Raw genomic sequence first — 144,179 nt, forward strand, 5'->3', positions numbered from 1 at the left:
ATTTGGGTAGGAGTGCTCGGATGATGTTTTTTAGTCAGGAATCTTCCAACTCTCTTGTTAGAAGAAGAAGGAAAAAAAATAAAAATTCTCGTCTCTCCATAAGTCCAAGGTAGGACTCCCAAGCGGGACATAAATAGAGAATGTGCTTGGCTTATATCATTGGGTAAGGTGGTCATATAGATGGTATGTCAAAAGAAAAGAAATAAATAAATAAATAAAGAAATAACATCAGAAGTAACATCACAGACAAAAAAAACATCTCACTGTGACCAACTTACCTTTTTTTTTTTTTTTTTTTTAAATCAGAGCTTTCTTATGGTAGCTGTTTTAGGCTGGCTGCTGGACTGGCAAACGTCCGCTGCTCCTTCTTATCGGCCGTATCAAGCTGCTGGGGGTAGGTAGATTGACTGCACAATAAGCCCATGCAGCAAGCAATCTATTGCTCTCTCTTATCAGGCAACTGACATTGGACAGCGGCTAGAGCTAGACCAGTTAAGGGACGTTTTTCAGGTCCAAGATATCTCCAAAACCAAACATAGTGCTGTGTAGAGGCCTTTCATACGCGGCCGCAATCCCATCAAGCAATGCAGAACTAATCATCTTTTTTTTCAATATGCAAATCAGCCTGTAAGTGCATGGGGCACAGCCCGATTAACTAGATTTGCATACGGTAACGGGTGGCGGGCTGGCTGGGCGCTGGGCGCTGGGGGGGGTCGACTTCAGGCAGCAATTTTAGAAGACATGCCGAGCCCTTGCGACTATCTGTAGGCAAAGAGGTAAGTGAAGAGCCCTCCTCCTTCCTTCCCTCCCCGGTGCACTTATGGCTGATTTGCATATCCGTAAAAAGATGCTTATCGCTACATTGCTACTGCGCGCTGCGATCTTAAAGGTATGTTTGCACTGCTGTTTTAAAGCCCCTGCATGTCACGGTTATTGTTTATTTATACCTAACACACTCCCTTTAACTTTGCTTTGCTCTCTTTCTCAGTCATGTCAGGCTGGAGAGACACTGAGCAGAGGACGGGCAGACATCTATTGCTCTCTGTTATCAGCCGTTCCAGTCTTGGCAAAGGCTGAGCGTAGAACAGGTGTATGCAGTCTACTGCTCCCTGTTATCAGCCATTTCAGGCTGGGGAGAGGATCGCTTCTCGGCCTTTTGGCTCAGGCCAAGTGTCTGGGCTGAGTGGACGGTGTGATCAGGGGTCCGCCCTTACCAACCGAAGGATTTGGACCAATTTCCGTGCCTTGGGCATTTCTTACTTGTCAAGATGGAATTTGAAAGAAGATCCGGTGAACGTCATACCATCCGCTTTGTGTGTTCAAGAAATGACGCTGGGGACCTCGGCTTGCGCCATGTCATTCAGATGATCTTGGAGAAGCTGCTTAAGGTAGACCTGGATAGAGTTTTTTGCATTCAGCAATTCTCACATATAAGCACCTATGATGTGTCGTTTTATGACAGGGGCTACTGTCTTAATATCTATGAGACTCTCAAGAAAGAAATTGCTCATGAGTACATGAAAGACTATACGTTTTTCCTTCAATGTTGACACTGAAGGCATGTGGACGTTTTGAAAATGGAAACACTTGTTAAAGTAAGCTGTTTTTGTTTCCTTTCTGTAAAATATTGTTGATTGATTACTTTGTTAAATTTTGAGAATTAGAAAAATCCTGACAGTATGATGAGGTGGTAACAGATGTCAATGCAAAATAATGCCATATTGTTACCATACCTGAATGCTATGTCAAAAGAAAAAAAAAAATAATAATACTCCAGAGGAAGTGTGCTTGCTCACCTGCAAGAAGCACTAGATAAGTGGCCAGCCCTGTTGCAGCTCTTGCACTCTGCACAGAACATTGCATGCACAGAGTTCCAGCAGCCAGCCAATGGGAGACATGTATGCAAATGAGCTGATGTCACGAGCCATCTCGCCCCCATTTCTCCGTGATTTAAGGCTTTGTATAGCAGTGAAAATTTGGGTAGGAGTGCTCGGATGATGTTTTTTAGTCAGGAATCTTCCAACTCTCTTGTTAGAAGAAGAAGGAAAAAAAATAAAAATTCTCGTCTCTCCATAAGTCCAAGGTAGGACTCCCAAGCGGGACATAAATAGAGAATGTGCTTGGCTTATATCATTGGGTAAGGTGGTCATATAGATGGTATGTCAAAAGAAAAGAAATAAATAAAGAAATAACATCAGAAGTAACATCACAGACAAAAAAAACATCTCACTGTGACCAACTTACCTTTTTTTTTTTTTTTTAAATCAGAGCTTTCTTATGGTAGCTGTTTTAGGCTGGCTGCTGGACTGGCAAACGTCCGCTGCTCCTTCTTATCGGCCGTATCAAGCTGCTGGGGGTAGGTAGATTGACTGCACAATAAGCCCATGCAGCAAGCAATCTATTGCTCTCTCTTATCAGGCAACTGACATTGGACAGCGGCTAGAGCTAGACCAGTTAAGGGACGTTTTTCAGGTCCAAGATATCTCCAAAACCAAACATAGTGCTGTGTAGAGGCCTTTCATACGCGGCCGCAATCCCATCAAGCAATGCAGAACTAATCATCTTTTTTTTCAATATGCAAATCAGCCTGTAAGTGCATGGGGCACAGCCCGATTAGCTAGATTTGCATACGGTAACGGGTGGCGGGCTGGCTGGGCGCTGGGCGCTGGGGGGGGTCGACTTCAGGCAGCAATTTTAGAAGACATGCCGAGCCCTTGCGACTATCTGTAGGCAAAGAGGTAAGTGAAGAGCCCTCCTCCTTCCTTCCCTCCCCGGTGCACTTATGGCTGATTTGCATATCCGTAAAAAGATGCTTATCGCTACATTGCTACTGCGCGCTGCGATCTTAAAGGTATGTTTGCACTGCTGTTTTAAAGCCCCTGCATGTCACGGTTATTGTTTATTTATACCTAACACACTCCCTTTAACTTTGCTTTGCTCTCTTTCTCAGTCATGTCAGGCTGGAGAGACACTGAGCAGAGGACGGGCAGACATCTATTGCTCTCTGTTATCAGCCGTTCCAGTCTTGGCAAAGGCTGAGCGTAGAACAGGTGTATGCAGTCTACTGCTCCCTGTTATCAGCCATTTCAGGCTGGGGAGAGGATCGCTTCTCGGCCTTTTGGCTCAGGCCAAGTGTCTGGGCTGAGTGGACGGTGTGATCAGGGGTCCGCCCTTACCAACCGAAGGATTTGGACCAATTTCCGTGCCTTGGGCATTTCTTACTTGTCAAGATGGAATTTGAAAGAAGATCCGGTGAACGTCATACCATCCGCTTTGTGTGTTCAAGAAATGACGCTGGGGACCTCGGCTTGCGCCATGTCATTCAGATGATCTTGGAGAAGCTGCTTAAGGTAGACCTGGATAGAGTTTTTTGCATTCAGCAATTCTCACATATAAGCACCTATGATGTGTCGTTTTATGACAGGGGCTACTGTCTTAATATCTATGAGACTCTCAAGAAAGAAATTGCTCATGAGTACATGAAAGACTATACGTTTTTCCTTCAATGTTGACACTGAAGGCATGTGGACGTTTTGAAAATGGAAACACTTGTTAAAGTAAGCTGTTTTTGTTTCCTTTCTGTAAAATATTGTTGATTGATTACTTTGTTAAATTTTGAGAATTAGAAAAATCCTGACAGTATGATGAGGTGGTAACAGATGTCAATGCAAAATAATGCCATATTGTTACCATACCTGAATGCTATGTCAAAAGAAAAAAAATAATAATAATACTCCAGAGGAAGTGTGCTTGCTCACCTGCAAGAAGCACTAGATAAGTGGCCAGCCCTGTTGCAGCTCTTGCACTCTGCACAGAACATTGCATGCACAGAGTTCCAGCAGCCAGCCAATGGGAGACATGTATGCAAATGAGCTGATGTCACGAGCCATCTCGCCCCCATTTCTCCGTGATTTAAGGCTTTGTATAGCAGTGAAAATTTGGGTAGGAGTGCTCGGATGATGTTTTTTAGTCAGGAATCTTCCAACTCTCTTGTTAGAAGAAGAAGGAAAAAAAATAAAAATTCTCGTCTCTCCATAAGTCCAAGGTAGGACTCCCAAGCGGGACATAAATAGAGAATGTGCTTGGCTTATATCATTGGGTAAGGTGGTCATATAGATGGTATGTCAAAAGAAAAGAAATAAATAACATCAGAAGTAACATCACAGACAAAAAAAACATCTCACTGTGACCAACTTACCTTTTTTTTTTTTTTTTTTTTTTAAATCAGAGCTTTCTTATGGTAGCTGTTTTAGGCTGGCTGCTGGACTGGCAAACGTCCGCTGCTCCTTCTTATCGGCCGTATCAAGCTGCTGGGGGTAGGTAGATTGACTGCACAATAAGCCCATGCAGCAAGCAATCTATTGCTCTCTCTTATCAGGCAACTGACATTGGACAGCGGCTAGAGCTAGACCAGTTAAGGGACGTTTTTCAGGTCCAAGATATCTCCAAAACCAAACATAGTGCTGTGTAGAGGCCTTTCATACGCGGCCGCAATCCCATCAAGCAATGCAGAACTAATCATCTTTTTTTTCAATATGCAAATCAGCCTGTAAGTGCATGGGGCACAGCCCGATTAACTAGATTTGCATACGGTAACGGGTGGCGGGCTGGCTGGGCGCTGGGCGCTGGGGGGGGTCGACTTCAGGCAGCAATTTTAGAAGACATGCCGAGCCCTTGCGACTATCTGTAGGCAAAGAGGTAAGTGAAGAGCCCTCCTCCTTCCTTCCTTCCCTCCCCGGTGCACTTATGGCTGATTTGCATATCCGTAAAAAGATGCTTATCGCTACATTGCTACTGCGCGCTGCGATCTTAAAGGTATGTTTGCACTGCTGTTTTAAAGCCCCTGCATGTCACGGTTATATTTTATTTATACCTAACACACTCCCTTTAACTTTGCTTTGCTCTCTTTCTCAGTCATGTCAGGCTGGAGAGACACTGAGCAGAGGACGGGCAGACATCTATTGCTCTCTGTTATCAGCCGTTCCAGTCTTGGCAAAGGCTGAGCGTAGAACAGGTGTATGCAGTCTACTGCTCCCTGTTATCAGCCATTTCAGGCTGGGGAGAGGATCGCTTCTCGGCCTTTTGGCTCAGGGCAAGTGTCTGGGCTGAGTGGACGGTGTGATCAGGGGTCCGCCCTTACCAACCGAAGGATTTGGACCAATTTCCGTGCCTTGGGCATTTCTTACTTGTCAAGATGGAATTTGAAAGAAGATCCGGTGAACGTCATACCATCCGCTTTGTGTGTTCAAGAAATGACGCTGGGGACCTCGGCTTGCGCCATGTCATTCAGATGATCTTGGAGAAGCTGCTTAAGGTAGACCTGGATAGAGTTTTTTGCATTCAGCAATTCTCACATATAAGCACCTATGATGTGTCGTTTTATGACAGGGGCTACTGTCTTAATATCTATGAGACTCTCAAGAAAGAAATTGCTCATGAGTACATGAAAGACTATACGTTTTTCCTTCAATGTTGACACTGAAGGCATGTGGACGTTTTGAAAATGGAAACACTTGTTAAAGTAAGCTGTTTTTGTTTCCTTTCTGTAAAATATTGTTGATTGATTACTTTGTTAAATTTTGAGAATTAGAAAAATCCTGACAGTATGATGAGGTGGTAACAGATGTCAATGCAAAATAATGCCATATTGTTACCATACCTGAATGCTATGTCAAAAGAAAAAAAATAATAATAATACTCCAGAGGAAGTGTGCTTGCTCACCTGCAAGAAGCACTAGATAAGTGGCCAGCCCTGTTGCAGCTCTTGCACTCTGCACAGAACATTGCATGCACAGAGTTCCAGCAGCCAGCCAATGGGAGACATGTATGCAAATGAGCTGATGTCACGAGCCATCTCGCCCCCATTTCTCCGTGATTTAAGGCTTTGTATAGCAGTGAAAATTTGGGTAGGAGTGCTCGGATGATGTTTTTTAGTCAGGAATCTTCCAACTCTCTTGTTAGAAGAAGAAGGAAAAAAAATAAAAATTCTCGTCTCTCCATAAGTCCAAGGTAGGACTCCCAAGCGGGACATAAATAGAGAATGTGCTTGGCTTATATCATTGGGTAAGGTGGTCATATAGATGGTATGTCAAAAGAAAAGAAATAAATAAATAAATAAAGAAATAACATCAGAAGTAACATCACAGACAAAAAAAACATCTCACTGTGACCAACTTACCTTTTTTTTTTTTTTTTTTTTTAAATCAGAGCTTTCTTATGGTAGCTGTTTTAGGCTGGCTGCTGGACTGGCAAACGTCCGCTGCTCCTTCTTATCGGCCGTATCAAGCTGCTGGGGGTAGGTAGATTGACTGCACAATAAGCCCATGCAGCAAGCAATCTATTGCTCTCTCTTATCAGGCAACTGACATTGGACAGCGGCTAGAGCTAGACCAGTTAAGGGACGTTTTTCAGGTCCAAGATATCTCCAAAACCAAACATAGTGCTGTGTAGAGGCCTTTCATACGCGGCCGCAATCCCATCAAGCAATGCAGAACTAATCATCTTTTTTTTCAATATGCAAATCAGCCTGTAAGTGCATGGGGCACAGCCCGATTAACTAGATTTGCATACGGTAACGGGTGGCGGGCTGGCTGGGCGCTGGGCGCTGGGGGGGGTCGACTTCAGGCAGCAATTTTAGAAGACATGCTGAGCCCTTGCGACTATCTGTAGGCAAAGAGGTAAGTGAAGAGCCCTCCTCCTTCCTTCCCTCCCCGGTGCACTTATGGCTGATTTGCATATCCGTAAAAAGATGCTTATCGCTACATTGCTACTGCGCGCTGCGATCTTAAAGGTATGTTTGCACTGCTGTTTTAAAGCCCCTGCATGTCACGGTTATTGTTTATTTATACCTAACACACTCCCTTTAACTTTGCTTTGCTCTCTTTCTCAGTCATGTCAGGCTGGAGAGACACTGAGCAGAGGACGGGCAGACATCTATTGCTCTCTGTTATCAGCCGTTCCAGTCTTGGCAAAGGCTGAGCGTAGAACAGGTGTATGCAGTCTACTGCTCCCTGTTATCAGCCATTTCAGGCTGGGGAGAGGATCGCTTCTCGGCCTTTTGGCTCAGGCCAAGTGTCTGGGCTGAGTGGACGGTGTGATCAGGGGTCCGCCCTTACCAACCGAAGGATTTGGACCAATTTCCGTGCCTTGGGCATTTCTTACTTGTCAAGATGGAATTTGAAAGAAGATCCGGTGAACGTCATACCATCCGCTTTGTGTGTTCAAGAAATGACGCTGGGGACCTCGGCTTGCGCCATGTCATTCAGATGATCTTGGAGAAGCTGCTTAAGGTAGACCTGGATAGAGTTTTTTGCATTCAGCAATTCTCACATATAAGCACCTATGATGTGTCGTTTTATGACAGGGGCTACTGTCTTAATATCTATGAGACTCTCAAGAAAGAAATTGCTCATGAGTACATGAAAGACTATACGTTTTTCCTTCAATGTTGACACTGAAGGCATGTGGACGTTTTGAAAATGGAAACACTTGTTAAAGTAAGCTGTTTTTGTTTCCTTTCTGTAAAATATTGTTGATTGATTACTTTGTTAAATTTTGAGAATTAGAAAAATCCTGACAGTATGATGAGGTGGTAACAGATGTCAATGCAAAATAATGCCATATTGTTACCATACCTGAATGCTATGTCAAAAGAAAAAAAAAAATAATAATACTCCAGAGGAAGTGTGCTTGCTCACCTGCAAGAAGCACTAGATAAGTGGCCAGCCCTGTTGCAGCTCTTGCACTCTGCACAGAACATTGCATGCACAGAGTTCCAGCAGCCAGCCAATGGGAGACATGTATGCAAATGAGCTGATGTCACGAGCCATCTCGCCCCCATTTCTCCGTGATTTAAGGCTTTGTATAGCAGTGAAAATTTGGGTAGGAGTGCTCGGATGATGTTTTTTAGTCAGGAATCTTCCAACTCTCTTGTTAGAAGAAGAAGGAAAAAAAATAAAAATTCTCGTCTCTCCATAAGTCCAAGGTAGGACTCCCAAGCGGGACATAAATAGAGAATGTGCTTGGCTTATATCATTGGGTAAGGTGGTCATATAGATGGTATGTCAAAAGAAAAGAAATAAATAAAGAAAGAAATAACATCAGAAGTAACATCACAGACAAAAAAAACATCTCACTGTGACCAACTTACCTTTTTTTTTTTTTTTTTTTTTTTAAAATCAGAGCTTTCTTATGGTAGCTGTTTTAGGCTGGCTGCTGGACTGGCAAACGTCCGCTGCTCCTTCTTATCGGCCGTATCAAGCTGCTGGGGGTAGGTAGATTGACTGCACAATAAGCCCATGCAGCAAGCAATCTATTGCTCTCTCTTATCAGGCAACTGACATTGGACAGCGGCTAGAGCTAGACCAGTTAAGGGACGTTTTTCAGGTCCAAGATATCTCCAAAACCAAACATAGTGCTGTGTAGAGGCCTTTCATACGCGGCCGCAATCCCATCAAGCAATGCAGAACTAATCATCTTTTTTTTCAATATGCAAATCAGCCTGTAAGTGCATGGGGCACAGCCCGATTAACTAGATTTGCATACGGTAACGGGTGGCGGGCTGGCTGGGCGCTGGGGGGGGTCGACTTCAGGCAGCAATTTTAGAAGACATGCCGAGCCCTTGCGACTATCTGTAGGCAAAGAGGTAAGTGAAGAGCCCTCCTCCTTCCTTCCCTCCCCGGTGCACTTATGGCTGATTTGCATATCCGTAAAAAGATGCTTATCGCTACATTGCTACTGCGCGCTGCGATCTTAAAGGTATGTTTGCACTGCTGTTTTAAAGCCCCTGCATGTCACGGTTATTGTTTATTTATACCTAACACACTCCCTTTAACTTTGCTTTGCTCTCTTTCTCAGTCATGTCAGGCTGGAGAGACACTGAGCAGAGGACGGGCAGACATCTATTGTTCTCTGTTATCAGCCGTTCCAGTCTTGGCAAAGGCTGAGCATAGAACAGGTGTATGCAGTCTACTGCTCCCTGTTATCAGCCATTTCAGGCTGGGGAGAGGATCGCTTCTCGGCCTTTTGGCTCAGGCCAAGTGTCTGGGCTGAGTGGACGGTGTGATCAGGGGTCCGCCCTTACCAACCGAAGGATTTGGACCAATTTCCGTGCCTTGGGCATTTCTTACTTGTCAAGATGGAATTTGAAAGAAGATCCGGTGAACGTCATACCATCCGCTTTGTGTGTTCAAGAAATGACGCTGGGGACCTCGGCTTGCGCCATGTCATTCAGATGATCTTGGAGAAGCTGCTTAAGGTAGACCTGGATAGAGTTTTTTGCATTCAGCAATTCTCACATATAAGCACCTATGATGTGTCGTTTTATGACAGGGGCTACTGTCTTAATATCTATGAGACTCTCAAGAAAGAAATTGCTCATGAGTACATGAAAGACTATACGTTTTTCCTTCAATGTTGACACTGAAGGCATGTGGAAGTTTTGAAAATGGAAACACTTGTTAAAGTAAGCTGTTTTTGTTTCCTTTCTGTAAAATATTGTTGATTGATTACTTTGTTAAATTTTGAGAATTAGAAAAATCCTGACAGTATGATGAGGTGGTAACAGATGTCAATGCAAAATAATGCCATATTGTTACCATACCTGAATGCTATGTCAAAAGAAAAAAAAATAATAATAATACTCCAGAAGAAGTGTGCTTGCTCACCTGCAAGAAGCACTAGATAAGTGGCCAGCCCTGTTGCAGCTCTTGCATTCTGCACAGAACATTGCATGCACAGAGTTCCAGCAGCCAGCCAATGGGAGACATGTATGCAAATGAGCTGATGTCACGAGCCATCTCGCCCCCATTTCTCCGTGATTTAAGGCTTTGTATAGCAGTGAAAATTTGGGTAGGAGTGCTCGGATGATGTTTTTTAGTCAGGAATCTTCCAACTCTCTTGTTAGAAGAAGAAGGAAAAAAAATAAAAATTCTCGTCTCTCCATAAGTCCAAGGTAGGACTCCCAAGCGGGACATAAATAGAGAATGTGCTTGGCTTATATCATTGGGTAAGGTGGTCATATAGATGGTATGTCAAAAGAAAAGAAATAAAGAAAGAAAGAAATAACATCAGAAGTAACATCACAGACAAAAAAAACATCTCACTGTGACCAACCTACCTTTTTTCTTTTTTTTTTTTCTTTTTTTTTTTTTAAATCAGAGCTTTCTTATGGTAGCTGTTTTAGGCTGGCTGCTGGACTGGCAAACCTCCGCTGCTCCTTCTTATCAGCCGTATCAAGCTGCTGGGGGTAGGTAGACTGACTGCACAATAAGCCCATGCAGCAAGCAATCTATTGCTCTCTCTTATCAGGCAACTGACATTGGACAGCGGCTAGAGCTAGACCAGTTAAGGGACGTTTTTCAGGTCCAAGATATCTCCAAAACCAAACATAGTGCTGTGTAGAGGCCTTTCATACGCGGCCGCAATCCCATCAAGCAATGCAGAACTAATCATCTTTTTTTTCAATATGCAAATCAGCCTGTAAGTGCATGGGGCACAGCCCGATTAGCTAGATTTGCATACGGTAACGGGTGGCGGGCTGGCTGGGCGCTGGGCCCTGGGGGGGGTCGACTTCAGGCAGCAATTTTAGAAGACATGCCGAGCCCTTGCGACTATCTGTAGGCAAAGAGGTAAGTGAAGAGCCCTCCTCCTTCCTTCCCTCCCCGGTGCACTTATGGCTGATTTGCATATCCGTAAAAAGATGCTTATTGCTACATTGCTACTGCGCGCTGCGATCTTAAAGGTATGTTTGCACTGCTGTTTTAAAGCCCCTGCATGTCACGGTTATTGTTTATTTATACCTAACACACTCCCTTTAACTTTGCTTTGCTCTCTTTCTCAGTCATGTCAGGCTGGAGAGACACTGAGCAGAGGACGGGCAGACATCTATTGCTCTCTGTTATCAGCCGTTCCAGTCTTGGCAAAGGCTGAGCGTAGAACAGGTGTATGCAGTCTACTGCTCCCTGTTATCAGCCATTTCAGGCTGGGGAGAGGATCGCTTCTCGGCCTTTTGGCTCAGGCCAAGTGTCTGGGCTGAGTGGACGGTGTGATCAGGGGTCCGCCCTTACCAACCGAAGGATTTGGACCAATTTCCGTGCCTTGGGCATTTCTTACTTGTCAAGATGGAATTTGAAAGAAGATCCGGTGAACGTCATACCATCCGCTTTGTGTGTTCAAGAAATGACGCTGGGGACCTCGGCTTGCGCCATGTCATTCAGATGATCTTGGAGAAGCTGCTTAAGGTAGACCTGGATAGACTTTTTTGCATTCAGCAATTCTCACATATAAGCACCTATGATGTGTCGTTTTATGACAGGGGCTACTGTCTTAATATCTATGAGACTCTCAAGAAAGAAATTGCTCATGAGTACATGAAAGACTATACGTTTTTCCTTCAATGTTGACACTGAAGGCATGTGGACGTTTTGAAAATGGAAACACTTGTTAAAGTAAGCTGTTTTTGTTTCCTTTCTGTAAAATATTGTTGATTGATTACTTTGTTAAATTTTGAGAATTAGAAAAATCCTGACAGTATGATGAGGTGGTAACAGATGTCAATGCAAAATAATGCCATATTGTTACCATACCTGAATGCTATGTCAAAAGAAAAAAAAAAATAATAATACTCCAGAGGAAGTGTGCTTGCTCACCTGCAAGAAGCACTAGATAAGTGGCCAGCCCTGTTGCAGCTCTTGCATTCTGCACAGAACATTGCATGCACAGAGTTCCAGCAGCCAGCCAATGGGAGACATGTATGCAAATGAGCTGATGTCACGAGCCATCTCGCCCCCATTTCTCCGTGATTTAAGGCTTTGTATAGCAGTGAAAATTTGGGTAGGAGTGCTCGGATGATGTTTTTTAGTCAGGAATCTTCCAACTCTCTTGTTAGAAGAAGAAGGAAAAAAAAATAAAATTTCTCGTCTCTCCATAAGTCCAAGGTAGGACTCCCAAGCGGGACATAAATAGAGAATGTGCTTGGCTTATTTCATTGGATAAGGCTGTCATATAGATGGTATGTCAAAAGAAAAGAAATAAATAAATAAAGAAATAACATCAGAAGTAACATCACAAACAAAAAAAACATCTCACTGTGACCAACTTACCTTTTTTTTTTTTCTTTTTTTTTAAATCAGAGCTTTCTTATGGTAGCTGTTTTAGGCTGGCTGCTGGACTGGCAAACATCCGCTGCTCCTTCTTATCGGCCGTATCAAGCTGCTGGGGGTAGGTAGATTGACTGCACAATAAGCCCATACAGCAAGCAATCTATTGCTCTCTCTTATCAGGCAACTGACATTGGACAGCGGCTAGAGCTAGACCAGTTAAGGGACGTTTTTCAGGTCCAAGATATCTCCAAAACCAAACATAGTGCTGTGTAGAGGCCTTTCATACGCGGCCGCAATCCCATCAAGCAATGCAGAACTAATCATCTTTTTTTTCAATATGCAAATCAGCCTGTAAGTGCATGGGGCACAGCCCGATTAGCTAGATTTGCATACGGTAACGGGTGGCGGGCTGGCTGGGCGCTGGGCGCTGGGGGGGGGGGTCGACTTCAGGCAGCAATTTTAGAAGACATGCCGAGCCCTTGCGACTATCTGTAGGCAAAGAGGTAAGTGAAGAGCCCTCCTTCCTTCCTTCCCTCCCCGGTGCACTTATGGCTGATTTGCATATCCGTAAAAAGATGCTTATCGCTACATTGCTACCGCGCGCTGCGATCTTAAAGGTATGTTTGCACTGCTGTTTTAAAGCCCCTGCATGTCACGGTTATTGTTTATTTATACCTAACACACTCCCTTTAACTTTGCTTTGCTCTCTTTCTCAGTCATGTCAGGCTGGAGAGACACTGAGCAGAGGACGGGCAGACATCTATTGCTCTCTGTTATCAGCCGTTCCAGTCTTGGCAAAGGCTGAGCGTAGAACAGGTGTATGCAGTCTACTGCTCCCTGTTATCAGCCATTTCAGGCTGGGGAGAGGATCGCTTCTCGGCCTTTTGGCTCAGGCCAAGTGTCTGGGCTGAGTGGACGGTGTGATCAGGGGTCCGCCCTTACCAACCGAAGGATTTGGACCAATTTCCGTGCCTTGGGCATTTCTTACTTGTCAAGATGGAATTTGAAAGAAGATCCGGTGAACGTCATACCATCCGCTTTGTGTGTTCAAGAAATGACGCTGGGGACCTCGGCTTGCGCCATGTCATTCAGATGATCTTGGAGAAGCTGCTTAAGGTAGACCTGGATAGAGTTTTTTGCATTCAGCAATTCTCACATATAAGCACCTATGATGTGTCGTTTTATGACAGGGGCTACTGTCTTAATATCTATGAGACTCTCAAGAAAGAAATTGCTCATGAGTACATGAAAGACTATACGTTTTTCCTTCAATGTTGACACTGAAGGCATGTGGAAGTTTTGAAAATGGAAACACTTGTTAAAGTAAGCTGTTTTTGTTTCCTTTCTGTAAAATATTGTTGATTGATTACTTTGTTAAATTTTGAGAATTAGAAAAATCCTGACAGTATGATGAGGTGGTAACAGATGTCAATGCAAAATAATGCCATATTGTTACCATACCTGAATGCTATGTCAAAAGAAAAAAAAATAATAATAATACTCCAGAAGAAGTGTGCTTGCTCACCTGCAAGAAGCACTAGATAAGTGGCCAGCCCTGTTGCAGCTCTTGCATTCTGCACAGAACATTGCATGCACAGAGTTCCAGCAGCCAGCCAATGGGAGACATGTATGCAAATGAGCTGATGTCACGAGCCATCTCGCCCCCATTTCTCCGTGATTTAAGGCTTTGTATAGCAGTGAAAATTTGGGTAGGAGTGCTCGGATGATGTTTTTTAGTCAGGAATCTTCCAACTCTCTTGTTAGAAGAAGAAGGAAAAAAAATAAAAATTCTCGTCTCTCCATAAGTCCAAGGTAGGACTCCCAAGCGGGACATAAATAGAGAATGTGCTTGGCTTATATCATTGGGTAAGGTGGTCATATAGATGGTATGTCAAAAGAAAAGAAATAAAGAAAGAAAGAAATAACATCAGAAGTAACATCACAGACAAAAAAAACATCTCACTGTGACCAACCTACCTTTTTTCTTTTTTTTTTCTTTTTTTTTTTTTAAATCAGAGCTTTCTTATGGTAGCTGTTTTAGGCTGGCTGCTGGACTGGCAAACCTCCGCTGCTCCTTCTTATCAGCCGTATCAAGCTGCTGGGGGTAGGTAGACTGACTGCACAATAAGCCCATGCAGCAAGCAATCTATTGCTCTCTCTTATCAGGCAACTGACATTGGACAGCGGCTAGAGCTAGACCAGTTAAGGGACGTTTTTCAGGTCCAAGATATCTCCAAAACCAAACATAGTGCTGTGTAGAGGCCTTTCATACGCGGCCGCAATCCCATCAAGCAATGCAGAACTAATCATCTTTTTTTTCAATATGCAAATCAGCCTGTAAGTGCATGGGGCACAGCCCGATTAGCTAGATTTGCATACGGTAACGGGTGGCGGGCTGGCTGGGCGCTGGGCCCTGGGGGGGGTCGACTTCAGGCAGCAATTTTAGAAGACATGCCGAGCCCTTGCGACTATCTGTAGGCAAAGAGGTAAGTGAAGAGCCCTCCTCCTTCCTTCCCTCCCCGGTGCACTTATGGCTGATTTGCATATCCGTAAAAAGATGCTTATCGCTACATTGCTACTGCGCGCTGCGATCTTAAAGGTATGTTTGCACTGCTGTTTTAAAGCCCCTGCATGTCACGGTTATTGTTTATTTATACCTAACACACTCCCTTTAACTTTGCTTTGCTCTCTTTCTCAGTCATGTCAGGCTGGAGAGACACTGAGCAGAGGACGGGCAGACATCTATTGCTCTCTGTTATCAGCCGTTCCAGTCTTGGCAAAGGCTGAGCGTAGAACAGGTGTATGCAGTCTACTGCTCCCTGTTATCAGCCATTTCAGGCTGGGGAGAGGATCGCTTCTCGGCCTTTTGGCTCAGGCCAAGTGTCTGGGCTGAGTGGACGGTGTGATCAGGGGTCCGCCCTTACCAACCGAAGGATTTGGACCAATTTCCGTGCCTTGGGCATTTCTTACTTGTCAAGATGGAATTTGAAAGAAGATCCGGTGAACGTCATACCATCCGCTTTGTGTGTTCAAGAAATGACGCTGGGGACCTCGGCTTGCGCCATGTCATTCAGATGATCTTGGAGAAGCTGCTTAAGGTAGACCTGGATAGACTTTTTTGCATTCAGCAATTCTCACATATAAGCACCTATGATGTGTCGTTTTATGACAGGGGCTACTGTCTTAATATCTATGAGACTCTCAAGAAAGAAATTGCTCATGAGTACATGAAAGACTATACGTTTTTCCTTCAATGTTGACACTGAAGGCATGTGGACGTTTTGAAAATGGAAACACTTGTTAAAGTAAGCTGTTTTTGTTTCCTTTCTGTAAAATATTGTTGATTGATTACTTTGTTAAATTTTGAGAATTAGAAAAATCCTGACAGTATGATGAGGTGGTAACAGATGTCAATGCAAAATAATGCCATATTGTTACCATACCTGAATGCTATGTCAAAAGAAAAAAAAAAATAATAATACTCCAGAGGAAGTGTGCTTGCTCACCTGCAAGAAGCACTAGATAAGTGGCCAGCCCTGTTGCAGCTCTTGCATTCTGCACAGAACATTGCATGCACAGAGTTCCAGCAGCCAGCCAATGGGAGACATGTATGCAAATGAGCTGATGTCACGAGCCATCTCGCCCCCATTTCTCCGTGATTTAAGGCTTTGTATAGCAGTGAAAATTTGGGTAGGAGTGCTCGGATGATGTTTTTTAGTCAGGAATCTTCCAACTCTCTTGTTAGAAGAAGAAGGAAAAAAAAATAAAATTTCTCGTCTCTCCATAAGTCCAAGGTAGGACTCCCAAGTGGGACATAAATAGAGAATGTGCTTGGCTTATATCATTGGGTAAGGTGGTCATATAGATGGTATGTCAAAAGAAAAGAAATAAAGAAAGAAAGAAATAACATCAGAAGTAACATCACAAACAAAAAAAACATCTCACTGTGACCAACTTACCTTTTTTTTTTTCTTTTTTTTTTTTTTTTAAATCAGAGCTTTCTTATGGTAGCTGTTTTAGGCTGGCTGCTGGACTGGCAAACGTCCGCTGCTCCTTCTTATCGGCCGTATCAAGCTGCTGGGGGTAGGTAGATTGACTGCACAATAAGCCCATACAGCAAGCAATCTATTGCTCTCTCTTATCAGGCAACTGACATTGGACAGCGGCTAGAGCTAGACCAGTTAAGGGACGTTTTTCAGGTCCAAGATATCTCCAAAACCAAACATAGTGCTGTGTAGAGGCCTTTCATACGCGGCCGCAATCCCATCAAGCAATGCAGAACTAATCATCTTTTTTTTCAATATGCAAATCAGCCTGTAAGTGCATGGGGCACAGCCCGATTAGCTAGATTTGCATACGGTAACGGGTGGCGGGCTGGCTGGGCGCTGGGCGCTGGGGGGGGGGGGTCGACTTCAGGCAGCAATTTTAGAAGACATGCCGAGCCCTTGCGACTATCTGTAGGCAAAGAGGTAAGTGAAGAGCCCTCCTCCTTCCTTCCTTCCCTCCCCGATGCACTTATGGCTGATTTGCATATCCGTAAAAAGATGCTTATCGCTACATTGCTACCGCGCGCTGCGATCTTAAAGGTATGTTTGCACTGCTGTTTTAAAGCCCCTGCATGTCACGGTTATTGTTTATTTATACCTAACACACTCCCTTTAACTTTGCTTTGCTCTCTTTCTCAGTCATGTCAGGCTGGAGAGACACTGAGCAGAGGACGGGCAGACATCTATTGCTCTCTGTTATCAGCCGTTCCAGTCTTGGCAAAGGCTGAGCGTAGAACAGGTGTATGCAGTCTACTGCTCCCTGTTATCAGCCATTTCAGGCTGGGGAGAGGATCGCTTCTCGGCCTTTTGGCTCAGGCCAAGTGTCTGGGCTGAGTGGACGGTGTGATCAGGGGTCCGCCCTTACCAACCGAAGGATTTGGACCAATTTCCGTGCCTTGGGCATTTCTTACTTGTCAAGATGGAATTTGAAAGAAGATCCGGTGAACGTCATACCATCCGCTTTGTGTGTTCAAGAAATGACGCTGGGGACCTCGGCTTGCGCCATGTCATTCAGATGATCTTGGAGAAGCTGCTTAAGGTAGACCTGGATAGAGTTTTTTGCATTCAGCAATTCTCACATATAAGCACCTATGATGTGTCGTTTTATGACAGGGGCTACTGTCTTAATATCTATGAGACTCTCAAGAAAGAAATTGCTCATGAGTACATGAAAGACTATACGTTTTTCCTTCAATGTTGACACTGAAGGCATGTGGAAGTTTTGAAAATGGAAACACTTGTTAAAGTAAGTTGTTTTTGTTTCCTTTCTGTAAAATATTGTTGATTGATTACTTTGTTAAATTTTGAGAATTAGAAAAATCCTGACAGTATGATGAGGTGGTAACAGATGTCAATGCAAAATAATGCCATATTGTTACCATACCTGAATGCTATGTCAAAAGAAAAAAAAATAATAATAATACTCCAGAGGAAGTGTGCTTGCTCACCTGCAAGAAGCACTAGATAAGTGGCCAGCCCTGTTGCAGCTCTTGCATTCTGCACAGAACATTGCATGCACAGAGTTCCAGCAGCCAGCCAATGGGAGACATGTATGCAAATGAGCTGATGTCACGAGCCATCTCGCCCCCATTTCTCCGTGATTTAAGGCTTTGTATAGCAGTGAAAATTTGGGTAGGAGTGCTCGGATGATGTTTTTTAGTCAGGAATCTTCCAACTCTCTTGTTAGAAGAAGAAGGAAAAAAAAAATATAAATTCTCGTCTCTCCATAAGTCCAAGGTAGGACTCCCAAGCGGGACATAAATAGAGAATGTGCTTGACTTATATCATTGGGTAAGGTGGTCATATAGATGGTATGTCAAAAGAAAAGAAATAAATAAAAAAAAGGAATAACATCAGAAGTAACATCACAGACAAAAAAAACATCTCACTGTGACCAACCTACCTTTTTTCTTGTTTTTTTTTTTCTTTTTTTTTTTTAAATCAGAGCTTTCTTATGGTAGCTGTTTTAGGCTGGCTGCTGGACTGGCAAACGTCCGCTGCTCCTTCTTATCGGCCGTATCAAGCTGCTGGGGGTAGGTAGATTGACTGCACAATAAGCCCATACAGCAAGCAATCTATTGCTCTCTCTTATCAGGCAACTGACATTGGACAGCGGCTAGAGCTAGACCAGTTAAGGGACGTTTTTAAGGTCCAAGATATCTCCAAAACCAAACATAGTGCTGTGTAGAGGCCTTTCATACGCGGCCGCAATCCCATCAAGCAATGCAGAACTAATCATCTTTTTTTTCAATATGCAAATCAGCCTGTAAGTGCATGGGGCACAGCCCGATTAGCTAGATTTGCATACGGTAACGGGTGGCGGGCTGGCTGGGCGCTGGGCCCTGGGGGGGGTCGACTTCAGGCAGCAATTTTAGAAGACATGCCGAGCCCTTGCGACTATCTGTAGGCAAAGAGGTAAGTGAAGAGCCCTCCTCCTTCCTTCCCTCCCCGGTGCACTTATGGCTGATTTGCATATCCGTAAAAAGATGCTTATCGCTACATTGCTACCGCGCGCTGCGATCTTAAAGGTATGTTTGCACTGCTGTTTTAAAGCCCCTGCATGTCACGGTTATTGTTTATTTATACCTAACACACTCCCTTTAACTTTGCTTTGCTCTCTTTCTCAGTCATGTCAGGCTGGAGAGACACTGAGCAGAGGACGGGCAGACATCTATTGCTCTCTGTTATCAGCCGTTCCAGTCTTGGCAAAGGCTGAGCGTAGAACAGGTGTATGCAGTCTACTGCTCCCTGTTATCAGCCATTTCAGGCTGGGGAGAGGATCGCTTCTCGGCCTTTTGGCTCAGGCCAAGTGTCTGGGCTGAGTGGACGGTGTGATCAGGGGTCCGCCCTTACCAACCGAAGGATTTGGACCAATTTCCGTGCCTTGGGCATTTCTTACTTGTCAAGATGGAATTTGAAAGAAGATCCGGTGAACGTCATACCATCCGCTTTGTGTGTTCAAGAAATGACGCTGGGGACCTCGGCTTGCGCCATGTCATTCAGATGATCTTGGAGAAGCTGCTTAAGGTAGACCTGGATAGAGTTTTTTGCATTCAGCAATTCTCACATATAAGCACCTATGATGTGTCGTTTTATGACAGGGGCTACTGTCTTAATATCTATGAGACTCTCAAGAAAGAAATTGCTCATTAGTACATGAAAGACTATACGTTTTTCCTTCAGTGTTGACACTGAAGGCATGTGGAAGTTTTGAAAATGGAAACACTTGCTAAAGTAAGCTGTTTTTGTTTCCTTTCTGTAAAATATTGTTGATTGATTACTTTGTTAAATTTTGAGAATTAGAAAAATCCTGACAGTATGATGAGGTGGTAACAGATGTCAATGCAAAATAATGCCATATTGTTACCATACCTGAATGCTATGTCAAAAGAAAAAAAATAATAATAATACTCCAGAGGAAGTGTGCTTGCTCACCTGCAAGAAGCACTAGATAAGTGGCCAGCCCTGTTGCAGCTCTTGCATTCTGCACAGAACATTGCATGCACAGAGTTCCAGCAGCCAGCCAATGGGAGACATGTATGCAAATGAGCTGATGTCACGAGAAATCTTGCCCCCATTTCTCCGTGATTTAAGGCTTTGTATAGCAGTGAAAATTTGGGTAGGAGTGCTCGGATGATGTTTTTTAGTCAGGAATCTTCCAACTCTCTTGTTAGAAGAAGAAGGAAAAAAAATAAAAATTCTCGTCTCTCCATAAGTCCAAGGTAGGACTCCCAAGCGGGACATAAATAGAGAATGTGCTTGGCTTATATAATTGGGTAAGGTGGTCATATAGATGGTATGTCAAAAGAAAAGAAATAAAGAAAGAAAGAAATAACATCAGAAGTAACATCACAGACAAAAAAAACATCTCACTGTGACCAACCTACCTTTTTTCTTTTTTTTTTTTCTTTTTTTTTTTTAAATCAGAGCTTTCTTATGGTAGCTGTTTTAGGCTGGCTGCTGGACTGGCAAACCTCCGCTGCTCCTTCTTATCGGCCGTATCAAGCTGCTGGGGGTAGGTAGATTGACTGCACAATAAGCCCATGCAGCAAGCAATCTATTGCTCTCTCTTATCAGGCAACTGACATTGGACAGCGGCTAGAGCTAGACCAGTTAAGGGACGTTTTTCAGGTCCAAGATATCTCCAAAACCAAACATAGTGCTGTGTAGAGGCCTTTCATACGCGGCCGCAATCCCATCAAGCAATGCAGAACTAATCATCTTTTTTTTCAATATGCAAATCAGCCTGTAAGTGCATGGGGCACAGCCCGATTAGCTAGATTTGCATACGGTAACGGGTGGCGGGCTGGCTGGGCGCTGGGCCCTGGGGGGGGGTCGACTTCAGGCAGCAATTTTAGAAGACATGCCGAGCCCTTGCGACTATCTGTAGGCAAAGAGGTAAGTGAAGAGCCCTCCTCCTTCCTTCCCTCCCCGGTGCACTTATGGCTGATTTGCATATCCGTAAAAAGATGCTTATTGCTACATTGCTACTGCGCGCTGCGATCTTAAAGGTATGTTTGCACTGCTGTTTTAAAGCCCCTGCATGTCACGGTTATTGTTTATTTATACCTAACACACTCCCTTTAACTTTGCTTTGCTCTCTTTCTCAGTCATGTCAGGCTGGAGAGACACTGAGCAGAGGACGGGCAGACATCTATTGCTCTCTGTTATCAGCCGTTCCAGTCTTGGCAAAGGCTGAGCGTAGAACAGGTGTATGCAGTCTACTGCTCCCTGTTATCAGCCATTTCAGGCTGGGGAGAGGATCGCTTCTCGGCCTTTTGGCTCAGGCCAAGTGTCTGGGCTGAGTGGACGGTGTGATCAGGGGTCCGCCCTTACCAACCGAAGGATTTGGACCAATTTCCGTGCCTTGGGCATTTCTTACTTGTCAAGATGGAATTTGAAAGAAGATCCGGTGAACGTCATACCATCCGCTTTGTGTGTTCAAGAAATGACGCTGGGGACCTCGGCTTGCGCCATGTCATTCAGATGATCTTGGAGAAGCTGCTTAAGGTAGACCTGGATAGAGTTTTTTGCATTCAGCAATTCTCACATATAAGCACCTATGATGTGTCGTTTTATGACAGGGGCTACTGTCTTAATATCTATGAGACTCTCAAGAAAGAAATTGCTCATGAGTACATGAAAGACTATACGTTTTTCCTTCAATGTTGACACTGAAGGCATGTGGACGTTTTGAAAATGGAAACACTTGTTAAAGTAAGCTGTTTTTGTTTCCTTTCTGTAAAATATTGTTGATTGATTACTTTGTTAAATTTTGAGAATTAGAAAAATCCTGACAGTATGATGAGGTGGTAACAGATGTCAATGCAAAATAATGCCATATTGTTACCATACCTGAATGCTATGTCAAAAGAAAAAAAAATAATAATAATACTCCAGAGGAAGTGTGCTTGCTCACCTGCAAGAAGCACTAGATAAGTGGCCAGCCCTGTTGCAGCTCTTGCATTCTGCACAGAACATTGCATGCACAGAGTTCCAGCAGCCAGCCAATGGGAGACATGTATGCAAATGAGCTGATGTCACGAGCCATCTCGCCCCCATTTCTCCGTGATTTAAGGCTTTGTATAGCAGTGAAAATTTGGGTAGGAGTGCTCGGATGATGTTTTTTAGTCAGGAATCTTCCAACTCTCTTGTTAGAAGAAGAAGGAAAAAAAATAAAATTTCTCGTCTCTCCATAAGTCCAAGGTAGGACACCCAAGCGGGACATAAATAGAGAATGTGCTTGGCTTATATCATTGGGTAAGGTGGTCATATAGATGGTATGTCAAAAGAAAAGAAATAAATAAAGAAAGAAATAACATCAGAAGTAACATCACAAACAAAAAAAACATCTCACTGTGACCAACTTACCTTTTTTTTTTTCTTTTTTTTTTTTTTTTTTTTTAAATCAGAGCTTTCTTATGGTAGCTGTTTTAGGCTGGCTGCTGGACTGGCAAACCTCCGCTGCTCCTTCTTATCGGCCGTATCAAGCTGCTGGGGGTAGGTAGATTGACTGCACAATAAGCCCATACAGCAAGCAATCTATTGCTCTCTCTTATCAGGCAACTGACATTGGACAGCGGCTAGAGCTAGACCAGTTAAGGGACGTTTTTCAGGTCCAAGATATCTCCAAAACCAAACATAGTGCTGTGTAGAGGCCTTTCATACGCGGCCGCAATCCCATCAAGCAATGCAGAACTAATCATCTTTTTTTTCAATATGCAAATCAGCCTGTAAGTGCATGGGGCACAGCCCGATTAGCTAGATTTGCATACGGTAACGGGTGGCGGGCTGGCTGGGCGCTGGGCGCTGGGGGGGGGGGTCGACTTCAGGCAGCAATTTTAGAAGACATGCCGAGCCCTTGCGACTATCTGTAGGCAAAGAGGTAAGTGAAGAGCCCTCCTCCTTCCTTCCTTCCCTCCCCGGTGCACTTATGGCTGATTTGCATATCCGTAAAAAGATGCTTATCGCTACATTGCTACCGCGCGCTGCGATCTTAAAGGTATGTTTGCACTGCTGTTTTAAAGCCCCTGCATGTCACGGTTATTGTTTATTTATACCTAACACACTCCCTTTAACTTTGCTTTGCTCTCTTTCTCAGTCATGTCAGGCTGGAGAGACACTGAGCAGAGGACGGGCAGACATCTATTGCTCTCTGTTATCAGCCGTTCCAGTCTTGGCAAAGGCTGAGCGTAGAACAGGTGTATGCAGTCTACTGCTCCCTGTTATCAGCCATTTCAGGCTGGGGAGAGGATCGCTTCTCGGCCTTTTGGCTCAGGCCAAGTGTCTGGGCTGAGTGGACGGTGTGATCAGGGGTCCGCCCTTACCAACCGAAGGATTTGGACCAATTTCCGTGCCTTGGGCATTTCTTACTTGTCAAGATGGAATTTGAAAGAAGATCCGGTGAACGTCATACCATCCGCTTTGTGTGTTCAAGAAATGACGCTGGGGACCTCGGCTTGCGCCATGTCATTCAGATGATCTTGGAGAAGCTGCTTAAGGTAGACCTGGATAGAGTTTTTTGCATTCAGCAATTCTCACATATAAGCACCTATGATGTGTCGTTTTATGACAGGGGCTACTGTCTTAATATCTATGAGACTCTCAAGAAAGAAATTGCTCATGAGTACATGAAAGACTATACGTTTTTCCTTCAATGTTGACACTGAAGGCATGTGGAAGTTTTGAAAATGGAAACACTTGTTAAAGTAAGCTGTTTTTGTTTCCTTTCTGTAAAATATTGTTGATTGATTACTTTGTTAAATTTTGAGAATTAGAAAAATCCTGACAGTATGATGAGGTGGTAACAGATGTCAATGCAAAATAATGCCATATTGTTACCATACCTGAATGCTATGTCAAAAGAAAAAAAAATTAATAATAATACTCCAGAAGAAGTGTGCTTGCTCACCTACAAGAAGCACTAGATAAGTGGCCAGCCCTGTTGCAGCTCTTGCATTCTGCACAGAACATTGCATGCACAGAGTTCCAGCAGCCAGCCAATGGGAGACATGTATGCAAATGAGCTGATGTCACGAGCCATCTCGCCCCCATTTCTCCGTGATTTAAGGCTTTGTATAGCAGTGAAAATTTGGGTAGGAGTGCTCGGATGATGTTTTTTAGTCAGGAATCTTCCAACTCTCTTGTTAGAAGAAGAAGGAAAAAAAATAAAAATTCTCGTCTCTCCATAAGTCCAAGGTAGGACTCCCAAGCGGGACATAAATAGAGAATGTGCTTGGCTTATATCATTGGGTAAGGTGGTCATATAGATGGTATGTCAAAAGAAATAAAGAAAGAAAGAAATAACATCAGAAGTAACATCACAGACAAAAAAAACATCTCACTGTGACCAACCTACCTTTTTTCTTTTTTTTTTTTCTTTTTTTTTTTTTAAATCAGAGCTTTCTTATGGTAGCTGTTTTAGGCTGGCTGCTGGACTGGCAAACCTCCGCTGCTCCTTCTTATCGGCCGTATCAAGCTGCTGGGGGTAGGTAGATTGACTGCACAATAAGCCCATGCAGCAAGCAATCTATTGCTCTCTCTTATCAGGCAACTGACATTGGACAGCGGCTAGAGCTAGACCAGTTAAGGGACGTTTTTCAGGTCCAAGATATCTCCAAAACCAAACATAGTGCTGTGTAGAGGCCTTTCATACGCGGCCGCAATCCCATCAAGCAATGCAGAACTAATCATCTTTTTTTTCAATATGCAAATCAGCCTGTAAGTGCATGGGGCACAGCCCGATTAGCTAGATTTGCATACGGTAACGGGTGGCGGGCTGGCTGGGCGCTGGGCCCTGGGGGGGTCGACTTCAGGCAGCAATTTTAGAAGACATGCCGAGCCCTTGCGACTATCTGTAGGCAAAGAGGTAAGTGAAGAGCCCTCCTCCTTCCTTCCCTCCCCGGTGCACTTATGGCTGATTTGCATATCCGTAAAAAGATGCTTATCGCTACATTGCTACTGCGCGCTGCGATCTTAAAGGTATGTTTGCACTGCTGTTTTAAAGCCCCTGCATGTCACGGTTATTGTTTATTTATACCTAACACACTCCCTTTAACTTTGCTTTGCTCTCTTTCTCAGTCATGTCAGGCTGGAGAGACACTGAGCAGAGGACGGGCAGACATCTATTGCTCTCTGTTATCAGCCGTTCCAGTCTTGGCAAAGGCTGAGCGTAGAACAGGTGTATGCAGTCTACTGCTCCCTGTTATCAGCCATTTCAGGCTGGGGAGAGGATCGCTTCTCGGCCTTTTGGCTCAGGCCAAGTGTCTGGGCTGAGTGGACGGTGTGATCAGGGGTCCGCCCTTACCAACCGAAGGATTTGGACCAATTTCCGTGCCTTGGGCATTTCTTACTTGTCAAGATGGAATTTGAAAGAAGATCCGGTGAACGTCATACCATCCGCTTTGTGTGTTCAAGAAATGACGCTGGGGACCTCGGCTTGCGCCATGTCATTCAGATGATCTTGGAGAAGCTGCTTAAGGTAGACCTGGATAGACTTTTTTGCATTCAGCAATTCTCACATATAAGCACCTATGATGTGTCGTTTTATGACAGGGGCTACTGTCTTAATATCTATGAGACTCTCAAGAAAGAAATTGCTCATGAGTACATGAAAGACTATACGTTTTTCCTTCAATGTTGACACTGAAGGCATGTGGAAGTTTTGAAAATGGAAACACTTGTTAAAGTAAGCTGTTTTTGTTTCCTTTCTGTAAAATATTGTTGATTGATTACTTTGTTAAATTTTGAGAATTAGAAAAATCCTGACAGTATGATGAGGTGGTAACAGATGTCAATGCAAAATAATGCCATATTGTTACCATACCTGAATGCTATGTCAAAAGAAAAAAAAATAATAATAATACTCCAGAAGAAGTGTGCTTGCTCACCTGCAAGAAGCACTAGATAAGTGGCCAGCCCTGTTGCAGCTCTTGCACTCTGCACAGAACATTGCATGCACAGAGTTCCAGCAGCCAGCCAATGGGAGACATGTATGCAAATGAGCTGATGTCACGAGCCATCTCGCCCCCATTTCTCCGTGATTTAAGGCTTTGTATAGCAGTGAAAATTTGGGTAGGAGTGCTCGGATGATGTTTTTTAGTCAGGAATCTTCCAACTCTCTTGTTAGAAGAAGAAGGAAAAAAAATAAAAATTCTCGTCTCTCCATAAGTCCAAGGTAGGACTCCCAAGCGGGACATAAATAAAGAATGTGCTTGGCTTATATCATTGGGTAAGGTGGTCATATAGATGGTATGTCGAAAGAAAAGAAATAAATAAAGAAAGAAATAACATCAGAAGTAACATCACAGACAAAAAAAACATCTCACTGTGACCAACCTACCTTTTTTCTTTTTTTTTTTTCTTTTTTTTTTTTAAATCAGAGCTTTCTTATGGTAGCTGTTTTAGGCTGGCTGCTGGACTGGCAAACCTCCGCTGCTCCTTCTTATCGGCCGTATCAAGCTGCTGGGGGTAGGTAGATTGACTGCACAATAAGCCCATGCAGCAAGCAATCTATTGCTCTCTCTTATCAGGCAACTGACATTGGACAGCGGCTAGAGCTAGACCAGTTAAGGGACGTTTTTCAGGTCCAAGATATCTCCAAAACCAAACATAGTGCTGTGTAGAGGCCTTTCATACGCGGCCGCAATCCCATCAAGCAATGCAGAACTAATCATCTTTTTTTTCAATATGCAAATCAGCCTGTAAGTGCATGGGGCACAGCCCGATTAGCTAGATTTGCATACGGTAACGGGTGGCGGGCTGGCTGGGCGCTGGGCCCTGGGGGGGGTCGACTTCAGGCAGCAATTTTAGAAGACATGCCGAGCCCTTGCGACTATCTGTAGGCAAAGAGGTAAGTGAAGAGCCCTCCTCCTTCCTTCCCTCCCCGGTGCACTTATGGCTGATTTGCATATCCGTAAAAAGATGCTTATTGCTACATTGCTACTGCGCGCTGCGATCTTAAAGGTATGTTTGCACTGCTGTTTTAAAGCCCCTGCATGTCACGGTTATTGTTTATTTATACCTAACACACTCCCTTTAACTTTGCTTTGCTCTCTTTCTCAGTCATGTCAGGCTGGAGAGACACTGAGCAGAGGACGGGCAGACATCTATTGCTCTCTGTTATCAGCCGTTCCAGTCTTGGCAAAGGCTGAGCGTAGAACAGGTGTATGCAGTCTACTGCTCCCTGTTATCAGCCATTTCAGGCTGGGGAGAGGATCGCTTCTCGGCCTTTTGGCTCAGGCCAAGTGTCTGGGCTGAGTGGACGGTGTGATCAGGGGTCCGCCCTTACCAACCGAAGGATTTGGACCAATTTCCGTGCCTTGGGCATTTCTTACTTGTCAAGATGGAATTTGAAAGAAGATCCGGTGAACGTCATACCATCCGCTTTGTGTGTTCAAGAAATGACGCTGGGGACCTCGGCTTGCGCCATGTCATTCAGATGATCTTGGAGAAGCTGCTTAAGGTAGACCTGGATAGACTTTTTTGCATTCAGCAATTCTCACATATAAGCACCTATGATGTGTCGTTTTATGACAGGGGCTACTGTCTTAATATCTATGAGACTCTCAAGAAAGAAATTGCTCATGAGTACATGAAAGACTATACGTTTTTCCTTCAATGTTGACACTGAAGGCATGTGGACGTTTTGAAAATGGAAACACTTGTTAAAGTAAGCTGTTTTTGTTTCCTTTCTGTAAAATATTGTTGATTGATTACTTTGTTAAATTTTGAGAATTAGAAAAATCCTGACAGTATGATGAGGTGGTAACAGATGTCAATGCAAAATAATGCCATATTGTTACCATACCTGAATGCTATGTCAAAAGAAAAAAAAAAAATAATAATACTCCAGAGGAAGTGTGCTTGCTCACCTGCAAGAAGCACTAGATAAGTGGCCAGCCCTGTTGCAGCTCTTGCACTCTGCACAGAACATTGCATGCACAGAGTTCCAGCAGCCAGCCAATGGGAGACATGTATGCAAATGAGCTGATGTCACGAGCCATCTCGCCCCCATTTCTCCGTGATTTAAGGCTTTGTATAGCAGTGAAAATTTGGGTAGGAGTGCTTGGATGATGTTTTTTAGTCAGGAATCTTCCAACTCTCTTGTTAGAAGAAGAAGGAAAAAAAAATAAAATTTCTCGTCTCTCCATAAGTCCAAGGTAGGACTCCCAAGCGGGACATAAATAGAGAATGTGCTTGGCTTATATCATTGGGTAAGGTGGTCATATAGATGGTATGTCAAAAGAAAAGCAATAAATGAAGAAAGAAATAACATCAGAAGTAACATCACAAACAAAAAAAACATCTCACTGTGACCAACTTACCTTGTTTTTTTTTTCTTTTTTTTTAAATCAGAGCTTTCTTATGGTAGCTGTTTTAGGCTGGCTGCTGGACTGGCAAACATCCGCTGCTCCTTCTTATCGGCCGTATCAAGCTGCTGGGGGTAGGTAGATTGACTGCACAATAAGCCCATACAGCAAGCAATCTATTGCTCTCTCTTATCAGGCAACTGACATTGGACAGCGGCTAGAGCTAGACCAGTTAAGGGACGTTTTTCAGGTCCAAGATATCTCCAAAACCAAACATAGTGCTGTGTAGAGGCCTTTCATACGCGGCCGCAATCCCATCAAGCAATGCAGAACTAATCATCTTTTTTTTCAATATGCAAATCAGCCTGTAAGTGCATGGGGCACAGCCCGATTAGCTAGATTTGCATACGGTAACGGGTGGCGGGCTGGCTGGGCGCTGGGCGCTGGGGGGGGGGGGTCGACTTCAGGCAGCAATTTTAGAAGACATGCCGAGCCCTTGCGACTATCTGTAGGCAAAGAGGTAAGTGAAGAGCCCTCCTTCCTTCCTTCCCTCCCCGGTGCACTTATGGCTGATTTGCATATCCGTAAAAAGATGCTTATCGCTACATTGCTACCGCGCGCTGCGATCTTAAAGGTATGTTTGCACTGCTGTTTTAAAGCCCCTGCATGTCACGGTTATTGTTTATTTATACCTAACACACTCCCTTTAACTTTGCTTTGCTCTCTTTCTCAGTCATGTCAGGCTGGAGAGACACTGAGCAGAGGACGGGCAGACATCTATTGCTCTCTGTTATCAGCCGTTCCAGTCTTGGCAAAGGCTGAGCGTAGAACAGGTGTATGCAGTCTACTGCTCCCTGTTATCAGCCATTTCAGGCTGGGGAGAGGATCGCTTCTCGGCCTTTTGGCTCAGGCCAAGTGTCTGGGCTGAGTGGACGGTGTGATCAGGGGTCCGCCCTTACCAACCGAAGGATTTGGACCAATTTCCGTGCCTTGGGCATTTCTTACTTGTCAAGATGGAATTTGAAAGAAGATCCGGTGAACGTCATACCATCCGCTTTGTGTGTTCAAGAAATGACGCTGGGGACCTCGGCTTGCGCCATGTCATTCAGATGATCTTGGAGAAGCTGCTTAAGGTAGACCTGGATAGAGTTTTTTGCATTCAGCAATTCTCACATATAAGCACCTATGATGTGTCGTTTTATGACAGGGGCTACTGTCTTAATATCTATGAGACTCTCAAGAAAGAAATTGCTCATGAGTACATGAAAGACTATACGTTTTTCCTTCAATGTTGACACTGAAGGCATGTGGAAGTTTTGAAAATGGAAACACTTGTTAAAGTAAGCTGTTTTTGTTTCCTTTCTGTAAAATATTGTTGATTGATTACTTTGTTAAATTTTGAGAATTAGAAAAATCCTGACAGTATGATGAGGTGGTAACAGATGTCAATGCAAAATAATGCCATATTGTTACCATACCTGAATGCTATGTCAAAAGAAAAAAAAATAATAATAATACTCCAGAAGAAGTGTGCTTGCTCACCTGCAAGAAGCACTAGATAAGTGGCCAGCCCTGTTGCAGCTCTTGCATTCTGCACAGAACATTGCATGCACAGAGTTCCAGCAGCCAGCCAATGGGAGACATGTATGCAAATGAGCTGATGTCACGAGCCATCTCGCCCCCATTTCTCCGTGATTTAAGGCTTTGTATAGCAGTGAAAATTTGGGTAGGAGTGCTCGGATGATGTTTTTTAGTCAGGAATCTTCCAACTCTCTTGTTAGAAGAAGAAGGAAAAAAAATAAAAATTCTCGTCTCTCCATAAGTCCAAGGTAGGACTCCCAAGCGGGACATAAATAGAGAATGTGCTTGGCTTATATCATTGGGTAAGGTGGTCATATAGATGGTATGTCAAAAGAAAAGAAATAAAGAAAGAAAGAAATAACATCAGAAGTAACATCACACACAAAAAAAACATCTCACTGTGACCAACCTACCTTTTTTCTTTTTTTTTTTTCTTTTTTTTTTTTTAAATCAGAGCTTTCTTATGGTAGCTGTTTTAGGCTGGCTGCTGGACTGGCAAACCTCCGCTGCTCCTTCTTATCAGCCGTATCAAGCTGCTGGGGGTAGGTAGACTGACTGCACAATAAGCCCATGCAGCAAGCAATCTATTGCTCTCTCTTATCAGGCAACTGACATTGGACAGCGGCTAGAGCTAGACCAGTTAAGGGACGTTTTTCAGGTCCAAGATATCTCCAAAACCAAACATAGTGCTGTGTAGAGGCCTTTCATACGCGGCCGCAATCCCATCAAGCAATGCAGAACTAATCATCTTTTTTTTCAATATGCAAATCAGCCTGTAAGTGCATGGGGCACAGCCCGATTAGCTAGATTTGCATACGGTAACGGGTGGCGGGCTGGCTGGGCGCTGGGCCCTGGGGGGGGTCGACTTCAGGCAGCAATTTTAGAAGACATGCCGAGCCCTTGCGACTATCTGTAGGCAAAGAGGTAAGTGAAGAGCCCTCCTCCTTCCTTCCCTCCCCGGTGCACTTATGGCTGATTTGCATATCCGTAAAAAGATGCTTATTGCTACATTGCTACTGCGCGCTGCGATCTTAAAGGTATGTTTGCACTGCTGTTTTAAAGCCCCTGCATGTCACGGTTATTGTTTATTTATACCTAACACACTCCCTTTAACTTTGCTTTGCTCTCTTTCTCAGTCATGTCAGGCTGGAGAGACACTGAGCAGAGGACGGGCAGACATCTATTGCTCTCTGTTATCAGCCGTTCCAGTCTTGGCAAAGGCTGAGCGTAGAACAGGTGTATGCAGTCTACTGCTCCCTGTTATCAGCCATTTCAGGCTGGGGAGAGGATCGCTTCTCGGCCTTTTGGCTCAGGCCAAGTGTCTGGGCTGAGTGGACGGTGTGATCAGGGGTCCGCCCTTACCAACCGAAGGATTTGGACCAATTTCCGTGCCTTGGGCATTTCTTACTTGTCAAGATGGAATTTGAAAGAAGATCCGGTGAACGTCATACCATCCGCTTTGTGTGTTCAAGAAATGACGCTGGGGACCTCGGCTTGCGCCATGTCATTCAGATGATCTTGGAGAAGCTGCTTAAGGTAGACCTGGATAGACTTTTTTGCATTCAGCAATTCTCACATATAAGCACCTATGATGTGTCGTTTTATGACAGGGGCTACTGTCTTAATATCTATGAGACTCTCAAGAAAGAAATTGCTCATGAGTACATGAAAGACTATACGTTTTTCCTTCAATGTTGACACTGAAGGCATGTGGACGTTTTGAAAATGGAAACACTTGTTAAAGTAAGCTGTTTTTGTTTCCTTTCTGTAAAATATTGTTGATTGATTACTTTGTTAAATTTTGAGAATTAGAAAAATCCTGACAGTATGATGAGGTGGTAACAGATGTCAATGCAAAATAATGCCATATTGTTACCATACCTGAATGCTATGTCAAAAGAAAAAAAAAAATAATAATACTCCAGAGGAAGTGTGCTTGCTCACCTGCAAGAAGCACTAGATAAGTGGCCAGCCCTGTTGCAGCTCTTGCATTCTGCACAGAACATTGCATGCACAGAGTTCCAGCAGCCAGCCAATGGGAGACATGTATGCAAATGAGCTGATGTCACGAGCCATCTCGCCCCCATTTCTCCGTGATTTAAGGCTTTGTATAGCAGTGAAAATTTGGGTAGGAGTGCTCGGATGATGTTTTTTAGTCAGGAATCTTCCAACTCTCTTGTTAGAAGAAGAAGGAAAAAAAAATAAAATTTCTCGTCTCTCCATAAGTCCAAGGTAGGACTCCCAAGCGGGACATAAATAGAGAATGTGCTTGGCTTATTTCATTGGGTAAGGCTGTCATATAGATGGTATGTCAAAAGAAAAGAAATAAATAAATAAAGAAATAACATCAGAAGTAACATCACAAACAAAAAAAACATCTCACTGTGACCAACTTACCTTTTTTTTTTTTCTTTTTTTTTAAATCAGAGCTTTCTTATGGTAGCTGTTTTAGGCTGGCTGCTGGACTGGCAAACATCCGCTGCTCCTTCTTATCGGCCGTATCAAGCTGCTGGGGGTAGGTAGATTGACTGCACAATAAGCCCATACAGCAAGCAATCTATTGCTCTCTCTTATCAGGCAACTGACATTGGACAGCGGCTAGAGCTAGACCAGTTAAGGGACGTTTTTCAGGTCCAAGATATCTCCAAAACCAAACATAGTGCTGTGTAGAGGCCTTTCATACGCGGCCGCAATCCCATCAAGCAATGCAGAACTAATCATCTTTTTTTTCAATATGCAAATCAGCCTGTAAGTGCATGGGGCACAGCCCGATTAGCTAGATTTGCATACGGTAACGGGTGGCGGGCTGGCTGGGCGCTGGGCGCTGGGGGGGGGGGTCGACTTCAGGCAGCAATTTTAGAAGACATGCCGAGCCCTTGCGACTATCTGTAGGCAAAGAGGTAAGTGAAGAGCCCTCCTTCCTTCCTTCCCTCCCCGGTGCACTTATGGCTGATTTGCATATCCGTAAAAAGATGCTTATCGCTACATTGCTACCGCGCGCTGCGATCTTAAAGGTATGTTTGCACTGCTGTTTTAAAGCCCCTGCATGTCACGGTTATTGTTTATTTATACCTAACACACTCCCTTTAACTTTGCTTTGCTCTCTTTCTCAGTCATGTCAGGCTGGAGAGACACTGAGCAGAGGACGGGCAGACATCTATTGCTCTCTGTTATCAGCCGTTCCAGTCTTGGCAAAGGCTGAGCGTAGAACAGGTGTATGCAGTCTACTGCTCCCTGTTATCAGCCATTTCAGGCTGGGGAGAGGATCGCTTCTCGGCCTTTTGGCTCAGGCCAAGTGTCTGGGCTGAGTGGACGGTGTGATCAGGGGTCCGCCCTTACCAACCGAAGGATTTGGACCAATTTCCGTGCCTTGGGCATTTCTTACTTGTCAAGATGGAATTTGAAAGAAGATCCGGTGAACGTCATACCATCCGCTTTGTGTGTTCAAGAAATGACGCTGGGGACCTCGGCTTGCGCCATGTCATTCAGATGATCTTGGAGAAGCTGCTTAAGGTAGACCTGGATAGAGTTTTTTGCATTCAGCAATTCTCACATATAAGCACCTATGATGTGTCGTTTTATGACAGGGGCTACTGTCTTAATATCTATGAGACTCTCAAGAAAGAAATTGCTCATGAGTACATGAAAGACTATACGTTTTTCCTTCAATGTTGACACTGAAGGCATGTGGAAGTTTTGAAAATGGAAACACTTGTTAAAGTAAGCTGTTTTTGTTTCCTTTCTGTAAAATATTGTTGATTGATTACTTTGTTAAATTTTGAGAATTAGAAAAATCCTGACAGTATGATGAGGTGGTAACAGATGTCAATGCAAAATAATGCCATATTGTTACCATACCTGAATGCTATGTCAAAAGAAAAAAAAATAATAATAATACTCCAGAAGAAGTGTGCTTGCTCACCTGCAAGAAGCACTAGATAAGTGGCCAGCCCTGTTGCAGCTCTTGCATTCTGCACAGAACATTGCATGCACAGAGTTCCAGCAGCCAGCCAATGGGAGACATGTATGCAAATGAGCTGATGTCACGAGCCATCTCGCCCCCATTTCTCCGTGATTTAAGGCTTTGTATAGCAGTGAAAATTTGGGTAGGAGTGCTCGGATGATGTTTTTTAGTCAGGAATCTTCCAACTCTCTTGTTAGAAGAAGAAGGAAAAAAAATAAAAATTCTCGTCTCTCCATAAGTCCAAGGTAGGACTCCCAAGCGGGACATAAATAGAGAATGTGCTTGGCTTATATCATTGGGTAAGGTGGTCATATAGATGGTATGTCAAAAGAAAAGAAATAAAGAAAGAAAGAAATAACATCAGAAGTAACATCACAGACAAAAAAAACATCTCACTGTGACCAACCTACCTTTTTTCTTTTTTTTTTCTTTTTTTTTTTTTAAATCAGAGCTTTCTTATGGTAGCTGTTTTAGGCTGGCTGCTGGACTGGCAAACCTCCGCTGCTCCTTCTTATCAGCCGTATCAAGCTGCTGGGGGTAGGTAGACTGACTGCACAATAAGCCCATGCAGCAAGCAATCTATTGCTCTCTCTTATCAGGCAACTGACATTGGACAGCGGCTAGAGCTAGACCAGTTAAGGGACGTTTTTCAGGTCCAAGATATCTCCAAAACCAAACATAGTGCTGTGTAGAGGCCTTTCATACGCGGCCGCAATCCCATCAAGCAATGCAGAACTAATCATCTTTTTTTTCAATATGCAAATCAGCCTGTAAGTGCATGGGGCACAGCCCGATTAGCTAGATTTGCATACGGTAACGGGTGGCGGGCTGGCTGGGCGCTGGGCCCTGGGGGGGGTCGACTTCAGGCAGCAATTTTAGAAGACATGCCGAGCCCTTGCGACTATCTGTAGGCAAAGAGGTAAGTGAAGAGCCCTCCTCCTTCCTTCCCTCCCCGGTGCACTTATGGCTGATTTGCATATCCGTAAAAAGATGCTTATCGCTACATTGCTACTGCGCGCTGCGATCTTAAAGGTATGTTTGCACTGCTGTTTTAAAGCCCCTGCATGTCACGGTTATTGTTTATTTATACCTAACACACTCCCTTTAACTTTGCTTTGCTCTCTTTCTCAGTCATGTCAGGCTGGAGAGACACTGAGCAGAGGACGGGCAGACATCTATTGCTCTCTGTTATCAGCCGTTCCAGTCTTGGCAAAGGCTGAGCGTAGAACAGGTGTATGCAGTCTACTGCTCCCTGTTATCAGCCATTTCAGGCTGGGGAGAGGATCGCTTCTCGGCCTTTTGGCTCAGGCCAAGTGTCTGGGCTGAGTGGACGGTGTGATCAGGGGTCCGCCCTTACCAACCGAAGGATTTGGACCAATTTCCGTGCCTTGGGCATTTCTTACTTGTCAAGATGGAATTTGAAAGAAGATCCGGTGAACGTCATACCATCCGCTTTGTGTGTTCAAGAAATGACGCTGGGGACCTCGGCTTGCGCCATGTCATTCAGATGATCTTGGAGAAGCTGCTTAAGGTAGACCTGGATAGACTTTTTTGCATTCAGCAATTCTCACATATAAGCACCTATGATGTGTCGTTTTATGACAGGGGCTACTGTCTTAATATCTATGAGACTCTCAAGAAAGAAATTGCTCATGAGTACATGAAAGACTATACGTTTTTCCTTCAATGTTGACACTGAAGGCATGTGGACGTTTTGAAAATGGAAACACTTGTTAAAGTAAGCTGTTTTTGTTTCCTTTCTGTAAAATATTGTTGATTGATTACTTTGTTAAATTTTGAGAATTAGAAAAATCCTGACAGTATGATGAGGTGGTAACAGATGTCAATGCAAAATAATGCCATATTGTTACCATACCTGAATGCTATGTCAAAAGAAAAAAAAAAATAATAATACTCCAGAGGAAGTGTGCTTGCTCACCTGCAAGAAGCACTAGATAAGTGGCCAGCCCTGTTGCAGCTCTTGCATTCTGCACAGAACATTGCATGCACAGAGTTCCAGCAGCCAGCCAATGGGAGACATGTATGCAAATGAGCTGATGTCACGAGCCATCTCGCCCCCATTTCTCCGTGATTTAAGGCTTTGTATAGCAGTGAAAATTTGGGTAGGAGTGCTCGGATGATGTTTTTTAGTCAGGAATCTTCCAACTCTCTTGTTAGAAGAAGAAGGAAAAAAAAATAAAATTTCTCGTCTCTCCATAAGTCCAAGGTAGGACTCCCAAGTGGGACATAAATAGAGAATGTGCTTGGCTTATATCATTGGGTAAGGTGGTCATATAGATGGTATGTCAAAAGAAAAGAAATAAAGAAAGAAAGAAATAACATCAGAAGTAACATCACAAACAAAAAAAACATCTCACTGTGACCAACTTACCTTTTTTTTTTTCTTTTTTTTTTTTTTTTAAATCAGAGCTTTCTTATGGTAGCTGTTTTAGGCTGGCTGCTGGACTGGCAAACGTCCGCTGCTCCTTCTTATCGGCCGTATCAAGCTGCTGGGGGTAGGTAGATTGACTGCACAATAAGCCCATACAGCAAGCAATCTATTGCTCTCTCTTATCAGGCAACTGACATTGGACAGCGGCTAGAGCTAGACCAGTTAAGGGACGTTTTTCAGGTCCAAGATATCTCCAAAACCAAACATAGTGCTGTGTAGAGGCCTTTCATACGCGGCCGCAATCCCATCAAGCAATGCAGAACTAATCATCTTTTTTTTCAATATGCAAATCAGCCTGTAAGTGCATGGGGCACAGCCCGATTAGCTAGATTTGCATACGGTAACGGGTGGCGGGCTGGCTGGGCGCTGGGCGCTGGGGGGGGGGGTCGACTTCAGGCAGCAATTTTAGAAGACATGCCGAGCCCTTGCGACTATCTGTAGGCAAAGAGGTAAGTGAAGAGCCCTCCTCCTTCCTTCCTTCCCTCCCCGATGCACTTATGGCTGATTTGCATATCCGTAAAAAGATGCTTATCGCTACATTGCTACCGCGCGCTGCGATCTTAAAGGTATGTTTGCACTGCTGTTTTAAAGCCCCTGCATGTCACGGTTATTGTTTATTTATACCTAACACACTCCCTTTAACTTTGCTTTGCTCTCTTTCTCAGTCATGTCAGGCTGGAGAGACACTGAGCAGAGGACGGGCAGACATCTATTGCTCTCTGTTATCAGCCGTTCCAGTCTTGGCAAAGGCTGAGCGTAGAACAGGTGTATGCAGTCTACTGCTCCCTGTTATCAGCCATTTCAGGCTGGGGAGAGGATCGCTTCTCGGCCTTTTGGCTCAGGCCAAGTGTCTGGGCTGAGTGGACGGTGTGATCAGGGGTCCGCCCTTACCAACCGAAGGATTTGGACCAATTTCCGTGCCTTGGGCATTTCTTACTTGTCAAGATGGAATTTGAAAGAAGATCCGGTGAACGTCATACCATCCGCTTTGTGTGTTCAAGAAATGACGCTGGGGACCTCGGCTTGCGCCATGTCATTCAGATGATCTTGGAGAAGCTGCTTAAGGTAGACCTGGATAGAGTTTTTTGCATTCAGCAATTCTCACATATAAGCACCTATGATGTGTCGTTTTATGACAGGGGCTACTGTCTTAATATCTATGAGACTCTCAAGAAAGAAATTGCTCATGAGTACATGAAAGACTATACGTTTTTCCTTCAATGTTGACACTGAAGGCATGTGGAAGTTTTGAAAATGGAAACACTTGTTAAAGTAAGTTGTTTTTGTTTCCTTTCTGTAAAATATTGTTGATTGATTACTTTGTTAAATTTTGAGAATTAGAAAAATCCTGACAGTATGATGAGGTGGTAACAGATGTCAATGCAAAATAATGCCATATTGTTACCATACCTGAATGCTATGTCAAAAGAAAAAAAAATAATAATAATACTCCAGAGGAAGTGTGCTTGCTCACCTGCAAGAAGCACTAGATAAGTGGCCAGCCCTGTTGCAGCTCTTGCATTCTGCACAGAACATTGCATGCACAGAGTTCCAGCAGCCAGCCAATGGGAGACATGTATGCAAATGAGCTGATGTCACGAGCCATCTCGCCCCCATTTCTCCGTGATTTAAGGCTTTGTATAGCAGTGAAAATTTGGGTAGGAGTGCTCGGATGATGTTTTTTAGTCAGGAATCTTCCAACTCTCTTGTTAGAAGAAGAAGGAAAAAAAAAATATAAATTCTCGTCTCTCCATAAGTCCAAGGTAGGACTCCCAAGCGGGACATAAATAGAGAATGTGCTTGACTTATATCATTGGGTAAGGTGGTCATATAGATGGTATGTCAAAAGAAAAGAAATAAATAAAAAAAAGGAATAACATCAGAAGTAACATCACAGACAAAAAAAACATCTCACTGTGACCAACCTACCTTTTTTCTTGTTTTTTTTTTTCTTTTTTTTTTTTAAATCAGAGCTTTCTTATGGTAGCTGTTTTAGGCTGGCTGCTGGACTGGCAAACGTCCGCTGCTCCTTCTTATCGGCCGTATCAAGCTGCTGGGGGTAGGTAGATTGACTGCACAATAAGCCCATACAGCAAGCAATCTATTGCTCTCTCTTATCAGGCAACTGACATTGGACAGCGGCTAGAGCTAGACCAGTTAAGGGACGTTTTTAAGGTCCAAGATATCTCCAAAACCAAACATAGTGCTGTGTAGAGGCCTTTCATACGCGGCCGCAATCCCATCAAGCAATGCAGAACTAATCATCTTTTTTTTCAATATGCAAATCAGCCTGTAAGTGCATGGGGCACAGCCCGATTAGCTAGATTTGCATACGGTAACGGGTGGCGGGCTGGCTGGGCGCTGGGCCCTGGGGGGGGTCGACTTCAGGCAGCAATTTTAGAAGACATGCCGAGCCCTTGCGACTATCTGTAGGCAAAGAGGTAAGTGAAGAGCCCTCCTCCTTCCTTCCCTCCCCGGTGCACTTATGGCTGATTTGCATATCCGTAAAAAGATGCTTATCGCTACATTGCTACCGCGCGCTGCGATCTTAAAGGTATGTTTGCACTGCTGTTTTAAAGCCCCTGCATGTCACGGTTATTGTTTATTTATACCTAACACACTCCCTTTAACTTTGCTTTGCTCTCTTTCTCAGTCATGTCAGGCTGGAGAGACACTGAGCAGAGGACGGGCAGACATCTATTGCTCTCTGTTATCAGCCGTTCCAGTCTTGGCAAAGGCTGAGCGTAGAACAGGTGTATGCAGTCTACTGCTCCCTGTTATCAGCCATTTCAGGCTGGGGAGAGGATCGCTTCTCGGCCTTTTGGCTCAGGCCAAGTGTCTGGGCTGAGTGGACGGTGTGATCAGGGGTCCGCCCTTACCAACCGAAGGATTTGGACCAATTTCCGTGCCTTGGGCATTTCTTACTTGTCAAGATGGAATTTGAAAGAAGATCCGGTGAACGTCATACCATCCGCTTTGTGTGTTCAAGAAATGACGCTGGGGACCTCGGCTTGCGCCATGTCATTCAGATGATCTTGGAGAAGCTGCTTAAGGTAGACCTGGATAGAGTTTTTTGCATTCAGCAATTCTCACATATAAGCACCTATGATGTGTCGTTTTATGACAGGGGCTACTGTCTTAATATCTATGAGACTCTCAAGAAAGAAATTGCTCATTAGTACATGAAAGACTATACGTTTTTCCTTCAGTGTTGACACTGAAGGCATGTGGAAGTTTTGAAAATGGAAACACTTGCTAAAGTAAGCTGTTTTTGTTTCCTTTCTGTAAAATATTGTTGATTGATTACTTTGTTAAATTTTGAGAATTAGAAAAATCCTGACAGTATGATGAGGTGGTAACAGATGTCAATGCAAAATAATGCCATATTGTTACCATACCTGAATGCTATGTCAAAAGAAAAAAAATAATAATAATACTCCAGAGGAAGTGTGCTTGCTCACCTGCAAGAAGCACTAGATAAGTGGCCAGCCCTGTTGCAGCTCTTGCATTCTGCACAGAACATTGCATGCACAGAGTTCCAGCAGCCAGCCAATGGGAGACATGTATGCAAATGAGCTGATGTCACGAGAAATCTTGCCCCCATTTCTCCGTGATTTAAGGCTTTGTATAGCAGTGAAAATTTGGGTAGGAGTGCTCGGATGATGTTTTTTAGTCAGGAATCTTCCAACTCTCTTGTTAGAAGAAGAAGGAAAAAAAATAAAAATTCTCGTCTCTCCATAAGTCCAAGGTAGGACTCCCAAGCGGGACATAAATAGAGAATGTGCTTGGCTTATATAATTGGGTAAGGTGGTCATATAGATGGTATGTCAAAAGAAAAGAAATAAAGAAAGAAAGAAATAACATCAGAAGTAACATCACAGACAAGAAAAACATCTCACTGTGACCAACCTACCTTTTTTCTTTTTTTTTTTTCTTTTTTTTTTTTAAATCAGAGCTTTCTTATGGTAGCTGTTTTAGGCTGGCTGCTGGACTGGCAAACCTCCGCTGCTCCTTCTTATCGGCCGTATCAAGCTGCTGGGGGTAGGTAGATTGACTGCACAATAAGCCCATGCAGCAAGCAATCTATTGCTCTCTCTTATCAGGCAACTGACATTGGACAGCGGCTAGAGCTAGACCAGTTAAGGGACGTTTTTCAGGTCCAAGATATCTCCAAAACCAAACATAGTGCTGTGTAGAGGCCTTTCATACGCGGCCGCAATCCCATCAAGCAATGCAGAACTAATCATCTTTTTTTTCAATATGCAAATCAGCCTGTAAGTGCATGGGGCACAGCCCGATTAGCTAGATTTGCATACGGTAACGGGTGGCGGGCTGGCTGGGCGCTGGGCCCTGGGGGGGGTCGACTTCAGGCAGCAATTTTAGAAGACATGCCGAGCCCTTGCGACTATCTGTAGGCAAAGAGGTAAGTGAAGAGCCCTCCTCCTTCCTTCCCTCCCCGGTGCACTTATGGCTGATTTGCATATCCGTAAAAAGATGCTTATTGCTACATTGCTACTGCGCGCTGCGATCTTAAAGGTATGTTTGCACTGCTGTTTTAAAGCCCCTGCATGTCACGGTTATTGTTTATTTATACCTAACACACTCCCTTTAACTTTGCTTTGCTCTCTTTCTCAGTCATGTCAGGCTGGAGAGACACTGAGCAGAGGACGGGCAGACATCTATTGCTCTCTGTTATCAGCCGATCCAGTCTTGGCAAAGGCTGAGCGTAGAACAGGTGTATGCAGTCTACTGCTCCCTGTTATCAGCCATTTCAGGCTGGGGAGAGGATCGCTTCTCGGCCTTTTGGCTCAGGCCAAGTGTCTGGGCTGAGTGGACGGTGTGATCAGGGGTCCGCCCTTACCAACCGAAGGATTTGGACCAATTTCCGTGCCTTGGGCATTTCTTACTTGTCAAGATGGAATTTGAAAGAAGATCCGGTGAACGTCATACCATCCGCTTTGTGTGTTCAAGAAATGACGCTGGGGACCTCGGCTTGCGCCATGTCATTCAGATGATCTTGGAGAAGCTGCTTAAGGTAGACCTGGATAGAGTTTTTTGCATTCAGCAATTCTCACATATAAGCACCTATGATGTGTCGTTTTATGACAGGGGCTACTGTCTTAATATCTATGAGACTCTCAAGAAAGAAATTGCTCATTAGTACATGAAAGACTATACGTTTTTCCTTCAGTGTTGACACTGAAGGCATGTGGAAGTTTTGAAAATGGAAACACTTGCTAAAGTAAGCTGTTTTTGTTTCCTTTCTGTAAAATATTGTTGATTGATTACTTTGTTAAATTTTGAGAATTAGAAAAATCCTGACAGTATGATGAGGTGGTAACAGATGTCAATGCAAAATAATGCCATATTGTTACCATACCTGAATGCTATGTCAAAAGAAAAAAAATAATAATAATACTCCAGAGGAAGTGTGCTTGCTCACCTGCAAGAAGCACTAGATAAGTGGCCAGCCCTGTTGCAGCTCTTGCATTCTGCACAGAACATTGCATGCACAGAGTTCCAGCAGCCAGCCAATGGGAGACATGTATGCAAATGAGCTGATGTCACGAGAAATCTTGCCCCCATTTCTCCGTGATTTAAGGCTTTGTATAGCAGTGAAAATTTGGGTAGGAGTGCTCGGATGATGTTTTTTAGTCAGGAATCTTCCAACTCTCTTGTTAGAAGAAGAAGGAAAAAAAAAATAAAAATTCTCGTCTCTCCATAAGTCCAAGGTAGGACTCCCAAGCGGGACATAAATAGAGAATGTGCTTGGCTTATATCATTGGGTAAGGTGGTCATATAGATGGTATGTCGAAAGAAAAGAAATAAAGAAATCAATAAATAACATCAAAGAGAAAAAAAAACAAAACATCTCACTGTGACCAACTTACCTTTTTTTTTTTTTAAATCAGAGCTTTCCTATGGTAGCTGTTTTAGGCTGGCTGCTGGACTGGCAAACGTCCTCTGCTCCTTCTTATCGGCCGTATCAAGCTGCTGGGGGTAGGTAGATTGACCGCACAATAAGCCCATGCAGCAAGCAGTCTATTGCTCTCTCTTATCAGGCAACTGACATTGGACAGTGGCTAGAGCTAGACCAGTTAAGGGACGTTTTTCAGGTCCAAGATATCTCCAAAACCAAACATAGTGCTGTGTAGAGGCCTTTCATACGCGGCCGCAATCCCATCAAGCAATGCAGAACTAATCATCTCACCAGGATGAAACCTTTTAAGTCAGTCACACTTTTTGCTGAAAATGTTTTTTTTCCATCTTTTATTGATTTCAAACAATTGTTGGAATAATAAAGATAATATGTGTCTTATCTTAAAATTTTTACGATTTAATCTTGTCCCTTTATTGTGAGATTTACAAACATTACTGAAGCCAGAGCCCTGTTATTATAAAGGTCCTTACAGAGAGCGGGGTTTAGCCAATTCACTGTGAATACTATAAGAATTCAGAACCGACCAATAGGGGCAAAAATGGTCCCTACAAATGATGGGAAATAGACGGCTCACATAAAGTTGGCTAAATACCATCACTGGTGAGGACCTGGTCCCTCTGGAGCACAGTATTTAGCCAAATCACTGTGAGCTGGCTAAATACTATCTCAGTTAAGGACCTGACCACTAGGGGGCAAAAAGGTCCTTACCAGTAATGGGAAATAGACAGCTCACACTGAGCTGGCTAAATACTAGACGCCGTAAGGACCAGGTCCTTACGGCGTCTAGTATTTAGTCACAACCCTTTTACTCACCCTCTCTAATTTGTTGAAAAGTGTGCAGATCTAAACCAACAGTAGATGGCGCTGTCCCATCAGTGCATAGTTAATTTTATGTACTATTACTTGCTATGTATGTTTCTCTCTGCTCTCTATGACACCAAACTTTTTCCAATTTTGACAAACATGGAAGACCAACTGTATGACCAGCTTTTGAGATTCTACACTGCAACACAACAAAAGTACCCTCAGTGGACCTATGATCTACCTCCAGAGAAACGTGGAAATGCCAAGTCTCAGTTCAGACAAACAGCAAAGCCATATCGTGCACAAGGAGGAATTGTTTATCATGGGGAAAAGAAGGTTCTCACTAAAAGCAGACTGCCAAATATCCTGAAGGCCTGTCATGACAACCCAATATCTGGAGGCCATTTTGGCAGAGCTAAAACTTTAGCCAAAATCTCTGACCGTTATTACTGGAAGGGAATGAAGAATGACGTGCACCAATATGTCAAGGCCTAGGCCACTTTAACCCCAGATTCCATGTTAGATAGGTATAATCTGGCCTGGAGGGGTATAGTTTGGCCTAGGTTATTTTACACCCCGGGGTATAGTTTGGCCTAGACCAGTTTATACCCCGGGGTATATTCTGGTCTAGGCCAAATAATACCCGGGGTTAATCTGGGACAGGGTTACTCTGGCCTGTTACACCGGGAGAAGTAAGCGAACATAACAAACAGTGTTACTTACCTCTCCACGCTCCGAGAAGGCTTCAGGGCCTACTTGTGTGACGTCTCAGACGTCACGTGACCGGGGCCTGCATCTTTATGCGTTGCGACGCAGGCCCCCAGTCACATGAAGTCCCTGGCGTCATTGAAGATAGCCGACAGCAGGGAGCGCAGGGATAGGTAAGTAACAGTGTTTATGTTTGTATCCCCCTCTCGGTCTCCGATTATTATACTCTGGGGTCTGAAAAGACCCCAGAATATAATAATTGTTAATGGGTGTCCACAATGGAGCATAATACTGGGTGATGGGGTCACTATGGGGAATAATACTGGGTGATGGGGCCTCTATGGGGCATAATACTGAGTGAGGGGGCCACTATGGGGTATAATGCTGTGTGCAGGGGCAACTATGGGGTATAATACTGGGTGATGGGGCCACTATGGGGTATAATGCTGAGTGCAGGGGCAACTATGGGGCAGGAATGTGGGGGGGGTTGGGGTCTTCAGCGTCGGTCGGGGGGGGGGCATGTCAAAGGTTCGCCACAGGGCCCCGCCATTCCTAGTTACGCCACTGCATATAACCTATATGTACCTGTATAACCTTTATGTATCAGCATGTATAACCTACATGTACCTCTATAACCTGCATGTATAACCTATATGTACATGCAAAACTTGTACAGTGTTGGCCAAAAGTATTGGTACCTCTGCAATTCTGTCAAATAATACTCATTTTCTTCCAGAAAATGATTGCAAGCACAAATTCTTTGGTATTATTATCTTCATTTAGTTTGTCTTCAATGGAAAACCACAAAAAGAATTGTCAAAAAGCCAAATTGAATATACTGTAATTCCACATCTAACCAAAAGGGGGTAGACAAAATTATTGGCACTGTTTGAAAACTCATGTGGTGCTTCTCTAATTTGTGTAATTAACAGCACCTGTTACTTACCTGAGGCACCTAACAGGTGGTGGCAATAACTAAATCACACTTGCAGCCAGTTGAAATGGATTAAAGTTGACTCAACCTCTGTCCTTGTGTGTACCACATTGAGCATGGAGAAAAGAAAGAAGACCAAAGAACTGTCTGAGGACTTGAGAAGCAAAATTATGAGGAAGCATGAGCAATCTCAAGGCTACAAGTCCATCTCCAAAGACCTGAATGTTCCTGTGTCTACCGTGCGCAGTGTCATCAAGAAGTTTAAAGCCCATGGCACTGTGGCTAACCTCCCTAGATGTGGACGGAAAAGAAAAATTGACAAGAGATTTCAACGCAAGATTGTGCAGATGGTTGATAAAGAACCTCGACTAACATCCAAACTAGTTCAAGCTGCCCTGCAATCCGAGGGTACAACAGTGTCAACCCGTACTATCCGTCGGCGTCTGAATGAAAAGGGACTGTATGGTAGGATACCCAGGAAGACCCCACTTCTTACCCAGAGACATAAAAAAGCCAGGCTGGAGTTTGCCAAAACTTACCTGAGAAAGCCAAAAATGTTTTGGAAGAATGTTCTCTGGTCAGATGAGACAAAAGTAGAGCTTTTTGGGAAAAGGCATCAACATAGAATTTATAGGAAAAAAAAGAGGCCTTCAAAGAAAAGAAAACGGTCCCTACAGTCAAACATGGCAGAGGTTCCCTGATGTTTTGGGGTTGCTTTGCTGCCTCTGGCACTGGACTGCTTGACCGTGTGCATGGCATTATGAAGTCTGAAGACTACCAACACATTTTGCAGCATAATGTAGGGCCCAGTGTGAGAAAGCTGGGTCTCCCTCAGAGGTCATGGGTCTTCCAGCAGGACAATGACCCAAAACACACTTCAAAAAGCACTAGAAAATGGTTTTAGAGAAAGCACTGGAGACTTGTAAAGTGGCCAGTAGAGATGAACGAGTACTGTTCGAAATGGCAGTTTTGAATAGCACGCACCCATAGGAATGAATGGAGCCGGCCGGCACGCAGACGGGGCTGGCGTCCTGCCGCTTAACACCCTGCGTGCCAGCTGCGTCCATTCATTCCTATGGGTGCGTGCTATTCGAAACTGCCGTTTCGAACAGTACTCGCTCATCTCTAGTGGCCAACAATGAGTCCAGACCTGAATCCCATAGAACACCTGTGGCGAGATCTCTTGATGGCAGTTTGGAGAAGGCCCCCTTCACATCTCAGGGGGGACCTGGAGCAGTTTGCCAAAGAAGAATGGTCTAAAATTCCAGCAGAGCATTGTAAGAAACTGATTGCTGGTTACCGGAAGCGGTTGTTCGGAGTTATTTTGTCTAAAGGTTGTGCTACCAAGTATTAGGCTGAGGGGGCCAATACTTTTGTTTGGTGCATTTTTGGAGTTTTGTGTAAAATGATCAATGATTTGACTTTTTTTTTTCCATTCTCTTTTGTGTTTTTTCATTGCAAGCAAAATAAATGAAGATATTAATACCAAAGAGTTTGTGCTTGCAATCATTTTCTGGAAGAAAACGAGTATTATCTGACTTTTGGCCAACACTGTACATGTATAACCTGTATGTACCTGCATGTATAACCTATATGTAAATGTATAACCTGTATGTACCTACATGTATAACCTATATGTTCATGTATAACTTGTATGTACCTGCATGTATAATGTATATGTACATGTATAACCTGTATGTACCTGCATGTATAACCTATATGTACATGTATAACCTGTATGTACCTGCATGTATAACCTATATGTACATGTATAACCTGTATGTACCTGCTTGTATAACCTATATGTACATGTAAAGTATAACCTATATGTACATGTATAACTTGTATGTACCTGCATGTATAACCTATATGTACATGTATAACCTGTATGTACATGTATAACCTATATGTACATGTATAACTTGTATGTACCTGCATGTATAACCTATATGTACATGTATAACTTGTATGTACCTGCATGTATAACCTATATGTACATGAATAACCTATACGTACCTGCATATAACCTATATGTAGCTGTATAACCTGCATATATAACCTATACGTATATGTATAACCCAGTGGTGAACCTAGCCTTCTTGCTGCCTGAGGCGGACGATCAAAAGACGCCCCTCCTTCCCCCAGACTGAGTACCTGGGGGGGGGGGGTTGGATGGTGTTCATCTTTTGATCGTCTGCCTCAGGCAGTGGGGAGAGGGGGGTGCTAGTAGTAACATTACAGTGAATACAATGTACAAGTAATATTGCTAGTCCAATTCCCTCTAATCGTCCTTGCAGACTGAGATGATATGGGCATTTGCACATAAGGTAAAAAGATTCCTCCCCCGTCATTCCTTCTATATTTCACCAGAGCATGCACCATCTTGTGGATATTTTTGTGAACTACACCTGCCTATACTTTGTCATTGTAATTTGAGCTGGCACTGTAAAGGGAGTGTCCATTATAATTAGGTGACCTCCAGGACCACTCAAGGGAGCTTGGCTGGCCTGGAGGCGGAGCTGAGTGACCGCCCACTCTAGAGAGGGGGTTGGGAACTTTTTGTCTTTTGGTGTGGAGCTGAGCACATGGGAAGCTGTAAAAATGGCAGCTAAGTCTCCGGGAAATTGTAACAGAGACGTCTTTTCCTCTGTACCCAAGCTTCTTCTCAGAGAATACTTTCTTCTGAATCTCCAAGCAGAGATGCCTTTTCCTCTGCCTCCAAGATGTTCCTCAGGGAGTGTTTTCCTCTGAAGCTCCACTTCTCTACGAGTAGGCCGTCCTGTATCCATACATCTGGGAACTCCACACGTATTTCGCTATGCAAGTAAGTCTTTGGGACAATTCTATATTTAAAGGAGCCCATAGCTAGTTCGACGGAAATTGAGGGTCGCCCGCCGTCGATAACTTGTATCTCCTCTTCTATATACGTGTACCCAGCTTTGTTGAGGTCTAACCCCCTGGATACAGGCCATCCCTACAAGTATATGCAAGTTTAACTTCCCAAGCTACTACGAGTTAACCAAGTCCAAGGTATTCTTGCTCAAAGCTCCATCACCTGATTAAGTGGACACTGTCTATAAAGATCGCTGTATTGTATGTGAAGAATCACTCCGTCATCTGTATATTTGTATCAACTCGTCCTGCTAGTAAAAAGAGCAACGATTACCCCCGAAGCCTGGTTGTCTGTTGTTATTGTCAGATATCACGTGGGGGCGGGTAATCGGGGACATCAAAAAGGGAGATTTTGTGCACATTTGGGACCCAGGGACTCCCTGCAAGGCGGCCACATCGGATATAATCACCAGTGATACCAGCCCTGGCCCTTCCTGAGTGTTGCAAACCTTTTACCTTTTTGTGGCGTCACGAACAGGATTGTGCCTATGTGCCTGCCTAAAAAAACTGTATGTTGCTTCTGGAGAACTACTGCTCCCAGACTAACCGCAATCACCAGTACTCTCTACAAAGTGGGGGTGAAAGCATTGTCTCTGTGTGCCTGCCTCAAAGACTGTATGTTATCTCTGTAGAACTACTGCTCTCAGCATAACCTAAATCACCAGTGCTTTCTACAAAGTGGGGGTGAAAGCCTTATTGAAACTCTGTTGTTGTATCCCATGCTGTGTGACTGTACATTCCACCATTTTGGATTGCCTAACTACTGGAGTAAACTCCACCCACCAAACTTCCCCCACGTGCCCAAACTGGGTGTCGCCATCTTTACTAAAGCACTGAATCCAAATCCATCCCAACTGTAACAAGACTCCAGCTTCCCTGCCCCCAATCCTTTGGCAGAGACTCCTTATCTCTTCAAGGATCAAAGTGATCTTCATCCTGCTGGCAGCTCCTGCTTCATCACTTCTACCAGAACCTCAACTGCCATTGTCTGCTGTTATCTGCCATTCCTGGGATACAGATAAGTGCATTTTATAAAGTGACTTTGTATTTGCTGAAGTTTGCCTGTCTTCAAAGAGACAGAAGTCTTATTATGTTACTTAAAGAGACAGTATCCTAATTTTTGCAAAAATGTCAGCACCACCACAAGCTACAACTGTCTACCAACCAGTTCCTGTGATGGCAACTCCTCCAAGACAGCCGTCTGTAGATGAATCGATTTTCAGATCTCAATTTCTTATCCCAGGCTGTTACCAGTTTGTCCCTGTTCCGGTTTCTATCCCGACTCATGTTCCTGTTCCAGTTGCTGCTCCTGAACCAACACAAGATGGAATTCCGGACTCCAGAGTTGCTGCTCCAATTGCTGCTCCTGAACCAACACAAGATGGAATTCTGCACTCCAGTGTTGCTACTCCAATTGCTGCTCCTGAACCGGCACAAGATGGAGTTCCAGTTTCCAGTGTTCCTGCGCATGTAGAAGACCAAGTGCTGAGGCGATCAGAGCAAACCCCCAGGTGAACTCTACCAGCTCGCTATAGAGACTGAGCAACCATATCCTTTCATGTATATATACTTTGCCTCTTTCATATACCTATGTTCTTACTAATTAGTTAGTTTGCAACCGTTTAAGCCTCCGTACCTGGGTAATCCCAAGCATTTTGTTATGTTCTTGTTTTGTATTACATATTTCTCTACAGCCTATGGACTACTGAGGACTGTATTTTGCCACATAGTGCCTACCCTGAGCCTTTCCATGGACAATGCCCTATTGCTGAAAGAGACTCTACCCACCTATTGGCATTATGTTTCCACTGTTTATTATGTTTTGGTTTTGCATATAATCACGGGGTATCGTTCTTTTACATAAGTCGTGTCATATTATTGTTTGCCATTATTCTGTTTATTGTTTATCAGGTATCCAACCCCACTACCTGTGTGCGTTCCCTCTCCCTAGGTTCCTCCGTGCTAGTTAGTCGCCGAGGACGGCTCTTTTCTTAGTGGGGGTGTATGTAATGTCCCGGTACTGCTAGTCCAATTCCCTCTAATCGTCCTTGCAGACCGAGATGATATGGACATTTGCACATAAGGTAAAAAGATTCCTCCCCCGTCATTCCTTCTATATTTCACCAGAGCATGCGCCATCTTGTGGATGTTTTTGTGAACTACACCTGCCTATACTTTGTCATTGTAATTTGAGCTGGCACTGTAAAGGGAGTGTCCATTATAATTAGGTGACCTCCAGGACCACTCAAAGGAGCTTGGCTGGCCTGGAGGTGGAGCTGAGTGACCGCCCACTCTAGAGAGGGGGTTGGGAACTTTTTGTCTTTTGGTGTGGAGCTGAGCACATGGGAAGCTGTAAAAATGGCAGCTAAGTCTCCGGGAAATTGTAACAGAGACGTCTTTTCCTCTGTACCCAAGCTTCTTCTCAGAGAATACTTTCTTCTGAATCTCCAAGCAGAGATGCCTTTTCCTCTGCCTCCAAGATGTTCCTCAGGGAGTGTTTTCCTCTGAAGCTCCACTTCTCTACGAGTAGGCCGTCCTGTATCCATACATCTGGGAACTCCACACGTATTTCGCTATGCAAGTAAGTCTTTGGGACAAATCTATATTTAAAGGAGCCCATAGCTAGTTCGATGGAAATTGAGGGTCGCCCGCCGTCGGTAACTTGTATCTCCTCTTCTATATACGTGTACCCAGCTTTGTTGAGGTCTAACCCCCTGGATACAGGCCATCCCTACAAGTATATGCAAGTTTAACTTCCCAAGCTACTACGAGTTAACCAAGTCCAAGGTATTCTTGCTCAAAGCTCCATCACCTGATTAAGTGGACACTGTCTATAAAGATCGCTGTATTGTATGTGAAGAATCACTCCGTCATCTGTATATTTGTATCAACTCGTCCTGCTAGTAAAAAGAGCAACGATTACCCCCGAAGCCTGGTTGTCTGTTGTTATTGTCAGATATCACGTGGGGGCGGGTAATCGGGGACATCAAAAAGGGAGATTTTGTGCACATTTGGGACCAAAGGACTCCCTGCAAGGCGGCCACATCGGATATAATCACCAGTGATACCAGCCCTGGCCCTTCCTGAGTGTTGCATATGGGGTGCTCACTTTGACTTAGCACACTTTTTTCATTCCTCTGCAGATTACCTTGTCCAATACTGGTTGGGACATCGGTTCCTAGGATTAGAGGGGCAATGACAGTAGCTGGTGCATTGCTTTGTCGAACTCCAGGATGGTCTCTGTCAGACAGTATTTCTGTGTCTTTGACCTGTGACCTGGGCTTCTCTTCATGGTGTCATAGTCCCAATTCCGAACATGACCTATAAAACCAAACCAAAACCTATAGACTTAGCAGTAAAAGAAAAGACACAACACAATCCTGTGGATAAATAAGGCTGCGATGTTTATTAACGGTTAATTTCCAAATATTAAATTATTAATTAAATCAATTTAAATAACAATAAACATATTTAACCAAGATCAATAATCATAACCAAATCAATAAAATATAAGCAAATAATTCAAATACCAAAATAATAATCACCAATGAACCTAGTCCATCCAGCATTCATGGGTGACCATTTCCCTCTAACAAAGCATCGCGACAGTCTCTCAAAATACATAAAATAGGGATTGGGCGGGCGGGAGCTCGGATGTTTCAGCTTCAACTTAATCACGGCGAAAACCCCTCTTATATATTCAATTTTCCCGCCGTTTAGGTTCCGAAGAACCAATCAGAAGACGGTTGAAACCACAGAGACACAGGCCGCAGGGGACGCCTATGGTAAGTACCAAGACAATACCTAAGGAGAGAAAGAGGGGGGAAAAGCACAGAAAACAGCCCAGAAAAACAAAAAACACTAACTCATAACTATGAAATAAATTTACATCAAACTTAGCAACAATAAAAACACCATTATGGGCCATGACACCATGTGTCCCCCAGGCTAGGCGCTGCGGGGGCCCCTTTATCATTCTTGGCTTGGTCAGTTTTAGTTGCTTGGATTCCTAGACAAGACGCCCCTGTTGGCTGCGGTTAGACTCCTGCCGGTCAGGATCAGCAGTATTGAGTTTGTAATCTCTTGAAGCTCTGTGTGCAGCCAAATCCAGGCTCCCCTGACCAGTCTCTGCAGTCACAGCCATGTCCACCGTCTTCTCCTCCTTCTGAGGCTCCAGTTCTGTTACCTCTCCGCTTCTCCTGTACCATATCCATGCAAAAATTGCCGTGAGTATCACAGCACCAGAACTGGCCACATCCTGCAGTGTGATCCGGACACTTGCTTTCCTTGTATGGGACTAGCTTCTTTACCAAGTGCGTGCCCTGGTTGCAAGAGGCAGCAGCTCAGCAGCGCAGTCCCATCCAAGGAAAGCAAGTGTCCGGATCACGCTGCAGCATGTGGCCAGTTCTGGTGCTGTGATACTCACGGCAATTTTTGCATGGATATGGTACAGGAGAAGCGGAGAGGTAACAGAACTAGAGCCTCAGAAGGCGGAGAAGACGGTGGATATGGCTGTGACTGCAGAGACTGGTCAGGAGAGCCGCAGAGATCTAAACTAGCACGGAGAGGGCCGCCCGGCTTGTTTTCGGGACAGCCCTCTCCTGCGCTAGTTTAGAAAAAAAAAAACCTCAAATTGCCCTGGCTGCCGCACCCTCCAAAGTGCCGCCTGAGGCCGCAGCCTCACCTCGCCTCATTAGAAGTGCAGCCCTGCTGTAGCCCCAGCCTTAAGGAAATCTCCCTGTGGACCAGACAAATCCTTGCAAAAACCAATCAGCAACCATCACTAGCGGGAGCCAGGTGCATTTATATAGCTGTCATCGACTTATATGAGGGCTGTATATGTATTAGCTCCCTCTAGTGGTGGTTGCAAGATGCCAAAATTTTACTTTTTGAATTCTATTGCTGTGTGACATACCGAGACTTAGATACCCCCAACCCTGGATCGATTTACCGGTCTGAGGAAGATCCCTTTCTGATATCTTAACATGTAGCCCTGTCTAGGTTTAATAAAGCATTGTAACGCAACCTCCTGCTGTTGATGCATGTCGTCGGCCATTATACAGCAGAGCCATATTTTCTTTGCACTATTACCCATATTTGTCTGGCATGGTAAAGTGGCAAAAAATGAGCTGCGATTATCATTACTCTACCCAGACTTCTATTCAGGAATGAGGGAAAGATGGATCACCCAGCTTTCCCAGAAATGGATATAACCAGGAAAATTCCAGAGTTGGAAAATTCCCTTTAGTAGAATACTTCCATGTGTCCTGGGTCATTCACCTCTGCTATAACCTGCAGTTACATCATACTCCATTGGAATGACACAGGTGTCATGTGCGGACTGTAGTGTTGTAGTGAGGATGCAGGTCTTCTGGAATAAGTCCACTATGAGATGGTTACTGTTATAGATCAGAACACTTTATTTCATGCTTCCATCATGGCTCCCAGTCTAACAACCCCTCCCCCTAAGCTCAGCTCCTCCTCCATTACTACCTCACTGTTGCTAGGCAGACAAAGCAGAATAAGTAAGCAGAAAAGAACATAATTATATCAACATCGAACGGACCTGTCATATACTGAGTCATGATACATATCTATGAATAGACTGAAAGGGGTATTCCAGTTAGAACGAGTCCTGTGGATATGAGTAACTTGCTGATTGGTGAGTGCTCCACTGCTGGGACTCCCAGGGTTTTTTGCACCCAAGTTCGGAGTAGGGCGTCTGCTTGTACAGAACGTGCCATTCCATTCGTTTGAATGGGGATTGTCACAAATAACCAAATAAGCATTTGGCTATCTCCAGTGATTCCCATTCAAATGAATGTAGTGTTAAGTATTACACAACTGACACACTGGTCGGAACTTGGATGCATAATCCCCTTGTTCTCGAGACTTGTTCTGACTAGAATACCACTTTAAGTGTTTTATAAAGAATCTACAGCTGAGCAAGCAGGAAATCTGAAGATTATCTGGAAACAATAGGTCTCTGTTGAAATGTAGAGTTCGTCTGTTCTATTGTTCTAATATGCAATGTTGTTCCCGTAGCATGTACATGGCACATCACAGTGTCAAAAGTATCCAGTTCCCCATATCACAGCCACAGCTCCAGCAACTGCCATTAGTGACCCCATAGTGGTGCTCATCACTGTTCCTCATAACACAGTCAGATCATTTGCTGTAGTCCTCTACAGCGCCCTCCGGTGACTAATAGGCCAGCTCAGATATCCTTTCTTGCGTCATATGCAATGGAAGTAACCAGTTTGTTTCTGCTGGGATATTGGAGCCTAAACTTGGCTGTGGGGCTTCTTCTGGTGCTGGTTAAAAGGGATTTCTGGGACATACATACTGATCCTTAGGGTAGGTCATCAATATGGAATTGGGGGGTCCGATACCTAGAACCCTGACTGATCAGCTGGTTGAAGAGGTCACAGAGTTCCAGTGAGTGCTGCAGCGTTTAGTGAATACATTGTATAGTGGCTGTGCTTGGTATTGCAGCTTCATTCACTTGAATGGAATTGATCAGCTAATTGATGAGGGTCCCCTTTAGGCTGAGGCCCCACATTGTGGAAATGCTGCTTATTTTGTTGCAGATTTTGCTGTGTTTTTTTGACCTACAACCAGGAATGGATTGAGGAGAAACAAAACGTACAAGAGCCCCTATATAGCTGCCATGGATTGAGGAGAAGCAAAACGTACAAGAGCCCCTATATAGCTGCCATTGCTTTTGTAACCACTCCTGGGTTTGGCACATAAAAATTGCAGCAAAATCTGCAACAAAATAAACTGCATTTCTGCAAGAGTGAGACCCTCACCGATCTGATATTGATGGCCCATCCTAACATGCTGTCAATAGTCTAATCCTGGAACACTCCTTTAACACCATCACACATCAAGCAGTTTTTGTGCTTGTTTGCCCCTGGCTGCTTTCCACGATTCAGTCTGATTCTTCACACCCTTGTTTGCTAATGTCTGGTGAAGGTTTCCAGTGCAGAGTTCTGCCACATATGAACATAGCCAGCAGTTATTCAGAATCAGAGAAACGCAACCGTTTTTTTCTCAAGAACATTACCCTTGATATCCACAGGTTGGGTCAGGTATTGCAGCTTGACTCCATTAAAGTGAATAGGGCAAAGCTGCAATGCCACACACAACCTTTTGACAGATGTGGTGCTGTTTTTATAAAAAAATTAAAAAAAAAAGCAACCATGTCTGTAATCATAGTAAGCAAGATACACCGAGCTAAGAGATGGATCAGCGATCCCTCATCTGCAGTAGATGCACCAACTTCTCTTATTTTAGCTGAGAAACAGAAAAGCTGTTTGTTTGTTTGTTTGTTTGTTTTTTTTTTGGGGGGGGGGGGTTGTTGGTGATTTTGCTGCTTTTTTGGAGCCAGAATCAGGATAATAAGAAGTTCCTTTATATTTCCTATTCCTTCTGAAGCCACTCTTGGCTAGGGTGAATTCACATGCCACAGATTTTGTTACAGATATTTCTCTGAATGGGATCTTTAGAAATCTATATTCACATGGCAATAATTCTACATGTATTTTGGTTGTATTACCAGTGGCAGAAATCTAAGGCTGAGCTTTGGATTTCTGAAGCAATTTCTTTGGTCTTCGCCAATTCAGCACAGTCTGCGCATCGCTTAGCGAGGGCCCTGTGTTTTTAGTAGTTTTTTTGTGATTGATACCACTATCATCCTGTGACCATAGTTCACTGGGATGCTCTCCGACTCCCTCGCTAATGTTGGACTAGGGCTACATGGGGACTTTGACTATGACTTTGCGACCAAAGATTGCCGTTACCCCCTGCAAGTCATTCACTAATGTTAGTGGATGGAGTCAGCACCCTAGGGTGCTGTGACTATAGTCTAAGGCAAGGTTCACGTCCACGCCGGAGACTCTGTCAAAGTGACTGCCCAAAGTCGACACTTGAAAAAGTGCTGCAAGTCCAACGGTTTCATTCTAAAACAATGGACACCCGGTGGATGCCATTACAATACCGTGCAAGCGGCCATTTTCTCATGGCCTGTGGGCATGCGCAGTCTGCTCTGCCCAAGGCCTAGAAGTTACAAGCCACCGCCGGAAGAAAAGGCTGAAGAGGACGCTGCTGATGAAGATGGAGGCGGCGCTGGAGAGTTGTCTCGCAGCATTGGGAACGCCTCCAGTGCTGTTTGAGCGCTGGGGCCCACCCCCAGTGCTGCGAGAGAGCTAATTTGCATACCAAGAAAAACCGGGATTGAAGGCGAACGGCAGCGCGGATTAGACGACGAAAGGTAGGAGACGATTCCAACGTGGTACCTACAAAAAATTGTGTCTGAGTGATAGGATCCCTTCAATGTGACTCCATTGACTATCATTAGTGAAGGAGTTTCAGGATGACACGACGATCTTTGGTCACGTGACAGGAGTTGCCTTTTACCCCTCACCTAAAGGGTCTGGCTACCAGAGAGCATGCAGGGCTTGTTTGAACTAGCTTTACTTACATAAAATGTGTATAGCTTAGGACACATTGTCATTTGTGCACTATAGGTCAGGGCTTCCTCTTGGACTGTCATATAGTGTAAACAAATGATGCTGCGCCTTGTAGTTCCACAAGTGTTCGCGGCTGACACACTTCACACTGACTGAACTACATTTCCCGCCTTGCACCAGTCACAGGCGCGCCCGGAATCCGGATGTGAATGTGGGAAAGGCCGTGGGCGTGGCGCTGGCTGGTCACGTGATTGTCAGTAAAGGAGAACCTGCTCTGCTTGTAGCCAGCTACGTAGTGACTGTCAGGACAGTGATTGTGCAAGTCTATGGAGCTGAGCTGGTAACGCCTGGTCCTGGGGAGGATATGAGACCGAGCACTACGAGCAGTCATCCGCCCTTCTTAAAGGGGAGCTACACATCTATGAGAAGAAGCTGAGAGTGAGTGCACCAGCCCAGGAGACAACACCAAAGAGCTGGGGTACAGAGACCATGAAAGGTAAATCTGCAAGCATTGGAAGAAGAGCAATCTAGAGACAGACTTCATTCCTGAAGATCATCTTGTAGACCCCTCCCCAGCCAACCTCCAAAACCCCTTGCATTGGTTTCTATAGACTTCTTGCACGAGGACCCCCATCAGCTTGTGAAGGTAGCAACCATAGAAATCTAAAAGGGACATCTATTCTTGCAAATGACTCTTCACTGTGACGGTGCCATATTGGAGAGGATGCTGAGATACCCCAAAGTGGGGACTATACTTATGGAGTGTGACATTGAGGACTGATCCCCGTCTGACATGCACAATGCAGTATTCTCTGCCCCTGTTGTTGGTTTATGTCTTGGCCGTCACGTCATCAAAGCCACTGAATGAGTCTAAACCAGCATTGGATTTGCATGGCTCCAGCGTCAGTAAGCATTTGACCTCAAACACGCCTGCCGCTCCCTTCTCAAGATCCTCTGCGCCTTCTCAGGCCACCTTATCTTCACCGGGTTATCTTCAGATTGGAGATGGGAGTTGCCTACAGTTTGACTTTCCGGAGCACAGTAAAGGTGTAATTGTGATCAGTGCTGGCACTGCTGCCCACACCTCCGAGCTCAGTGTACATTCCCTGGACACTTCCATCTTACAGGTCCTTAATGTGAGCCGTACCCCTGAGGGACAGCCGGCTAAGTTCCTGGCACATATCTGGTCGGGCATGCCTGGCACTGCCCCCCTCCACCTAAGACTGAAACTTCTTGAATCTGTACTTGAAGAACGAGATGACTTTTCCATCCATGTGGTTCCCAATCCTGAAGCTTTGGATAATGGAGGCTTTGCAGCCAGTCACTTCTCTGAAAGCCCCCTCCTTTACGCCCTTCTGCCCCTTCTTTTCATCAACAAATGTGCCTTTGGATGTAAAGTGGACCTTGAGATACTGAAAAGCCTAATCAAACGCCCCTACCCAGTCCTGCTAGGCATTGTGGGCCAATTTGTTCTGATGCCACTGTATGCCTACATCCTGTCCTTGATTTTGGGACTTTCTCAGCCCTTGGCATTGGGACTGGTGGTCACCTGCTCCTCTCCAGGTGGCGGTGGTGGATACTTGTACAGTCTTCTGCTGGGTGGGGACGTTACGTTGGCAATATCCATGACGTTGGTTTCCACAGTGGCGGCCGTGGGCTTGATGCCACTCTCCTCCTCCCTCTATGGACGTTTCCTGGGAGTCCATCAGACATTGCACATTCCTTTTCTAAAGATTTTTGCCACGTTGCTTTTTATAGCTGTGCCAATTTCGACAGGAATGGTGATAAAATGGCGATTTCCACAAGTGTCCAAGCTTCTCCTACTAGTGATCAAGCCTTTCAGTGTTGTCTTGATGGTGGGTGGTCTGTTCATGGCCTACCAGATGGGCTCCTCCTTGCTAAGCCAGGTGCCCCCAATACTGGTCATAGCTGGGGTCAGTGTGCCACTAGTCGGACTCCTGACTGGGTACCTACTGGCATACTTTTTGCGTTTACCCATTGCCCAGCGCCGGACGGTCAGCATTGAAGTTGGAGTTCAGAACAGTCTTCTAGCCCTGGCCGTTCTTCAGCTCTCATTTCACCGTGTTGAGGCAGACCTCTCTTCTCAGGCACCTTTCTTGGTGGCCCTAAGTGGCACCTCCGAAATGTTATTACTAGTCCTGTTACACTTTGCCTACAAAAAGTTGAAAGACAATACCTAAGGTGCCATGTCCTGTCGGTGGGTTCTACGACAAGTTTACATGCTGCAACTTTTTCTTATTTATGTGTTCATCTTCTTAGTTTTGTTTTTTGAAACATATCGCCTTCCTGCGATCTTCTTACATTTCCAGCAAAGACGCAGGATGGTGCAAATCTTCATTCCACTTAGCTAGTAAGACGTCTTAATGATATTCCATGGCCTCCGGCAGACAGGTTTAATTTTTTTTGTTATTGGGGTCTGAAAATCTGGTGCCTACGGCTGTATAATCTTCATTAGTTAACTCTTTACGTTATGTTGCCATTCCATCATTATCCTCAAAAGCCAAAGCTCTGTGTTCAGCCCGCTTCATGCACTGAGGGGGGAAATGGCTATTTTTTATACAATGTTTTGTATTGTATGCAGGGTACGGTTTAAGACAATTTTGTTTTCTTCCTGGTACAAAAACAAATTAAAGAAAAATGCAATCCTTGATGCCTTTTGTGTGTGGGTTTATAAATAGGTGCTGTGTGGTGTTGGTAGCCAGTATCAGAGTCTGGCAGCTATAGAGAGCAACCACAAGCACTACAACTACCAGCATGTCCTGAGAACGTGCTACAGTATCGCAATACACCAGGGGTTAGCAAGCCTTGGCGTGCCAGCTGTGAAGCTACAACTCCCAGCGTGTTCCAGTTACTTCTATGGGTGTTCCAAAAACATCAAGGCAAGTATGCATGCTGGGAGTTGTAGTTTGATTGCTGACCCTTCCTATAGACGACAAGTAAGTGCACAGCTCAAGCCAGCTTGACATAACCCAGCAATAAGGAGTTGCCTATACCTCTGGGAAGGCTTGGCGCTGGTGACTATGTTCTTGGCACACTGGGTATCTGACTCCTGGGATTTGTGCACCCTTGACTCTTGTTTACTGTTTGAAGTAATTCATATGATCAAATACACTATGTCTTGTATGTGATGTTAAAGGGGAATTTTATTAGACTGGGAGCATGAAGGATTTAAAGGGGTGTTCTGTCTTATAAAGTCACATCACTAGGATATGCCATCACGTTATGATCTGCAGGGGCCAAAGCGCTGGTTTAGCACCATATTCATTTCACTGGTGATTCCCCCCCCCCCCCCTGCTTGAGAGCTTGCGTTACTGCACCAGCGACCTACTGATATGCTACTACATTATATGGGGGGAATACCCCTTTTACATTTGCCCTGGTAAAAATTCAGAACATAACCCCTCAGATACTTTCTGGAGGACTGTTCAGAGATCCTACAATCAGAGACCGTTGATTCAGGTGTCAAACCTTGCACTAGCAGTCCCAAAGGGGTTTTCCTTGACTTATATTGATGACCTATTGTTTGGGTAGATCATCAATATGTGATCAGTGGCAGAATGACAGATCAATTTGAGTTCAGGTGAGCCCTGTGGCCTCTTCATAGAATACCAAGTACAGTGCCATATTATTGTATAGTGGCTGTGCTTGATTTTGCTGCTCAGCCCCATTCACTTGAATGGGCCTGAGTTGCTGCTTTACTTTGCGACCAATTGAAATCATGATATTTGCATACGGAAGCGGCAGCTCTTGAGAGTGCCGGAGTCTTTTCACACAGCTGATTGGTGGGGGTATCGGATGTTGGACCCCTCATATACTGATTACATATTCCTAAGATTGGCCATCAGTATAGAAGTCCTGCCTTGCCCTAATGCCTGCTTTCAAAAGAACACTCTATGTAAAACTGATCCTGTATTCTGCTTGGTGCAGTTTCTGAAGTGGAAAACATGACATGCTGATCCTCTTAGTTATTCTGTGAATTCTGGGTCATGCCCTGCCCCCTCACGAGTATTTACTTGACACCTAGCGGTGACGTGTGGGCACCTTTAAGTGGACCCATCACCCCCCTTGACATATCTGTTTAATAAATACTGTATTCCTCATAATCTATCAATTCTGCAGCATTTTTTTTCTAAATCTGCATTGTCATTCCTCTGTTATTCCTCCTGTAAATTTATAATTGAGACAACTGGGTGTTCCCATTCTCCTTGTTAAAAGGGAATGTCCCTACACAGAGCACTTATTGGACAATGTCATTAGATATGGCCACACCCCCAATTGGTTACCCCAGTTGTCAGAAATTTACAGGAGGAATAACAGAGGAACACCACAATGCTATGAGTTATACAAAAAGATGCTCCAAACTGGAAATTTAAGTCTTTACTGGAAAAGGTCAGAGGCCTTCTTTAAGAGTTAAAAGTAAATTCAGGCCCCCCAATGTGTCCCCCACTGTGGCTCATTGTTCAGGTCGCCATGTTGGATTGCTTGGAGGGTTAATCTAGGAATAGAATTCCAACAAGTCGTTGCTATATGTGTCTTCTTTGACTACACCGTGACAATGGACACACTGTAGTTGATCCACCACATTAACCTGTTGCGAAACTTGACAAGTTGCCACATCAGCGCTGCCAGACCACAGGGCGTTTAGAAAACGGAACGGTAAATGTCCACCGCTGCTTTGCACCGGCTGCTTGTGGATACACATTGCGCTGTATCGCTCCCATGATTCACCTCCACTTTACAGAAATTTCCATTATTTCATGAATATTTGATTAGCGTTATTGTCATCGGCTGTGCGGCCGCATTATGTCCACATTACCCAGCTCCTAATGTTATCAAGGTCATAAAGTATTATTATTATTGATCTTCCCCGCCTGTACAGCCGTTCCCATGATGTCATTAGCAAATGGATATCCATCAGAATCTCTAATGCTTTGCCCGGTCTGGGCGGTCTGTATATACAAGTACTTCATCTTACTGTTTCCTCAAGAAATCGAGCATGTTATACAGACCCTATAAAGAAGCTGATCTATGTACTGGTGTTTGTAGGGGAATTGTAGTGCTGGTATTTGCAGGTTGTGTCTAAGACTTTTAGTTAGGAAAATGTCCTGGCATATAGCTCCGACAGAAAGCTCTGATGTATGCCACCGTATAGGCGATCCATAGGGTCTCCTTGTAACATAAAAAAAAAAAAACCACACGGCCGTTTTGCACGTGTGGGTTATCTGTTTTCTCAGATCGCTATATAGTATATACACGAATAGTCCCATACACTTGCATTGTTATCAAAATGGCCAACACAAGTTTACTTTCCTGTGAATAAACCCTTACTTTAAGGCAAAATTTTGCACATTTTTGGCATATGTTGTCACATCTTAGGCCACGTCAATGCAAAGTCATGACCCAGCTCCTGGACCGATCAGTTATACGGAGCCACTTCCGGCCCTCCCACTTCACAATATGGGGCCATAAGCAGAAAGCTCCAGCCGTTGTCTGGTGTCCTCACTGCAGCTCAGCACTCTTGATGACATGGGAGCCGAGTTGCGGTGATGACACCCGGCTATACAGGGGTCGGAGCTTTCTGCTTTCAGCCCTGTATACACTATAAGATGGTCATCAGAATTGGCTTCATTAGCTTACTAAATCTCTCCCATACCTACACGGAGGGAACTCTCCTATGTGAAGGAACCGCAACCTACACATCGCATTTAAGAAATGGCGCCACTCTTGTACATAGGACGGGTCTGGTATTGCACCTCCCATAGACAAGTCAGTGTGATATCACAAATCAGATCTGAAGTGAATATCTTCCTCGCGCCCTTTGACCAGCAGCAGTAAATGTACAAGATGTCCTCCTACAGTTTTACAACCACCTACAACCTTTTCCTCAGATTTTCCATAGGCGTGCTACGTAACGTACTGGTGGGAGGAATGACATGTTCTGATATCCCGGCGTGGCTGCTGTGTCATTCACCTTTTGAGGCGAGACACAAGAAGATAGGATTAGCTCAGGGTTGCCATGGCAGCAGGATCGCTCCGCCATTCAGCAGCCCTTCAGGCTATCAGGACAATAATAGATTCGGCTTTGACTTTAGTCTTGTCAGCCATAATCCTGTCACTGACAACTGTCATTGTCACAGGCGTGTAAACCGGGGAATGTGTTTACCACAGCAACCTGCCTGTATATGTGCTGTATGATATATGGTATATACACTGACCAAGTGATCCTCACATCCGGTATCAGACAAAATGGTTGCTTTGGAATCGAGTGTTAGAATGGAAATGTCATCAGCTGGTACTTTGTACCACGTTTGTAACTTATTCCCTATCCCGAAGAGAGGCCATGATCATAGGGGACTGACCATTGGGACCCAATGAGCACAAGAATAGGGGCCCTACATCCACCCCATATGAGTGGACCAGTGGGTCAAGCAGGCACAGCTTTCTGATCATATTATTTTTTAGGATCTGTGCTCATCCATTTCTTAATATCTTTATAGTGACCAATTTTTCTAAGGCCTCACACACTGCACCAGGTGAGCAGACTGAGCTTCTTCCGAGGATATAAAATGCTGGTTACCCGCAGCCACCACTAGGAGTAGCTTACTGTATACGGAGTTCAATGTACAAGAGTATATAATGAGCTCCCTCTAGTGGTGGCTGCAGTCAGCCAGTGTGTTATATTTTATGTCATTTTTAAAGAGTCTTCTTTTGAGGATTAAATATTGATGATGTCTACTAGGATAGGTTATCAATATATGATTGGTGTGGGGGGGTCCAACACTTGGGACCCCCACAGATCAACTGCTCCAATACATCATCAATGTTTATGTCTCATATAAACCATTTCAAGCGAAAATCTGTAATGCTGGCCATACTTGTAAGCCCACAGCTATCTCACCCGACACCCCCCCCCCCATGCATGCTTTGCAGCCTGTGGGAGAGTCATGGCTTCCTGTTTGCTGATCCTAACAATTGTCAGGTTTAACCAACAATGATATGACATGTTTGGTGAGCATGTATGGAATTCCTCTTCATTTTCCGTCGCTATTATCCGGCAGCCAGATACCTGCTTTCTGCTGCTGATTTGGCCCAGATGAAGGGATGATTGAGCTGCGGCATCTGCGGTAAGATCGAGCAGGACACCTATTTTTTTCAGCATTATGCTGCGATTTCTGCCTCCCATTGAAAATAATGAGACACAGAATCTGAATAAATTCCCAAATCAGCGTCAAATTCCTATGTGTGAATGTCCTCTTAGGGTGACCAATTTGCACTGTATTTTACTGAAGTCAGAGCTAGATCCTGGGCTATTTTTCCACAAAAAAAGGCCACTCCATGGGTTGTGCCAAGTGCTGCATCTAAACCCATCCACTCGAATACTAACCAGACATGTATCAGCTTTCCCAACATCCACCCTTTGCCCCCAACCCTATTAACACTCTGACGGATAAGGTTATAGATACATTTATTCATATACTGTGGCAAATGTATTAAAAAAACAAAAGCTTAATTTTCAATGTAAAACAACCCCCTCTAGTGGACACATGATAATTAACAAACTAGCACACATATACTGCCATCACCCACTCATCTACTGGTATAATGCACATGTATATCTGTGCGCCCAGAGACCTTATACACTGCGGTGTAATATTCCCTATGCCGCCACATTCCTCATCAGCGGGGGCGGCTGCCGTGGGTGGTCAATGGCATGTTGTGGACTTGTAGCTTTTGTGAGACAATGCGATCCCTCCCACTTGTACAAAACGAATGTTAGATGTTATCAGGAGACTCTGGGGAAAGAAGAGAAACAGGTTAGATTAGGACATGGCAGACATTTGTTGGACACTTACTCTACTGAGGAACTTGTCTTTCTGATCTCCTGGCTCTGAATGCTGGCTATTTCTCCTGGTTTACTCCTTTGTTTTATGACTTGGAATTGGCTCTGACACTGCAGTTAGTTTTGGTGCCTGGTATGCTTATGAGACTCTCTATTGTCAAGTGGCAGGTGTCTGGCAGGAGCAGGTAAGGAAGTGTGACTCTGATCTCCAATAAGACGCTGACCGTGTCAGAGCTCAGAGTCACGCCCCCTTGCCTGCTCCTGCCTGACACCACTCACTTGACAATAGAGAGTCTAGTTAGCATATCGGGTACCAAAACTAACAGAACTAATTGCTAAAAAATGGTGGGGGAGAGAGAAAAACTTTAAACTGCTCCAGAATTAGTGGAGGGGCACATATACATCACCATGGGATGGCTCCATTTTATACAGAGCTGTACTATTATTCTATAGAGGTGCTTGAGGTCTCTGCTATCCCCCAGGGTGCCTTAGATTTCATACGGCTCTATAAGACTCTTCAGTGGTGTCCCCGCCCGCCCTATCCCCAAAGAAAGTCTTCATTACAGCTTCTCTGTGAAAATGACAGCCTACTAAACCTATATGACATTACACAGAGGCCATGTAACGCCATACTAGAGAGCGGCACAGCAGTACATGTGCGCCAAGTCATTTATTTCTAGGAAATCTACAGCATAAATAATGTGGAGCAATTTCCTGGTTCACTTGATATGACTAAGTTCCTCTACTTCCTTCAACATGTTAAAAAAAATAAAATAGTAGCCTGTTTTCGCCACTAGGTGGCCCATGTGAATCCAGCTCTATATGGCAACAGGCTGCTGAGATTTGGGGAACTGGTGCTTCTGCTGCTTTAGGCTCCATGCACATGATTCAGGCTGAAAAATCAAGTCTGTACGTCAGTGGGATTTCCTGGTCTGAAGCTAGTCAGGAGCGGGACTTCTTATATCACAGTGATCTAGAGACTCCCGGCATCAAAGATCTCTATAATGTATGAAGACCCATCTCCTGACTAGGATTAGACCAGGAAACCCAACCGATGTATGGACTAGATTTTCCAGCCCAGATTTCCCCGTGTGCATTGGGACTTATTGAAGAATATACTACAAGTCATATATATAATAGCAGATGAGACACCCGTACTGGGACACGTATATATCCCCCTGAGGGAACTTACCAGTTGCAGCTTGTGAGTGTGTTTTCTTTAGTGTAGGAAATGTGATAAAAGCATCATAAGCGAACAGGATCCCCGCCAGAAGCCCAAAAACCTGCAAACAAAATGAGTAGTTTATGGAGCATAGAGGTAAGACACATCAGGGCGGTATTATTAATACTGTCCTAAATAGCACAGATCTAGACAATACAGCTAGAAATTGCTCCAGGTTTATCACAGTGGCGCAGAATGTTTGACACATCTTATTAGACACAATAGAAACTTTTTTTTCTTACACCAATATCTTGCACCAACAGAATGGTGCACGCTTTTTGAGATGGAGGTGTAAAACACACAATAAATTTGACACATGATAAAAATCAGACCATGGTCATGTGATGGACACAGAGGTGCACGGTCCGTTACAGTCACTGCTCAGTATTCAGACACCTGTCTTGTCACGAGCCGTGCACCACTGTGCCATCACATGACCATAGTCTTTTACGTACTACAAGTAAATAAAGAAGGACAGAAGGAGATCTAGAAAAACCTGTAAGAAATTGACACTGAAAGTATATTGGATCATTGTACAAGGGTGGGTTCACATTTGGACCCAAATGGAGTCCTCATACTGATGACCTATCCACAGGATGTGATCTGTGGGTGTCCGACCGCTAAGCAGTGGACAGGGCTGCTGCGCTATTCCTATGACTTAAATAGGACCAGTGTTGCATGCGCCCCCCTGTCTATGCTGGAACAGCTGATCTATTTGGGTTCCCCACAGATCACATAGATAGGTCATCAGTATGAAAAAAATCAATTTGGGGCTGCACAACCCCTTTAATGACCATTGTTCTCATCCATCATAGGGTGAGAGAAAAAGACATTAAGTGACTGATTCAGACAGAGCCTCCTCCATCAGGTGTCAGTCTGCATTCACCCTTATGTAAAAAACAGGATGGAAGCTTTCTCCTGTCATGTTTTTACTCTTCTGACGGAAAATAAGTCCTGTATGCAAAAGACAGCGTCCGCCATGTTATATTCACTCAGATCAATGGGAATGGCACACAGACAGAGTCAGGATATGTTCACACGGCGGAAACTCTTAGCGCGGCTAGCCGCAACGGAATGCCAATGCAGTGCACTAGCATCCCGCTCCTGATTAGGCCCAAAGGAATGGGCCTAATCAGGAGGAAGTCTCGCACCGTGAATACCGCAGCTGTCTCAGCCGCGGAATCTGTGGAAAGAAAGGGCATGTCGCTTCTTTTTCCAGCTAGCAGAAAAAAATCATGGATTCCGCATCAAAATCCGCCTGCAAAAAACTCCATGTGAAATAGCCCTAAGGGTATGTTCATACAGTGTTTGACTCGGAGTTCGCCTCAAAATCCGCCTGTAAAAATGACTCCCATTCATTTCAATGGAACTCCCTCGCTTTTTTCCCGCTAGCATTTTTTTCAGCTAGCGGGAAAAAGAAGCGGCATGCCCTATCTTGCCGCGGATTCCGTGGCTCAAGACTCACTCCTGATTAGGCTCATTCATTCGGGCCTAATCAGGAGCGGGATGCTGTGACGGGTTGCCGCCCTGAGAATTCACACAGCGGAAAAGGTTTCCGCCATGTGAATGAGCCCTTATACATAATGCCGCTTTTTTTTTTTCAATGGGATTCAGTAGCAGTTTTTTCCCTCTAGCTCATTGTTTCTGTGTGAACATACCCTAAAAGGGACTGTGCCATTATGGACACTTATCCCTTATACAGAGATTGAGAGATAAGTATCCGATCGCTGGAGGCCTAATCAGAAGGTCACCATTCACAAGGAGGCCTTAGGGGGACTTTTAGTCCTGATCAATAGGGGACTGTTGATCAGACACTTATCACCTGTCTTGTGGATAAGTCTATATAATGGGATAACCCCTTTAATGTCAGTTGCTGTCATCCTATGACAAATGAGACTAACCCACATTTGTAAGGGTAATGTGAACATAGAGTGCTTCCTAAGGCCGGGTTCACACGGGGTTTGGATTTGGCTGTTTTTCTTATGGATTATGTAACCTTCATACATATAGAGTACGAGCTTATAGCAGACAGGAGGAGTTATATACTGATTTGTACAGCATGGATCCATAATATATAATAATATTAGGCAGGTAGGTTTAAAGTTATACGGGGCGCAATATGGATGAGAATATGAATAGCTCTGTCATATATGCTGCTAATATCAGACCACATCCCGTACAGGTTGTTACTTACCGATCCGGCAATACCGGCGCCATCACCACCACGGATTAGACACACTAGGGAGAGAATTATGAAAAGACCGCCACCTATGGCTGCACGTAAAAAATCCTAGAAAGGAAGCAGATTGAGGTTCAGAATATATATATATATATATATATATATATATATATATATACACAAGCACTCATCTCTGAATACATTATTACTCTGTACCCATAGATGATACCTACTAGTACATACTATCTGTACAGTGCTATGGAATACGTAGGTGCTATATAAGCAAGCAAAATAAAATGAGTAGTTTCCCAGGGCTTCCACTACTGAGGGTCATCCTCCAACCTCTAATAGTTACCTATGTCCCATGCTTCAAGGCCAAGAAGACCCAGAACACCCCATGTTCTAGTGCGTACCTCATGCACATCCATGCATTGTTTGCTTTGAGCCAAACCTGCCCATAAAACCTTTTGGGGTGTTCTACGTGGTCCAGAGACCTAATACTTTGTGACGCTCCATGTGTTTGGTTGATTTGTAGGATAATCCGCTTGCCATAACCTACAAACTGGCACTAGAGGGCGTAACAATCCTGTATATAGACTAGTTAACTATCCACAATGCCACACTTTCACATTAGTGGCTTTGGAGCGGTTTCTGTGCTCCCCCACTGTAAACACCACCCGTGCTACTTGACATGTGCCAATCCCACCCATGGCTGCTGCGGCTGAGCCCAGGCTTCCTTGCCTGCCTCCTGCAGCTCATCCACAGGTATCTTTGCTTTCCTTACTCTGTAATTGTAGCTGAATAATATTTTTGCATACTCTCTGTACAGGACCCACAGCAACCATTGCACAGATCTACAACCCCCATACTGCGCTGTCCCTCAGAATAAGACTGTCAGCCTAAGGATAGGTAGGTGCAGGGTGTGCTGATAGGGGCTGTTAAGGTGTATATAATTTGGTAGAGTAGATTTTGCAAGACTGGTGGCAGACGGGTGGCAATGTTTATAGGATTGTAGAAAATAATAGTCACCATCTGGACTCCCATCCATCAGGCAGAGTGTTGGCACATTATAAAGAGCATCACTTGTGCCGGAGGGCTGATGCATCCTTGTATGACATGGCCTGCATATTGATCTCAATAGAAATGGTGTAATGCACTATTTCCCCTGTGATTGTGATGCAGGAAAAAGAACATGTGCCCAATAGCAGGACACCATGTGATAAATTCATCTTCAGTGGAGTACCCCTTTAAACTTCACAGCTTTACTGCATGAAAGGACTGAAGACTGGCAGCTAGAACAGAGAGACCCCTCCTCTTATCCAAGCTTCACTCCTTCTTTAGAGATTTTTACATCTGAGCTAATACTGTCAGTTCCTGAATGGATGAAATAACACTTAGTCTACATTTACGGATTGTCAAAATATAGATCATGTTCTACTTTTGTCCGTTTTCATGGATCCTTCAATATAGTAAAAACGGACACCCCTCGTTTTGGACAGGATTTTCAGGATCTAGGCTTAGCCAGCAACCTATAAAAACTCCTTCCATTTCATTGCTGTTTGCTTCACTGTATGCTATAGAATACCATAGCACTATAATAGGAAACAGCTGACTGCGAGCAGAGACCACCAAGACACCTCAACATACTGCAAGGGATTAGGATGCCAGAATTCCTGCATAACTATCCCAAAACTGAAAGGTATAAGTGAAGTCAGTGTACGTCTGAGACATACTTAAGATGGCCAGACAAATCAAGTGAGTGTCAGCATAACCTGAGGAATCTGGCGGTACTGGTTGTCTATCTAACTCGTATGGGGGAGGCTTCTTGACTCTACCCCGAAGGCATATATCCAGGGAGCTAAGGACATTTGAACTGTTTGATCCATTTGTTGTCAGGGGAATAATACGCTATCAGAAGAGTTTGGCAGTGGCTTCCTCCCCTCTCCCCATGAAGGTCACATGGATGCTTGGCAGAGCCAAGTGTTCATGTGTATAGGGAGAATTGGAGAAATAACTATCAGAGATATAAGCATGTAACCGACAGCTATCTCATGTGTATTACCAGGGAACATTTACTTGGCAAACGCATTCACATTAAGCAATACCTAAGAAGCCTAAGGCTATGTGCACATGACCGTAGGGTCCGTGCACACATATGGCATCCAGGTGCCGTCCTTGCTTTCCATGCACTTAGATGAATGAGCCCAGACTGCAAAACAGACCATAACAGGACTTGTCTGGAGTTACTGCTGCTCACGGCCCATATGCTGACCCGCGAAAAGCATGTTTGTGTGCATGGGGCCTCAGGGTGCTCGTGCTTATTCATCAGCAAGAGCAAAGGATACACATAAGGTAGTCGGCCACTTTGATCTCATGTACATGGGCACCGTCAGAGGCATCTGTATAGTAGTAATAACTGCTGTGTGTGAACGCCTCAAGGGTCAAGGCTGTAAAAGTCACACATCATGCAAGCAATGCAGTAGATAAGATTATCAGATAATTCTTATCACTAGGGACATTAGAGAAAAATCTATACCATGTGATTCCAATCTCTCTAAGACTGTACATAAACTTCTACAGAAAGCATTCCATGGCCAACCCAATAATGCCTACACCCCTGCCGAGCAGCGGAAGTTACCCCCTTCTTTCATAAGGCATCTGTCTTCTACAGAGTGGATCAATACTTACAGTCCAGCCCCAGTGAATGAATGAAACCTGTTGGTCAAAGCGAGCTGCAAAGATGAAAAAGATGATGACAGCGAATATGAGTTCTGTGATCGCAACCCCAAGGTATCCAGGAGTGTTTGAGGCAGCGTAACAAATCAGGATAATAATGCAAATGGCCTGAGGAGAAAAATAAAATAGCAGAATTATGGCATGTCAGCATTGGCAGTCTAAGCAGGCTGAGGGCTTTTAATGGTTTGCATACATTATATTCTCATGGCTCAGTACAAACACCCGTGTATTATCACAAATCCATATGGGGAGGCCGTGAGCCCAGGGACAAAACTCAGGACAGGTCCTGTTCATGTCTGTTTAGTCAAGTCTCATTGAAATGAATTGAAATTGAAGTAAGAATAGCTCCGCCGTGGAGGGTTTAGACGACATACGGATATCATCCATATGCAGTGTAAGCCGATGGCTGGTCAGGTAATGGAGGGAGTGTACATCTCACCCAGACTACTCAGGTTGGTGAGATGAGAAAACTCCAGAAAGAATGTTTGTTCTCAGCAGATACTTTAGTCTGCTGAGTGTTATTTCAAAGTTCTGTTTATTGGGCTGGATTTTTTTAGGAATTGCCGGTAGGTTGGTAGTGGGACCTGTCATTCCACCCCCCTCCAGTCCACACTTTGGGGTTGTTCCAGCAGTGACTCAACTGTCAAGAGTCTCCTCATCAAGGAGGCTTAAGAAGTCAGCTCCAGCATCAGACTCTGGCAGAGAGGTCATATTTTTGGTGCTGTGTCCTGAATGATTCTACTGGCTTTTGATTTCTGCTATTCTAGGTGAGGTAACCTATTCTGTGTTTAGTTAGTGCCTAGCCGGGCAGGGATTTATTTTTGTATTGTTTCCTTTTGTTGCTGCACTATATTTTTGAGTGAAAATAAAACTCTACCTTTGTTTTGGACTAAAGAATCTGGACTTTTGTGTCTATGCCACCCCACCTAGCAAACCCAGACCCTGACAGTGGTCTGTGCCGTTTTCTCACACATTCATACATGCACACATTTGCATGCATGTAGGTTTATACTGGATGTTGCTCTATGTCCAACAGTGCCCAAGTATAAAGTGCAAATACCACTTCTTTAAGGTTGCCCAAGTAATATTCATTATATATGCTATATGGTGCTCCCACCAATAGGGCAGAATTAATACAATGTACATTGCTACATGTAGAATTACCAAACAATAGTACCATATAGAACAAAAACAAGCATGTAAAAAACAAATGACTGCTCCATATGTCAAATAACCACAAAATATATATTTGTTTCTAAATAATACTGTGCAAATATGTCTTCCTTCACAGAAAACTGTTCGTCTAATGCATGGGGCACACGGCACTTCGGCACTCCAACTGCTGTGAAATTACAACTCCCAACATGCTCCATTCACTTCCATGGGAGGTCCAAGAACAGCAGAGCAAGTAAGCATGCTGGGAGTTGTGGGTCTACAACAGCTGGTGTGCCGAAGGTTGCCAACCCCTGCTCTAGTGCCACCTTTTGGAAAGTAACTCCTTAAAGATTGGTGCTTGGCCTTCAAGAAACCTAGTGATATGACCTGGGAAACCAGAACAGCTCCTCCAAAAGGAAGAGAGACCCAGTCAGGGGAACGTTCACACTTGCGCTTGTGTCCGCCCTGTGTCATTCAGCCGGGTTTCCGTCCTAAGCGAAACTGGACAGGGGATGACTTCCCGGTGGGCAGTTTTAAAACCCATTCATTTGTATGGGTTTTAAAAGCAAAACGCCAGTGTCCACCTGCAGCTTCTCTGTGGGAAAACTTTTTTTTTTTTTGGACAGACACAAAGTCCTACATTGTCCGACTTTGTGTCCGGCCAGAAAAAAACTGTGAAGTTTCTTGGACCACCAAATAAAATTACTCTAGGGCCCACCCCCCCTAAAAAATAGACCACAGTACCCTTTGAATTTGGGTGTCTTCTTCTGGACTATTATTGTGTTAGAGCCAGGGTTCACTAGAGATTCCTCTGGTACTATGGCGGGCCTGTCCGACACTGCCATTTACCAGTTTTTCATGGATGTCTGGCATGTGAATAAGGCCTAAGCTTTAATGTCTAGTTCTCAGTCGACAGGCAACATGATCCTCCACAGACTGGGCCATCATCGTTGGTGGCCATAAGATCGGCAGGTGGCAGCTGTCTGCAAATTCCATGTCACGGAAGGAACCTGAGCGCTGCCTATACTGCATAGTAGTGAAGTAGCCCACTGACGGACCTAAAGAGGGGCCTGACAAGTACTGCATGTTGTATAGTATACGGACATCTTGAGTAGATCTACATGCAGATATGAGCGCCGCTCCGTATGATGCCAAATCTTGTCTGATGGTTTCTATGATCTAGCTTCATTCTCCTTCTGGTGATAATAAAGGCCTGACTGTAGAATGAAGAATCCTTCATTCTTGGAGGAATCTTAGCTGCCGCCTACATAGTCTTCAGCCCTCTTCTGTGTAGCAAATTCATTTTCAGTCTCTAGGGTTTCAGCCTGGAAAACTCTACAAATCCTCTCTAGTAAATATATTTATTAACAAGTGATTTTGCTCTCGGTTCTTATTGTTCATGTACACGACATAAATATACACAATAATATCCTACATACACAAGAAAAAGGACTCTTGTGCATAACAATGAAAAATGTGGCCGATATTTTTGCAGCATCCGTCATATCTCTGTTTTAACAGCACATTGAATACAATGTGTCCATTCACGTCTGTATTTCGTCAAAAAAACTGCCATGCTCCATCTTTGGCCATTTTGACAGTCAAACGGACTCAATGTAAGTTTATTAGACCCATTTTTGTCATCCGTTACAAGTCTGTTAAAAAAGAATCAAGGAAATTCATCCATCTCTGATGCAAAACTAATGACACTCGTCCATCAAAAAGAGAACGGAACTGATGCTAAATAACCATCGAAAACAGACATCAATATCTGTTTTTAATGGACGTTAGATCCGTGTGCAAGAGCCCTTAATCGTTTATGAGCACCAATATTCTGTCTATTGCACTCAGAATTTTGTGGAAGCTGAGATATAGGGAGCTGTTTGATGGCGTACTCTTGCTATAGCTTACCTCTTAGAGACATGGAGAAAACAAGCTTGGTTTCTTTCTCTAAACAGCAAAATGGAGTCAAAAATAGATATTTTACTCAGTAGAGTTCCTATTTTTTAGACAGAGACATGAATCACCAGTGACTGCTTTGTTCCTTCCATTCCTCAGGAAGATATAAGAACAGATATAGCATCGCTTGTGTATTAGGACCTATGGGAGAAATATGCAAATCTGTCTCCTCACACCTAATAGGTGGTCTCTCCTTAAGGAGTGACATTATCCCCATAATCTGGTCTCTCAGCCTCTCACTTCTACCAAGTCAGTTCTTTCTACACTGTGCTGACGAGGTCCAACCAGACCGAAACAGCCGTCCGTAGCTGAGAAACTGACTTGGTAAAAATCCCACATTATGCAGAAAGTCTGCATGCTGTTCAGGGTGCTTCCTATAGAGAGCAGCATAACAGAGGCACTGTCTCCCTATTTACATCTTGGGAGACAGATTTGCATATTCCTCTCATGATCCCTTACAGTGGAGTGACAATGGCTGTATAAGTCTCCACACACCTAATAGGTGGTCTCTCCTTAAAGAGTGACATTATCCCCATATTAGGACCTAGTCAAACAGCTTCCCATATCTCAGCTTCTACAACCCTTTTGCATGCAAGAGGAAAAGTAAAATAGGTAGTTGCGCATCTCAGCAGTACCAACTGACCAGTGTATGGGGTGTCCTTACTTTTTCTCCTACACTAGATGTTGTGGGAAAGTAGCATTAGGATATTAGAATTTTACATGCCCGATGCTTTTGTACTCAGTGAAGATGAGCTGTCTGGGATCAGCTTTTGCCACATGCAGAATACATAAACGCTCGGCCAAGCTGTCGTAAGAGCATTTGGATATAACAGATGGGGACCCCTATTCGAGACCACTATGAGCAGCTGATCTTGCTTTGGCAGACCGGTACCTGTAGTGATCCGTACAGGGAAAATGAGCAACCTATGGCAGATTCCTCTTAAAAATTCCGGTCTCAGGAGTTGAACCTGTGACTCTCGTATTGCCTGTAATGACCCCATAATTGCAGTGACTTTTAATGCGTTGTTGGACTGGCCCATAAGAGGATCGATCCTTCATTGGCCCAGGCTCTAACTCAATAATGGTTCAGCAGAATTACATTTGAAGGATACCATGGTCTATTTCCCAGGGGTGGGACCACAGAATCCTTCCATCAGAGTATAATTAGTGAAGACCCAGGGAAGGTGAGCAAGCATAAAAGACAGTCTTGGGCTCTGGCGCTGGTACTGGTCCTCTCCAGGCCTCCAGAATGACGTCAGGAACCACTTACGTGTGTTACGCAAGTCATGATGTTTGCGTCTTTACGTCACGTCAGCCACCTGACTTCATTCAGGAAAACACAAGACTAGAGCTCAGGAGAGGTGGGTAACTGTTTTTTTTTAATGTTTCTTTTCACCTCCCACGGGTCTCCACTAAGGAGAAGAGACCCCAGAGTATAATAATAGCAGTTTCGGACTGAACGTAACAGCAGAATAGCTCACGAACACTGTAATAACCGAACCGAAATGACCAACATGTACAAAATCACGGTTATTCGGATTGGTTTCTGTTATGTTTCGATCAATTGCCCTGCCCTACTTTCAGAGTATGCTCACATGTCGGAATTGTTTTCAATGGGAGGCAGTGACAAAAGCTTACTTTTCAGTCCGATAGCAATCTTAAATTTGTTGGGACTTTATACCTATCCTATTCTTGGGGATCTGACACCTGGGATCCCACGGATCAGCTGTTTGAGCAGCACTTCCGCAGGCCATGTCAAGAATAAGTAATCAATTATAAATCTGGAAAATCTCTTTAAGGCAGGGCCTATCGTAGCTAAAATGCAGATGCAAAACCGTGGCGTTTTACAGTACCTGCAAAGTGGATGGGATTCTGGATAATTCCATCCATACATTGCAGGAAAAAATCTGCTGCGGAAATGCTGTGATATCAAAAACCCAAGTGTTTTAGTAAATCGCAGCATGTCAATTATACCTACGGAAACGTTGGCTTATTCTATATAGGTATAATAGAAGCAAAAAGTCCGCAAAGGAAGACTTTCTGGGAAAAGTGCTGCGGGAAGAACCACAATGGGCACCTGCTTTGGTGACATCCATGTGCGCTAATAGGGCATAGGAAGAAAGTTGGCTATACCCCAACACAAGAATTGAAAATAGGTGAATAACTGAAATACATGGATCCTATATGGATATCATAGTCACTGTGCTGACAGAACATGCGTCTAATGCAACCCACGTGCTATATACAAAAAGTGCAACAAAGTAAAGTTTGCTGACTACAAAATGAGTAAATCTGCCTATAAGGACAGGGGGGGGGGCTTAGATAATGGAAAGCCCTAGCGGTGTGCACTGCGAGCTTACACGTGTGTTAGTGCTCGTGAGGCCTGGGTGTGTCAGGAAACTTCTTCCCTACGTGTATATTACTCATTCCTTCCCTAGAAGAAGCGACAGCGAGCACTATGGATGGCAATCTCTGCAGAAGTTAAGGGGCTGTGGTTACTTAAGATTGTAAAATATTAAACACCAAGCATGAGTCAGGCAGCTGGGAATATGTCTGACAGGATGTCGTAAGACAGCGCCTATAGAAGTAGCTATAAAGGGGGGGTCTAGAGAGTATTATAGTAAAGAATGCATGTAGTATGGATACAGAGTGATAATCTCGGGGGCTGCAGGAGTAGGTGACAGTTACAGGACATTTGCACGACTACAAGTATGTATATAGGTTTCTACTGTAGCTATACAGCTGTCTGAATAGATATGGCCAAGTAATTTCATCACATGGACTGCAACAGTCCCCAAATCAGTGTTTACAGGGGTTGCCCCATAATGAACACTTATTACCTATCCACAAGTAATAAAAGTCTGATCGCCAGGGATCACCACTGATCACTAGACCGGGCATCCCATGCATCCTGCCGCGCCATTCAGGGTGCGGTCACGCAACCCAAAAAGACCCTAGCTGCAGGGGGTGCAGAGATAGCAATTGCTACTCAGCCCTGGAGCCATATGGGCTTCAAAGGTCTCTCTATAATATGAGAAGACACCAGTATTTTATATAGCACATGATAAATGGAGTCCCATAAAAATTTTTGCATTGGGGCCCAGAAGCTTCAAGTTAGAGCTCTGCCCTCCAGAAACCACATGCGGCTGAATCCTCAATGGCAGGACAGATTGAGGGTAACACCTTTGTCAGACATGCTCGACCGCCATTCCACTTTACAATGACGGCCGTAAATGACGGCCGTAAATGACGGCCGTCTTTTCCTATAGAACTCTATGTAAACGTTTTATGACGGCCGTAAAAGACACACAAATTACACACAAATGACGCCTGGCGTTACTCTGTGTGAATGCAGCCTTACTCTATTAAAACTGTTTTGCTGTAAGAGGTAATGAGGTGCTTGGGACCCCCATTCTACTAATCAGTGGGGGTGGGATCCCCACAATGAGACAATATATCACCTAATCTGTGGTGCATTGAAATGGTGCAATATCAGGAATAAAGCACACGTGGCCGCCATTTTTCCAAGTGAAACATGTCATATACACCTGGCCATACTAAGGTTCTGAGTTGTACAAGGCCATAAAACAGCAGCCATATACATCTGTGGGGCCATACTGTGTCTTCATACCCTGTGTGTCAAATACCATTGTACATCGCTTTGAGGAGAGATAGTTCAACAATATGTTACCATATAGAGGCACCATACAGCTTGTACTATGGCGTTATAGGGACCTAGCTCTGCCATATGCATGAAGGTTTATGTTCTTTCCTTCATGCAAAACATATTAAAATATATAGTACCCCTTTAATTTCACAAATGTTCAACTCATTTACGGCTGCTGCAAAACCATTACATAGTGCTTTCCGCCACAGTTTGCTTTTCTACATTTGGTCTATTGTTTCAATTGACTGTCATTTAAAAGGGTATTCCAGTCATCACAAATTATCCCTTATCTATTGTATAGGGTATAACTGCTAAATCAGGGGGGGAATCTGACTGCTGGGACCCCTACCGATCACAAGAACAGAGGTCATGAGTCTGCCAGCTGTACACTGCCGCTCCTTCCATCTGTATGGAACTGGAGAAGGCACGTTCAGCACTCCGACATTGCCCAAAGTCCCCCAAAAAATTGAATAAAGCGACAAACACAGGTGTGGCCACAGCTCTGTTCCAACTGGGGGACTTAGTCCAATTCCTGAGCTTGTTTGGGATCCCAGCAGTCGGACCTCTTACCAGTGTACTGTCCTGATGGAACGTCCCTTATATTACTATGAATGAGTCATAGGATACGGTTTTACAAATGACTATATACTGTATGTGAATTTTCCTCTAGTAATTCGGTCTCTAATGTCTCATAGACCACGTATTTTGTACACGATTTTGCATTTCCAGGAATATTTATTAGATACCATGCTTCTTTGAAGTTAGTCTGTTTGTGTAAGGATTACGTTGCTACACGTTTCATAGATTATATCACGGCAATGACATATCAGTGATAAGACATGGATCTATTCCAGTATTTTCAACGCTTGCAAATAAAACATGACTTCTGGGACCTCAAACATAGCTCTGCTATCCTGATATGTCCTTGTCTTGTATCCTGGTATAATCTGCAGCTACGTCTAGTATGGACTAGGTACCGTAAGTCACTACCTTCATAGGATATGTAGCAAGGTATGCCCAGTATCTGGACTTTCACCACCCTGTCTCTCTGGCCAGGGCACCCGCTGGCTGCAATACGTAAACGTGCTGATGGTTTCAGTTAGGGCCCATACACAAGACCATAAATATGGTCTCCGTGCAATGCTTTATTATGGATCTGTAATAATGGATAGCATACATGACATAGTAACATAGTAGATGAGGCTAGATCGAGACACAGGGCCATCAAGTCCAAAATATAACCCTACAGTGTTGATCCAGAGGGAGACAAAAAAATAAACCCATGGGGTTTAATTGTGTGTGGGCCTCCAACTTTTGCCAGTCCTCAAACTGCAGTCGGATTTCATCTGCTGAATCTCTACTGAGCTAAGCATGCATGTGTATGAGGGATTGGGTGAAATAGCTATTGGTTGACAACGCCAACTACAATCAAGGCACAAGGTCAATCTGCTGAGCCAAGCATGCATGTGTATGAGGGGCTGGGTGAGATAGCTGTTGGATGACCAAGCATTCGGCTCTGTTTACATCTGTTGTGGATGTCTGTTACTCTATGCAATGGTATAATCACACATATGAGATTTCTAGCAGAAGTCTCTTGAAAAATGCCATCCACTTTGAAAGTACTGTAAACCACTGTGATTTTTCCCGCGGCGTTTCTGCCACAGCCAAATCGCAGTGTTTCCGGCCCGTGGGACCCCAGCCTAAGGCTAAGGCCCCACATTGCGGAAACACTGCATTTTTGTTGCAGATTTTACCGCGTTTTTTTGAGCCAAACCTAGGAAAGGCTACAAAAGTACTGGGAAATATAGAGGAAGATCTTATACTTCTCCCTTCTACCCAATTTACTCCTGGCTTTAGCTAAAAAAAAAAAAACACAACAAAATTTGCAAGAAAAAAAGCTGCGTTTCCGCAACATGGGGCCTTAGCCTTATATTTCCATATATTTCCCATTCCTTTTGTAGCCATTCTTGGCTTTGGCTCAAAAACTGCTACAAAATCTGCAAGAAAAAAAGCTGTGTTTCCGCAATGTGTGGCCTAAGGCCGGGGCCAGAAAAGCTGCAATTTGGTAGCGGCGGAAACGCCACGGGAAAAATTGCCACGTTTTACAGTACTTGCAAAGTGGATGGGATTCATGCGAATCCCATGCCCACTTTGTGGAAAAAAATTGCAGCGCGGACATGCTGCGATTTCCAGAACCATCGCAGCATGTCAATTATATCTACAGAAACGCCGGCGGCTTTCCCATAGATATAATTGTATAATTGAGAAAAACTCAGTGAACTTTCTGTTCAAAGCGCTGTGGGAAGAACCGCAATGTGTTCATGCTGCGGCTATTCCCGCAGTGCTTTAGCACGGTGGTTCCGGCCTATGGGGCCCTAAGCCTTAGGGTCCATTCACACTGAGTTTTTTGGCGAGGATTTTGGCGCTGAATCCGTGTCAGAATCCACGTGGAAAAAAGCCTCCCCATAGAGTTCGGGTTCTGCTAGCTTTTTTTTTCCACTGGCAGAAAAAAAGGTTCCTTCGGGTCCATTCACACAGAGTTTTTTGGTGAGGATTTTGGGGAGGAAAAAATCCGCTTCAGGAATTAGGAAATTTGCCAATTCGACGTGTATTTTTTCCAATTACACGTGTATTTTCCGCCTCCCATTGACTGCGTTGGTTTTTGCAGGCAGAATCCGCCTGAAGGAAGTTCTTTTTTTCCAGTAGCAGAAAAAATCCGCTAGCAGAACCCATACAACTCTATGGGGAGGTTTTTTTTTCTACGTGGATTCTGACACAGATTCAGCGCTAAAATGCTCGCCAAAAAACTCCATGTGAATGGACCCTTCAGGCGTATACTGTCTACAAAAACCAACACAGTCAATGGGAGGCGGAAAATCCACGTGGAATTGGCAAAAATCACGTGGAAAAACCGCTAGCAGTGTTTTCAAGGTCCGTACACTGTGCTGGAGGAAAAAAACATTTACTAATTCCTGAAGCGGATTTTTTCCTCGCCAAAAAAACTCCATGTGAATGGACCCTTAGCCTAAGGACCCGTGCACACGGAGTTAACGCGAGCGCTTTTTAGCATAATACACGTGCATAGAATACACGTGTAAAAATAACGCTCCCATTGACTTCAATGAAATTTTTCACACGTGTAAAAAACATGTTAAAATACACGTCGCGGTTTTTGGCGCGGTTTTTTACACGCCAATGGGAAGTCAATGGGAGTGTTATCTTTACACGTGTATTCTATACACGTGTATTATGCTAAAATGCGCTCGCGTTAACTCCGTATGCACGGGCCCTAACTGTGTTTTTCAGACATGTCCATGCAGATTTTGTCATGTGGGTTTTCAAGATAGTTTTTAAAAAAAATCTGCACTAGGAAAAAAAGAAATACAATCCACACCATAGATCAATTTCCACAAGAAAAAATGCATCCTGCACATAAGAAATAGAATTTCTCATTGATTTTAATGTTATTGGATTACGGTGTGTATTGAACCACGTGCAGAAAGTCTGCATGTAATCCTGATCGTGTGCGTGAACCTCCATACAGTTTCTGCAAGATCCCTTCAGATGAATGAGGACAACTTTCTGCAACAAATCTGCCGTGTGTGAATATACCCCAATACTACAGGGAAAATAAGGATGCCTGCACAATTACGGAAAGTAATAAAACCTTAAATCCTGACGCGCCCATCACCACTGTATTCCCTGTAAGGGTCAGAATACAAGTACAAGTCACATCCAGCAGAGATCCTGCTGTTGACTTTGGCTGTAACGGTGGAAACTGCAGAAATATTTTCCTTTCCTCCTCAATAACACCTGAGCAGTGTGAACAAGCCTTTATTTTTCTCATAGAAGATAGAAGGATTACTGTATGTTTATTTTCCTACACAACGGGAAACCTTCTAGTGTTAACAGCATAGCTAGGCTTTCGGTTGTTACCCTGTATATACTATAAATACCCTGCTTAGGGCAGAGAAGCACCCTGGAGCCTATTACAATAATTGTAATTGTGCATGTTCCACCCTGTATATTAACACCCTGCTCAGGACAGAGACCCCCACCCCTCTTCCCTTCCTAGGACTCAGGATGCGCAGTAGAATAGAAGTAAATGTGCATGTCCCACCCTGTCCATAAATACCCTGCTCGGGGTATAGAGGCAGTCCTCCTGGCACCCAGAATGCCCAGTACAATAGTTGTAAATGGGCATGGGCCACCCTATATATAAATACCCTGCAGAAGGGCAAACCCCTCCGCTGACACCTAGGATGCCCAGTACAACAGTTGTAAGTGTGCTTCAGTTTATGCCACTGTACACACTACATACTTGCATGGCATGACCTAGCAGTTGATAAATGACACAGCCCTGCCCATGTCTACCCCCTGGCACCCATACCAGATCTCATTCAGAAGTCTTCTACCCCTGGTGATGCAACAACACATGGTCATAAAAAGCAAAGGGTGAGGGTGGGAGAGGATGAGGAGGGGAGAGGAGGAAGTCAAAACTGAGGGTAGAGAGGTAAGGGGGATAGAAAGTGGGTGAGAGCATAGACAAACTGAAGAGGGCAAGAAGTAGAAAAGAATGTGAGAGGGAAAATGGCAGAGAGAAGAGAGTGCCATGCCATGGGGAGAGCTGGGCACTGCCACTTACTATCTCTGCTGCTAGGATGGCTCCCTTCCTGCTCCGTATATAGGCTTTGGCCAGGGTCATGCAGCTGGCACTCTGCTCGGGTCCTGAGTCCGACATGCTGGCACACGGGGGCACGGATGGAGCTGGCCAGGCGCTGTGGGGAGCTGTCACTGGGCGGGCAGCGGGCACTCCCAGGGGCTGGCAGGGGTGTGTGCAGGCGGCTCACACTGCCGTGTATGGGGAGGAGAGGCCGGGGCTGAGCGCAGGAATGCTCGCCGCTTGTTGTCGGAAGTTCTCAGGAGCAACAAGTTGCGACAATGTAAACTCTGGGATGTCCTTACTGGAGGGAGGCCGGGAGGAAGGGGTTAATTGGCAGGGAAGGGGTTACAGGAGGAGGAGGATGCACATACAGGAGCGGTCTGGTGTGGAAGAGGTTAACCAGCAGCGCCACGACACTGGCACAGAAGGGGGCATGTAGCAGTGCAAATGGGGGAGGCAAGGGTGAGAATAAAAGAGGTATGCACCTAGAGGAGGAAGCCTGGAAGGGGTTAATTAGCCATGCCATATGTAGGATATAACACTGCATGGAAAGGGTTAAGTAGTAATGTGCAGACTGGAGAGAGCATGGAAGGAGTTAATGAGTTCTGCCCTTACAGTATAAGCCAATACAGTATAGGGCCCTTATAGACAAAGGGGTATGAAGCAAATGACAGAGTGGAGGAAGCATGGAAGGAGTTGATTGGTTATGCCCACACAGTATGAGACACTGGCACAGGTGGGTTTATGTAGCAATGCATGGAAAGGGTTAATTAGACATATCTATTCAGTATAGGAGAGTAGCACAGATGGGGTTATGTAACAACACACGTACAGGAGGAGGCATTAAAAGGGTTAATTAGAGCGGGGTTATGTATCAATGCATGGAAAGGGTTAGGTAGCAATGTGCATAAAGGACAAAGCACGTAAGGGGTTAAATAGCCATGCCCAAGCAGTATAAGACACTGGCACAGATTTGTTTAAGTAGCAATGCCCATATAGACGCTGGCACAAGACAGAAGGCAGGGATGGAATGGGTTTAATTAGCCATGCCCCTATGGAATTGGGCACTGGCACAGAAGGGATTATGTTGCGATACAGGTAGAGAAGAGCAGATGATATGCTGCCCTGTACACACGGGAGACTGGCATGGAAGGGGCTGATCAGTAATACCCCTATAGTTCAGGACACTGGCACAGATCTAGTAATATATGGCTTTGTAAAAAACAAAACAGAAGAATCTGCAGCAAAATAAGCAGCTTTTCTGTAACTTGTGGCCTCGGCCTACGTAGGTTTTCCACCTATTACAAATTTTGGGTTGAATTCTGGCAAGTCTTCTGCTAGTTGCCTGGCCATGGCTCCGTGACACGCTTCTGTAAGAATTAGCAGGTAATTGAGGAAAGGTCAGTGGTCAGTTGTGGCCAGCTGCAGGAATGTGGTGGGCGCAGTTCGAGGGCCGCTCTATTTAGATCTCTCCTCGCAGAGGATCCCTGGATTTAACCACTCCCAGTATCCATGGCGACTGAAGACAAAGTCTGACAAGAAGTGGCTTGTTGTACAGTTCCCTGGGAAAACATTAGCAAGCGCTTTCCTCCTCCCTCCATGGTCCCTGAGGCCTAGTCACAGCACATGTCCTGTCATCTACACATGTACACAGCCATTTATAGATGGGCCAGATAGAGATCAGTGCCCTCAGGAACCTGAACAATTACATTACATGGGAGGTCACGGCCAGATGCGAGTTGCCCAGGCAGGCCGAAACCACTTCACAATTCTACCATTAACATAGATACAACATTTGGGCATTCCTATGACCAGCTGCCAGACACTTGGCCCAAAAAAATCAAACATGACTGATAATTGCTTTCTTCTGGCAGCCACATCTTATAGTAAAGCCCCATGACATGGGCTGAGTATTAGCGTGTAACACTTACCATGTGCTATCTATAATACTGGTGTCTTCTTATATTGTAGAGCGGCCTTTGGGCCCTCTCAGGCTCTAGGGCCTGGTCCTATATACGACCTGTGCACCTCCTATAGCTACGCCCCTGACTGGGGCCCTAAACAGGCTAATGCACACTTCTACATGTTGGCAGCGCACCCACTATTTTCACTGAAGCGTGCGCTGCCAATACCATTGTATCCACATAGATGGCTAGATCAGATGAACCTTCTCTTGTCTGCCAGCTGATCGGGTACCTGTGTACTTGCGCTGATCATCAGGTGAACAAGCGTTCAGGAGTGTCGGCCAGAGTAATAGGGCCCGCAGGGTGTGTTTACACCTTCAGGTATTCAGATACAGTTTTTGAAGCCAATACCAGGCAAGTTTGATAGAGGGAGTGATAATATAAAAGATAGACGCTAGCTCTCCATATTTATTTATACTCCACTCCTGGTTTTGGCTTCAAAAACTGTGTCTGAAAGCCTAAACGTGTAACACACCCTGCGTGGGCTCTACCGGTAGTAATAAAATGGGTGTGAGCGGATAAACTTGGTAAGCACAGGTTTTATAAACCTGCTCTGAGTTGGCAAAATTGGTAAAATACTGTTTACGCTAGGTTCATACCAGTGTCAGATAGGTAGATATATATATATATACACTATAACAGTCGTCACATATGGAGTCCAACAGACCCCATTAACTATAATGGGATCTGACAGGTGTCCAATTTATAAAACCGAAACTGCCAAACAAAGATAGCCAGTAGAGATGAGCGAACACTGTTCGGATCAGCCGATCCGAACAGCACGCACCCATAGAAATGAATGGAAGCACCTGTGACGCCGCCGGCAAAGTCAGGGTCACAGGTGCTTCCATTCATTTCTATGGGTGCGTGCTGTTCGGATCGGCTGATCCGAACAGTGTTCGCTCATCTCTGATAGCCGGTGATCGGACAGAGCAGACACGACTAGCGTGGTGGGGGGAGATTTACTTTACTGTTCACATAAGTTTTCTGTTGGCACATGGCTATTTGCACCAAAAATGTGCTGCTGTTTCCGTTTTTCCAACCGGATGGACATTTTTACTATAACGCACACCAGAAAACATGCGGCAATTATAATTCAATGGCCGGGATAGATTTCAATTCTAGGGGGACACATGGTGGCTCAGTGGTTAGCACTGCAGCCTTGCAGCGCTGGCGTTCTGGTGTTCAAATACCGCCAAGGGCAAAAAACCATTTGCAAGGAGTTTGTATGTTCTCCCCGTGTTTGCATGGATTTCCATCCCATATTCCAAAAAAAGACATACTGATAGGGAAAAAAGAAAAAAAAAATTCAATTCCAGCACATGGGACCTCCTGTGGTCATTGAGTGGTCTCTTAGTAATTCTGGCACACCTGCCACCAGTGCTCACAATATTACAACTGGCTCCTCCATGTGTCGATTTCAATGTGTAACGCGCGTAAAATTGGCACAGATTGAAGTCTATGGGATTGTGTTTTACAGCGGTCACTTTGACATACGTTTACGTGTCTGAATGAGCGGTGCGTAAACTCCGTGTGAGGGCTCCCTTACATAGAAAGCCATTCCTTTGAATGTGCTGCTGTGTAAATGACTACAGCCTACCCTGGCCAGGCCTTGAGTGGTCAATAGCGAGCAGTTGATTGATTTTTCCCATCAGGATGAAGGCATAACTTGCAGACTTCTAGGGCAAAGCCGACTGCGCATGCCCGCTGGCCACAAGAAAATGGCCCCTTACAATACTGTGTAAGCGGCCATTTTCTTGTGGCTGGCGGGCATGCACAGACGGCTTTGCCCAGGGCCCAAGGCCTAGAAATCTGAGGGCTGTGCCGGAAGAAGACGCTTGAAGAGGACGCTGCTGAAGAAGATGGAGGCGGCGCTGGAGAGAGTTCTCTTTCAGCATTGGGGATGCCCTCATTGCTGTTTGAGTGCTGGGGCCCGCCCCCAGTGCTGCGAAAGAACTCATTTGCATACAAAAAAAAACGGGATTTCAAGCGAACGGTGGCGCGGAGAAGACAACGAAAGGTAGGAGAAGAATAGCCTTTCTTAAGGCTATTCCGATGTGTTAATGAGAAAAAAAGTGTTTCAATGATAGGATCCCTTTAAGTAATGTTATTTTTACAACTCTCTTATATATTGCTGTGCAAAACCCAGTATGAGGACATTTCTAAAATTAGCTTGTGTGATTTTTTTTCTTCTTCTCTGTAATATGATCCTGGATTTCTGAGAGCAGGAAAGGTATAAATAAGCTGGGAATTGAAGCCCGGCTAAATCCAGCAAACATAAAGATATTCTTGTCACATATGCAGCCTGTACATACGTGTTTTGATGGCCGTGCTGTGGCTTGTATTGACCTCCGGCCCTACGGTTTATTTATAGACTAGAAATCCCTTACTGGTATAGCTATTGTTTATTGAGTTGCTGCTTATCATACGGAAAAGGCAAAATGAGGACAGAGGAATCCATAGCGAACTCCGGGCGGGGACTCTCAGAGGGCAGCCGAATGATTCTCATTACCAGTGTTACATTTTACATGGTGTAATGGAAACTAAGCAACAATCTAATAATCCATCAGACAGATTAGCGGATTGATATACCCCTCCCCCCTTTGAAATTTAAAGGATATCTCTATTTAATCTAGAAAGGCAGTGAAATGTCAGGGGATGAATAATTCAATTGCCATGTGACATTTACTGTTACTAGAAAGCTGCTAAAACAATTACTGCTGCTTTGGTAACAGATGTCTGCCCCAGTCATAGGTTATTGTTTCCTCCCATTGATCATATGAGGAAACAGTAGTCAGAAACATAAACTGGTGATAGTTAGACTTGTTTAGGCGGATAGCACAGATTTTAATGGAATTCGCTGACAATCTAATGCAGTGGTGGTCTGCTGACCACATAAGGGATGCACATGACCCTGGGCTGCTTTCCCTTTGGCATTCCCTGTACAGTGTCTATAGTGCACTATGCAACAGGAGAGACAAATAGGCATGTGAGGGCACTCAAAATTAGGATACGTTCATGTTTGTATCTTCTCTACGTTCCCTACTTTATCCCTTTGAGGAAAAACAACTTAAGACTAAGGCCTCACGGGCTGTAATCACAGCGCTAAAGCGCTGCGGAAAGAACTGCTGCGTGATCCATTGCGGTTCTTTCCGCAGCCCTTTTAAGAGAAAATTCACTGAGTTTTCCTCTGCAGACTTTCTCTTAACATTATATCTACAAGCCGCCGGTGTTTCCGTAGTTATAATTGACATGCTGCAATTTACAAAGCCGCAACGTATGCCGCACAGCACGTATGCCGGCACCCATAGAAATCAATGGAATCTGGTTTTTACGCGCTCATTCTGAACGAGTTTTACATTCAGAATGAGCGGAGCGTAACTCCATGTGCAGCTCCCTTAGATGTCTTCTCCACCCCGTCGTTCGGTTAAAAATCTGTTTTTCGTCCGAATGCAAATGAGTTCTCTCGCAGCACTGGGGGCGGGCCCCAGTGCTCAAACAGCACTAGGGGCGTCCCCAATGCTGCAAGAGAACTCTCACCAGCGCCGCCTCCATCTTCGTCAGCAACAGCCTCTTCATCTTCTTCCGGTGCTGGGGGTCTGCCACTGGCAGAGCCGAGTGCACATGCCGGCGGCCATTTTTTTGTCGCCGCTTACGCGAGCATGCGCAGTACACTCCTGTAGTTGTATGGAGTACAGAGCGTACAGCGCATGCTCGCGTAAGCGGACACAAAAAAATGGCCGCCGGCATGTGCACTCAGATCTGCCTGTGGCCCAATGACAGAGCCGACTGCACAGACATACAGGTGTGACCCCCAGCACCTGAAGATGAAGAGGCCGTTGCTGACGAAGATGGAGGTTGCGCTGGATAGAGTTCTCTCGCAGCATTGGGGACGGGCCCCTGCGCTCAAACAGCACTGGGGGCGTCCCCAATGTTGCGAGAGAACTCTCTCCAGCGCCGCCTCCATCTTCGTCAGCAACGGCCTCTTCATCTTGTCAACTAGAAAAAAACAAACCCATGGATTTATATGGAGGGGGAGGAGACAAAATTAAAAAACACAGTAGATAGGTGGTGATTCAGATTGTCACAGTCTTCAGCATCATCTCACAACCTAGCAGAGCAGCATATCCATTTTGTTGCTGCTAAAGCCATTCCACGAGCACTGACACCATGTGAGGTTGAAGAATTGTCAGCTATGAATCCAGAAATTCCACAGTTGAGAAAGTATATAAGGCTAGAGACATGGAGTAATTGTTGTGACACAGCCTATCGCAGAACTAAACATGATCTGGGTATAGCAGGACAAGTAAATCAAATCCTGATACCTAAGGTTATGTTCACACGGAGGAATTCTGCCCTGAATCTGCCTCCCATTGTTTTCAGAGGGAGGCAGAGATCAAAGCAGGACATTGAAAAAATAAGCGTCCTGCCCTGTCTTCCTATGGATTCCTGGGTTCATTCAGCGGCAGAACCTGCGTTGCGAGGCTGATTAGACCCATTCATATGAGCCTAGCCAGTGAGGGAAAGTAGTAGGGGCGGAAGGAAAGAGAAAACTACAAAAACAAACTCTGCACTTAGTCCGTGAGGGACATCAAGGTATTGTGTGCACCAAACAATGGCTACGTGAGAAATTTTGGTGGCCAGAAATTGTTTTATCCAGTGGGCCGTGGGAAGAGCTGGCTATTGATCTTGTGGTATTCCATCCAGAGTAGTTGTGGATTATTATTCATGGTGGCTAGGTCGGAATTAAGCAACATCAATAGCACTTAAGAGGCTGGAATATATCTTTGTTTTTTATAGCTTGAGTTGGCTATGTTCACATCTTCGTTGGAGTCTCTGTTCGTCACAGTCTCTGCCTAAATTCTTGACTTGGGGGTGTTAGGGGTCCTGAACATCTTAAAAAATTTAAGGAAATTGATGAGTCAAGAAAGATTGGGGAGAGTAATATGCAAACCTCATGAGTCTGTACCTCTTGTACTAAAGGAATGAAGAGTCACTCAAGTGGTTCTGGAGGATTTAGATGGAAACACAAATACTGTATGTGGAACTCATCTTTCGTAAAGAAAGTTGTTTGTTGAGCCACAAAGTTAAGTACTGGAGAATGGGGCCAGAAGAAAGTAGCCATGGTCTTCCTGGTAAGCTAGACATCAATCCACAACTGTCCATATCAGAACCACAAAGGGTAAAGCGAGCAACAAAACTGCGTAACTTACAGGGAGTCTGTCACTAGAACCCAGCATATCACCCTAGACATCATTAAAGGAGGTGCAGGGAACGTGGCGATTTTTGGTCATGCACTAGGAATCGAGGCCAAAGTTTATCCCTAGCCTTAGCCAGTGTCCTGGGTGTGGCTTAGTGAGTGCACTGACCTAGCTGGAAAATAAGGCTTGGGCTACATGGTGATTGTGGCCGTGACTCCCATAGGGTTTGTGTGAGCTATTGGGTGATGGAACCCCAATGGACCCCTTTGTGGTGCTACTCAGGCAGCCACTGTGTGTTCCTCTAAAATCTCTGAAATGTGGTGGTTTTGCTGCAGCAGACCTGCTGGAATTGCTAAATGTCTTCTGTAGCTGTCAAAATTGACATTCCATTGCATTGCAGAGAATGGAATCCATGGTTGAGAGCTGAGGCTATATTGACACGTTGTGTCAATACAACAGTTGTGGTTATAGCTTCAGCATGTGGACAAAACTGGTAGAAATCTTATCAATAGTGCTGTTACTATAGACTGAGTTTGCAGCATAACAGTATTATAGCCCCTTATGCCCCCCACGTACAGTTTAAGGGCCTACTTTTGTCTTCTTCTACCCTCCCACACAGTATAATGGCCCCCTTTTTCCCCCATACAGAATATAATGGCTACCTTGTGCCCCCCGACAATATATGCCCCCCTTATTGCCTAACACAGCAAAGTGACCCCTTTTGCACCCCTATACAGTATAATGACCCCCTTATGCCTCCACACAATATAATCACCCCCTTATGTCTCCACACAGTATAATGGTCCACTATTTCCCACCACGTACAGTATAATGGCCCCCTGGAGAGCCACTGTAAGAAGTATTTTAATGCGTAGGGGACAAAATGAGGGAGAATTATATTGGGTGGGACCACAGTAAGGGGGATTATAGTGTTTGCCACAATAAGAGAACAATATACTATGTGTGGCCACAATAAGGCTGATCATAATGTGAAGGCCATATTGAGAGATTGTTATACAATGCATACCTCTCAACCGTCCTGGGCTCCTAGATTCCAGGTCCGGTCCCGCTGTCCCGGTCAGCAGTATGTCCCGATATCAACTCATCTGCTTCTACTCTGGACGCAGATGAGTTAAAGGGGTTGTCCCGTCACAAGGATCCTATCTATAATGCTTGTAAATGTGAATGTAAGACTTTTCCTAAATACACTGCTTCAGCAAAACTGCTTTGTTTGGCCACTATCTCACTTTATTCATTTTTTTGTGGCCACAGCCCTGACCTGAGTCAAGTGATGTGTCTGCCTGCTCTCAGGGGGGAGGGAGGAGGAGCTAAGTACACGGGAGCGAGCCTGGAGGGGGGGGGGGGGGTAGTTTACCCTTTGGGGGACAGGTGAAGCCAGCAACATCGCTATGCTTCTGCCCTGCATGAAGACAGCAGCGGCAGAAGCGATGCTGCTATTCCGGGGCAGGGGGGCGGAGGAGCGGAATAACAGCATCGCTTCTGCCGCTGCTATCTTCATGCAGGGCAGGCACATAGCGATGTTGCTGGCTTCACCTATGCCGGCATCTAACTCCCCGGCAGCCGCTGTAATAGGCGGATGCTGGGGACTGTTAGACGCTGGCACAGGCACATCGCTATGCTTCTGCCCTGCATGAAGCCAGCAGCGGCAGAAGTGATGCTGTTCCGCTCCGGGGTCACATATGCAAAGCCAAGCGGCGAGATGCCGCCGGCCCTGCGTGCAAGCTCATACACCAGTCTACCCTTCACAATGCTAATACAGACCCGCAGGGTGTCGGGTCTGTATTCGCATTGTGAAGGCTAGACTAGTGTATGAGCGTGCACGCAGGGCCGGCGGCATCTCGCCGCTTGGCTTTGCATATGTGACCCCGCCCACCAATGACGAGACAAAGCCGGAAGACAGAAGATTTTAGAGGAACGAAGGCGGGTAAGTATGCGACGTGGGACAACCCCTTTAAATACAATGATGAAGCAGGAGCCATCCGCAGACAGCTTTTGCTTCACCATTGTGTGTGAAGCACATCCTTGGGTGCTGCGATCCCGGGAGCTGTAGGCGCAATGTGATGACGTCAGTCTCATCGCGCCTGCAGCTCCCTGAACACTCCAAGGGAACATACTTCTACAAAGTAACAGGGCAGTGAGGAGAGGTGAGTATCAGTGTTTTATTATGTTAAACTATGGGGGCAAATGGATGGGGGAGATTAAGTTGGGGACAGACTAAGGGAGAACATTAAACTGAGGGCAGATAAAGGGAGACATTAAACTGGGGGCAGATTGAGGGGGGCATTAAACTGGGGAAGATGAAGAGGGAACACTAAACTGGGGGCAGGTGGATGGGGGGCATTACATTGGGAGGAGATGCAGTGGAATATTTAACGGGGGTGGTGGTGGCAGATGGAGAGTGACAATAAACTGTGGGGAGGGGGGTACAGATAGAAGGGGACGTTAAACAGTAGGGGTCGCTGGAGGGTGCATTAAATTTGGGGCAAGTTGTTAGAGGATATTAAACTGTGGGAGAGAAGCTGGAGGAACATGTCTGCCTACAGTTGCCCCCAGTTTAATGCCACCTTCTAGCTACCCCCACAGTTTAATGTCCCCCTCTAGGTTCCACCAGTGTAAACTAGGGCACCAGGAGAGGGACTTCATACTGTGGGGCAATTGGAGGGAACATTGGAGCTAAATTTGCCACTGATTTTATCTGTTTAGAAGTTTTTACCACACTAATATAAAGCATTCTGAATGTGACCAATCACAGTTCAGCTTTTATTTTGCAAACTGCTTTGGAAAAATGAAAGGTGAATTGTGATTGGACATTAGAGTCAACAAGGTCAGTTTAGCCCTAATTGTTTCATGAGTGGCGCCCGCTATAATGTTACACAGGGAGCCGCCTGGTCTTCTCATGTATGCTGCCACTGTACTAGCCAGGATGCCAGGAAACTACAACTCCCGGCCTGCCCTGACAGCGTGAGTCCTGCCAAGAGTTGTAGTTTTCAATAGCCGCACTGAACGAGCTGGTAGTCATTGTAGAACTACACTACCCGGCATGCCTCGCGGCACACTGCTCTTCCCAGCATGCCATGCGCAGTGACATTCCCGGCACCTGGAGGTGGAAATAACATGGCGGCCTCCGGTTCTTCTCAGGCTCCAATATCCTTTGGCTTTAGTCGTGTTTCCAAGCCGAAGCTCGTTGTTGCTAACAGTAAGGAGGCGAGAGATGGGGAAGACAAGGAGTATCTGCTGGGAGCTGAGGGGAAGGAGCTGCTGAGGTGAGAGATGCTGCCTTATAGTATATCATATCTGCGCCTGGGAAAGCTGGGTGACAACCACTATGCCTCCAGATTTAGTTATCTAGCCTTCCTAATGTCTTGAGATGCAGTTTTGTCATTCAGGACTCTAGGAGAGCTGGGTGGTGTTGTATGGGAGTTATAATAGTGGATCTACAGGTTGTAAAGTTCTGTTTTTGTGACACTGTTGTCTGCAGGTGCGTTGGCTTGGCCCCATCTCCTGCCCCGAGCAAGTAAGGATATCGGGGGTAAATTCACACTGTGCCATATTGCTGCAGTTTTTCAGTGCATTGCGGTTATATACGGTGACCGACGGACTCCATTTTCGTTAATGGGGTCTGTTAGGTGTGCGTCGTCTTAAACCTGAAACTGCATGGAGAAAAAAGACTCTGGTACAAATGTGAACGTGGCCTAAGCTGCAATGTCCTCAGTAGAAACCGTCCACAGGATGCAGGCTCCATAGCGAACATCCACAACGGGGGAAAAAGTTACAAAAAAAACTTACTTGCCACCACTTTCACTATAGTTACTTGTCATAAAGGTAATGCTACACCTGTTACGTATTTAAAGGGGCTGTCCAGGACCACGCATAGATGGATATTGATCAACAGGATAGGTCATCAGTTTCAGATCACCTGGACCCTGTGCTGATCAGCTGTTTAACCCACTGGAAACTATTACTTTTATACAGCTGGACCCAGCTCGTCTCCTATTCAAGTAAATTAGAGCGGAGCTTCAGTTCCCAGTGCTACCGCTACAATGTATGGAGCTCCATATACTGTATACAGCTTCCTGTCTGTACATTGTCACGTTAGCCTGGTACTGCAGCTCTGCTCCTATTCACTTGAATAGGAGCGGAGCTGGTGCTGGCCATATACCTGGTATACAGTTTCCAGCTGATCAGCTAGGGGTCTGTGTGTCTGACCGCAACTGATCTGATACTGATGACGTATTTTGTGGATAGGTCATCAGTATCCAACTTTAATAGGTTCTGGATAACGCCTTTTAAAGAGGTTGTACTGAGTTTTGAAGTTATCCTTATTAATAGGATAGGGGTCAACTTCATGACTGGTGGGGATCTTATCGCTGGAAGCCCCACCAGTCCCGATACCTTGGTGACAGGCTGGGCATGTGTCCTTCGTCTCCATTCATTCTCCATGGGCACAGATAGATAAGTACAGTGCTCAACTGCTATCTCCAGGGCTTCATAGAGAACAAATAGGGGGGCATATGCTCGGCCTGCTGCTCTATTAGGCCAGGAAATGTGCACCCTGGTTCTTGGGATTGCTGCAGTTGGACCCCTATCCCTATCTTGAATCAAAACTTGGTGCAACCCCTTTAAAGAGGAGTAACCGGATAGGTGATAACATCTGATCGCTGCAGGCCCCATTGAAACGGTCACTAGTAGAGGAGATCCAAGCCCACTGTTCCGTATCACTGCTATGAGCAGTCTGAATATACTGCTGGTCATCCACACATGCCGCTGCTATGCTTAGTGTGTCTGTGAGACTGATGGAGGTGGCCGAGCACTGTAGTTCACTATCTCCATCAGTCTGGTAGACTCTGAACATAGCAGCAGCACGCTTGTAAGAACACAATTCTATTCAGGCCTCTACCATTGGTCATATAGTGACAAGTAACAGGGTTGAGCGTTCCTCCATTTGTGATTTTCTCACATGTTACAGTTGATCACTAGGGGGTTGATTTGGACAGGTCACATAGTGAAGAACGCCTGGATGAGACGCCGTTTCAGTGATGGAAAATTCACGTGTCTTATTTTATGTGTTCGTTTTGGAAAATGTTTGTTATACTCGGCCACAGGTGCTGCAGGCTATCAATTCATGATCCAACTTGAAGGGAATAACATGATGTTTTCTATAAATTATACTTATGAGACCAGCGATATCCTGCAAGCACACCATGAAACAATTAGTGTTCTTCAGGGCTTCAACGCTGTTCACACATCGCCTCTCCCAGGTCAGTAGACGCCGAGCTGTCAGCTTAACCATAATTGGCAGCCAAGCTTCAAGGGATGGACCAGGACATATATGATCTTCACTAGGCTGCAGCACTCGCTTATATTGTGGCCTCTTCAGACATCTAAACTGTGGGAGTCCTATTGTCAGACCCCACTGATCACATATGAATCCTAAGGATAGGTCATCTCTATAAAAGTCCTGGAAAATACCTTTAAGATAACAATTGTCTAGTGGCATAAAGCTGCAGAACAAGCAAACAGCTATTCCTCTGAACTCCGCAATACACATGCACTCTTGGGTCAACCAAACATTTCTATGTTTTCAGTAGAGAGAGGAGAGTAAGCACTACCAGACATCTTTGGCTGGATCTTACTGTATCTCCAAGGAGGAGATAGGAAGCTGGATATTTGTAGCTAGAAGTAATAGTAATAAAAGTTTGTAGGTGCCTTGGTTACCTGGTTTTTTTTGGTAGGCGTCCGACCTTGCAAATACATTGACAAGAGCGCCTGATGCAGTACAGGAGGCAGGAAGAGGTTAAACGGGGACTTTTGGCACTAGTGCTACATGATTCATTCTGTAATCCAGAATACGCATATGGCTACTCATCTGAAACTTCTGAGAAGAATCGCCGACCTGTGAACCTGCAATGATTTATCAGCACTCTCCGCATGAAGTTTGTCATTTCCAGGATTTAGAAGTATTAAAGATACCGCCATGCCATGTCTGATCACTTGGGAGAGAGACCTACGAGACTTCTGAGGCCGGGGAAACACAGTCCATGTAACGGCCGCAGATAGCACTGGGCTTATAACATGACACTGTAACCTCCGCTCAGCCAGGCCCGAAAATGGATCTAACACATGGGCTGTCTCTTGGCCTTTATATGGCAGTAGGAAACATCCCTAAGTCTGTTAGACTTGAGACCTGACCGGCTGCTCTCGTCTCCTCAGTATTGTCTTGTGGCCATGATTAAAGGGATTTTCCAGGACTCAATTATTAATGGTCTGTCTTTGGGATAGGTCAACATTGTCACATTGTTGGGGATCTGAGACCAAGGCCCATTATAGATCTAGACTGTAATGGTGCTTTGCTTTGCAGTCGATGTGATGACGTGCTTATCAGGGACATGGCCTGTTTGCAGCTCAGTCCCATTCAAGTGAATGAGGCAGCGCTGCAATACTAAGCAGAGCCTCTGCATGAAGTGTGGTGCTGTACTTGTAAAGTAGTGAAGAGGTTGCAGCGCTCGTCCCAACTTTGTGGTTCGGATATGCCGTCACGTTGATCAGTGGGGGACGTCCTCTGGAACCTCCACTGATCCTTCACAGTGGATGGACAGGGTGAGGCGGAGCCAGAAACTGCAGCACCATACAAGTGAATGGAGTTTGCTGCACAAATCACAAAGAGCTGGCATTGCTGCTATGTCTACAGCATAAATCAGAGTTACCGCCTCAGATTCCGTTATAGATTCCCTGAAAAATCAACGTGTGAACATGGGCTGATATTTCTTTAATAGAGCAATAGAAGGAGGTGGCAGGAGTTCACTTCAGTTTAATGTAACCAAATTTATCCTTTGGCCTCAGCATGTTATACGTGTTTTAGAAGAAAATGTTATTTAACCCTTTGTATTTTCATTCTTTGTAGTACTAAACCAGCTCCAGAGAACAAGCCTCTAGTCATCCCGCTTATACAGAAGAATAGGTGGTCCCAGTCCAGTAAAGAGAAAGCTGAAAATGGTGGCACGCAGAAAGAACTTGACCCGATGCTCTCACAGGCTGTACAGGAGCTTATTGAAGGTATGGGGGGGGGGGGGCTTTCTCAGCAGGGTACTGATCAGATGTGGAACCTTATATTGGCTCAGGGCCATATTTTGAGTGTATATTAAAGGGGTTTTCTGGTATAAATGGAAATCCCTATACTAATCACCCCTTTACTATAAGCGCCCACATAAATCACTGACCCACCTTCTGTCTCTGTCCATTTTACTCTTCCTTGCTGCTGGGGACATCTCTCCTAACCCCGGCCCTCCTTCCTTCACTAACTCTTCTTCCTGCACACATAGAAGGCCTACAAACCTCATCAATGTTTACCGTGTTCCTTCCTCCTCATCTCTGCCCTGTCTCTTTTAACTGCTCTCTCTGGAACGCCCGCTCAGTGTGTAATAAACTAGAATATATTAATGACTTATTCCTTAGTAAATCCCTCAGCCTGCTTGCCCTTACTGAAACTTGGATCCAGCAGGCAGATACGGCCTCCCTTGCTGCTCTGTCTCATGGTGGCCTACAATTCTCACATACCTCTAGGCCTGATAATAGGCAGGGTGGTGGAGTAGGTTTACTTCTGTCACCACAGTGCATTTTTCAGTCCATTCCACCAGCTATGACTAAGAAACAACAGTTTTGAAATGCGTCAGCTTGTTAATTAGGTCTGTCATTTAACCGCATATATCATGATGTCCATGTACTACCTGCACATATCATCTGCATGTCTACAATTTTAAGTGATTTAAATTAAAAGAAAATTTTTATGAAAAGAGGATATCGCTGGACTCCATGCTCATCTGGATTTCATTCCACCAGTACCCTCACTCACATTCTCCTCATTTGAAGTCCATGCTATCAGACTTGACCACCCACTCTCCTTACGTGTAGCCGTGATCTACCGTCCACCTGGCTCACCCTACCAATTTTTGGACCACTTTGCTTCTTCGCTAACCCACTTTTTATCCAGTGACATTCCTACCCTCATCATGGGTGACTTTAACATCCCTATTGACACCCCTCACTCCCCAGCTGCCTCACAGTTTCTCTCATTAACCACTTCTCTTGGTCTCTCACAATGTTCTTCTTCCGCCACACATATAGATGGCAACACGATTGATCTTGTCTTCCATTGACTCCTCACAGTTTCTAAATTTACTAACTCTTCTCTGCCGCTCTCTGATCATAACCTTCTATCTCTCACCATCAGTGCTCTCTCCCCTTCACAAGATACCCCTACCCATCACCCATATAGGAATTTGCATGCTATCGACACCCAGCACCTCTCAGATACTCTACAGTCCTCTCTGTCCCCCATCTCCTCAATCTCCTGTCCCAATCTGGCCACCAGTCACTATAATGAAACCCTTAAAAATGCATTGGATGAGGTTGCTCCCCCCTCCACTCGTAAAGTCCCACATAGTAGGCAGCAGCCCTGGCACACGCCACAGACATAATTTCTTCAGCGGTGCTCTAGGTCTGCCGAACGTCTCTGGAGAAAATCACGCTCACCTGCAGATTTCCTCCACTTCAAACTTATGCTTAAAACATATAGTTCTGCCCTTTACCTCGCCAAACAAGACTATTTCACCGCCCTCATCTCTAGTCTCTCCAGCAACCCTAAAAGGCTTTTTGAAACTTTTCACTCCTTACTCACACCCAAGGTGCAGACGCCATTCACAGACCTTAGTGCTGATGACCTGGCCACTTAATTCCATGATAAAATTGATAAGATCCGGCAGGAAATAACTGCCCAAGCCCCAGCTGGCATTGACTCCCACACCTACGATAGTACTGATCCCCTCACCAACCGCACTTCAGACTGTTCATTCTCATCTTTTGAACCTGTTATAGAAGAAGTCTCCCAGCTACTTTCTTCATCTCGCCCTACATCCTGCAGCAGTGACCCCTTACCCTCATACCTTCTCCAATCTCTGTCGCCTGCTGTCACGACTTACCTTACTAAAATATTTAACCTCTCTCTTTCTTCTGGAATCTTCCCATCCTCCTTCAAGCATGCTGTTATAATCCCGCTACTGAAAAAACCCTCCCTGGACCCATCCTGTGCTGCTAACTATCGACCCGTCTCTAACCTCCCCTTCATCTCTAAACTCTTGGAACGCCTGGTCTATTCTCGTTTAATCCGCTATCTCTCCGCTAACTCTCTGCTTGACCCCTTACAATCTGGTTTCCGCGCTCTGTACTCTACTGAAACGGCTCTCACAAGAGTCTCCAATGATCTCCTAATGGCTAAATCCAATGGTGACTTCTCTCTTCTTATTCTTCTGGACCTCTCTGCAGCTTTTGACACTGTTGACCATCAACTTCTCCTCACCATGCTCCGCTCAGTCGTCCTCAACGACACGGCGCTCTCCTGGTTCTCCTCTTATTTCTCAGACTACACTTTCAGTGTATCATTTGCGGGCTCTGTTTCCTCCCCTCTTTCCCTTGCTGTTGGGGTTCCTCAGGGCTCAGTCCTAGGCCCCCCTGCTCTTTTCTCTCTACACAGCCCCCATTGGACAAACCATCGCCATATTTGGCTTCAGGTACCATATTTATGCTGATGACACCCAATTATACACATCTTCCCGTGACATCACCCCTGCACTCATACAGAACACCAGTGACTGTCTTTCTGCTGTCTCTAATATCATGTCCTCGCTCTATCTGAAACTAAATCACTCTAAGACTGAACTACTACTGTTACCACCATCTAATAGATCTGTCTCTGATATATCCATTGTAGTCTCAGGCCTTACTATAACTCCTAGGTAGCATGCCCGCTGCCTCGGGGTCATGTTTGACGCAAACCTTTTCTTCACCCCTCATATTGAATCACTCGCACGTTCATGTCACCTCCACCTCAAAAACATCTCCAGAATACGTCCCTTCCTTACCAGAGATACACTAAAGACACTTATTGTCTCTCTAATTCATTCTCGCCTTGACTACTGTAACTCCTTACTAATCGGTCTTCCCCCTCACTAAACTCTCCCCTCTACAATCTATTCTGAATGCAGCGGCCAGGGTCATCTATCAGTTTAGATGCTACAGCGATGCCTCTGGTCTGTGCCAATCGCTACATTGGCTGCCTATTCATTACAGAATTCAATATAAACTTATCACCCTCATCCACAAGGCTCTCCATAATGCCGCACCTCCATACATTTCCTCCCTCATCTCTGTCTACCGCCCAACCCGTGCCCTCCGTTCACTCAATGACCTAACACTTACATCCTCTATTATCAGAACCTCCCACTCTCATATACAAGACTTCTCCCGAGCTGCACCACTTCTCTGGAATGCTCTACCCCGGATAAACAGATTAACTCCCAATTTCTACAGTTTCAAACGCAAACTAAAGACACATCTTTTCAGACAGGCCTATCACAATATCTAACGTAAACCCTTCCGTTCTATAATTAGAACCCCCAAAATTTAACCCTCCTCTGTCCCCGCTCCCACATTTCCCCACATGATATGATGCCATTTCAGGGTAACTTTATATGTCCAAGCTCCATCCTCATGTTAAAGGACACAACTGGTGATGGCTCATAAAGTTTTATGTTTGTGTAATGACAGTCACCTCTATTAAAGAATTATCTGACCCCCTGTATAAGCAACGCCGCCCCTGCTACCTCTTGTCACCCCCTCTACCTCATAGATTGTAAGCTCTTGCGAGCAGGGCCCTCAGTCCCATTGTGTGAAATAACTTTCTTTGTAATGTATCTTTCTGTCTGTATTTGAACCCTACAAATTGTACAGCGCTGCAGAATATGTTGGCGCTATATAAATAAAATGTATTATTAATTAATCTAAACACCCTCCCTCTCCTACTTTCTAAATAACATAATTAATCAAAATTGTATGTTTACCCTTATCCCTGGGGCCCAGGGACATGTGCTGGTTATCTGGTGACGATCCGTTTCCAGAAACAGATTGTCACTTATACTCCCCTCCCCACCCCCATCCACTCCATCATATTTACCGTCTTCCTGCAGGAGGGCTCCACCTTCTTTTCTGACTGAAAGCGCAATCCTGCCGATAATCCATCTCTACTGCACAGTTCCCACGCATGCGCAGTAGAGGTGGATTGTCACTGCACAGCACAGAGCAGCCCTGGGAGAAGAGCGCATGCCAGCAGTCAGAAAAAGAAGGGGCCGTCCTGCAGGAGGAAGACTGGAAGGAAGAGAGGTAAGTATATAATGGAGTTGGGGGTTAGGCTCAGTAGGTTGGCAGGAGCTAGTAGTGAGTGGAATAGCTAGAGAGACAGGGAGGGGTTGTATGGGAGGGAGGGAAAGAAGGGTGGGGAAGTGAAATGAGAGGTAGCTAACTTGGAAGTTACATAGCAAGAAGCTGACCCCTGTAAACAAATGCAGAAGATACCAGGAGCTCCCAGAGACCCCCAGAAATCACTCAAAACACTGCTAAAAGTATATGGGTGCATTTACTCACCCATTAATAGCACTAAAAGACCTTATAAAAATAAAAAAAAATTGCCTGGAAAACCCCTTTAAGCTCTAGCAAACAATTCTAATGTAAAGTACTCAATCAACTATTACATAAGTCTTGTTTGTGGTGCCACTCTTTTTAGTATAGGTATCCTGTGAAGAACTGCCCTCCATACATCTCTATGGCACAGCTGGTGATCTCCCATTGCTGTACTCCGCTTTTCATCAGCAGCCCCATAGAGATGATTGGGCAGCGATGTGCAAGCATGACTGCCACCCTATTGAAACAGGGTGTTTGAGACACCCGCTCGTACTTGTTGTTACAGGGGGCTTCCAGTGCCTCTTACTGATCAGACACTAGGATGGGGTATAATTTTTGTTTGTGGTGCAACCCCTTGGACCCAGCCTTGGACACGGCATGCTTGGCTATAAGCTTTTATTGCTAAGGGAAGCTACCACTGGCAATACACTTAGAATTATGTCTCAGCCATTGAAGTAAATAGCTGTCCATGTAACAGATGTGTAGGCTTGCTCTGCCAGTGCTTAACTTTCCAATGCCACTATGTACTGATAGGTCCTTTGGGCACAATTTGTCTTTTTACAGTAACATGTAGTGCCTCCAGTTGCCTAGATGTATTTCAGACATAAGAGGATTCACATTAGATGTCTATTTATGCAGGTGTTTAATACTATATCAAATACCAATATATATTCTTTATCTTTTTATACAGAATCTCGTAAAAAGGAGCAGAGTGATGCGGAGGGGGGCCAAACCGTCAGCATCCCCTTACTCATGCAAAACAGAGTACCTGATGGATATGAAGATGGAGACAGAGTAAACGTCACCCTGAGGCCAGAGTCTGTAAGTCTTCTGTAATAGTAGACTGTTATCCTAACTACATGGACAGGAGTAAATGTAGTAATGTCTCATGGTGCCTTGAATTACTTTTATTCAATTATGTGCTGAAATGATGTTCTTCTATAGGCGGAGGCTGCAGACTATGAGGCAGTGCCCGTGGAGCATTATGGGATGGCCATGTTGAGAGGGATGGGCTGGAAGGAGGGAGAAGGCATTGGAAAGACCTTCAAACAGTGAGTATGGGGTTATTCCAAATCTATAGGCTAGAGAATAAGTAAGTGATCTTCCATTCTGGCAGTCTCATAGAAGCGAATGGAGCAGTGGTCAGGTATATGCACCACTGCTGAATTCACCTGAGGGCGCATGAGGACCCCCTTTCCCCTGATCCCAGGGGATTAGATACTTAACCCAATTCATGCAGATAAGTGTCCATAGTAGAACATAGTGGAGTTTAAAGGTGAAGTCCTATTGCATGTGAATGGGGTTGCAGTCCAGTACCAGGCACAGCCATGTGTACTGCCAAGCCATTGCACCCCTTCATTCTGCCCCATTCTGTTAGGGGTCCTGGGGCACAAACTCAAAGTCCATCTGTCTTCTCTTTTTCGTCAAATAGATGTCAATAGTATCATCCCCTACCTGAGCATCTGCATGATAAATACTGGAGTACTATGCCAGGCTCAGTAGCTTCAATGTTAGCTGAATGGGAAATTGTATTGTTTGTCTTTTCCAGTTACTTGCATTTTTAGGTTTCCTTGGTCACTCACTAACCCCTGGGTATGGAGGGTTCCATAAGGGTAATATAGTGAATTGTAATGGAGATCTTTCATTCACTCTCCATATTGTTTTGTAGAGATGTGAAGCCATTAGAGCAAAAGCTCCGTCCAAAAGGTCTAGGACTAGGAGCAGACCGATCTGCTATCAATGACCTCGAGCCTCAGAAACCTCGGAAACCCTTAAAACCAGGGGACAAACCAGAGGAAGAAGCAAAAGGCCTTGGTACTGGAAGCACAGTGCTGATACAGAGCGGCGCTCACAAAGAGTTATATGGGAAGGTATGGATAGTGATTGTTATTGTGACAACATGGAGTCTCCTCATTGTGTCATGATGATAATTTGTCTGTCTCTACATAGGTCGAGGGGCTGGATGCAGACAACTGCCGAGCAATGGTAAAACTGGCAATTGGTGGAAAAGTCGTGACTGTGTCCCAGTTTGCAATACGATTGGTCAACAGTGCAGAGTACAACAAATATGCAAAAGATCTTAGTAAGTAGAAGATGGTGAATAGTCTTCAGCCAGGCGTTAAGATTGGAAGCGGCAGAAGACAGACGCGCCCTGTCACTCCCATTGTGATTTATAACACACCGCACATAATAACTACATCAGATTGTACTGGCTCAGCGTGCACTCACATGATGGGTGTTGCACACAATCTTTCTGCAGCCGTCTGTGATTCTTTCCTCCACCCAATGTCCGGGTTGAGATAGCGCAGCAGATTTTCAATTCAAATTTCAGCTTCTGCCTCTTTGCAGTTTCTTATCCTGTAGAAAGGCGTGACTATTTGGTTACCTGGATAGGTATTTACACAAGGGTTAATGATTTACTCAGTACAGTTGGGTGGCGGCCAGCTTTATATACCTCTGATCACTTTCCAGTCTCTGAAATAAGGTATTAGAGGAAAGTTTATTACTGATAGTGAACTATACAATTGTCCCACATGTGCGGATTGTATAACTCCTCCTGATGCATTATTAGGGGTAGAGCTATGGGTACATGCTGTTTATGAAATAACATAGGCCTATAGTTGTAGAGAATTGGGGCAGTATATCAGAGGTACGTGTGTATTCCAGACCTGGTTGAATATATGTATGTGTAATGTATAATTATCCCTTGCCACAAAGTCACTTACATGTTATGGGTTATGTTTAAATGAGTATTCCTAGCTAAAGACTAGGGAGGCAACTTGCTGGTCAGTGCGAGTCCAACCACTGAGACCCCTACTGATCATGAGAACTTAGGTGCTTTGCAGCCCCATTTTGTATGGAGTTTCGGATTGGGTAGCACATGTTGATTCCATTCATTTCAATGGGATCACTGTAGATTACCGAAACGCAGCACTCTATCTCTGACTGTCTCATAGAAATTAATGGAGCAATTTGTGATGCCTGACCTGCTTGCTACTCCATTCCGCACCAGAATTTGCTGGGGTCCCAGCAGCCGGACCCCCACCGATCAGCAAGTTATCCCCTATCTCATGCTAACTGATACCGTCTATTTTAACTCTTTAGGTGCTACAAGTCAATAGCAACGCCGGTAGCTAACATTTGTTCCAGGGTGACAAATACCCCTATTGCCCTTCTAAAATGTGACCAAAGTGTGTAAATGGTTTGACATGGTATCCAGGGGTACATCTATTATATTATCTCACCACCTTGCCAGCAGGCATAATACAGTGCACTAAGTTGTCATATCAGCAGACACTGTGACTCTGTCATATGGGACAACTGTGACAAATGTAATGAGAGCACTTAGCGGTAATCTGGGTGAGATAACCATGGCATGCACTGCAGAACGGCTAGAACATCAGTCTCTTATGATGGAGGAGGTCGGACACTGTGCAGAGGGATAGCGATCGGGACTTGAAATAGGGGAGGAACCTTGTTAAATGCAATCGGATTAGTACCTGTATGCACAAGATCTGAGCCAGATGGTTCTAAGTGCTGGACAGAAAGGGTTACTTTTCTATGCGTCTTTCCAACCAAGTGCATTTGTTAGAACGATATTGTGTATATTTTTAAGAAATGTTGTGGTTGATGTTTATGAAGCGTCATGGCTCTGTGTGTATACCTCTAGGAACAGTCTTGTTTGCGTGGTAAAGCGCCAGAATACTTTATGAAGTCCTGAGAAGCCATTCAGTTACCAAAATTGTGATACTCTTTGTAATAAAGAAGCAAGTGGCTTTCCCAAATTTTTATTTATTTATTATTATTAATTATTAATGACAGGAACATTGATGCCCGTCTTGTTGGCTGCTGTCCATTAAAGTGAATGGAAGACACAAGCGTTGTTAAAAATATTTGTAAAAAAAACCCTTAATTATATGATGGGTAGTGTCTAGACCAGGGGTCCAGAGTAGCACATGCGGCTTATTTCGGACCAGACGCTGCTGAAATGAAACTGCTATTATTATACTTTGGGGTCTCTTCATGGAAGGTGACTAACATTGCTTTTTTATGTTTGTCACCTCTCTTGACCCTCCGCTTATTATACTCTGAGGTTGGAAGAGACCCTAGAGTATAATAATAGCTAGTGAGTGGCACAGATTGGAATATTATGAAAGTTATAATATTAAACTGTTTGCAGGGGCCGCTATGGGACAGAATACCGGGTGCTGGGGCCGCTATGGGACATAATACCAGGTGCTGGGGCAGCTATGGGACATAATACCGCATGCTGGGGCCGCTATGGGATGTAATACCACGTGCTGGGGCCGCTATAGGACATAATACTGCGTGCTGGGGGTGCTATGGGACATAATACTGCATGCTGGGGCCGCTATGGGACATAATGCCGCGTGCTGGGGCCGCTATGGGACATAATACCGCGTGCTGGGGCTGCTTCTAATCGGAAAGTAAAGCTGTGTCCCAGGAAATAGAAGTAAACGCACGTGTCCTAAATGGTTTGTGGTATATGACTTTAATTTAGGGGTTGTCAGCCTTACAATTATTGACTCAAAGGACCTCATCTTCGTTTTTGTGTGGGGGGTTATTTTTGTTTGTTTTTTTTAAAATTAGAAACGGCATCCCAAACAAGGTTTGCCTAACCCAGGTCTAGACTGTTGTACTACACATCAGGGCTCGTTCACATCTGCACCCGGTCTCCGTTCTGCAGGTTTCCATTTCAGAGCAGGAGACTGAAAGCTGCAGGACTTTTTCAAACCCATTCATTTCAATGGGTTTGAAAGATGTGCGGCGGTGAGCGTTTTATGCTCTCCGCCGCGAAACCGTTTTTTTTAAACTGGACACAGAGTCGGACACGCAGTACTCTGTGTCCAATTTAAAAAAGAACGGTTTTGCGGCGGAGAGCATAAAACGCTCACCACCGCTCATGGCCAGACCCGGTCTGACAGATGCATGCAGAAGACGGAAACCACAGAACGGACTGCCGAACGCTACTGTGAACCCAGCGTCACTATGTCATGTATGTCACTATGTCATGTATCCTTATTGTTTTGTAGGCCGGTTAAGTAAAGCAGAGCAGCAAAAGGAGCAGCGTGAAGGTAAAGAGGAGAAGCAGCGGGAACGCTCACCAGACAGAGAGCAAAAAAGGCGAGATGAGGAGGAGATCAGAGAGCAGAAAAGAAATGAACACTGCAGTAGCAAAGACAAGAGACATCGGCCAAGGAGCCCTGATAGAGAGAAAGAGAAGAAGAAACAAAAACAGGAAGAACAGAGGTAAATTGTATGCCTAGACAGTGACCGGTTTCTGGTAAGAGTGTGATGTCCTAATCTTCCTTCCTGTGTTGTCATATACCACACAGAATGTGGCCAGTACTATCTGTAATGATGTGATCTGTAGAAAATCCACTTTAACACAAATTTGTATGAAAAAGCTATATTATCTGAAGCTTTTGCGTGTTATTCTGAAGTTGTCCACACATATTACATGTTTGTTGGCCGAATCAGCTGACAATCTAATATGTCTGGACTCTTCCCTTACAGTAGATAGATGCCCCATCCTTTTGTTCTCTTGGTATATTCACACATAATTTTTGTCTCACATTAAACCTACATATCAGGATGGAGAAGGGGAGTATATTCTACTTTTCCATCCTGCGGTGTCCAGCAAAATCCTACATTTTTATTTATTTGTATACAATAAAAGCCTATGGTGAGGATGTCACTGCATATCATCCATCAGAAGCGTCTGTTTAACATATCCACCAAACATAACATAAAACGAGGTGTGAATGTGCCTATATATAAGCTGCCACCAGGAATGTCTGGCAGAGACTTATTCCATTATCCTTATTCAGAATACAGACAGACTTGGCCAAAATCATGTGTATTTGGGTATTGGTGTGAAAGAACTGCCACATTTCTTGGCGGTCTGTGAATTACGGATGTGTCTTGTCACCATCTGCATGGTCCCGTAAATGAAACTGTGTAATAGGATGACTGCACTCCCATCCACCATGCTGTCATTCTCGCTTGTGCCATACCTTGTGCTGTGCGGCTACAATAGTTGACCTATCTCTTTCTTTCTCAGTTGGTTACATCGCGACTTAAAAGTTCGATTTATTGACAAGCGTTACAAAGGAGGAAAATACTACAACTCCAAGGTAATGTCTACTCTTCCTTTGTTTTTAGCTTTATAGAATTCTTATCTGACAGGTGAGGTGGGGCCTCAAGACGGGAGCTTGCCGCTATAAGGCTGGGGTTTAGGGTTCTGAATGTTGTACAGTTACAAAATACCCAGAGGCTAATGAGTTATACTTTGTTCCTGTGGCTGCTGACCAGAGCGGCAGATGTCAGTGTTGTCTCCAGTCTGGTTATTTCTTGTGCTTATGTTAATTAACTCTTCGCAGTGTGATAGATTCCTTATGTCCCTCGTGGTTTTCACACTCGACCTTTGTCCCTTCATACATTAGGGGCACTGAGCAGAATGATGGGTTAGAATCCTGTATCCTTCTCCATACTTATTCTTTTATTCCCCCTGCAGATGTTGGTAGAAGATGTGTTGAGTCCCACAACCTGCGTTTGTCGGACAGATAGTGGACGTATCCTGGAAGGTAAGTACAGGCCCAGCACCACCAGTGATCATCACACCACTAGCGCCTTGTCACTAGTGCCATGTCAGTACTTTGTATCCAGTCTGTGAAGGGCACAGATACTGTTGGAATTCTTCTTTCTTTTTTTTGTAATACACATTCCTTAGCATCCATAATGGAGAAGTGGGTATCCAGGACCCCATCATCTTACATTGTAAATGGGCACTAGAGAGGCATCACAAAGAGGAGGGCACTAATATTGTATGGGGGCATGAAAGGAATTGGGCGTCGTCAGAGGGGATGTGGGCAGGTTAGGAGATGAATAAATCATAACATAAGTAAATACTGGATTCTTTTATCTACTGTTCAGCTCGGACCTTCACCTGATGGCAGACCCCGGTCTGTGGCCCTTTAAAGTAGTTGAGTACGCCTGCCCTAGTGGTGGTGCAGGCACCCTGAATATTATGATCTAAAGAAACTCTAAACACTGAAATTGGACGCACAGCCAAACCCTTCACATCTTGCTCTCTTTCCCTTGGCCCAAATTGGCTCATAGTAAAATTAAGAAATATATTTAAAAAAAACTTGTGCCCCAGGAGCCCAGCCATGCTCCGCCTTGCACCTTCTTACTGTTATGTCTTTGATGATTTGAGATCTGGTTGCAGCAGGAGTCTTACCCCCTCCCCCCATTGCCCATTAAAAAAAAAAAAAAAAATAGGCTCCTCCCTCTTTGCTAAATCTGAAGTCTCAAGCCAGAGATAGAGCAGACCAGCAGGAGATTAACCCCTGTGTTCTCTGCAGGATGTCTGTACGAGTCTCAGGCTGCAGCATTATTGTGATGCTGGGTTAATAGTCATAGAAAAATATATAAAGCTCCATTGTAACGATAGAGATCCTTCAAGAAGGCCGCAAGACACAGTGCTTGTACATAGGCAGTGTCTGGTATTATCTGCCTTCCTGTCACTTGACATTATGGACAGTTGTGTGTGTGTGTGTGTGTGTGTGTGTGTGTGTGTGTGTGTGTGTGTGTGTATATATATATATATATATATATATATATATATATATATATATATATATATATACACTCACCGGCCACTTTATTAGGTACACCTGTCCAACTGCTCGTTAACACTTAATTTCTAATCAGCCAATCACATGGCGGCAACTCAGTGCATTTAGGCATGTAGACATGGTCAAGACAATCTCCTGCAGTTCAAACCGAGCATCAGTATGGGGAAGAAAGGTGATTTGAGTGCCTTTGAACGTGGCATGGTTGTTGGTGCCAGAAGGGCTGGTCTGAGTATTTCAGAAACTGCTGATCTACTGGGATTTTCACGCACAACCATCTCTAGGGTTTACAGAGAATGGTCCGAAAAAGAAAAAACATCCAGTGAGCGGCAGTTCTGTGGGCGGAAATGCGTTGTTGATGCCAGAGGTCAGAGGAGAATGGCCAGACTGGTTCGAGCTGATAGAAAGGCAACAGTGACTCAAATAGCCACCCGTTACAACCAAGGTAGCCAGAAGAGCATCTCTGAATGCACAGTACGTCGAACTTTGAGGCAGATGGGCTACAGCAGCAGAAGACCACACTGGGTGCCACTCCTTTCAGCTAAGAACAGGAAACTGAGGCTACAATTTGCACAAGCTCATCGAAATTGGACAATTGAAGATTGGAAAAACGTTGCCTGGTCTGATGAGTCTCGATTTCTGCTGCGTCATTCGGATGGTAGGGTCAGAATTTGGCGTCAACAACATGAAAGCATGGATCCATCCTGCCTTGTATCAACGGTTCAGGCTGGTGGTGGTGGTGTCATGGTGTGGGGAATATTTTCTTGGCACTCTTTGGGCCCCTTGGTACCAATTGAGCATCGTTGCAACGCCAAAGCCTACCTGAGTATTGTTGCTGACCATGTCCATCCCTTTATGACCACAATGTACCCAACATCTGATGGCTACTTTCAGCAGGATAATGCAATGCCATGTCATAAAGCTGGAATCATCTCAGACTGGTTTCTTGAACATGACAATGAGTTCACTGTACTCCAATGGCCTCCACAGTCACCAGATCTCAATCCAATAGAGCATCTTTGGGATGTGGTGGAACGGGAGATTCGCATCATGGATGTGCAGCCGACAAATCTGCGGCAACTGTGTGATGCCATCATGTCAATATGGACCAAAATCTCTGAGGAATGCTTCCAGCACCTTGTTGAATCTATGCCACGAAGAATTGAGGCAGTTCTGAAGGCAAAAGGGGGTCCAACCCGTTACTAGCATGGTGTACCTAATAAAGTGGCCGGTGAGTGTATATATAGATAATAAATATATATGAACAAAAGAAAAAACCTGGTGGCGCACACCAAAAAACGTATATATTTTTGAATTTATTAGGATAACGCGTTTCGGGGCTATACCCCTTCGTCAGATCTAATCCAAAGACACAAACAACAAAAAAACGTCTTGTGTGGTTGTTTGTTGTTGTGGTGTTGTTGTTTTTTGTTGTTTGTGTTTGTTTTTTTGGATCATGGGGAGCACATTAATCTGAATTTTTTTTTTTTTGCTAAATACTTATATATAGGTTTCTGCATACTTTTGCCCATGTGAAGTATGTTTAGATTTTGACTATTCGGTATGATCTGTGTACCGTGTACTTTTCTCTCCCACAGATATAAGGCAGGACATGCTGGAAACAGTCATCCCTAAAGACGAGGGAGAGCACGTGATGGTGGTGCTAGGAAGACATCGAGGGCAGGCAAGTTTACAGCTCTCATTTCTTGTGACTTGTCCTCTTGGGTTGTCCTTTAACTTCTGTTATTAATAATCTATTCTATTATGTAGGTAGGATGTTGGTCAGAGATAAAACCATAGCTTTGGGGATGGGGGAGGGGCATTCTTGTGTCTTTTTTCAGCCTCCCTATTTTAGCTGTAGTTAGTGTACTGTACGTCTCCACTTTCTCTTCGTTCTTCCCCCACCTTTGCACGCTGTTTCCTGTGTCTATATCAGCCTGCAATGTAAATATTGATACATGAGGCTGTTGGCTTATATGCCATGGTCTTGTTATATGCGCTCAGCAATCACGTCTTGCAGGACTGTTGCACTCTCCCCTGGGTTTAGACTGTAGTGAAAGGGCGGGCAAACACAGCTGCAGCACCGTGAAAACATGAAGACATGCAAATGTTGCTGCACACAAATCCGGTGTCACATATACAAGGCAGAGGCTGCAGAAATGTAAGCAGCTCCTTATTATTTGTAATGGAGAGGTGGAATAGGCCATCAGTATCAGTTTGGTGGGGGCCTGACTTTAGGCACCCCCAGTGATCACTGTTAAAAAGGGACTGTGGTACATTGCGGTCTCTTCATTGGACCGTCCACATACGTGCTGTATACTGAGCAGGTTGTCGTATTAAAGTGAACTGAATAAAGCACTGAGGTTGTAAGTTATGTATGTAGATGGGCAGAGGTAGATGCAGCCCCCCCCCCCCCCCCCCCCCATCAATAGGACATCAATGTGTCTACCCTAGAAAATCTGAGCACTGAAATTTCCTAACTTTACTCATGGTCTTACACATTGGTCTGCAACCTGTGAAACTTCTGATGCATGCTGAAAGCAGGAGGAAAAATAGTAGTGGACTAAATCCTTTAATTCATCTTAATTTACCCTTTTTTTTTTTTTTGCCCCAGGTGGGGAAGATCTTGCATAGAGAGAGACAGAAGAGCCGAGCGCTGGTGCAGTTAGAAGGGGAAAGTGATGATGCAGTCACCTTCAGCTATGATGTCATTTGTCACTATACCGGGATGCGTGAGGACTGACCACCACAATAATCATGGCAGATACAAGTTTTGTACATTCAATCCAAACTGTTGTATTTTTTTTTTTTATTTAATACCTGTAAATAAAGTTGTTTTTTTTTGTAACATACCTGTAACTTCAATGGGTAAAGCTAGAACATAAAAATGGCATCCAGTTATCAGCTGTGGACGCAGCTCCCAATACTATAGGCAAAAAAAAAAGATTTTCCATGGGTAAGTTACTGTTCTGCACTGCTGTGACCTCTGCTGGACACATGTTGAATTACATGCAGCCATTCAAATAATAAGCATTCAAATGGACTGTCCGGACTCCATCAGAGAGAAAGGTGCTGCTTGTTAGTGACTGTATGCTTTGGCCCATGGAGATGGAGACGCCTTAATTAGCGTTGGTGTCCCCCATACATCCCCTTTAACCCCTCAAAAAACCTCCAAAATGTATTCCATAGCAGACAAGTCCCTTCTAAATACAGACCCTAGTCATGAACACAATAGCTCGCATGCTCCTCCTTGTTCTCTGGCTTCAGGACCTGCACAAATCTGGTCATGTGACACTTTTGATGTAGATCCTTGATTAGGTCTGCAGAGAAGAGGGAAGTGCATTGATGCTTTATTTCTTCTTACCATGCTGCCCATACACAATGTCACCTGCTCTATAGGAGAGATAAGCGGCTATAGTACACATGATTTTGCGTAGTTGTAGGGCAGGCAAATAAACAGTGTGGGTTTTTTTTTTTTTTGGGGGGGGGGGGGGGTTAGGTTATACTTGTTCTGAGACATTCCCAGGAGTAATATCCGAAGCTTTATTCCCAGTTTCTGCTAGTCGCCTTCAGCAGCAGTCTACAGGTTTGTAGTCAGGCTGACCCCCTAACCTGCAAGTCCACATATGATAGAGGGTCAATGTTTTCCTACATCAGATGACCGAACACAGCCTGGTGTCAGACTAAGGCAACTTTGTCTGTGACTACTATCACGTGACTATCAGTTGCTCTGCGACTCCTTCACTAATGTAAGATAATGGAGTCGCATTGTGGCCCCAAGGGTGCTGGACTGTGTCGCAGTATCCTTGGTTGCAGTGCCACTCCGTTCACTTCCATTAGTGTCAGTCACTGGAGGAGGCCGCCTTGCAGCCCTGGCCTAAAGATCACTTTACCCACAATGCAATATTGTGCTTACTTGTATAGTGCCATCATATTCCACAGCGCTTTACAGATATTGTCAGTCACTGTCCCATATAGGGCTCACAATCTACATTCCCTATCAGTATGTCTTTGGCGTGTGGGGGGAAACCCACACAAACACGGGGAGAACATACAAACTCCTTGCAGATGTTGTCTTTGGCAGGATTCAAACCCAGGACTCCAGCGCTGCAAGGCTGCAGTGCTAACCACTGAGACAGAGAATGGACTGCTGGGAGATGTCTGCTCTGAAGTCTGCAGCTCTCAGGTATGAGGACCGGCACTAGGTAAGTAACCTATGTAGATGACAACTTCCTAGGTATTTATCAGTAGAAGGTGCAGAACCAAGGTAAGCTGGGACTTGTGGTTCCGCGGTCTCCAGAGGACTAACAGCATTTATCTACGTGAGATTCGACACTCATTGCTTTTCCTGGGACAGTCCCGGTGTGATTAGTATATATGTTAGTATATATATGTTGCCCTCATCAAACATGGCCGTCTGGTAGTTGTTGCGTCACTTCCGCAGTGCGGTGACTTCGTAACATGTAAACACGGAAGTCCAGTGTGAAAAACAAAGCGGCTATCGCCACAGCCAGGTAGACTGAGGGGCACGGCGGCGCGATAGGAGGCATGGCGGTCGGCGCTGTCACGATATAACGACTCTCTCTCTCGTTACAGCCGGGGTATTCCTGTCAGCCATGGCCCAGCAGCGCGGTGTGAATGGTCTCCGGTTCAACCAAGACCAGAGTGAGTGCTAATGTGAACAGGTCGTGACTACAACACACAGCAGTGACGTCACCGAGCGGCTATGGTGGGCACCAGGGGGCGGGGCCAGAAGCAGCCCAAGATGGCGTCTATAGTTGACTTTATTGAGGGGTTGTTCAAGGAGCAGAGACACGTTATGGTGGAGATAGAAGAAATAAGTGACCCAGGGGTGGGCACTACTAATACTGATCTCCCATCTTCTACAAGCCGGTCACTATATGGACCACTATCTGTAGTGTATGGGCGGCTTTAGGCACCGCAAGGTCTCTTAGGTGATGATACCAGACATTCAGACTTTAATAGTTCTTATTTATCATTATGGAGGTTACCAAGGAGCCATTACTGATGAAATAAGCCGCATGTACAGGAAAACCCATCTAAGGCCGCCATGCAGAGGGTTTGTGGCGATCCCCTGTCACGTGACCACTGAACCTGTAGTGCTGTGTATATTCTGTACAATACTGTCTTGATAAGCCAACACTTGACCTACTTCTGTTTGATCACAGATGGGATATTCCCATCTCATGTAATGTTGGCATGTAGCTGGGAAATGCAATCCCTTTATGATTGTTTGGGGTCCGACCTCCTCCTATCCTGAGAATGAAGAGGCTGTAGGGCAGATTCCATTTTTGCTACTAACGCATAGCCTTTCCCTGCACAACGTCTTTCTGGTTATCCAGTATACACCAATGGATAGCCATGAGTATAGCAAGGAATACACTATTGGTGGGGGTCCTAAACTTGGGTCCCCTAGTAATATGCCATATCTTTAGAAGTTGAGAATACGTTTTTTTAAATCCACAAAGTACATTTACAGTGGGGCAGGGGTTCAGGGGTTGTCTGATCGTGAGTCATATGAGTGGCCGTCCAGTCCACCAGATCAGGGGCTGCCGTTATAGATCAGCTCACTATTTTGATTCATAGAGACTCTTCCCCCTCACAGACAATCACTTTAAAGCCCAGGAGTACATACTATACTTGGACAGTTATTAAATGGTTAAATAAACTCTGTGGAAGGACAGGAGACACGGGAACATGTGCCGATGAGACAATTGGCACCTATAGCAGAGACGTGGTACTCCTCTTCAAGTAATAGGAGCAGAGCTATAATTTCTTGGTGCCACCACTATACTATGAACAGGGCTGCATCTCCTATTCCCTGAATAGGAAAAACCAGATCAGATGATCAGTGCAGGTCTGGGTGTTGGACCCCCCACAGATCAGATATAATGACCTTGTATGCATTTGGCTGGTTATTAAGCTGGCTCTGTGACTTGACAGATCACTATTGGTTGTTAAGATGAAGCTTGCCATCACCAAGTAGCACAGGGTGGAAGCTTATCATGTAAGATGGAAGGAATGTTTTTGTAACAATTTTCCCCTCTACGGATCAGGCTGCTTCTGTTGTGCCATGGAGACCGGAGTGAGGATCTTTAACATTGAGCCTCTGATGGAAAAGGGACACCTGGGTAAGTAAAGTGGACTTTGAGTTCAGGAGTCTATGTGGTGTTCTTTCCTGAATGCTGGTCCTTGCTTTAGAATTATGGATGTGACATCTATAGTGATATCATATGACCACGTCAGCCAATCATGACATCGTTCTGTAGTCTGCGCCAAATTCATCCCTGATTCTGCCTTCCTTTTTAATCAATGAAAAGCAGAGATCAAAGCAGAACACGGAAAAAAAATAAGCTGCAGAGCTTACGGTGCGAAACCCACTATTAATCAAGCCCATCCATCTGAGCTGAATTGGCGAGTGAAAGACGCTCTGCTTTAGCTTTCTGTCATGGAAAGTTGTAGAGGTGGAATTTGGAGAGAAATTTGAAGTGGTATTCCACCTTAAAGGAGAAACCAGGATTGTAGGTGAACAGCAGCGCGGAGAAGACAAGTAAAGGTAGGAGAAGAATAGCCTTTCTTAAGGCTATTCCGATGTGGCACCTAGAACAAAATTGTGTGTGAGTGATAGGATCCCTTTAAATTCCACTTTCTTTGTGCCATGAGAACGGTCTCTAATAATTCAGGAACACTTCTGTGCGCCACAATTTAAATCTATGCCTGTCAGGAACTGATGTAGATTTCTGATATTTCTATTCCCCTCCCAGACAATTACTTTAAAACCCAAGAGTACATACTATACTTGGACAGTTATTAACTGGTTAAATAAACTGTGGAAGTTATGCCAGATATGGGTGCCCAGCCTACTTTGATCTCTGCCCACTGTCGCACATATCAGCGAGTGGGGTTGCAGAAGGAATACCATGGTGCCTAAGAAAAGGCATCAATCAAATATCTCAGGAAACCCCTTTAATAAAGGAGTTGTCTACGGATAAAACCAAATCTTGTCCCAACAAGACAATCCAAACAAGAAGAGACTGCAGCACTCGCAGCCCCTTTAAAAGTTGACCATTTGGGGTGACAAGAGTTGGACCCCCTCCGATGTAATATTGGTGGCCTAGCTAAAGGATTCTAAAAGGTCCTCATTAAACAGCAGGACCTTTCACCACCACATCCATTACTAAGCATCTGTTAATAGGAGCTGCTTCACTAATTCTTGTGCATTTGGAATTTTTGCTCTAGTTTCCACCATTCCCAAGAGCAGTGTCAGTCAGGACCAGGTGGAGGCAGCCAGAGTCAGAGCTCGGAATCGCACCCCTTGCATTCTCCTGCCTGACGCCGCCCTCCTGACATATCAGGCCTATATAGCATATCAAGCACTAAAACTAATGGCGCTTGTTTCTCAGGATGGTGGGGTCTAGAGAAAAAAAATCTAACTGTGTTGGAATTGATACAAAATCGCCTATCAAATTATTGAAAGAGCTGCACTGTGGTGGAAGTGGTGGAAAGTCCTCTTTAACTTTATTTGAACCAGCTAAAGTCGGCAGTAACTGGCAGTTGTTGTTTTTATTTCCTCTGTCCAGATGTGGAGCAGGTTGGCAGTGTCGGACAGGTCGAAATGCTGCACAGATGTAATCTGCTGGCACTGGTTGGCGGTGGGAGTAATCCTAAATTCTCCGATATCTCAGGTAACCACCTCTTACTCTGTTAACACCTCATGGTACTGTTTTAGGATAAGTCCTTACGTCTCTCTATTTTTTTATAGTACTGATCTGGGATGACTCCCGGGATGGGAAAGATAGGCTGGTGCTGGAGTTCACATTCACTAAGCCTGTGCTGAGCGTACGACTACGAGCTGACAAGTGAGTATATACTTTCTTCTAGGCATTGTATTAGTAGTCCTTGTAATTTAGGCCATGACGAGATTGACCTCTGCATGGGCTGTAGTAGTGAAGTGCTCTGTGCTTATGGCAGTATATGGGCGCTACATTACATACTGTTCCCTATGTAGTCTAGAATAAAAATATCATGTGATGTGATAGGCTATCAGGATATTTGCCTCCCTGCAGCTCTTCTCTGCCACTGCAGTAGCAGGACAACATGTTCACCAGGTATGACACCTTAGTAGGTTCCTGTGGTATAAAAATAGAGTATATATGACCCCAGTCTCTATTAGCCAGAGCGTTAGATATATTGGGTGGGGTCGTGTCCTGATAGAATGTTGGGAGACCCAGTCAGTGTATAGGGGTCAACCAAAGTGTACAATCCCTTTAAATAAATCAGCTGACTACCATGGGTCCATTTGTCTGCAACAACTAGTGGGCTGTTTTGACTCTTATAAAGGGCGAGTTTGTGAGCAGTGGACCCTCCTCTATGACGTCCATATACCATATTAGTTTGTGGATGTAAGACATTAAGCATATGTGTCATGGCAGTACAGATCACTGATATGAGTCAGGGCATACATAGAGCAGGGTGCAGAGCTAATAATATGTAGGGCATCAGTAATTCCTGTCACTGGCCTTTCGGCTTATACAGTTCTGCTGTCAGTCCCTTGTCCAACACAACCAGAATATCTTCATCTATGAGAAGGCTTGGCTATGAACTAACAATATGCATTCAATTTTCCAGGATTGTCATTGTATTGAAAAACCGGATTTACGTTTACTCCTTCCCAGATAACCCCACTAAACTCTTTGAGTTTGATACACGAGACAACCCTAAAGGTAATGGCTTTCAATCGGTATAAACTATTCACAGTTTCACACAGCTGTAGTGTTTGTATTACAGCTGCTAGACCAGCAATATCTAGACACAGGAGAATATGTTATTATAACTGATAATATTAAGTTTTCAAAGTGTGAACAGAGCCCTAGTGTCCGCTCCTCTAGGGATGGATGTAACTCATATGACTTCATGGTGTGATGTCTTGAAAGAGAAGCTTCTCTTGGTGATATTATTACTAAGATTTCTTACTCAGGACTTATGCCTCACACAGCCTTTTTCTGTCTGGAGAATATGGTCCACATATCGCTGTATTCCCCAGACTGGACACTGTCCTGAGAACTAGACTCATATTATCATTTTCATCTCTGATGATCTGTGTTACTGCCTCACCAGGGCACTACTGTCTCGTACTAGAATCATGATGAGATCGTAGTCCTGTGGTGAGGCTTTGACCAACAGCATTATATAACTGATACTTTGAGTTTGGGTCAGCAATCGAGAGCAGGAGTGATATATGGACTGTATTTTCCCTATGGAACATGGCCATTAAGGACACTTATCCGCCTAGTATCAGATCATTTACTGCTACTTTCTGTTCATCTCTGGTGGTTTTTATCTCTCTAGGCCTGTGTGATCTCTGCCCCAGTATGGAGAAACAGTTGTTAATATTTCCAGGCCACAAATGTGGCAGCTTACAGCTGGTGGTAAGTCTGTATCCAGCGATAGGGATTTTTCAGTAGCATTATATTCCACATCTAAGCACTTCCTCTGCTTTCAGGATCTGTGTAATGCTAAGCCTGGAAGCTCATCTGCCCCATTCACGATAAATGCCCATCAAAGTGAACTGGGCTGCCTGGCAGTCAACCAGCAGGGTACCCTGGTGGCTTCGGCCTCGCGTAAAGGCACCTTAATACGGCTCTTTGACACACAGACGCGGGAACAGTTAGTAGAGCTCCGGCGTGGTACAGACCCAGCTACTCTCTACTGGTAAGTGTGGTACATCCTACTCAGGGTGGTATTGCTGTAGGTTAGAGGCAGTAGTGAGATATATTACAATTTTCCTCCGTTGTGATATTTCTTGGATCCATAGAGTTGTGTTAAACTGATATCCGTTTAGAATATTCTGAAATGTTTATTACCAGTAATATCCTATGAGTAAGCAATGATAGAAATCCAGCTATGCCGTCCTATTAACATTGATGTTTCCTCGCTCCCCAGTATCAATTTCAGCCATGACAGCTCCTTTCTGTGTAGCTCCAGTGATAAAGGAACAGTGCACATCTTCGCTCTGAAAGACACAAAGCTGAACCGTCGTTCTGCGTATGTATCAACTAGACCTTCGGCGAATACAGTCCCTAAAAGTTTACTGTATATTTACTAGTGTTATTTCTCATCATGTTTCAGGCTGGCACGGGTTGGTAAAGTTGGTCCTATGATTGGTCAGTACGTGGATTCACAGTGGAGTTTAGCCAGCTTCACTGTGCCTGCAGAATCCGCCTGTATCTGTGCCTTTGGCAAAAACACTTCTAAGAACGTGAATTCTGTCATAGGTGAGTCTGACTTCACTTCACCTCTACATGTCAGCCTCATCCACAGGACAGGCGAGATGTAACATTGTGTTTCTTCCTCAGCTGTTTGTGTGGATGGAACATTTCACAAATATGTCTTCACACCTGAAGGGAACTGCAACCGCGAGGCCTTTGATGTATATTTGGACATCTGTGATGATGACATTTTTTAAGCTGCTTGTGATGTGACTGCGACCCCTGTCCTGAAGACAGAGACAGAGTAACCCCTGTACTATATGGTCTACGGGAGATGACTGCTGCTTTTATACAGTATTATTGTACATAAATTGTAAGTGACTGTATGTATTCATCCTAAATATTCCTGGTAGTAAAATGTAAGTACAACCCAGAGAGTGAATCTCATTAGCATCATTGATAAGTCTTCAGACATTACGCTGGAAAGCCATGCATTTCCAATCCTGGACAATGCCTTTAAAGGTGGGTATTCCAGTAAAGACAAGTTACCCTCATCCAAAGGATAGGCGGTAACTTGCTGACTAGTGATGGGTCCAACAGATCACAATAACTGGGCTGTTTTGCATTCTAGTTTTAATGGAGTTTCATTCATTTCAGAGACCACTGGACATAGCCAGAACACAGTGCTCTACTGATGCTTCTACTCCAACTGCAGTGCAAAACACCCCAGTTCTCCTATCAGTGGGGGTCGGACCCCATCATTAGCAAGTTCCACCCAGCCCTTGGTTAGGGAGTCATTTCTTGTTGCTGAAATACCCTTTAGAGATTGAATCCTTACTACACATGACCAGACACTAGATCTCTTCATTTTGTAGTTTTCACCACATTATAATGGGTCTCTCCCACATATACCAGTGATGCCTTCTTTTGCAGGGTTTCTTACAGTGTCCTGAATGCCTGTTTAGCAGACAGTTATCTATCCAAATTTCCATTCCTGTTTGGTTAAAAGGTTCTCAAAAAAGAACCCAGTCTTACCAGACTACAGCTTATTTTCCCTGAGAAATCCAACATCTGCCATTGCCAGAGAGTCAGGAGGCCTTCCATACATATCAGATGGTTGGGTAAATGGTGCCAACCCCAGGTTACATGACTGTTACCAGAATCAGGCCCCTGAATCCCAACCATCTCCTCTCCCGTGTTCACTCTTAGTTACCTCTGTTATAGGGGCTGGCAGAGTATAGTAAAGTACAAGTTACTAGAAGTGAACATGGAAGAGGAGGGAGGAGGTGGTGCATCTCTGAGCCAGGTGCTATGGGTGGAAATAACGTGGAATGCCCAGGTTCGTTGCCCAAAAGCCCTGGAGTAAGTAAATGTTCCAGGGCTTCCTGGAGAATCCCTTTTAATCTTATGTGTATGTTCAAAGTGGCCAGCCGTGTGACAACATGGTGACCATCACTGCTTAGATTTCATTCTAATGTTCCCTTTGCTAGAATAAAAGGAATACGTTCCAGGTTAATCTGATACACTTTATTATACCTAGTGCACAGTCAGAGGGGACCGTGTCACAATCCAACCCTGTACCAATTAGTTTTGTCGGGTGTTCTTTTTTTTGTTTTCTACATGTAGTGTATCATTGACAAAATAAACAAACAGTCTCATCTACTGGGTCCAGTCTATCGCCTATAAGACATTTATTTTATATAAAACCAACCACAAGGAAAATCCATGTTTGGGAGTTTAGATGCAGTAATATAATGCAGCATGAATGGTCCAGTCCAGTTTGCAGGTGTTAACTATCCAACAACAGCAGGTAATTTCTGCAGAGGATCAGGTGGTATCCGGCAGTGCAGGTCCAAATCTATCCATTGTCTTCACCACGAGAGAGAGGTGTTCTAAGAATGAGCTGACGGACACGCGGAGGATACGAGCTTCCTCTGCCTGCCAATGACTACGGAAATAAAATAAGAGTCAGAAGTCAGGAAGAGACTGGGTACATTAGACATTTAGAGAACTACTGCTCAAGTGCTGACTTATAGCTATACCCCCACAGCATTGCCTATGTCCTTGTGGCTGTGTCTAGTACTCAGTCTGTACTGGCACAGTCATCTGGGACTAATATCACTTCCTTCGTGGCCATACAGCTCCAGTCTGTGAAATGGAAAGAGGCAATGTCATGGGTACAGATTATTAGTTACGTGGGTTAATGGGGTCCCTGCTCACCATGTGAAAATATACATGAAAAAATAAACTGCTGCAGAGTTCTCCTTTTATATGGGTTTTACCAACAGGAAAATTTTGATGACTTATTCTTAAGATCAATTTACAAGACCTGGGAAGCCCACAGATCAATTGTTTGAAGACGTTGAGAAGAATCCAAGACTGTAAAAAGGAAAACTAGACAAGAAACAAAAAGGGGTAGGAAGGGATCATAGACCATGGATAGTACAGTATGTGTCCCATGGATCCCAGATGGACTGATTTTGCAGCTTTTTTTTTTTTTTTTTTAAGGGGCTCTATTATTGGGAAAACTCATTTTTAACTAAGCACATATGCTATAGATAGGCTATTCCACACCTAGATAGTAAGAACAAAATTCCAGCATTCACGGACAAGAAGATAATATAAAATCTTTCTCTTTATTTCTTCATATAAAACAATTCATTTCATAGTCCTAGAGGTGCTGTATCGGCAGATCCAGCATATCGTTATGGATGATAGCTACGCGTTTCAGGACATAGTCCCTTCCTCATGGCATGAGGAATGGACTATGTCCTGAAACGCATAGCTATCATCCATAACGATATGCTGGATCTGCCGATACAGCACCTCTAGGACTATGAAATGAATTGTTTTATATGAAGAAATAAAGAGAAAGATTTTATATTATCTTCTTGTCCGTGAATGCTGGAATTTTGTTCTTACTATCTAAGTCTACACTGACCGAGGGAGTCCATCGGTATCCGTGCATCTCGGCTAGAGGTATTTGGAAATTATTCACAAGCTGTTGGGTGAGCTGGAGTTATTTTTCTATATTTTTGTATTCCACACCTACCTTTTGTATGTTAATCCCCTCAGTCATTTTTGAATGAGCCCATCTGCTGTGTGTGAGAGAGAGCAGGTGGGCTGATGCTCTCACACACATGGCAGAGAATGTGCTCATTGAGACTTCCGGTGCACGCTGGAGGCTCATTATCTTATGAATAAAAACAGGTTCATTCAAAAATGACTGAGGGGATTAACATACAAAAGCTAGGTGTGGAATAGCCTATCTAAAGGCTATGCAAAGTATGTGCTTACTTAAAAAATGAGTTTTCCCAATGATAGAGCACCTTTAAAGGGGCTCTATCACTAGGAAAAGTCATTTTTAACTAATCACATCCGTGCATAGCCTTTAGAAAGTCTATTCCACACCTACCTATAGTATGTAAATTGCCTCAGTGGTTTCTGAATAAGTCCGTTTTTATTCATATGCTAATTAGACTGGTGCAAGATAGATCGTGCACACCTGTCCTATTGTTTTCTATGGGAGACTTCTGATGATGACGACTCAGCTTCCTGTTTGCTTCACACACATAGAAGATAATAGGAGAGAGGAGGCTGCTGGGAACTTCCTGAGCTGGCTGGAGGCTCATTAGCATATGAATAAAAACGGACTTATTCAGACACCACTGACGTTAGGTTCACACCTGAGTTCAGCTGTCCGTTCTGTGGTTTCCGTCTTCTGCATGCCAGAAGACGGAAACCACAGACTGGGTCCGGCCGTGAGCGTTTTATGCTCTCCGCCGCGAAACCGGTTTTTTTTTTTAAACTGGACACAGAGTACTGCATGTCCGACTCTGTGTCCGGATTATAAAACCCGGTTTCGCGGCAGAGAGCATAAAACGCTCACGGCCGGACAGCTTTCTCACCCATTCAAATGAATGGGTAAGAAAGACTCCTGCAGGTTTCTGTCTCCTGCTCTGTTTTATGCAGGAAATGGAAACCTGAAGTACGGACACCTGGGCGCAGATGTGAACTAGCCCTGAGGCAATCTACATACAAAAGGTAGGTGTGGAATAGACTTTCTAAAGCCTATGCAAGCATGTGTTTAGATAAGAGTTTTCCCAATGATAGAGCCCCTTTAAGCCAAAGCCAGCAGTGGATTTTGCAGAAGGGAGAAGTAGGAGTATTTTCTATATATTTCTCATTCCTTTCAAAGCCACTTTTGACTTTGGCACAAAAAAATGCAACATTTGTAACAAAAACACAGCTTTTTCTGCAACATGTGGCTTCAACTACTGACTACTGAGAAGGGGTAAGACTTACACATGGAGGACATGGTCTGTGATGGTCAGTGTCTTGCTTACACCTCCTTTTCTTGGTTCGGCATCTGGGCTCAAAGTGTCATGGGCAATCTGGGCTTCCCTGGAGGAGGGGAAGGGCACATTAAGCTGGCTATATCGTGGTTATGGAAGACAAACAGGACGCCAGACACAGTGAATGAACTGGAATGGCTCGGGTTCCTGGGGGGGGGGAAAGCTCCATAATCCCAGACTACTCCTTTACAGAGAACATTCTGAGCTAGCATTATATATCAATATGTGAACGGTGAGCGCTAAACACCTGGGACCCTCACTGATCAGCTGTGTGAAGAAGCTCAAAACTGCTGCAACCTCAGTCCCTAAACTAGGTCATCAATATGTCCAGCCCCCCAAAAAACTCCTTTAACCAGATGCTAACCGCCCATTGACTAAATACTGTACATCCGAAAAGGTTGCCATCTATATCTGCAAGGATGTACTTGTAGGTTCTGCAGACAACAGCAGCTGCTAGAACAGCTGATCTGCGTGGGGGTCTGAGTGTCAGACCCTGGCAGATCACATACTGATGACCTATCCTGTGCAAGGGGCATCAGTATGGAAAACCAATTTGGGGCTGGAATGCCCTTTCACATGGAGTAGTAGTTTATCTGCTTGGTCCCCATTGCTGATGGTGGACATTTCAGCATTTGGACAATCATATTTTGGATGCTCCTGCAAGACCTGAACCCAACCAGAACATCATGGTGGTCTTGGGTTGGTTCACCTAAATCAGTGGGTCTGAAATGTGCTTAGTGCATGGCTGTCTGGCAGTGGCCCTAGCATGTGCAGCAACCAATCCCTCTACAATGAGTGAGACCTCGAGTGAACGGGGAATGTGTGGCAGATTCCAACCAAGATAGCGACCAATCATATTGCAGCTCTCAGTTTCACAGCGTCTTTGGGAAAATGAAAGCAGCCATTTGATAGGTTACATAGGACAGTGGCGCATACCATTGTCTTGCCGGGTGTACACTGACGAGACTCACTGCAACAAATCAAGAGTCTCACACAGTAAAACAACTATCATAACCAAACTCTAGTCCGCCCCCGCTGTCTGATATCACCCCGAAGATTATTTTACAGTCAAACGCCCCCAGCCTAGTCACCATGTGGAAGGATACAATTGAAGTGGAGCCCCCGCCGTCATAGCGCACTCACAATAGAGAGCAAGCGAAGAGTACAGACAGGCATGCCGCGTCTATTACGTGGAGGACTTATCGTTGGTATCACGCCGTACTTGGCTGCTTGACAATAAACAGATATCTGGCGCCCTCTGCTGGTAGCTAGTAAAAGTGCACGTGAAAAGATGATTGTATGGAGATTGGTTGCCGGCCTGTCCCTGCCCCAGACCACTGTCCCTGCCCCAGACCACTGCCCCTGCTTTAGCTCACTTTTTTGTTTTTAGTTTAGGGGCTGTTCACATTATGATTCTGTGTACAAGTTTCAATGCGAAAAATAAAAGAGAATCATCAATCAAGTGTTTGAAAATTTATTGGGCGAAAATTAACTTAAAAGCGGAAGATTTACCTGTTTTCTACTATTTGCATTACAGTCAGTTAGACACCTATGGTGCGCTTCACAAACCAAAGTGGCCACGTGATCTTTTAGCAGCACCATGTCCCTTTTTTGTGACATGAATATGGAATATTCTGACAACTCTATTTTTTTTGCGATGGGACAGGCACGTAATGAAAACCCAAGTGGATGCCCACTCTTCTGTAACGCCTATTTTGTAGAGTTGCTTTAAAGGGGTTGTTCAACTCCAAATTGATGTGATCTGTGGGGATCTGACACCTGATCCCCACACAGATCAACTATTGCATCAGACTCAGAGTGCCTGAAGCTGCTAGTGAATGGGGAGCGCGTGCAATACTGATCCTATTCAAATAATAGAAGTGGCGCAGCAACCCTTTCCACTGCATAGTGGTGGTCCTAGGGAATGTGAGTGGTGCTGCGTGAGCTCCCCATACACTGCATAGTGGTGGTCCCAGGGAATATGAGAGGCGCTGCGTGAGCTCCCCATACACTGCATACTGGTGGTCCTAGGGAATATGAGTGGTGCTGTGTCGGGTCCCCCGTACACTGCATAGTGGTGGTCCCGGGGAATATGAGAGGAGCTGTGTGAGGTCCCCGTACACTGCATAGTGGTGGTCCCGGGGAATATGAGTGGTGCTGCGTGAGCTCCCCGTACACTACACAGTGGTGGTCCTGGGGAATATGAGAGGCGCTGCGTGAGCTCCCCGTACACTACACAGTGGTGGTCCTGGGGAATATGAGAGGCGCTGCGTGAGCTCCCCGTACACTGCATAGTGGTGGTCCCGGGGAATTTGAGCGGCACTGTGTGAGCTCCTCGTACACTGCATAGTGGTGGTCCCGGGGAATATGAGAGGCGCTGCGTGAGCTCCCAGTACACTGCATACTGGTGGTCCTAGGGAATATGAGTGGTGCTGTGTGAGGTCCCCCGTACACTGCATAGTGGTGGTCCCGGGGAATATGAGAGGAGCTGTGTGGGGTCCCCGTATACTGCATAGTGGTGGTCCCGGGGAATATGAGAGGTGCTGCGTGAGCTCCCCGTACACTGCATAGTTGTGGGCCTGGGGAATATGAGCGGCACTGCGTGAGCTCCCCGTACACTGCATAGTGGTGGTCCTAGGGAATATGAGTGGTGCTGCGTGAGGTCCCCCGTACACTGTATAGTGGTGGTCCCGGGGAATATGAGAGGAGCTGTGAGGTTCCCCGTACACTGTATAGTGGTGGTCCCGGGGAATATGAGAGGAGCTGCGTGAGCTCCCCATACACTGTATAGTGGTGGGCCTGGGGAATATGAGAGGCGCTGTGTGAGGTCCCCCGTACACTGTATAGTGGTGGTCCCGGGGAATATGAAGGGCGCTACGCGAGTTCCCCATACACTGAATAGTGGTGGTCCCGGGGAATATGAAGGGCGCTACGCGAGTTCCCCATACACTGAATAGTGGTGGTCCCGGGGAATATGAAGGGCGCTACGCGAGTTCCCCATACACTGAATAGTGGTGGTCCCGGGGAATATGAGAGGTGCTGCGTGAGGTCCCCCGTACACTGTATAGTGGTGGTCCCGGGGAATATGAGAGGAGCTGCGTGAGCTCCCCATACACTGTATAGTGGTGGGCCTGGGGAATATGAGAGGCGCTGTGTGAGGTCCCCCGTACACTGTATAGTGGTGGTCCCGGGGAATATGAAGGGCGCTACGCGAATTCCCCGTACACTGAATAGTGGTGGTCCCGGGGAATATGAAGGGCGCTACGCGAGTTCCCCATACACTGAATAGTGGTGGTCCCGGGGAATATGAAGGGCGCTATGCGAGTTCCCCATACACTGAATAGTGGTGGTCCCGGGGAATATGAGAGGTGCTGTGAGGTCCCAGTACACTGTATAGTGGTGGTCCCGGGGAATATGAGAGATGCTGCGTGAGGTCCCCCGTACACTGTATAGTGGTGGTCCCGGGGAATATGAGAGGAGCTGTGGGGTTCCCCGTACACTGTATAGTGGTGGTCCCGGGGAATATGAGAGGAACTGTGAGGTTCCCTGTACACTGTATAGTGGTGGTCCCGGGGAATATGAGAGGAGCTGTGTGAGGTCCCCCGTACACTGTATAGTGGTGGTCCCGGGGAATATGAGAGGCGCTGTGAGGTCCCCGTACACTGTATAGTGGTGGTCCCGGGGAATATGAGAGGAGCTGTGTGAGGTCCCCGTACACTGTATAGTGGTGGTCCCGGGGAATATGAGAGGAGCTGTGAGGTTCCCCGTACACTGTATAGTGGTGGTCTCGGGGAATATGAGAGGAGCTGTGTGAGGTCCCCGTACACTGTATAGTGGTGGTCCCGGGGAATATGAGAGGAGCTGTGAGGTTCCCCGTACACTGTATAGTGGTGGTCCCGGGGAATATGAGAGGAGCTGTGTGAGGTCCCCCGTACACTGTATAGTGGTGGTCCCGGGGAATATGAGAGGCGCTGTGAGGTCCCCGTACACTGTATAGTGGTGGTCCCGGGGAATATGAGAGGAGCTGTGTGAGGTCCCCATACACTGTATAGTGGTGGTCCCGGGGAATATGAGAGGAGCTGTGTGAGGTCCCCGTACACTGTATAGTGGTGGTCCCGGGGAATATGAGAGGAGCTGTGTGAGGTCCCTGTACACTGTATAGTGGTGGTCCCGGGGAATATGAGAGGAGCTGTGTGAGCTCCCCGTACACTGCATAGTGGTGGTCCCGGGGAATATGAGAGGCACTGCGTGAGCTCCCAGTACACTGCATACTGGTGGTCCTAGGGAATATGAGTGGTGCTGTGTGAGGTCCCCCGTACACTGCATAGTGGTGGTCCCAGGGAATATGAGAGGAGCTGTGTGAGGTCCCCGGATACTGCATAGTGGTGGTCCCGGGGAATATGAGAGGTGCTGCGTGAGCTCCCCGTACACTGCATAGTTGTGGGCCTGGGGAATATGAGCGGCACTGCGTGAGCTCCCCGTACACTGCATAGTGGTGGTCCTAGGGAATATGAGTGGTGCTGCGTGAGGTCCCCCGTACACTGTATAGTGGTGGTCCCGGGGAATATGAGAGGAGCTGTGAGGTTCCCCGTACACTGTATAGTGGTGGTCCCGGGGAATATGAGAGGAGCTGTGTGAGCTCCCCATACACTGTATAGTGGTGGGCCTGGGGAATATGAGAGGCGCTGTGTGAGGTCCCCCGTACACTGTATAGTGGTGGTCCTGGGGAATATGAAGGGCGCTACGCGAATTCCCCGTACACTGAATAGTGGTGGTCCCAGGGAATATGAAGGGCGCTACGCGAGTTCCCCATACACTGAATAGTGGTGGTCCCGGGGGAATATGAAGGGCGCTACGCGAGTTCCCCATACACTGAATAGTGGTGGTCCCGGGGAATATGAGAGGTGCTGCGTGAGGTCCCCCGTACACTGTATAGTGGTGGTCCCGGGGAATATGAGAGGAGCTGCGTGAGCTCCCCATACACTGTATAGTGGTGGGCCTGGGGAATATGAGAGGCGCTGTGTGAGGTCCCCCGTACACTGTATAGTGGTGGTCCCGGGGAATATGAAGGGCGCTACGCGAATTCCCCGTACACTGAATAGTGGTGGTCCCGGGGAATATGAAGGGCGCTACACGAGTTCCCCATACACTGAATAGTGGTGGTCCCGGGGAATATGAAGGGCGCTATGCGAGTTCCCCATACACTGAATAGTGGTGGTCCCGGGGAATATGAGAGGAGCTGTGTGAGGTCCCCCGTACACTGTATAGTGGTGGTCCCGGGGAATATGAGAGGCGCTGTGAGGTCCCCGTACACTGTATAGTGGTGGTCCCGGGGAATATGAGAGGAGCTGTGTGAGGTCCCCCGTACACTATATAGTGGTGGTCCCGGGGAATATGAGAGGCGCTGTGAGGTCCCCGTACACTGTATAGTGGTGGTCCCGGGGAATATGAGAGGAGCTGTGTGAGGTCCCCCGTACACTGTATAGTGGTGGTCCCGGGGAATATGAGAGGCGCTGTGAGGTCCCCGTACACTGTATAGTGGTGGTCCCGGGGAATATGAGAGGAGCTGTGTGAGGTCCCCGTACACTGTATAGTGGTGGTCCCGGGGAATATGAGAGGAGCTGTGTGAGGTCCCCGTACACTGTATAGTGGTGGTCCCGGGGAATATGAGAGGAGCTGTGTGAGGTCCCCGTACACTGTATAGTGGTGGTCCCGGGGAATATGAGAGGAGCTGTGTGAGGTCCCCGTACACTGTATAGTGGTGGTCCCGGGGAATATGAGAGGAGCTGTGTGAGGTCCCCGTACACTGTATAGTGGTGGTCCCGGGGAATATGAGAGGAGCTGTGTGAGGTCCCCGTACACTGTATAGTGGTGGTCCCGGGGAATATGAGAGGAGCTGTGTGAGGTCCCCGTACACTGTATAGTGGTGGTCCCGGGGAATATGAGAGGCGCTGTGAGGTCCCCGTACACTGTATAGTGGTGGTCCCGGGGAATATGAGAGGAGCTGTGTGAGGTCCCCGTACACTGTATAGTGGTGGTCCCGGGGAATATGAGAGGAGCTGTGTGAGGTCCCCGTACACTATATAGTGGTGGTCCCGGGGAATATGAGAGGAGCTGTGTGAGGTCCCCGTACACTGTATAGTGGTGGTCCCGGGGAATATGAGAGGAGCTGTGTGAGGTCCCCGTACACTGTATAGTGGTGGTCCCGGGGAATATGAGAGGAGCTGTGTGAGGTCCCCGTACACTGTATAGTGGTGGTCCCGGGGAATATGAGAGGAGCTGTGTGAGGTCCCCGTACACTGTATAGTGGTGGTCCCGGGGAATATGAGAGGAGCTGTGTGAGGTCCCCGTACACTGTATAGTGGTGGTCCCGGGGAATATGAGAGGAGCTGTGTGAGGTCCCCGTACACTGTATAGTGGTGGTCCCGGGGAATATGAGAGGAGCTGTGTGAGGTCCCCGTACACTGTATAGTGGTGGTCCCGGGGAATATGAGAGGAGCTGTGTGAGGTCCCCGTACACTGTATAGTGGTGGTCCCGGGGAATATGAGAGGAGCTGTGTGAGGTCCCCGTACACTGTATAGTGGTGGTCCCGGGGAATATGAGAGGAGCTGTGTGAGGTCCCCGTACACTGTATAGTGGTGGTCCCGGGGAATATGAGAGGAGCTGTGTGAGGTCCCCGTACACTGTATAGTGGTGGTCCCGGGGAATATGAGAGGAGCTGTGTGAGGTCCCCGTACACTGTATAGTGGTGGTCCCGGGGAATATGAGAGGAGCTGTGTGAGGTCCCCGTACACTGTATAGTGGTGGTCCCGGGGAATATGAGAGGAGCTGTGTGAGGTCCCCGTACACTGTATAGTGGTGGTCCCGGGGAATATGAGAGGCGCTGTGAGGTCCCCGTACACTGTATAGTGGTGGTCCCGGGGAATATGAGAGGAGCTGTGTGAGGTCCCCGTACACTGTATAGTGGTGGTCCCGGGGAATATGAGAGGAGCTGTGTGAGGTCCCCGTACACTGTATAGTGGTGGTCCCGGGGAATATGAGAGGAGCTGTGTGAGGTCCCCGTACACTGTATAGTGGTGGTCCCGGGGAATATGAGAGGAGCTGTGTGAGGTCCCCGTACACTGTATAGTGGTGGTCCCGGGGAATATGAGAGGAGCTGTGTGAGGTCCCCGTACACTGTATAGTGGTGGTCCCGGGGAATATGAGAGGAGCTGTGTGAGGTCCCCGTACACTGTATAGTGGTGGTCCCGGGGAATATGAGAGGAGCTGTGTGAGGTCCCCGTACACTGTATAGTGGTGGTCCCGGGGAATATGAGAGGAGCTGTGAAGTCCCCGTACACTGTATAGTGGTGGTCCCGGGGAATATGAGAGGAGCTGTGTGAGGTCCCCGTACACTGTATAGTGGTGGTCCCGGGGAATATGAGAGGAGCTGTGTGAGGTCCCCGTACACTGTATAGTGGTGGTCCCGGGGAATATGAGAGGAGCTGTGTGAGGTCCCCGTACACTGTATAGTGGTGGTCCCGGGGAATATGAGAGGAGCTGTGTGAGGTCCCCGTACACTGTATAGTGGTGGTCCCGGGGAATATGAGAGGAGCTGTGTGAGGTCCCCGTACACTGTATAGTGGTGGTCCCGGGGAATATGAGAGGCGCTGTGAGGTCCCCGTACACTGTATAGTGGTGGTCCCGGGGAATATGAGAGGAGCTGTGTGAGGTCCCCGTACACTGTATAGTGGTGGTCCCGGGGAATATGAGAGGAGCTGTGTGAGGTCCCCGTACACTGTATAGTGGTGGTCCCGGGGAATATGAGAGGAGCTGTGTGAGGTCCCCGTACACTGTATAGTGGTGGTCCCGGGGAATATGAGAGGAGCTGTGTGAGGTCCCCGTACACTGTATAGTGGTGGTCCCGGGGAATATGAGAGGAGCTGTGTGAGGTCCCCGTACACTGTATAGTGGTGGTCCCGGGGAATATGAGAGGAGCTGTGTGAGGTCCCCGTACACTGTATAGTGGTGGTCCCGGGGAATATGAGAGGAGCTGTGTGAGGTCCCCGTACACTGTATAGTGGTGGTCCCGGGGAATATGAGAGGAGCTGTGTGAGGTCCCCATACACTGTATAGTGGTGGTCCCGGAGAATATGAGAGGAGCTGTGTGAGGTCCCCGTACACTGTATAGTGGTGGTCCCGGGGAATATGAGAGGAGCTGTGTGAGGTCCCCGTACACTGTATAGTGGTGGTCCCGGGGAATATGAGAGGAGCTGTGTGAGGTCCCCGGACACTGTATAGTGGTGGTCCCGGGAATATGAGAGGAGCTGTGTGAGGTCCCCGTACACTGTATAGTGGTGGTCCCGGGGAATATGAGAGGAGCTGTGTGAGGTCCCCGTACACTGTATAGTGGTGTCCCGGGGAATATGAGAGGAGCTGTGTGAGGTCCCCGTACACTGTATAGTGGTGGTCCGGGGAATATGAGAGGAGCTGTGTGAGGTCCCCGTACACTGTATAGTGGTGGTCCCGGGGAATATGAGAGGAGCTGTGTGAGGTCCCCGTACACTGTATAGTGGTGGTCCCGGGGAATATGAGAGGAGCTGTGTGAGGTCCCCGTACACTGTATAGTGGTGGTCCCGGGGAATATGAGAGGAGCTGTGTGAGGTCCCCGTACACTGTATAGTGGTGGTCCCGGGGAATATGAGAGGAGCTGTGTGAGGTCCCCGTACACTGTATAGTGGTGGTCCCGGGGAATATGAGAGGAGCTGTGTGAGGTCCCCGTACACTGTATAGTGGTGGTCCCGGGGAATATGAGAGGCGCTGTGAGGTCCCCGTACACTGTATAGTGGTGGTCCCGGGGAATATGAGAGGAGCTGTGTGAGGTCCCCGTACACTGTATAGTGGTGGTCCCGGGGAATATGAGAGGAGCTGTGTGAGGTCCCCGTACACTATATAGTGGTGGTCCCGGGGAATATGAGAGGAGCTGTGTGAGGTCCCCGTACACTGTATAGTGGTGGTCCCGGGGAATATGAGAGGAGCTGTGTGAGGTCCCCGTACACTGTATAGTGGTGGTCCCCGGGAATATGAGAGGAGCTGTGTGAGGTCCCCGTACACTGTATAGTGGTGGTCCCGGGGAATATGAGAGGAGCTGTGTGAGGTCCCCGTACACTGTATAGTGGTGGTCCCGGGGAATATGAGAGGAGCTGTGTGAGGTCCCCGTACACTGTATAGTGGTGGTCCCGGGGAATATGAGAGGAGCTGTGTGAGGTCCCGTACACTGTATAGTGGTGGTCCCGGGGAATATGAGAGGAGCTGTGTGAGGTCCCCGTACACTGTATAGTGGTGGTCCCGGGGAATATGAGAGGAGCTGTGTGAGGTCCCCGTACACTGTATAGTGGTGGTCCCGGGGAATATGAGAGGAGCTGTGTGAGGTCCCCGTACACTGTATAGTGGTGGTCCCGGGGAATATGAGAGGAGCTGTGTGAGGTCCCCGTACACTGTATAGTGGTGGTCCCGGGGAATATGAGAGGAGCTGTGTGAGGTCCCCGTACACTGTATAGTGGTGGTCCCGGGGAATATGAGAGGAGCTGTGTGAGGTCCCCGTACACTGTATAGTGGTGGTCCCGGGGAATATGAGAGGAGCTGTGTGAGGTCCCCGTACACTGTATAGTGGTGGTCCCGGGGAATATGAGAGGAGCTGTGTGAGGTCCCCGTACACTGTATAGTGGTGGTCCCGGGGAATATGAGAGGAGCTGTGTGAGGTCCCCGTACACTGTATAGTGGTGGTCCCGGGGAATATGAGAGGCGCTGTGAGGTCCCCGTACACTGTATAGTGGTGGTCCCGGGGAATATGAGAGGAGCTGTGTGAGGTCCCCGTACACTGTATAGTGGTGGTCCCGGGGAATATGAGAGGAGCTGTGTGAGGTCCCCGTACACTGTATAGTGGTGGTCCCGGGGAATATGAGAGGAGCTGTGTGAGGTCCCCGTACACTGTATAGTGGTGGTCCCGGGGAATATGAGAGGAGCTGTGTGAGGTCCCCGTACACTGTATAGTGGTGGTCCCGGGGAATATGAGAGGAGCTGTGTGAGGTCCCCGTACACTGTATAGTGGTGGTCCCGGGGAATATGAGAGGAGCTGTGTGAGGTCCCCGTACACTGTATAGTGGTGGTCCCGGGGAATATGAGAGGAGCTGTGTGAGGTCCCCGTACACTGTATAGTGGTGGTCCCGGGGAATATGAGAGGCGCTGTGAGGTCCCCGTACACTGTATAGTGGTGGTCCCGGGGAATATGAGAGGAGCTGTGTGAGGTCCCCGTACACTGTATAGTGGTGGTCCCGGGGAATATGAGAGGAGCTGTGTGAGGTCCCCGTACACTGTATAGTGGTGGTCCCGGGGAATATGAGAGGAGCTGTGTGAGGTCCCCGTACACTGTATAGTGGTGGTCCCGGGAATATGAGAGGAGCTGTGTGAGGTCCCCGTACACTGTATAGTGGTGGTCCCGGGGAATATGAGAGGAGCTGTGTGAGGTCCCCGTACACTGTATAGTGGTGGTCCCGGGGAATATGAGAGGCGCTGTGAGGTCCCCGTACACTGTATAGTGGTGGTCCCGGGGAATATGAGAGGAGCTGTGTGAGGTCCCCGTACACTGTATAGTGGTGGTCCCGGGGAATATGAGAGGAGCTGTGTGAGGTCCCCGTACACTGCATAGTGGTGGTCCCGGGGAATATGAGAGGAGCTGTGTGAGGTCCCCGTACACTGCATAGTGGTGGTCCCGGGGAATATGAGAGGAGCTGTGTGAGGTCCCCGTACACTGCATAGTGGTGGTCCCGGGGAATATGAGAGGAGCTGTGTGAGGTCCCCGTACACTGCATAGTGGTGGTCCCGGGGAATATGAGAGGAGCTGTGTGAGGTCCCCGTACACTGTATAGTGGTGGTCCCGGGGAATATGAGAGGAGCTGTGTGAGGTCCCCGTACACTGTATAGTGGTGGTCCCGGGGAATATGAGAGGAGCTGTGTGAGGTCCCCGTACACTGTATAGTGGTGGTCCCGGGGAATATGAGAGGAGCTGTGTGAGGTCCCCGTGACACTGTATAGTGGTGGTCCCGGGGAATATGAGAGGAGCTGTGTGAGGTCCCCGTACACTGTATAGTGGTGGTCCCGGGGAATATGAGAGGAGCTGTGTGAGGTCCCCGTACACTGTATACTGGTGGTCCCGGGGAATATGAGAGGAGCTGTGTGAGGTCCCCGTACACTGTATAGTGGTGGTCCCGGGGAATATGAGAGGAGCTGTGTGAGGTCCCCGTACACTGTATAGTGGTGGTCCCGGGGAATATGAGAGGAGCTGTGTGAGGTCCCCGTACACTGTATAGTGGTGGTCCCGGGGAATATGAGAGGAGCTGTGTGAGGTCCCCGTACACTGTATAGTGGTGGTCCCGGGGAATATGAGAGGAGCTGTGTGAGGTCCCCGTACACTGTATAGTGGTGGTCCCGGGGAATATGAGAGGAGCTGTGTGAGGTCCCCGTACACTGTATAGTGGTGTCCCGGGGAATATGAGAGGAGCTGTGTGAGGTCCCCGTACACTGTATAGTGGTGGTCCCGGGGAATATGAGAGGAGCTGTGTGAGGTCCCCGTACACTGTATAGTGGTGGTCCCGGGGAATATGAGAGGAGCTGTGTGAGGTCCCCGTACACTGTATAGTGGTGGTCCCGGGGAATATGAGAGGAGCTGTGTGAGGTCCCCGTACACTGTATAGTGGTGGTCCCGGGGAATATGAGAGGAGCTGTGTGAGGTCCCCGTACACTGTATAGTGGTGGTCCCGGGGAATATGAGAGGAGCTGTGTGAGGTCCCCGTACACTGTATAGTGGTGGTCCCGGGGAATATGAGAGGAGCTGTGTGAGGTCCCCGTACACTGTATAGTGGTGGTCCCGGGGAATATGAGAGGAGCTGTGTGAGGTCCCCGTACACTGTATAGTGGTGGTCCCGGGGAATATGAGAGGAGCTGTGTGAGGTCCCCGTACACTGTATAGTGGTGGTCCCGGGGAATATGAGAGGAGCTGTGTGAGGTCCCGTACACTGTATAGTGGTGGTCCCGGGGAATATGAGAGGAGCTGTGTGAGGTCCCCGTACACTGTATAGTGGTGGTCCCGGGGAATATGAGAGGAGCTGTGTGAGGTCCCCGTACACTGTATAGTGGTGGTCCCGGGGAATATGAGAGGAGCTGTGTGAGGTCCCGTACACTGTATAGTGGTGGTCCCGGGGAATATGAGAGGAGCTGTGTGAGGTCCCCGTACACTGTATAGTGGTGGTCCCGGGGAATATGAGAGGAGCTGTGTGAGGTCCCCGTACACTGTATAGTGGTGGTCCCGGGGAATATGAGAGGAGCTGTGTGGGTCCCCGTACACTGTATAGTGGTGGTCCCGGGGAATATGAGAGGAGCTGTGTGGGGTCCCCGTACACTGTATAGTGGTGGTCCCGGGGAATATGAGAGGAGCTGTGTGGGGTCCCCGTACACTGTATAGTGGTGGGTCCCGGGGAATATGAGAGGAGCTGTGTGGGTCCCCGTACACTGTATAGTGGTGGTCCCGGGGAATATGAGAGGAGCTGTGTGGGGTCCCCGTACACTGTATAGTGGTGGTCCCGGGGAATATGAGAGGAGCTGTGTGGGGTCCCGTACACTGTATAGTGGTGGTCCCGGGGAATATGAGAGGAGCTGTGTGGGGTCCCCGTACACTGTATAGTGGTGGTCCCGGGGAATATGAGAGGAGCTGTGTGGAGGTCCCCGTACACTGTATAGTGGTGGTCCCGGGGAATATGAGAGGAGCTGTGTGAGGTCCCCGTACACTGTATAGTGGTGGTCCCGGGGAATATGAGAGGAGCTGTGTGAGGTCCCCGTACACTGCATAGTGGTGGTCCCGGGGAATATGAGAGGAGCTGTGTGAGGTCCCCGTACACTGCATAGTGGTGGTCCCGGGGAATATGAGAGGAGCTGTGTGAGGTCCCCGTACACTGCATAGTGGTGGTCCCGGGGAATATGAGAGGAGCTGTGTGAGGTCCCCGTACACTGCATAGTGGTGGTCCCGGGGAATATGAGAGGAGCTGTGTGAGGTCCCCGTACACTGCATAGTGGTGGTCCCGGGGAATATGAGAGGAGCTGTGTGAGGTCCCCGTACACTGCATAGTGGTGGTCCCGGGGAATATGAGAGGAGCTGTGTGAGGTCCCCGTACACTGCATAGTGGTGGTCCCGGGGAATATGAGAGGAGCTGTGTGAGGTCCCCGTACACTGCATAGTGGTGGTCCCGGGGAATATGAGAGGAGCTGTGTGAGGTCCCGTACACTGCATAGTGGTGGTCCCGGGGAATATGAGAGGAGCTGTGTGAGGTCCCCGTACACTGCATAGTGGTGGTCCCGGGGAATATGAGAGGAGCTGTGTGAGGTCCCCGTACACTGCATAGTGGTGGTCCCGGGGAATATGAGAGGAGCTGTGTGAGGTCCCCGTACACTGCATAGTGGTGGTCCCGGGGAATATGAGAGGAGCTGTGTGAGGTCCCCGTACACTGCATAGTGGTGGTCCCGGGGAATATGAGAGGAGCTGTGTGAGGTCCCCGTACACTGCATAGTGGTGGTCCCGGGGAATATGAGAGGAGCTGTGTGAGGTCCCCGTACACTGCATAGTGGTGGTCCCGGGGAATATGAGAGGAGCTGTGTGAGGTCCCCGTACACTGCATAGTGGTGGTCCCGGGGAATATGAGAGGAGCTGTGTGAGGTCCCCGTACACTGCATAGTGGTGGTCCCGGGGAATATGAGAGGAGCTGTGTGAGGTCCCCGTACACTGCATAGTGGTGGTCCCGGGGAATATGAGAGGAGCTGTGTGAGGTCCCCGTACACTGCATAGTGGTGGTCCCGGGGAATATGAGAGGAGCTGTGTGAGGTCCCCGTACACTGCATAGTGGTGGTCCCGGGGAATATGAGAGGAGCTGTGTGAGGTCCCCGTACACTGCATAGTGGTGGTCCCGGGGAATATGAGAGGAGCTGTGTGAGGTCCCCGTACACTGCATAGTGGTGGTCCCGGGGAATATGAGAGGAGCTGTGTGAGGTCCCCGTACACTGCATAGTGGTGGTCCCGGGGAATATGAGAGGAGCTGTGTGAGGTCCCCGTACACTGCATAGTGGTGGTCCCGGGGAATATGAGAGGAGCTGTGTGAGGTCCCCGTACACTGCATAGTGGTGGTCCCGGGGAATATGAGAGGAGCTGTGTGAGTCCCCGTACACTGCCATAGTGGTGGTCCCGGGGAATCTGAGAGGAGCTGTGTGAGGTCCCCGTACACTGCATGTGGTGGTCCCGGGGAATATGAGAGGAGCTGTGTGAGGCCCCGACTGCATAGTGGTGGTCCCGGGGAATATGAGAGGAGCTGTGTGAGGTCCCCGTACACTGCATAGTGGTGGTCCCGGGGAATATGAGAGGAGCTGTGTGAGGTCCCCGTTACACTGCATAGTGGTGGTCCCGGGGAATATGAGAGGAGCTGTGATGAGGATGTGAGGTCCCCGTACACTGCATAGTGGTGGTCCCGGGGAATATGAGAGGAGCTGTGTGAGGTCCCCGTACACTGCATAGTGGTGGTCCCGGGGAATATGAGAGGAGCTGTGTGAGGTCCCCGTACACTGTATAGTGGTGGTCCCGGGGAATATGAGAGGAGCTGTGTGAGGTCCCCGTACACTGTATAGTGGTGGTCCCGGGGAATATGAGAGGAGCTGTGTGAGGTCCCCGTACACTGTATAGTGGTGGTCCCGGGGAATATGAGAGGAGCTGTGTGAGGTCCCCGTACACTGTATAGTGGTGGTCCCGGGGAATATGAGAGGAGCTGTGTGAGGTCCCCGTACACTGTATAGTGGTGGTCCCGGGGAATATGAGAGGAGCTGTGTGAGGTCCCCGTACACTGTATAGTGGTGGTCCCGGGGAATATGAGAGGAGCTGTGTGAGGTCCCCGTACACTGTATAGTGGTGGTCCCGGGGAATATGAGAGGAGCTGTGTGAGGTCCCCGTACACTGTATAGTGGTGGTCCCGGGGAATATGAGAGGAGCTGTGTGAGGTCCCCGTACACTGTATAGTGGTGGTCCCGGGGAATATGAGAGGAGCTGTGTGAGGTCCCCGTACACTGTATAGTGGTGGTCCCGGGGAATATGAGAGGAGCTGTGTGAGGTCCCCGTACACTGTATAGTGGTGGTCCCGGGGAATATGAGAGGAGCTGTGTGAGGTCCCCGTACACTGTATAGTGGTGGTCCCGGGGAATATGAGAGGAGCTGTGTGAGGTCCCCGTACACTGTATAGTGGTGGTCCCGGGGAATATGAGAGGAGCTGTGTGGGGTCCCCGTACACTGTATAGTGGTGGTCCCGGGGAATATGAGAGGAGCTGTGTGGGGTCCCCGTACACTGTATAGTGGTGGTCCCGGGGAATATGAGAGGAGCTGTGTGAGGTCCCCGTACACTGTATAGTGGTGGTCCCGGGGAATATGAGAGGAGCTGTGTGAGGTCCCCGTACACTGTATAGTGGTGGTCCCGGGGAATATGAGAGGAGCTGTGTGAGGTCCCCGTACACTGTATAGTGGTGGTCCCGGGGAATATGAGAGGAGCTGTGTGAGGTCCCCGTACACTGTATAGTGGTGGTCCCGGGGAATATGAGAGGAGCTGTGTGAGGTCCCCGTACACTGCATAGTGGTGGTCCCGGGGAATATGAGAGGAGCTGTGTGAGGTCCCCGTACACTGCATAGTGGTGGTCCCGGGGAATATGAGAGGAGCTGTGTGAGGTCCCCGTACACTGCATAGTGGTGGTCCCGGGGAATATGAGAGGAGCTGTGTGAGGTCCCCGTACACTGCATAGTGGTGGTCCCGGGGAATATGAGAGGAGCTGTGTGAGGTCCCCGTACACTGCATAGTGGTGGTCCCGGGGAATATGAGAGGAGCTGTGTGAGGTCCCCGTACACTGCATAGTGGTGGTCCCGGGGAATATGAGAGGAGCTGTGTGAGGTCCCCGTACACTGCATAGTGGTGGTCCCGGGGAATATGAGAGGAGCTGTGTGAGGTCCCCGTACACTGCATAGTGGTGGTCCCGGGGAATATGAGAGGAGCTGTGTGAGGTCCCCGTACACTGCATAGTGGTGGTCCCGGGGAATATGAGAGGAGCTGTGTGAGGTCCCCGTACACTGCATAGTGGTGGTCCCGGGGAATATGAGAGGAGCTGTGTGAGGTCCCCGTACACTGCATAGTGGTGGTCCCGGGGAATATGAGAGGAGCTGTGTGAGGTCCCCGTACACTGCATAGTGGTGGTCCCGGGGAATATGAGAGGAGCTGTGTGAGGTCCCCGTACACTGCATAGTGGTGGTCCCGGGGAATATGAGAGGAGCTGTGTGAGGTCCCCGTACACTGCATAGTGGTGGTCCCGGGGAATATGAGAGGAGCTGTGTGAGGTCCCCGTACACTGCATAGTGGTGGTCCCGGGGAATATGAGAGGAGCTGTGTGAGGTCCCCGTACACTGCATAGTGGTGGTCCCGGGGAATATGAGAGGAGCTGTGTGAGGTCCCCGTACACTGCATAGTGGTGGTCCCGGGGAATATGAGAGGAGCTGTGTGAGGTCCCCGTACACTGCATAGTGGTGGTCCCGGGGAATATGAGAGGAGCTGTGTGAGGTCCCCGTACACTGCATAGTGGTGGTCCCGGGGAATATGAGAGGAGCTGTGTGAGGTCCCCGTACACTGCATAGTGGTGGTCCCGGGGAATATGAGAGGAGCTGTGTGAGGTCCCCGTACACTGCATAGTGGTGGTCCCGGGGAATATGAGAGGAGCTGTGTGAGGTCCCCGTACACTGCATAGTGGTGGTCCCGGGGAATATGAGAGGAGCTGTGTGAGGTCCCCGTACACTGCATAGTGGTGGTCCCGGGGAATATGAGAGGAGCTGTGTGAGGTCCCCGTACACTGCATAGTGGTGGTCCCGGGGAATATGAGAGGAGCTGTGTGAGGTCCCCGTACACTGCATAGTGGTGGTCCCGGGGAATATGAGAGGAGCTGTGTGAGGTCCCCGTACACTGTATAGTGGTGGTCCCGGGGAATATGAGAGGAGCTGTGTGAGGTCCCCGTACACTGTATAGTGGTGGTCCCGGGGAATATGAGAGGAGCTGTGTGAGGTCCCCGTACACTGTATAGTGGTGGTCCCGGGGAATATGAGAGGAGCTGTGTGAGGTCCCCGTACACTGTATAGTGGTGGTCCCGGGGAATATGAGAGGAGCTGTGTGAGGTCCCCGTACACTGTATAGTGGTGTTCCCGGGGAATATGAGAGGAGCTGTGTGAGGTCCCCGTACACTGTATAGTGGTGGTCCCGGGGAATATGAGAGGAGCTGTGTGAGGTCCCCGTACACTGTATAGTGGTGATCCCGGGGAATATGAGAGGAGCTGTGTGAGGTCCCCGTACACTGTATAGTGGTGGTCCCGGGGAATATGAGAGGAGCTGTGTGAGGTCCCCGTACACTGTATAGTGGTGGTCCCGGGGAATATGAGAGGAGCTGTGTGAGGTCCCCGTACACTGTATAGTGGTGGTCCCGGGGAATATGAGAGGAGCTGTGTGAGGTCCCCGTACACTGTATAGTGGTGGTCCCGGGGAATATGAGAGGAGCTGTGTGAGGTCCCCGTACACTGTATAGTGGTGGTCCCGGGGAATATGAGAGGAGCTGTGTGAGGTCCCCGTACACTGTATAGTGGTGGTCCCGGGGAATATGAGAGGAGCTGTGTGAGGTCCCCGTACACTGTATAGTGGTGGTCCCGGGGAATATGAGAGGCGCTGTGTGAGGTCCCCGTACACTGTATAGTGGTGGTCCCGGGGAATATGAGAGGCGCTGTGTGAGGTCCCCGTACACTGTATAGTGGTGGTCCCGGGGAATATGAGAGGCGCTGTGTGAGGTCCCCGTACACTGTATAGTGGTGGTCCCGGGGAATATGAGAGGAGCTGTGTGAGGTCCCCGTACACTGTATAGTGGTGGTCCCGGGGAATATGAGAGGAGCTGTGTGAGGTCCCCGTACACTGTATAGTGGTGGTCCCGGGGAATATGAGAGGAGCTGTGTGAGGTCCCCGTACACTGTATAGTGGTGGTCCCGGGGAATATGAGAGGAGCTGTGTGAGGTCCCCGTACACTGTATAGTGGTGGTCCCGGGGAATATGAGAGGAGCTGTGTGAGGTCCCCGTACACTGTATAGTGGTGGTCCTAGGGAATATGAGTGGTGCTGCGTGAGGTCCCCCGTACACTGTATAGTGGTGGTCCCGGGGAATATGAGAGGAGCTGTGAGGTTCCCCGTACACTGTATAGTGGTGGTCCCGGGGAATATGAGAGGAGCTGTGTGAGCTCCCCATACACTGTATAGTGGTGGGCCTGGGGAATATGAGAGGCGCTGTGTGAGGTCCCCCGTACACTGTATAGTGGTGGTCCTGGGGAATATGAAGGGCGCTACGCGAATTCCCCGTACACTGAATAGTGGTGGTCCCAGGGAATATGAAGGGCGCTACGCGAGTTCCCCATACACTGAATAGTGGTGGTCCCGGGGGAATATGAAGGGCGCTACGCGAGTTCCCCATGCACTGAATAGTGGTGGTCCCGGGGAATATGAGAGGAGCTGTGTGAGGTCCCCGTACACTGTATAGTGGTGGTCCCGGGGAATATGAGAGGAGCTGTGTGAGGTCCCCGTACACTGTATAGTGGTGGTCCCGGGGAATATGAGAGGAGCTGTGTGAGGTCCCCGTACACTGTATAGTGGTGGTCCCGGGGAATATGAGAGGAGCTGTGTGAGGTCCCCGTACACTGTATAGTGGTGGTCCCCGGGGACCACCACTATACAGTGTACGGGGACCTCACACAGCTCCTCTCATATTCCCCGGGACCACCACTATTCAGTGCATGGGGAACTCGCGTAGCGCCCTTCATATTCCCCCGGGACCACCACTATTCAGTGTATGGGGAACTCGCGTAGCGCCCTTCATATTCCCTGGGACCACCACTATTCAGTGTACGGGGAATTCGCGTAGCGCCCTTCATATTCCCCAGGACCACCACTATACAGTGTACGGGGGACCTCACACAGCGCCTCTCATATTCCCCAGGCCCACCACTATACAGTGTATGGGGAGCTCACACAGCTCCTCTCATATTCCCCGGGACCACCACTATACAGTGTACGGGGAACCTCACAGCTCCTCTCATATTCCCCGGGACCACCACTATACAGTGTACGGGGGACCTCACGCAGCACCACTCATATTCCCTAGGACCACCACTATACAGTGTACGGGGACCTCACACAGCTCCTCTCATATTCCCCGGGACCACCACTATACAGTGTACGGGGACCTCACACAGCTCCTCTCATATTCCCCGGGACCACCACTATACAGTGTACGGGGACCTCACACAGCTCCTCTCATATTCCCCGGGACCACCACTATACAGTGTACGGGGACCTCACACAGCTCCTCTCATATTCCCCGGGACCACCACTATACAGTGTACGGGGACCTCACACAGCTCCTCTCATATTCCCCGGGACCACCACTATACAGTGTACGGGGACCTCACACAGCGCCTCTCATATTCCCCGGGACCACCACTATACAGTGTACGGGGACCTCACACAGCGCCTCTCATATTCCCCGGGACCACCACTATACAGTGTACGGGGACCTCACACAGCGCCTCTCATATTCCCCGGGACCACCACTATACAGTGTACGGGGACCTCACACAGCTCCTCTCATATTCCCCGGGACCACCACTATACAGTGTACGGGGACCTCACACAGCTCCTCTCATATTCCCCGGGACCACCACTATACAGTGTACGGGGACCTCACACAGCTCCTCTCATATTCCCCGGGACCACCACTATACAGTGTACGGGGACCTCACACAGCTCCTCTCATATTCCCCGGGACCACCACTATACAGTGTACGGGGACCTCACACAGCTCCTCTCATATTCCCCGGGACCACCACTATACAGTGTACGGGGACCTCACACAGCTCCTCTCATATTCCCCGGGACCACCACTATACAGTGTACGGGGACCTCACACAGCTCCTCTCATATTCCCCGGGATCACCACTATACAGTGTACGGGGACCTCACACAGCTCCTCTCATATTCCCCGGGACCACCACTATACAGTGTACGGGGACCTCACACAGCTCCTCTCATATTCCCGGGAACACCACTATACAGTGTACGGGGACCTCACACAGCTCCTCTCATATTCCCCGGGACCACCACTATACAGTGTACGGGGACCTCACACAGCTCCTCTCATATTCCCCGGGACCACCACTATACAGTGTACGGGGACCTCACACAGCTCCTCTCATATTCCCCGGGACCACCACTATACAGTGTACGGGGACCTCACACAGCTCCTCTCATATTCCCCGGGACCACCACTATGCAGTGTACGGGGACCTCACACAGCTCCTCTCATATTCCCCGGGACCACCACTATGCAGTGTACGGGGACCTCACACAGCTCCTCTCATATTCCCCGGGACCACCACTATGCAGTGTACGGGGACCTCACACAGCTCCTCTCATATTCCCCGGGACCACCACTATGCAGTGTACGGGGACCTCACACAGCTCCTCTCATATTCCCCGGGACCACCACTATGCAGTGTACGGGGACCTCACACAGCTCCTCTCATATTCCCCGGGACCACCACTATGCAGTGTACGGGGACCTCACACAGCTCCTCTCATATTCCCCGGGACCACCACTATGCAGTGTACGGGGACCTCACACAGCTCCTCTCATATTCCCCGGGACCACCACTATGCAGTGTACGGGGACCTCACACAGCTCCTCTCATATTCCCCGGGACCACCACTATGCAGTGTACGGGGACCTCACACAGCTCCTCTCATATTCCCCGGGACCACCACTATGCAGTGTACGGGGACCTCACACAGCTCCTCTCATATTCCCCGGGACCACCACTATGCAGTGTACGGGGACCTCACACAGCTCCTCTCATATTCCCCGGGACCACCACTATGCAGTGTACGGGGACCTCACACAGCTCCTCTCATATTCCCCGGGACCACCACTATGCAGTGTACGGGGACCTCACACAGCTCCTCTCATATTCCCCGGGACCACCACTATGCAGTGTACGGGGACCTCACACAGCTCCTCTCATATTCCCCGGGACCACCACTATGCAGTGTACGGGGACCTCACACAGCTCCTCTCATATTCCCCGGGACCACCACTATGCAGTGTACGGGGACCTCACACAGCTCCTCTCATATTCCCCGGGACCACCACTATGCAGTGTACGGGGACCTCACACAGCTCCTCTCATATTCCCCGGGACCACCACTATGCAGTGTACGGGGACCTCACACAGCTCCTCTCATATTCCCCGGGACCACCACTATGCAGTGTACGGGGACCTCACACAGCTCCTCTCATATTCCCCGGGACCACCACTATGCAGTGTACGGGGACCTCACACAGCTCCTCTCATATTCCCCGGGACCACCACTATGCAGTGTACGGGGACCTCACACAGCTCCTCTCATATTCCCCGGGACCACCACTATGCAGTGTACGGGGACCTCACACAGCTCCTCTCATATTCCCCGGGACCACCACTATGCAGTGTACGGGGACCTCACACAGCTCCTCTCATATTCCCCGGGACCACCACTATGCAGTGTACGGGGACCTCACACAGCTCCTCTCATATTCCCCGGGACCACCACTATGCAGTGTACGGGGACCTCACACAGCTCCTCTCATATTCCCCGGGACCACCACTATACAGTGTACGGGGACCCTCACACAGCTCCTCTCATATTCCCCGGGACCACCACTATACAGTGTACGGGGACCTCACACAGCTCCTCTCATATTCCCCGGGACCACCACTATACAGTGTACGGGGACCCCACACAGCTCCTCTCATATTCCCCGGGACCACCACTATACAGTGTACGGGGACCCCACACAGCTCCTCTCATATTCCCCGGGACCACCACTATACAGTGTACGGGGACCCCACACAGCTCCTCTCATATTCCCCGGGA

The 144,179-nt window shown here is 46.3% G+C and overlaps 5 protein-coding genes across 5 annotated transcripts; 3 read left to right on the plus strand and 2 right to left on the minus strand.

Annotated features, from left to right (window-relative positions):
• Positions 1 to 55,968: 55,968 nt before the first annotated feature.
• Positions 55,969 to 58,337, plus strand: LOC142188727 (P3 protein-like). Its single transcript, XM_075261966.1, has one exon. It carries the CDS (start codon positions 56,508 to 56,510, stop codon positions 57,906 to 57,908), a length of 1,401 nt encoding a protein of 466 aa, XP_075118067.1. The 5' UTR covers positions 55,969 to 56,507; the 3' UTR covers positions 57,909 to 58,337.
• Positions 58,338 to 63,176: 4,839 nt separating this feature from the next.
• Positions 63,177 to 81,334, minus strand: LOC142188724 (proteolipid protein 2-like). The gene is made up of 5 exons (XM_075261962.1): positions 81,132 to 81,334; positions 69,658 to 69,813; positions 66,985 to 67,080; positions 64,761 to 64,851; positions 63,177 to 63,521 (listed from the first exon to the last, which is right to left on the minus strand). Exons 1-5 carry the CDS (start codon positions 81,225 to 81,227, stop codon positions 63,502 to 63,504), a joined length of 459 nt encoding a protein of 152 aa, XP_075118063.1. The 5' UTR covers positions 81,228 to 81,334; the 3' UTR covers positions 63,177 to 63,501.
• Positions 81,335 to 91,437: 10,103 nt separating this feature from the next.
• Positions 91,438 to 110,349, plus strand: LOC142188723 (G-patch domain and KOW motifs-containing protein-like). The gene is made up of 11 exons (XM_075261961.1): positions 91,438 to 91,598; positions 95,237 to 95,388; positions 100,535 to 100,665; positions 100,789 to 100,895; positions 101,513 to 101,714; positions 101,794 to 101,926; positions 104,898 to 105,114; positions 105,929 to 106,001; positions 106,382 to 106,451; positions 109,100 to 109,185; positions 110,116 to 110,349. The coding sequence occupies exons 1-11, from the start codon at positions 91,450 to 91,452 to the stop codon at positions 110,242 to 110,244; spliced, it is 1,449 nt and encodes a 482-aa protein (XP_075118062.1). The 5' UTR covers positions 91,438 to 91,449; the 3' UTR covers positions 110,245 to 110,349.
• Positions 110,350 to 111,956: 1,607 nt separating this feature from the next.
• Positions 111,957 to 119,397, plus strand: LOC142188725 (WD repeat domain phosphoinositide-interacting protein 4). The gene is made up of 11 exons (XM_075261964.1): positions 111,957 to 112,015; positions 112,098 to 112,166; positions 113,579 to 113,653; positions 115,103 to 115,207; positions 115,285 to 115,381; positions 116,151 to 116,245; positions 116,871 to 116,950; positions 117,025 to 117,233; positions 117,465 to 117,566; positions 117,651 to 117,796; positions 117,878 to 119,397. The coding sequence occupies exons 2-11, from the start codon at positions 112,118 to 112,120 to the stop codon at positions 117,985 to 117,987; spliced, it is 1,068 nt and encodes a 355-aa protein (XP_075118065.1). The 5' UTR covers positions 111,957 to 112,015; positions 112,098 to 112,117; the 3' UTR covers positions 117,988 to 119,397.
• On the minus strand, positions 119,367 to 123,328 carry LOC142188726 (EKC/KEOPS complex subunit LAGE3-like). The gene is made up of 3 exons (XM_075261965.1): positions 123,192 to 123,328; positions 122,036 to 122,164; positions 119,367 to 119,678 (listed from the first exon to the last, which is right to left on the minus strand). The coding sequence occupies exons 1-3, from the start codon at positions 123,215 to 123,217 to the stop codon at positions 119,558 to 119,560; spliced, it is 276 nt and encodes a 91-aa protein (XP_075118066.1). The 5' UTR covers positions 123,218 to 123,328; the 3' UTR covers positions 119,367 to 119,557.
• Positions 123,329 to 144,179: the final 20,851 nt, after the last annotated feature.

Source organism: Leptodactylus fuscus, unplaced genomic scaffold (assembly GCF_031893055.1).
Source record: "Leptodactylus fuscus isolate aLepFus1 unplaced genomic scaffold, aLepFus1.hap2 HAP2_SCAFFOLD_70, whole genome shotgun sequence".
In the NCBI taxonomy this organism is placed as follows: Eukaryota; Metazoa; Chordata; class Amphibia; order Anura; family Leptodactylidae; genus Leptodactylus; species Leptodactylus fuscus.

Coding starts and splice junctions, on each gene's coding strand:
- LOC142188727 (XM_075261966.1), top strand. CDS start 56,508: ATGCAGTATTCTCTGCCCCTGTTGTTGGTTTATGTCTTGGCCGTCACG.
- LOC142188724 (XM_075261962.1), bottom strand. CDS start 81,227: ATGTCGGACTCAGGACCCGAGCAGAGTGCCAGCTGCATGACCCTGGCC. Junction 64,852..66,984: donor GCGCCGGTATTGCCGGATCG/GTAAGTAACAAC, acceptor TTTTGTTTGCAG/GTTTTTGGGCTTCTGGCGGG. Junction 63,522..64,760: donor ACACTCACAAGCTGCAACTG/GTAAGTTCCCTC, acceptor TTCTTTCCCCAG/AGTCTCCTGATAACATCTAA.
- LOC142188723 (XM_075261961.1), top strand. CDS start 91,450: ATGGCGGCCTCCGGTTCTTCTCAGGCTCCAATATCCTTTGGCTTTAGT. Junction 100,666..100,788: donor TCACCCTGAGGCCAGAGTCT/GTAAGTCTTCTG, acceptor GTTCTTCTATAG/GCGGAGGCTGCAGACTATGA. Junction 101,715..101,793: donor ACAAAGAGTTATATGGGAAG/GTATGGATAGTG, acceptor GTCTCTACATAG/GTCGAGGGGCTGGATGCAGA.
- LOC142188725 (XM_075261964.1), top strand. CDS start 112,118: ATGGCCCAGCAGCGCGGTGTGAATGGTCTCCGGTTCAACCAAGACCAG. Junction 112,167..113,578: donor CCGGTTCAACCAAGACCAGA/GTGAGTGCTAAT, acceptor TCTACGGATCAG/GCTGCTTCTGTTGTGCCATG. Junction 115,208..115,284: donor TAAATTCTCCGATATCTCAG/GTAACCACCTCT, acceptor ATTTTTTTATAG/TACTGATCTGGGATGACTCC.
- LOC142188726 (XM_075261965.1), bottom strand. CDS start 123,217: ATGACGGCGGGGGCTCCACTTCAATT. Junction 122,165..123,191: donor GCGGGGGCTCCACTTCAATT/GTATCCTTCCAC, acceptor ACCACGATATAG/CCAGCTTAATGTGCCCTTCC. Junction 119,679..122,035: donor ACAGACCATGTCCTCCATGT/GTAAGTCTTACC, acceptor TTATTTCCGTAG/TCATTGGCAGGCAGAGGAAG.